The sequence below is a fragment of the Brassica napus genome, chromosome A8 (genome assembly GCF_020379485.1).
Source record: "Brassica napus cultivar Da-Ae chromosome A8, Da-Ae, whole genome shotgun sequence".
In the NCBI taxonomy this organism is placed as follows: Eukaryota; Viridiplantae; Streptophyta; class Magnoliopsida; order Brassicales; family Brassicaceae; genus Brassica; species Brassica napus.
Window position 1 is genome coordinate 1344004 of NC_063441.1, and position 144179 is coordinate 1488182.

General features: G+C 31.6%; 18 protein-coding genes and 1 long non-coding RNA gene across 19 annotated transcripts in view; 13 read left to right on the top strand and 6 right to left on the bottom strand.

Moving 5' to 3' along the window:
- Positions 1–142, top strand: part of LOC106360430 (putative ubiquitin-conjugating enzyme E2 38) — a 2893-nt gene extending 2751 nt beyond the window's left edge. Inside the window, exon 7 of the mRNA XM_048738454.1 lies at positions 1–142. This exon is cut by the window's left edge and continues 111 nt beyond it. The gene's annotated coding sequence lies outside the window, so the exon portion shown is untranslated.
- A 3269-nt stretch (positions 143–3411) lies between these two features.
- On the top strand, positions 3412–5827 carry LOC106438295 (3-deoxy-manno-octulosonate cytidylyltransferase, mitochondrial). The gene is made up of 8 exons (XM_013879410.3): positions 3412–3688; positions 3757–3802; positions 4605–4691; positions 4771–4895; positions 4972–5111; positions 5187–5238; positions 5332–5442; positions 5508–5827. The coding sequence occupies exons 1-8, from the start codon at positions 3467–3469 to the stop codon at positions 5598–5600; spliced, it is 876 nt and encodes a 291-aa protein (XP_013734864.3). The 5' UTR covers positions 3412–3466; the 3' UTR covers positions 5601–5827.
- A 9236-nt stretch (positions 5828–15063) lies between these two features.
- Positions 15064–16990, top strand: LOC111213108. Its single transcript, XM_022714769.2, has 2 exons — positions 15064–16360; positions 16438–16990. The coding sequence occupies exons 1-2, from the start codon at positions 16291–16293 to the stop codon at positions 16860–16862; spliced, it is 495 nt and encodes a 164-aa protein (XP_022570490.1). The 5' UTR covers positions 15064–16290; the 3' UTR covers positions 16863–16990.
- A 254-nt stretch (positions 16991–17244) lies between these two features.
- Positions 17245–17837, top strand: LOC106358664 (protein DOWN-REGULATED IN DIF1 11). Its single transcript, XM_048738940.1, is given in 3 exon segments — positions 17245–17327; positions 17472–17809; positions 17812–17837. Coding segments are annotated over 3 exon segments (447 nt in total).
- A 4016-nt stretch (positions 17838–21853) lies between these two features.
- On the bottom strand, positions 21854–22972 carry LOC111213106. The gene is made up of 3 exons (XM_048738455.1): positions 22810–22972; positions 22359–22564; positions 21854–22209 (listed from the first exon to the last, which is right to left on the bottom strand). The coding sequence occupies exons 1-3, from the start codon at positions 22969–22971 to the stop codon at positions 21978–21980; spliced, it is 600 nt and encodes a 199-aa protein (XP_048594412.1). The 5' UTR covers position 22972; the 3' UTR covers positions 21854–21977.
- Positions 22973–31097: 8125 nt separating this feature from the next.
- On the top strand, positions 31098–34676 carry LOC111213107 (TIR-only protein-like). Its single transcript, XM_022714768.2, has 2 exons — positions 31098–32759; positions 32851–34676. Exons 1-2 carry the CDS (start codon positions 32221–32223, stop codon positions 32933–32935), a joined length of 624 nt encoding a protein of 207 aa, XP_022570489.1. The 5' UTR covers positions 31098–32220; the 3' UTR covers positions 32936–34676.
- A 351-nt stretch (positions 34677–35027) lies between these two features.
- LOC111213105 (probable 2-oxoglutarate-dependent dioxygenase AOP1) lies at positions 35028–36492 on the bottom strand. The gene is made up of 3 exons (XM_022714766.2): positions 36046–36492; positions 35621–35957; positions 35028–35555 (listed from the first exon to the last, which is right to left on the bottom strand). The coding sequence occupies exons 1-3, from the start codon at positions 36426–36428 to the stop codon at positions 35307–35309; spliced, it is 969 nt and encodes a 322-aa protein (XP_022570487.1). The 5' UTR covers positions 36429–36492; the 3' UTR covers positions 35028–35306.
- Positions 36493–44078: 7586 nt separating this feature from the next.
- LOC125577244 lies at positions 44079–46223 on the top strand. Its single transcript, XR_007315603.1, has 4 exons — positions 44079–45357; positions 45457–45510; positions 45609–45720; positions 45971–46223. It is a non-coding gene; the product is annotated as an uncharacterized LOC125577244 (long non-coding RNA).
- A 936-nt stretch (positions 46224–47159) lies between these two features.
- LOC125577429 (root phototropism protein 3-like) lies at positions 47160–49192 on the bottom strand. Its single transcript, XM_048738941.1, has 3 exons — positions 48932–49192; positions 48242–48751; positions 47160–48162 (listed from the first exon to the last, which is right to left on the bottom strand). Exons 1-3 carry the CDS (start codon positions 49190–49192, stop codon positions 47509–47511), a joined length of 1425 nt encoding a protein of 474 aa, XP_048594898.1. The 3' UTR covers positions 47160–47508.
- A 24481-nt stretch (positions 49193–73673) lies between these two features.
- On the top strand, positions 73674–76916 carry LOC111200084 (acyl-protein thioesterase 1 homolog 1-like). Its single transcript, XM_022690755.2, has 9 exons — positions 73674–74438; positions 74623–74734; positions 75362–75398; positions 75496–75565; positions 75682–75786; positions 75876–76026; positions 76099–76181; positions 76339–76432; positions 76532–76916. Exons 1-9 carry the CDS (start codon positions 74408–74410, stop codon positions 76614–76616), a joined length of 768 nt encoding a protein of 255 aa, XP_022546476.1. The 5' UTR covers positions 73674–74407; the 3' UTR covers positions 76617–76916.
- A 7107-nt stretch (positions 76917–84023) lies between these two features.
- LOC111199747 (late embryogenesis abundant protein 1-like) lies at positions 84024–90437 on the top strand. The gene is made up of 4 exons (XM_022690038.2): positions 84024–84291; positions 89453–89522; positions 89905–90045; positions 90165–90437. Exons 2-4 carry the CDS (start codon positions 89466–89468, stop codon positions 90303–90305), a joined length of 339 nt encoding a protein of 112 aa, XP_022545759.1. The 5' UTR covers positions 84024–84291; positions 89453–89465; the 3' UTR covers positions 90306–90437.
- Positions 84340–89124, bottom strand: LOC106414287 (late embryogenesis abundant protein 7). Its single transcript, XM_013854968.3, is given in 4 exon segments — positions 84340–84610; positions 84613–84816; positions 84819–84903; positions 84980–89124. Coding segments are annotated over 4 exon segments (498 nt in total). The 5' UTR covers positions 85037–89124; the 3' UTR covers positions 84340–84458.
- Positions 90438–110273: 19836 nt separating the features above from the next.
- Positions 110274–111053, top strand: LOC125577430 (probable WRKY transcription factor 10). Its single transcript, XM_048738942.1, has 3 exons — positions 110274–110537; positions 110656–110794; positions 110869–111053. Exons 1-3 carry the CDS (start codon positions 110274–110276, stop codon positions 111051–111053), a joined length of 588 nt encoding a protein of 195 aa, XP_048594899.1.
- Positions 111054–113467: 2414 nt separating this feature from the next.
- LOC125577431 (probable WRKY transcription factor 10) lies at positions 113468–114240 on the top strand. Its single transcript, XM_048738943.1, has 3 exons — positions 113468–113737; positions 113843–113981; positions 114056–114240. The coding sequence occupies exons 1-3, from the start codon at positions 113468–113470 to the stop codon at positions 114238–114240; spliced, it is 594 nt and encodes a 197-aa protein (XP_048594900.1).
- A 3801-nt stretch (positions 114241–118041) lies between these two features.
- On the bottom strand, positions 118042–120616 carry LOC106416648. The gene is made up of 5 exons (XM_048738456.1): positions 119886–120616; positions 119392–119521; positions 118948–119235; positions 118653–118868; positions 118042–118536 (listed from the first exon to the last, which is right to left on the bottom strand). The coding sequence occupies exons 1-5, from the start codon at positions 120428–120430 to the stop codon at positions 118219–118221; spliced, it is 1497 nt and encodes a 498-aa protein (XP_048594413.1). The 5' UTR covers positions 120431–120616; the 3' UTR covers positions 118042–118218.
- Positions 120617–120823: 207 nt separating this feature from the next.
- On the bottom strand, positions 120824–123868 carry LOC106417049. Its single transcript, XM_048738944.1, has 7 exons — positions 122599–123868; positions 122156–122504; positions 122015–122084; positions 121905–121915; positions 121722–121821; positions 121241–121508; positions 120824–121131 (listed from the first exon to the last, which is right to left on the bottom strand). The coding sequence occupies exons 1-7, from the start codon at positions 123866–123868 to the stop codon at positions 120824–120826; spliced, it is 2376 nt and encodes a 791-aa protein (XP_048594901.1).
- Positions 123869–125021: 1153 nt separating this feature from the next.
- LOC125577432 (probable WRKY transcription factor 10) lies at positions 125022–125972 on the top strand. Its single transcript, XM_048738945.1, has 4 exons — positions 125022–125053; positions 125171–125435; positions 125548–125686; positions 125761–125972. The coding sequence occupies exons 1-4, from the start codon at positions 125022–125024 to the stop codon at positions 125970–125972; spliced, it is 648 nt and encodes a 215-aa protein (XP_048594902.1).
- A 7000-nt stretch (positions 125973–132972) lies between these two features.
- On the top strand, positions 132973–133943 carry LOC106358686 (probable WRKY transcription factor 10). The gene is made up of 3 exons (XM_022690836.1): positions 132973–133326; positions 133457–133595; positions 133678–133943. The coding sequence occupies exons 1-3, from the start codon at positions 132973–132975 to the stop codon at positions 133941–133943; spliced, it is 759 nt and encodes a 252-aa protein (XP_022546557.1).
- A 7433-nt stretch (positions 133944–141376) lies between these two features.
- Positions 141377–142156, top strand: LOC125577433 (probable WRKY transcription factor 10). Its single transcript, XM_048738946.1, has 3 exons — positions 141377–141646; positions 141759–141897; positions 141972–142156. The coding sequence occupies exons 1-3, from the start codon at positions 141377–141379 to the stop codon at positions 142154–142156; spliced, it is 594 nt and encodes a 197-aa protein (XP_048594903.1).
- Positions 142157–144179: the final 2023 nt, after the last annotated feature.

Here is a 144179-nt window from a genome sequence, read left to right on the forward strand (position 1 = left end):
GTAGGAGGAATCTAACAAGGCGCAGAAGTCTGATCTATTATTATTAGATTTTCTTTAATCGTTTAGTATGTGGACAAGAAGTTTTAGTTTTTAGTGTTTATAGTTCTGATTTACAAATTTAAGAGATTTCAAATTAGGCCTATTTCAAATCAAACAAACAAAATCGATTAGAGATCTCTTGGAGAAGAATCTATGGACAGCTAAGGACAATTCAAGGGGCTTGTCATTGTCATGAACCTCTTGTATTCTCTTGATCTCTCTTCGTCTTCGTGGTTTTGCCTTGTCCAACAAAGCAACTTTGGTAGTAGGGCTTTGGTGCGATTTCTTTTTCCATTTATCTCGGAATGTTGTAATCATAGATCGGTCGGGATGATTGTTTGGTGCATCACGATCCTAGGACGTTGTTGTCTTCTTTGGTCAAGGCATGTTCCTAAGAGTGGTTGGAAAATGCAATTAATCTTTGATGATGTAAATTACACGTATGATCAATCGCTGAGGTTGCTATAAGAATAACGAGCAAGATGCAGAGGCCAAGCACGGTGATGAAACTAAGCATATCTTCTTCTGAGCTCATCATTTTCTTGCGAGAAACGAGTTCAAGCTCCTTTGTTCAAAAACCCAAAAGATTTAAACGGCTTGATTTTTAGTCATGAAACATGAAATTCAATAGTTTAGGATAAGCCAGGGGGTGATTTGTGTTGATATTTGGTTAAGGTTTGACTCAAATTAATTTCTTATGCTTTCTGACATTTTTGTTTTTCTAATTGTCTATTATATTAAAATAGAATCGAACCATTTAATTAATCATTTAGTGTCATATTTGATAATTTACATTAATCAATCAAATATAATACAAGTCTAGAAATCCCATCTTAATAATGATAAGTCCTTTCTCAAAAAAAGAAATAAATCTTAATAATGATATTAGCAATAAATTAATTTCAATTATAAATTTAAATTTTATTTTTTGGTTCTAACAAAATCAGTTGAGAAAAAATCTAACAAACATTTACCAAAAATTATATATATATATATATATATATTATAAATTAATTCATTTTAATTAGCAATAATATTCTTATAAATTAATAAGAATGCAACTTTTATGATACAAAAATCTATGCCGTTTTAATAAATTTATAATTATAATCTGTATTATATTAAAATAGAATGCTGTATGAATTAAATATGATAAAATTAGATTTAACTGGTAAATACTTTTTTTTTAAAATGTTTTCATTTGAATAAAATATCATTCACCGTTAAAACGGGTTTACATTCGTAAACTATGAAATATTTTATATAAAGTATGTATTATTTTATACCAAAAATAAAATTATGAACATATTTTTTTTTATATCTACAACTATATATTTTTTTCATATATTTTGAAACGCTTAAAATATGTTATCAAAAATGATTATATACAAAATATAATAGTATATAACTAACTTTTATAGTTCATGGCTTATTAAAAACACAAGATTCATTTATTATATGGAGGGATGGATCATGTCATTCATTAAAACATACACAGGTTCATCATGTTAATTTTTTTTTCTTCTCAAACCCGGTGTTGAATTGTAGCAGATTGTATTAGCTTTCATGGTCACAAAGATTCAAATATAAATTACTATATTGTTGTCACTTGGAAACTGCACTTTGTTCAAAAATATATTTTCCCTTTCATGTGTAATCCAAAATATTGAGTTAATGATATTGAGTTAATGATTATGTTAGGGGACTTCCGATTTCAGATGTGCTTAGCACTTTGTTTCTTATCTCTTGGAGACATCTTTTAGGGTTTCTGAAAAAGGTTATGAGCTTATACATACATATCAAACTATAAAGATAAAACTAGGGTTTGGTGTCACTCCGCCCCAGCAAAAATGTATATTTGTTTTTTCGGATAAAAAAGTCTTATTTCCACTTGTTCCCGAAAAGGTCACCAGTCAGACCCAGACCCTTAGTTAGCTAAGGTATTTGCTATTGCATATGATAGACTTGTTGAAGCTGCTACAAAAATATAAAATACCAAACTTCATTGATTATAAATAAATTCATAGAAAACATGAAAACAAACCGATATGACCTGAACCAAATCTTCGTAGACATTTCTATCAGTTCAATGAACCGAAAGTTACCTAAAAAGTAACACTAATTAAGACTGAAACTACATTTTTTCATCAAAAATGCAAAATTATAATTTTCCGCCAAAATCACAAAATGTGTGTTTTCTACTTAACCAAAAACATATATGTTCCCACCAAAACTTCAAACACGCATTTTTATGCCAGAATCGTAAAATTACACTTTTACGCTATAAAATCACAAATCACATAAAACCGCAAAAACATATTTTAACCAAAATTACAAATTACATTTTTCTGCTAAAACTGCAAAAATGTATTTCTTACCAAAAGTGCAAAAACACATTTTCTGTCAAATCCGCAAAAACTATTTTTCTGCCAAAATCACCGGAATATATTTTTTCTTCAAAACCACTAAATTATATTTCCCAGAAAACTATATTTAAATTAAGTATATTTTAGATAAACAATAAAATTAATATAGTTAAACATAAAATAAAAAATATGAATGGATCGAATATATAAATCATTTGTTTACTACACTTTTCTAGATGAACTATAAATGAGTAAACATACATAAGTTCGTTTAAATGGTGCATTTAAAAATTAACCAATTGGATGGACAAATGAACAATCATGAACAATATATAAATGAACAATATCTAAATGGATTATTTGGATAGATTATCTAAATGGATTATCTCGATGGAGATGAAAAACAGACAAAACAGCTACTAAACAACATAAGAGATCTAAATTGCTTCATATATCCTCTTGCGGTGATAATGTTTCTGACTTCCTTGCCAACAAGTCTGGCTCTAGTACCTGTGGGCAATGGAAATTGGTTGTGAAGTACATAATTCCTCTGTTTCCAGAGGAGGTAAACTATGGGTTGAGCAACTAGTTTCCTGGGAATGGCAGGAGCTCTAAAGGAAACTTTAATCCAAAAAAAGAAGTTCACTCCAATCGTTAAAAAGCCTAGCTAGTATTATTAGGACGAATTCTGCTCATTGTTAAAGGACCAAACATCTTTCGTGTCTCCTCTCCCAACAAACAGAAGCATCACAATGGACTTACTGGAATTCCCCATGAGAGTAATCTCGTCCTTGTGGGCAATCTGTTTAAGTTAGCATATCAATCCCATTAACAATCCATCCATAGTTGTCTGAACAATAGATTCCATATTTTATTTAGTAAAGTTTGTTTTCTGATTACATATTAAAGGGATTTAACAAAATGATTTTATAGTCAAGTAAATTTAATTAAACCGGAACAGACCGGTCCTTCGCTGGCACGTCCACCGGTTTTATTAAAGGAACAAACTCTCCACTGAACACACTCTCACCGGATCAAACTGAAAGATCGCTGCTTGATTAATGGCACTGTCTTCTTCTTCATCATCGTCTTCTCAGAAGACATGGATCGTTCACGGTATCTTAGCCGGAACAGCGATCGCAGCGGCGATTGGCGCACGTGCGTATCTGGGTCGATCCAGGAAATTCCGGAGCCGGGTCGTGGGAATCATCCCCGCACGTTACGCTTCCTCTCGATTCGAGGGCAAGCCTCTCGTGCAAATCCTCGGCAAACCCATGATCCAGGTTCCTCCTTAGTCTAATTGATATACACATATATGTATATAACTCTCAGCTTCTTCGTGTTGGATCAGAGAACTTGGGAGAGGTCGAAGTTAGCTTCTACGCTTGATCACGTTGGTAATGTGGCTCAGATCTCTACTCTTTATGGCTCTATACATTATAAATTTGATCTTAGATCTCTTCTATGATGTTAACTTGCTTGAGTTTCATTTATTGTCATGTCTTTGGTTGGAATATATCTTTAAAGTTTTGTCGGTAACCTGTGACCTGTTGAGATTACAAGATGTCTGGTTTCTTGTTTTTTCATAGTTAGCTTCTACGCTTGGTAATGTGGCTCAGATCTCTAATCTTACTGGTTCTATGATAGAAAAAAAAAGTGTGCTTTATGGATCTAAGATCTCTTCTGTTACCTCCTTCCTTGACTGCATTGTTGGAACTTGGTAGCCCTGCGGATTCGATTTTTTCGGGTCGGGTATTTTTGGTTTCGGGTAGTTTGGTTCGGTCACAATCCTACAGAAGTAAACAGAAAAAGTTGTTTCAGTTCGATTTTCGGTTAATTTCAGGTTTTAATTTTATTTCCAAGATAACCGATTTTTTTTTTGTTTCGGTTAAATTTCGGTATCATTTTCTAAAAAACTGAGATATTTTTGGTTAAATTCGTCAGTTCGGTTGAATTCGGTTATCTTCTCTTAGTTTGGTTAATTTGGGATAATTCAGTTATTTATTTTTGAAAATCAAAAACCGTATTGATTAAACCAAAACCGAATCATTTTCAAAATTCCACCGAACTCAAAACCGAAGGTTCGGTTCCGTACGGACAAAATGCGCAGGCCTAGAACTTGGAAGTCCTTTCCTTTTCGTTAAGTTGTGACTGATGAGATTAAAAGGTGTCTGTTTTGTTGTATGTTTGACTCATCAGTTGTAGCAACGGATGATGAAAGGATTGCGGATTGCTGTCGTGGGTTTGGTGCCGATGTCATCATGACTTCAGAGTCTTGCAGAAATGGTCTGTATAGTTCTTTAATCCCCTGATTTGGTTTTGTTCTATTGTCTTAAACCCTCTGTATTATTTGGTGGATACGTAGGTACTGAGCGGTGCAATGAAGCACTAGAAAAGCTGGAGAAGAAGTATGATGTGGTTGTTAACATTCAAGGAGATGAACCACTCATTGAGCCTGAGATTATTGACGGTGTTGTCAAAGCACTCCAGGTCTATATCTTAATATATACTATTGGGATGTCCTCAAACTTTAGAAGCTGTTGAATAGTGTTATTATGGTTTTTAGGTAGCACCTGATGCGGTGTTCAGCACAGCGGTGACATCATTGAAACCAGAAGACGGACTTGATCCTAACCGAGTCAAATGTGTAGTGGATAACCGTGGCTACGCTATCTATTTCTCCAGGGGTTTGATTCCTTATAACAAGTAATATTCCTTTGTCTTCTTATATACTTTGCCTATATGCACAAATTGTAATCAATTATGTTTTGTGCGGTTTAGGAGTGGTAAAGTCAATCCAGATTTTCCTTACATGCTTCATCTTGGAATACAGGTGCCTCATGCTTCTCTTCTTATTATATAAGTGATTTCAGTTATCTGTTATAGTCTATTTAGTCTCGGGTATGGTTGCTTTCCTTGTTCTCAGAGCTTTGATTCAAAGTTTCTCAAAGTATATTCGGAGCTTCAGCCAACACCATTGCAGCTAGAAGAGGATCTAGAGCAGCTCAAAGTCCTTGAAAATGGCTACAAAATGAAGGTAACAGAACCCTTTCCCACACTATTTTGATAAATTCTTTTCACCTAAAATGTTGATTTTCACAGGTTATAAAGGTGGATCATGAAGCTCATGGAGTTGATACACCTGATGATGTCGAAAAAATCGAATCTTTAATGCGCGAAAGAAACCTCCTCTAGTCCACATAATACAGAGATCTTATGCATAATGTCTCCACTGTCTACAATAGGATAATTCTCCCTAAATATTACCTGTTACTTGTTTGTAGACATTATGCAACTATGGCGACTAAGTTTAAAAGCGCAATCAGAAACGAACAATACAAAGATTGAGTTTCAAAATTATATGTAACTAGAAAAACTGTAGAATCACAACCATACAATATTAATTAATGAAATTTCAAAAAGGATGTATGTTATTGGTTTGTATAATTTAGTGGATTTGAAAATTCATGTTAAATTTAGTATTATTGGTTCTATAATTTTAAAATCTATATTTAAATCTAGGGTTATTGGTTTTGTAATTCTAAAATAGATTTTGAAATCAAGTGTTATTCAATAACAAAAATTTGTATAAGTATTTGATTTGGAATAAGATTTCCGTGGATTTGTAAGTGCTTATAAGATCAAAATACAAAAGAACAAATACCAGTTATTTCGTTAGATTTGTAATATTGTTTTTGTTTTAATTCTATATATAATCCACACATTTCGTTCATGAGAACAGACATGAACCATACCATCAAAAACTACAACCTCATCATGATATACCGTGAACGTTTTTTTCCAGTTAACTTCGATCAGAACTTCCACCAACAAGGATCACTAGTCAGTATCAATGAAGCTGAACTTTGCATCTTTCAAGGAATTATCAACGATAATCTTACACATATGATGGGCACATGCTACATGTTTTCATCTTAGAAGATGCAAGTAAAATTACATGTCAAGTTACACCAAAAAAATTACATGTCAAGTAAATCTGAACACAGTTTTTTTTTTTTTGGGGGTCAAAAAACACAGTTTTTCAAGTGTAGATTTTTCCAATGCCTTTGTCAACTTTTGAAGTGAGCTAATCAACAACTAGCCTTGTCAAAGTCATCTATTTGAAGTGGAAAACACTTCAAGCACACAATTGCCAACCTCAAACCATTGCATTATTATATAAGAGAACACAAGAGAATTTAGCTAACAAATGATTAGCTACACTAACACAACCACAAATACAATTAACTCTCAATCAGATATTCGAGAATGGCAAGGGACAAAGGATAAAATACAAGACAGAGTGCAATTATGGCGTGTGAAACTGAAAAATTAATTTAACCGTATCACCCTGATAAATCCTCTAATTCAGAGAATCAGAGTACCATCCAAAGTATTGCAGATGATACATGTAGTACGAACTTGAATATCTAAGCTTTGTCTCAGCGGTAAATTGTTTTGCGTATAGTAGAACACTCAAGCTGTTCCCGTTCACATTTTTGACAACTCTAAATGAAACATGCTTATACTTCTACCAATAAATTTCTTCACTAAAAGCCCTTTTTTCAAAAAAAATAAAATAAATTTCTTCACATAGGAGAAAGTGTTCTCCCACTTGCATCTTCAAAAGTCGGTCCCAGTTCTTGTTAATTGACTTGGTTGATTAATATAAATCTACTAATTTGATTATAAATTCCATATGAATGCTTCTGAAATCTACTTATTCTGTTTTAAAATCAATAGATTTATCAAAGGTTTTCAAATCCAAGAAAGATTTATAAATATACTAAAATATCAGAACCAATAACCCTCACTTAGTAATTCTGGTGCAAGCGTTTCTCTAACTCACCTTTATATATTTTTCTCAAATATAATAACTTTAAAACATAGGTAAGTTTTACTTGACTATATTTTTCTAAAGTAAAGTAAAACTATATTTTCTCAAAAATATATGAAAACAATATAGCATTTTCTATATTTAGATATCTAAATACTAGTATTTCACTAATATAGATAAATACATTAGAGTACAATTCAACTCTATATTTGTAGAAATATATAAAAGCGTCTTAGAAATGATCTAACAATCTTGATATTAAACAAAGAAATTAAGAATTTAATATTATAATATTCCACAACTTTTATTGCATAAATTCTAAAATCAGATGGTTTCAGTATTTGAGGCTTTTTTTATCTTTTTTTTTATCTATCTAATGTTATTTCACAATAGTGATAAAATGGATAGATTGTATTATCTGTGATAGTATCCTATTTCTAATATGCCACAAATTTCTTTGAAGTATGCAAATTATATATATATATATAACTTTCATTGGAGGCATAACTAATTAGTTTATACTGAGATTATTAATTAATTTTTAAGTACTTAAAATATTTGAAAACTATACATAATTCATAACTCATTCTAAGAAGTATTAACTCAATAGAAAGTCGAGGAAAATCATAGTAAGAAAAAAGTAAAACATAGTAGTGCTATTACTCCCACTCTATAATACTAACCCAACATAATTTTTTTAACTCAATAGAAAAACTATTAACTCACTTTTGACAAAAAAAAACTAACTCAACAAAAATTTGAGGAAAAAATTAGTTAAAACCAGGAAAAAAACAGACAAAATATAGTAAAGAAAATAATATAAATTAATGCATATATGCACTTATATCATGCATCCATCAGAAAGAAGAAAATGGGACAACAACCACTTAACCCTAATTATATATATATATATATATATATATATATAACATTTTTTTTGTAACTGTATATATATAACATTTTCTATAACTCAGTATATAAGAAAACAATATATAATTCACTGTATAAAACATACAATGCTAAATATGTCGAGTCTCCAAAAAGCGTATGTAAACCAACTTGCGCCATTAAGGAATGTCGCCATCTGCGCTGTTAAGAAATATATCCAATGAAATCAGAAAGGCATGTTTTCACGCTTTTGATCTTAATAACTTAAATCTGTTTTAATCATAACAAAATTAAAAATTCGTCAAAAATAAAAATAAATTGCTGAAATAGTTAATGAACAGTCATTAAGCACTTCACACTTCATACTTTTATAGATCACATATTCAAGGAAATCGAAGAAATAGTGAGATAAAAAAATTCACTTATATCAAGTTTTTTTTCAGCTAATCTTGATTTTATTAATCATTGTCAACAATTACAGAGTTTAGTAAGAAGGATGGACATATATGACACACCCCCATAGATTATTACAAATAAGGGAAAACTTAGCTAATATGTCAGCTTATATTAAGTTGCTGCTCTAAATTTAGTAGAATATTATTACAAGAATATTAAATTAAACAGCTTTTTGTTGACACATATATATTATGCTCACCGGACTATGAGTACTGTCAAAAGATTCAGCTTGCACTGGATTCAATTCAAATTCATCACGATAGATCGATCTTCGATTATATTGTGGATTTGCAATCGAAATTTCGCGTAGACTAGTTTAATCCGGTCTTACACTCTGATTTTATATTAATTTTTTTTTATTTGGTTAGAATGTGTAAATACAATGTACCTATACTTCAATAAAATGAGAAACCAGAAACAGCTTGACAAAATATCTTGATTCTGTTTTACTAGTTACATATATAAAACTAGTTATTTTTCTGCACCATGTGTAGTAATAAAGTTTTTAAATTTAAATAAATTTAAAAATAAAATTTTATTAATATTGTAGATTTTATTATTTTCTTACCAATATTTAAATATAAATCTGATTTTAGTAAACATGAAATTAAGATAAATAATAATTTTACCTCAATTAAATTATGTTTAAGAATATATATATAAAATTATAATCTTCGATAGATTTTTTTCATCTATTCCTTTTGGTTAAATTTATTAATTCAACTTGTATAAAATTTGATACAGAATTGTATAATTATAAAAAAATTAAAACTAAACAGTATTTATAAAATTGTAGATATAAAAGAAACTAATGATATTTACGATAAAACTTTATAATTTTTTTACTTAAATTAAGAATTTTTTTTTAAAATGTAATATAAAAGTATAATTAAATAATATTTCAAAATTTGTTATGTCATATTTGATTATATTTATTTTAATGATGATGTATGAGTTATTACCATATTTTAATAGTTTACTAAAAATATAATTCAACATTGAATGTAATGTATGAGTTATTATCATATTTTGAAAAGTTTACCAAAAATATAAATCAACATTAAATATAATTGTTCATGTCATATTTAGCGATGAGTCATATCATCAATTTAGTAGTTATGTCACATTTTTGTGAAAATGATTATATAGAAAACATGTGGTAAATAATATCTAGAGGATGATAAATGTAAATTAAAAAAACACTTAAACTAAAAGAAAGGAGATGGTTTTGTCACCTAAAAAAACAAGATTATAGGAAAATATGAAGTATTATAATGAATCAGACAGGCTTCGAACCATTTGGTACTTTCGTAACAAAGTTAAGGTGCTTTTTATTTATTTTATATCTATAAATCTTTTATATTTTTGGAATCTTTTTAATATGTATATCTATAAATTTACTTAATCGAAAATATATTTATTCAGTATAAAATATCTGATCTGTTTAAACCCTTACAATAAAAAATTTATATTTGTTTGAAATAAAATTTAATGTTTCAAATTTTAAATATATTTTAATAATAACTAAAATTTTATTTTAATTTTAAAAAGATTTAAACTATTATAGGATTTCATTATAATAAAATAATAGTAACTGTTAGTTTCATAAATTGTTTCTGTTTAAAAAAAATATATACATATATAAATTTTGATAGTTTAAAGGAATTAATAAATAAAGTAATCACCAATTTAAAAATTAGTATTTTGAAATCTGTCTTAGATTTTAATATACAAATAAAAATATTCTTATAACATTTATAAAATACATCTCGTTTGTTAACATCCCTTGACTTTTATTAAAAGTATACAAATAATATTATTCTTATAACATTCGCCCCAGCCCCCTCCGACGCCGACTTGCCACTGCCTCCTCAATCTGCCTAGTAAATTATAGTCCTGTCTTGATTTAATAACGTCACTTTATATGTATTATTATAGTTTTCTGCTTCCACTTTAATTTATTAGGTTAATACAATTGGCGAAATATGTATTTATATATACAGTATGTGTGTGTGTGTTCATAATTATATTTGGTGTGTTAAAATCATGCATTAATATGTTAGTCATTAAAAAGTATACCACTCGTAAAAATACGCTTATAGCCACGATTGGTTTTCGTTGGTATAACTCTTTTTCGTGGCTATACAATTGTAGCCTATTTTTGGTTCGTAGCAAACCATATCAACTTGCTACGATTTTTGCAACGAAATTAAACAATAAATGTTGTATCAAATTTGCTACGAAATGTCCGATTACTTTCATGCCAGTTTACCACAGAATCTAATACGACAATTTTTGTGGAAAAGTTGGCAACTTGCCATGAATTTGCTACGAAATGTTTCGGCGCAAAATGCTACAAACATAGACACAGATTGTTTCTTTTGTTTCTTTTTCTTTCTACGATTCAAACGTTGCAGCTATGTATTTTAACTATTTAAAAAAAATGTTAATTAGGTTTTTGTCAACCAGAACCAAATTTTAATTAGTTTTTTTTTTTTTGCAAACAGAAACCAAATAAATATTACATTCAACATTCAAACATAGTTTCAAAAGGTTCAAAACACATATTACATAAACTTGTTTTTGGGCAAGTAACAACAACCACATATAAATCCTACAAACCAAAATCTGCACTGCACCTCTTATCTAGGTCAGATTGGTTGTTGGTTATGAGATGTTGACATTGTGATTGACCTTGAGTTTGAGACATGAGCTGGAGATGGAGCTTGAGCTTGACGGTCAGGATGAGGCTGAGTTGCTTGTGTAGTTGAGGCAGGAGGAACAGAAGCTTGAGGCTGGAGAACTTGGAGAATCATGTTGAGAGTTGATCTTTTTGCAGCCATCTCTTCTTTGAAGTCACTCTTGAAAGCATTGAGATCAGCCTTAACTTCATCGGTGGTAGTCTCTATGCCACACATGCGCATCTCCATGTCCAGGCTTCGCTTGGGCAAGGCAGGCACAAACTGAGAAGTAGTGGTGGTCTTGAACTGGACACTTCCAAGTCCATAAAATATTTCTCCCTGAAAAATGACAGAAACACAATCCTTTGCGTGTCTGTCCACGCTGAAAAATGACAGAAGCACAAGAGAGTATAATCATAGAGAACAGTCAGTCATACCAAAGCAGTCTATTTCAATATGCAAGTTCAATAGAAGAATAAGAAACATAATCATATACTATCACAAGTTTTATAGATTAAAAACTAAATAAGATAATAATAAGAAGAAATGAAGATAATGAACGAGATTATTACCTTGATGTATTCTTGGTTTAGGAGAAGGCACTTTGAAGTTATAGTGCCAGAAGTTGAGCACGGTTGGCTTTCACCAACTGGAGATCCATCTTGTGTCATCATCTCTTCAACCACATGCTCAGTCTCCATAACCAGAGCCTCTGCTGATTTGTCTATGAAGGAACCATCTGCATGTGTGTGAGTCTTCCTAACGAGGTCTGGACATGAAGGTGGTTCCTCCAAACCTTCATCAATTATCTACAACAAAGGGAACAACCGGAAGTTAGACAGTTAGCAGTAACATAAAAGACAAAAAAAAATGTAAGTAAAAAGAGATAAAAAAAACTTACCATACGATACTCAATATTGGCAAAAAGTCCATGGTCCTGCCCATGCTTGTGCATCTCTTCCCTTCAGGAGCAGAAGTGCGGGAACTAGCTGCTGATTGGCTCTTTGATTTAGCCTCATATGTTGACTAATTTACAAGGATTGTTTCCCAGTCTTTAGGATTGATGTACCTAGGTTGCTTGCGATGTCTCTTTCTCAAGCAATCTCTCCTTTTTTGGCTGATGCGGCCACATATTTCACTTGAGTCTGTAACTTCCATTTGAGGAAGATCTTATCGTGGAACTGATATTCCCAGTAGTAGTTTTGCTACAAAAGAAGAGAAGTCATTAGAAGTTTACTTGTAGGTGGCAAAATCATTGACGTAAGAAAGGGAAATGAACACTTATGATGAATGATTGCCACCAGCTATCCTTCTTCTCTTGTATTTCCAGGTGGACCAAGGCCCACCCATTAATTTCCCTGCCATGTTGCTTGGATAAAAGCATGGACTTCAGGATCAATGCCGAACCTGAAAAGACAATGTTAAACATGAGGCAAATTTATATCAGTTTGGAGCATTAAGAACAATACAAGACTACAACACTTAAACAATGTATCGGACTTATAACAAGACTAAAACACTTAAACAATGTATCAGACTTATAACAAGACTAAAACACTTAACAAATATCAGACTTCTAACTTACTACAAAACTTTACACTTTTATTAAACCAAAGTAAAAGTTAATTCGAGACATTACCAGCATTGTCTTAAACATTCACAGACGGTCCACTCAGAGGGTTGACCATACATAGGTAAAAAGTCTTTATGATGTTGGAAAAAGAAAATAAACACAAATAAACCAATCAATTCTAAGTACCATATGTAGCAAATTTACTTCTAAAATGAACGTTTTGAATTGAATTTGCAACAATTCAACATGCGCAATATTTTAGTACCCAAATAAACTCAAAGTATCAAACAATCCTTTAATGATCGAAAGCTAGTCTCACCAAACATCCAGTCATAAAATTCTCATTCAACCAAATGTTCTTTTTTTTCTCCATCACCAGAAGAAGAAAAAAAAACTGGAGAAAGCAATTTTCATAACTTCCTTGGAACCACATGCATTAATAATATTAATAATATACAATCATATTATGTCTAGTAAAAACTGAAGTATGGAAAAACTTCAACTTCAATGGTCGTATCATAACTTCTTGGGTTACTACCACCAAAAGTAAGTAATAGCACGTATATGGTGCAATGTTACATTATTTTTTTGTCATCCAAAAAAATTTGTAATTTTTGAACCATCACATAATTTTCTTTGGTTTTATTTCTGATCTAGATTTTGCCTAATTATTTTTTCCATAGTTTTCTTTTTGTTAGCAAAGATGTCTACTCTTGCTTTCATTGGAACTAAATTTTAAAATATTTCAAGTCAAATGTTTACATTTACTTTTTGATAAATTCATGATGAAATATAATCGAACTAAAAGAGAGTGACGCATTACTAAAATCACTATATAAGAGTGTATTTATATGTAAGAAATGAAGTTTGAAGTTTGTTCTAAAAAAGAAGTTTGCTTGAAAGAGATGTGGGCTTCTAAAGTTGGATGTTTGAATAGCACAACTTTATCATAAGAGAATTTCTCTCATAGAAAAATCAAAGTAAAGGAGCGAATTTCATTTTTCTGGAGAAAAGTAAATCTATAAAATCATGTTGGTGGAGCAAAGCCCATATTGACAGATTAAAAGTGGGTTTAGGAAAATGAACATATAGTCCAACAATTTAATTATTGTTTATGAATTTGAATTCAAAAGTTAGTATGAAGTTGTAACTTATTCTCCATAACTACTATAACATAGGCAAATTTTAATGCCATAAAATGTCATTGTGGATCTTTTCTGGTATTATAAAGCCTATGCTAAGAAAAAAAAACTAGATAGCTTTTTCGCATTTAATAAATAATTAAACAATTTTATAGATTTTCTTCTTCTCTTTCTTTGTTCTTCTCTATAAAAGTACAACACACACAAAATTCTAAAGCTTATTGTGAGAATCAGAACTCGATTATAACCTCACTGAACTTATCTCCTTTGTCGATTGCTTGAACTTGAATTCATCACAAGAACACCAAGAATTGTTGACCCGGTGTTCACCGCACTCCACCAAACTAGGAGAAGCCACTATAGCTCACCGGAGCTGGGATCAAACCAGCAACATTAACGGTTCATAAGCAAGCTCCGATTACAACCTAATGACACAGTCTCTCGATCTCGCCACTGATACTGTAACAAGATGACCCTAATTAGCTCAAGAGAGTAAAGCTAATAGCTTTATACTTCAGCTATTTACACATGTGATACTTCATGCCTAGCCCTGAGATGAGGACACGTGCCTAAGCTTAATCCTAGTGTTACAAACCTTTAGACTCAACCCGAGTCTTTACAATACTTAGCTAATGCTTTCACCTAGAGCCTTCATATTCTGACCCTTCTCAACACACTATCTGATGACTATACAACTAATCTTCACTATGCTTCTCCGTGATGCAACCCATATGTATTTTGAGATTCAGAACGTCATGCAACCTTAACACTACGGAGCATTCACAGATTCAAAGAAAAATGTTCATGTGAATGTTTTACAAATGTTCAGTTAATCTTATTGTAAATTGAGCGGGTAATAACCGATGGTTATCCGGATCTTTAAGATAGAAATTTTATGGACTCATAGATCAGGTTCGGTTTCAAATCGTTTTCTTTAATTATTAAAAAACTCATAAATTTTTCTACCATGTTATGTCTTATACACAAACTATCATTCAAGAAAACAATATGAAGATTGAAAGAGATTTATGGGAAAATACATCTGAAACTTTTATTTCGGGGACATATAGCACATGGCAATAATTTGGGAGACATCTGCTGTTATACGATACTTCTCGTGGGAAAATAGCTCGTTGACCCATAAAACAATATGAAGATTGAGAGAGATTTATAAGACGGATTGATGAACTTGTTTTCCCTGCGTATGAGTTATGGAGATTTTCTAAGGAGATTTTCTAAAGAGATCCTTCCTAAAGTAGGGATAAACTTCAAATTTTGGCCCAACCGAAAGTTTTTTTTTGTTTGAACACTTAGCTGGGGAAGATTAAAAAAGAAATGATAGCTAATAATAATGATAAGGAGTGAGATGTGGTGATTTTCATATATGTAGATGTGTAATTCATTTGACTATTAAGAAACTTCGAAGAAGTGATAGATCTCTTAGAACTCATGTATACATTCACGTTTAGATGTATTTGACGTAAAGGTATACCTATATGTGAATTTTAAGAGATGATGTTCATTGGTTAATGTAAATTATGAACGCTTATGTAAAACGAAAGGACGGGTATATATAAAAAATGAAGTATTACGATGGAGCAAATTATGGTTTTGTATCGTTTGGAACTCTGGTAGTAACGTCAAGGTGCTTCGTGTATTGAGGGATTAGTCAAAGGTAAACTCATGGGGAGGCTTTTACAGATTTAACATTGGTGCATGCTAAATTGCTAATGTTTAACTTCCTAGACCGTAGTACAACATATTATTTAAAAAGTCAAACAGAAATTTACATTGTGTTTGTGTTTTTACACCGTAAAGAAAGCCAAAGCAAAATTTTCAAAAAAAACAAATAAAATTACAAGATTCTTTGGACCTTCCGGAATTGTTGTAGGCACCACCTTCAATTCAATAACTTTTAAAATATGTATATATAATTTTAGTAATTTAAGGGAATCAATTAATAAAATTCACCAGATATAAAAAATAGTATTTGAAATCGGTGTCTGGATTTTGTTATACAAATAAAATATTCTTATAATATTTATAAAATACATTTCTTTTGTTAACATCCATTGACTTTTTATTAAAGCATATCATGAAATGCACGTTAGGAGTATAAATTAATTAAAGACAGGCAGACAGCTAAGTAAGGAATGAAAAAGAGAGATGGTGTTGATTGGTTATTGGTTAATTACTATTTACCTTTGAAGCTTATAAAACTAGAGACAACCGAGGCTTTATAATCAGGCAGATTACACATCATAAAACAAAACAAGAGAAAGAGAGGCAGAGAGAAAAGTTGATCAATATGGAGAAAAGGGTTTTGTACGGTTTGGTAGTAATGCTAATGTACCTGGTGGGTGGTGGCTATAGTCAAGGTAAAATTAAACAACCATCGCACATAGATTAGTTATATGTTTGTTTGATCATCCATTGATTCGATGCATGTACGTAGGGGTAGTGGAATGGATACGTGACAAAGCTGAATGGGAAGAAATTCTGGTCAAGACGGAAATTCACATAGGGGTTATGGTAACGTCCCCATTGTGCGGTGCTCCATGTGATATAGTGAACGACCAAGTGGCTCGATTTGTTGAAACCTACGGCGACCGGATTAAGTTCTACAAAGTCAACATTTTGGAGACTTTGTTCTTTGCACTAGATTACAAAATACTCACTGTTCCAACTGTCATAATTTTCAAAGAGGGAACCATAAATATTCGTTTCGAAAGCCTTTCCGATTGGAGTATGTTTTATGAACTATTAGTCAACTCAAGTATAATCGACTTTCCCCCTGACCTGTCCACGGCTCCAACCCCAGCCCCCTCCGACTCTGATCCAGATGCCGACTTGCCACCGCCTCTTCAATCCGGCGAGTAAACTATAGTCCCGTCTTGAATTAATAACGTCATTTTATATGTATTATTGTGTGTAACGTGTGTGTTTGCTGCTTCCACTTTAGTTTACTGCGTTAATAAAAGTTGCAGCATATATATATATATATATATATATATATATATATATATATATATATATATGTATGTTCACATTATGTTTGATGTGTTAATAATATCATATGTTAATATGATAAGTCATTGAAGAAGTCTATGCTTGATATCAAGTGTTTAGATCAAAGGATTGTTAGATAGGACTTTTATAATCCAACTAATATTATATGAGCTACGCATAAAGGTAAATATGATAACAAAATTGATCAAGTCAGCACATCTTTGTCAAAATCAGATGAGAAATTTTTTTTTAAATGGCCGTAACCCTTCAAGATGATTTCAGTGAGTTTCAACTCTTCCAACGTGGCACACATTATAGTTCGGAAAACAGAACTCAGTAATGGAAAAAGATAGCCAACGATGTGACTAGATCTATTGGCCCTTGTCACTTCTATAAAGTAAAGTTTGGAAAGTTAAGAAGAGGAAAAAAAAACAATTCACATAACGCTTCTCGTAGTTACATCAATAGCTTATGATCAAGCTCTCGCTCGATCACTTCATCTCCACGGCTAACGCAAGGTGCAGTTTACGACCATGTACTCGTGCACCACATGACGACACAACGCATCCGATTTCTCCAAGATTGTACGGAGAAACTAAGCTTCAAATGGGGGATCAAGATGACAGACGGGTTGATCAACGACAAGACCATGACGGAGGGATGTTGTAAGAACATTTTGATGATTGGAAGAGAATGTCATCATGAATGACTGATGAATCTCATTTTCTCCACTTATGAGCTAAAGAATATTGGATATGAGGTGATTTCAAGGAGCAAGGTGACTTGGGACAAATGTGTTCAGACCACTGCTTCTCGGATTTGGCTCCTCTGGCTTTTGAAGCTTGATCTTTTATAGTGAATGATACAACATTTCTTATTTTATTAGGCACCAACTTTACGTATCTAAATTTATCTAAATTTTAAAGACATCAATTTTTTTTGTATTGTAGTGGTTTATGGAAAAACAAAATATTTTTTCGTGGTATAAATGTCTAAATACATAGGACCGGGCATGTCTACAAGTATTCATATATGCATAGTGCTGAACCTTTCTGATTAATTCGCTATGCTTGTGGTGGTGGAGATAATTTCTTTTGTTTTGTTTTGTCTAGTACAACTTCGAGTATATTCCCACAAAAAGAAACTAATAGCACTATGATAATCATATATGGTGGAATGATATAATGATTGTAAGATTCTGTAAATTTTAAGCCCGTAACAGAAGTTTGTTTTTTTTGAAAAAAAAAAACAGAAGTTTGTTTTAGTTTTTTTTTTTTAAAGTTTTGCCTGATTCTTTGCTTGATTTTGTTGTTAGCAAAGATGTTTAGTCTTACTTATATTGGAACACGATTTTAGAATATGTTGCACTGGTATATGTCCGTACAACGTTCTGATTTATAGCGGAATATCTGGGTTATGAGAGTCAATGCATTGATTGGATCACAGTAAAAAAATATTACTTATTTAGCAAAAAAAAATACTTTACAGTGATCACTGTAATTTGCTTAGAAGATAAATAAACGTCTAAAGTTTGATACCTGAAAAGCATAAATTTAGACATAATAAAATTTGTCCAACATTAAAAATCTAAAAGTAAACTTACCAAGGAGTGAGTTTTTTTTTTATTATGGAAAGAGGAGCTAACCTATGTTAAACCATACGTGACAGCTAAAATTTAAATTTTATAACAAATGATCTCTTCATCATTATCATGTTAATAGAAAATTTATATCACACCGTGGTGATTACTCAAGAGGGTCGCCTGTTAGGATATGAAGATCATATACATTCACAAGTAGGTCATCCCTCCTTTCAAACATGTACTTGATCAATGTAAATAATCAGCGTCACATGATATTGATCTATCTGAAATCTTTATGCTTGGTTATATTTTGCTTATGTTTTTCAAACATGGCTAGAGCCTACTGAAATCGTTCTCAAATAAAACTAACTGACATAAATAAGCAAAATATAAGAAAAATATAAACAATATCATATGAAATTGGTATATTTTTCTTATATTTTTCTTATTTATGTCAAATAGTTTATTTTTGTTATTTCAAGTAATTTGGATTTGATTTGTATGATTGGTTTATGTATATGTAATGATGCTTTTAACAACGGGAGTTAATGTCACAATGTAAAATCATCAACTCAAAGTAGTGCTCTTGGTTTACATGAGTTTAGAGCTCTTGCTCAGGGGATGGAAATAAGATATTTCATAGGATTAAGGCATACAATTTTTTTATTCTCGGCTCAAGTGATTCAAGTATCATGTTGTCGCGAATACAATGTTGCTTTTATAATTCAGTCTGGAGAGGTTGGTTTATTCTAATTTTGTAGTTTTTTTATAATCCACAAAATTTATCCAGTTTGTACTTTGTGGTTTTCACACGCGGGGAGAATTACATCTTTGGTTGTGGTCACTTAGATACAAACTTTTTAATACACAGAACCAAGCTAGCTTTGAATAGTAATTTTTGTAAGCATGTAACCTCTTTAAATTGTTGAGTTTAGTTTACTGTATAGTTGAAGTTTTTATTCTCATATGATTCATTCTTAAATTACCTAGTTTAGCGATTAATGTCGTGAAGATTAAGTTCCTATGGAGTAAATATAGTATTATGTGGTCAATCTATATTATTTGTTGATATAACTTTGGATTTTGTAGAATTTGTGACACTAACATTATTATTACTATGTCGCCACTGGTTACAACTACCGTGCTAACAAAAACTCCAGCCTCTTGCTATTAGGTCTCTTAAAACCTGCAGAGGTGTACATCGTGTATGTGCTGGAAATGGAGATGCTGTTCCTATGATCCTATCGACGCTCTGATGGTTATCAGAGGAGCCAACGACGGTACTACAAATCATAAGCATAAATTATTGATAGATTTGTTAGAAGATTTTTAAAATTACTAGATTGATTTGAATTTATTTTATAGTTATGAGGGTAACATTTATTTATATAAATATTTTATTTTATACGTAGAAATAATAACTTACAAAATAAATTATAATTTTTATAATTCTTAATGATTAATCAATAAAAACTATTATATTTTTTAAAAAAATCAAATTTTATCAAAAAAATTTACGCTATATCCGAACTTGCGAAGTAGCAGTGTAGTCAATTAAAACAAACACTTGTTAGGATAGGGAGAAAATAAAACTTCTCAACTAGGCCCCATTAGTCTCTTCATCTATCTTATTAAAACTCAAGTACAAATTTGGAGTGTTTGGAGACTTGAATAGGATTATTAAAAAAATTTGGAGTGTTTGGAAACATGAATTGTAGTCTTTTAAAAAAAAATTAATTTTGTTTGGAAACAAGGATAGTAGTATTAAGAAAAAAAGTAATGGGCTTGTGTAATTAAGAAAAATTAAAAGTCCATCATATTATAAGAAACTATCTATCTAGGCCAGATTTAAAATATACGAAAACGGGTCAATATAATTGCCTAAAACTTTTTCTTTTCTAAACTAACCATAAAACAAAATTTAAACTTTATACACATATTTCAAATAAAAATAATAATTTAAAGTTGATTTATATCAAAAATTGATTAAAAATAATACATATATTCAAAAATGGATTTTTACTAAATTATTTTTCAATAACCATTATAAAAAAATGTTGTCAATATATATAATAAAAATACAATACAAAGCCCAATTTGAAATACCAACTCAAATTATGGTTTTTATATTTCATATTAAGTTTTAAAAATATAATATATATAATTATTTATATGATGGTATGTATAAAATACTATTAATTATATGATTACTTATATGATGGTACGTATAAAATACGATTAATTATATGATGACAGTATACGATATATAATAATGAATAGGGATGGGATTTCGGGCACCCATACGGATTTGGTTCTGATCGGTTTGTGTTTCGGGTTTTCGGGGTCAAAGATTTAAGTCCTGTTAGGATGTTTCTAAATTTTGGTTTGAGTTTGATTCAGATCTTTGCGGGTTTGGTTCGCGTTTGGATAACCCATTTAAATTATTTTTATAGTTTTAAATCATTATCTATTTTAAATTTCTCAAAATCTATAAATAAAATAATATATTACCTATAAATTTGAATAACATATGTCAGAATACCTAAGCTTAACATATCAATTGGCTTAATTTAAAATTTTGGATACAGAATCAATAATTATTTTAAGTATTTTTGGTGATTTGAGTATACTTTAACTATTGCAGATATTTACTTTTGACTATCTATATATATATTTTCAAGCATTTAAACCAATTTAAAAATATCATTCTTAATGTTTTATATACGTTAAATCTAAAAATAATTAATATATATATATATATAAGTATATAAATATATTTTTAGATAAATTCGGGTACCCAAATACTTCGGTTTGGATCAGATTTGGTTCTCTAAATAACAAAATTTTGAATAATTCGAATATTTAATCAATTTATGTTCGGGTTTGATACTATATTTTCGGATCGGTATTCGTTCTGTTCCTTGGATTCATTTTGTAAAACCCTAATAATTATATGAAAAACAAATATCATCATATTTTTTAAAATATATACCCGCGCGCCTGCGCGGGTCAAAATCTAGTTCATTGTTAAAAGTTAAAACCTACTGAAATCTTTTTCAAATCTTTGATCAGTCTTAATAACAGTACGGTTTATATCATTATATGGAAAAGATCCTCAAAGGAAGCATTGTTTGTGTTTCAAAAAAAAAAGGAAGCATTGTTTGGGATAGAAGCTTATCGAACATTTCTTGATCGTGGTCCTTATCCAGCTCAATTTCTTTGTTTTCGCAGCTCTGGCATCGACTAGAGCTAATGGGCCGATATTCAGGCCCGCTAACAATTCGGAAAATGTTATGGTAATTTCAATGTGGGCTTAAACGAATACAAGCAATAAGCAAATCAATAACAACCATTAAATCTTTGATACCATATATAATCAGTGAGAAATGAAACAAACTGTTCCACTAGTAAGGTGGGTTCTTGTAATCATCTCTGGCACGAGAATAGCAGACGTAATAGAACTGAGAGACTATAGCAGTGAAGAGTGCGAATGAAGCACCAGTTGCAAACACTCCTTTACGTATCACTTCACAGCTAGGAGGCTCATCCACGTTCCACATCTTCCTGTACTTAGTGTGGTACGCGTTTCTGATTGATGCTGCAAGCAAACATATCTCAGCAATCAAGAAAAACACCCTGTCACAAAAAAAGAAAGAAAGAATAATGGGTCACCGTCAGATTCATGAAACATATAACGTTATGATTTAAGTATATATTAGTTAGCAAAAAAAAAATACATACATATATATATATATATATATATATATATATATATATATAATTACCAGCAAATGAGGAAGAGGATGATGGCACAAGCTCTTGAACCACCAGGGCTAAGAGCCTTGCCGCAGCAGAAGCACTTGCTAGCCAACATAATAATGACTTGAGTTGTCAAGAGAAGCACAAAAGCACCAGCACCATAACTTGTAGCTATGTCTGAGCCATACTCACAGTACTCATATACTTTCTCCTTGTCAGGTACAACCTTACCCTACAAAACAAACATTACATTCAGATCTAGCCCTACAAAGCTACAGTTACCTACACAGATCTTAACTCTCTATAATATAAATCTTGAGAGAGTTTCGGTTACAGGTTTTAAATCAAACTCATAAACAAGGATCCTTGTTAAGTTCATCACATATTTTTAACGAATCTTGATTCTTGAATCAGATCTGAACACGAAACAGAGCAACGAACATTAATGAAAGTTTGAGAGAGAGTAATGATTCTTACGACGCTTCTTCTTTGCTCGGCGGCAATGGCTAGTCCAACAGCGATGAGATCTAGAATGAACACAATGATAATCACGAGCTTTGAAGCCATGGCAGCAGATTTTCTCGTGATGTTCTCTTTCCCTCGAAGCTGTTTCGTTTCTTTATATATTATATAATACATGGATGACGAAACTGTCAAGAGAGTGTGACCGAATAAAGAAAATGAAAAGACTGTAATCTTACAAAATTATTAATTTTGTTTTACTTATAAAATATTTAAATTTGAGAAAAGGACAACGCCGCTGATTTCAGTTTTTTATTTTTATTTTTTTGGTAAAAAAAGTAAAAATATTATTACCAAGCCTTTTAGTTTTTGACAAAATTACAGAAGTTAACAAGAAGCACTGAAAAAAATAAAACCTTAAACACAAACTCAATTTAGTTACAAGGGGGCACACACAACCGCTATAACCAATATTCCAAGATTCGGCTAAGTCTGTACCAACAGCTTGCCGCAAAACTCGTTTTTTATTTTAATAACAACTTTAACATCTGAGTAAGTAGTATACAACTGTGGTGCTAACTAAAGGCAGTTCGTTTTTGCATTTAGTTGCATCATCTGAATACAATATTTAGATTTTACATTCAAATGTATTAACTTTTATAGTTTATATTACATCTAGATACAACATTTAGATATTAAATTGTTCGTTTTTATTTTATTTTATAGTAGCATTTTAATGCTGTTACTTCAAAAGAAAACTATATATGACATTATTTATATAATTAATTGTTAATTAACTGTTGTATTTGAATAATTATGTTTGAATTACATTTGTAACAAAATAATAATTATATTTATTTTAGAATATCTGATTTTAAGGTTTTGGCACGAAATCCAATTTTACGGTTTTCATAGGAAATTTGATTTAAAGATTTTTTTTGCAAAACTGTGATTTTGGTGGGGAAAAGATCGATTTTCTAGTTTTGGCATAAAGATATGACTTTATGGTTTTGGCGAAAAACCGTGATTCTGCGGTTTTGACAAAAAAGCTCATTTTACGGTTTGGACGAGGAAGGTAATTTTATCTTTTTGGGAAAGGGAAATAATTTTTCGGTTATAGTGGAAAATATAATTTTTCGGTTATGGTGTAAAACTCAATTCGGCTGTTTGGGGGGGGGGGATTTCTGGTTTTGGCAAAAAAAAACAATTTTGCGGTTAGGGAAAAAATATGATTTACGGTTATGACGGAGAATTCAATTTAATGTTTTGGCAGAAAATGTGACTTTGCAATTTTGGCAAAAATAAACTAAATATTATGTTTTAGCAGAAAAACTTCATTTTACTGTATGATATTAAAATTTAATTTTACAGTTTTTACGGGAAATAATCTTATGTTTTAATATATATAATATTATTATTATTATTATTCTTATTAATCTAAACTAGTTTTCTTTTGTAATGAATCTTATTTAAACCTTTTGGATTTTGAAATGCAAATTTTACATCTAAACTCTATAATTTTCATCTCAAATATTCAGATTCTATAGATGTTATAGTTTTGAAAATAATATTTGCATCGAAGTGTAGCATCCAACATAAAAAACGAATAATGCCTAAATAGATAATTAGGGCTTCTGCACATTGTGCAGATGAGGTTTTCTTTGCCTTATCTACCGGTTAATTAAAATGACCATACCTTGTTTAATAATTAAAGTCGTTGGAGTAATTCCAAAACAAAAATGTAACTTTATATTCTTTATGTTTCTCAAAAAGTTTATTTTGACACATTTCATGTGAAATAAGAAAATCACAAAATATATTAACATTATCTTACTTAATATACAGTTTAATAAAATAAAATGATTTAAATACAAATTTATTAATTGTTTAAAAGGGTAGGAAAAGATTATAAATATGAAAATCACATTGAAAATATAGAACTAACTCTTTGTAAGATAAATAAAAAATTATTTTTGTGAAACCGATGATTAATATGAAATTGAATGCGTTTGACAACATTGACCTTCTTGATGACGTCAAATAGAGGTTGCGAATCGTGAAATAAAAGCGGTGCGTGGAATGAAAACTGAGGCTCCGAATGGAGAAAGCGGATCAAGCGTTGCGGATCTAGCGGACCAAGCGGATCGAGCGGAACAAAAGTGGATCAAGCGGATCTGGCGGTACAAAACATATGTTTGAATGGTGAAAGTGGATAAAAAGTGGTTCAAAGTACTGTACAAATCTAAATTAATTTTTATAATTTTCTTTTACTATTTATTTTTATAATTAAAAGTTTATTTAAAATCATTGTAAATGAAATAATTATATTTCGATAAAAGTGGTGTAAAATCAATTTAAAATTATTTCTCAAAAGAATTAAATTGTTTTTTTTTTAATTTAAAATAATTTATTTAACTTTTTGTTACTATTTTTTATTATTAGAGTAGTTTTTTAAAATATAATTTGTAATGTCCAAAATATAAGTTTTAATTCAAAATATAATAAAAAATTAAATATGTAAAAATTAAACTGATCTTTAAATAATAAAAAAATATAATTTTTGGTAAGAATATAGTTTTGAGCTTTAATATTAACTAACATATCAAAAATAATGTGATAGTTGTGAGCTATAATATTAATTAACACATTAGTTTTAATATGTTGACTTTGGATTTGAATGATGAAACATATTTTATCAAACAGGTATAATTGTAGTTATTATGATAAAACTATTAATATTAATTTAAAAATAAAGAACTGCTTTAACCTATACTAGAACACTCCTTACGTGATGTTTTTATACTGTTCATAGCGGAACTTGTTTTTTCTTTTGTAAAATTGAACCACTAGTGGTTCTTTAATTGTTTATTATTAAAAAGATGGATCATATTTTATCAAACAACAATTGATGAATGGCAAATAAATAGGTGGTCTATCCACCTGGTGGGAGAAATGCTTTTTTCCTGCTTCCCATTCTCAGCCTGAAAAAGTCACCAATCACGAAAACAGTAAAAAAAAACGGGACAGAATTCCTAAATTAACGCACTTAGCAAATCCAAATTATTTTTTTGTTTGTTTACCTTTTTACAATAATACTGTGGTGTTATTTTTTTTTTTTTTTGACAACAATAACTATGATAAGAAACTTATCGGTTCGAAAAACCAAACCGGTGAAGTAGAATCAACATAGAACACAGTTGAAGAGGAACTTCGAGCACCTCGTAAAAGTTTGTCCGCCACTAGATTAGTAGCTCTTGGTATATGTCGAATTTTGAAAGAAGAGAAGAAGCATTTACTCATTGAAACTCCTCCATGTGTGTAGCAAAAGCTGGCCATTCGTCTGGTGAGGACATCATCTTCACCAATTGAAAATAGTCAAAAACTACGTCTGAAAGATCAAGGGTCTTCATGCACTTCATAGCCCATATCAAAGCTTCAAATTCTGCATGTAGAGCTGATAAGCTCCTTCAGAGATTCATCGCCCCCATCATCTTCTCTTCTGATCCTACTTCTCTGCAGAACCATCCCTGCCCCGTGAATTTGTCATTCTCTTTCCACGCACCATCTATAAAACAGACTCTTGACTGTCCTGATGCTTGCCATTCAAAGTTTTGTGGACCCAAAACTTATCTTTCTGGAATTGTAGTCTGAGCCTCCGCCCATACCTTGCTTTCGACTTCCACATATCTAAGTATTTCTTGAGGCTTTTCATCTCTATTATTGAAAACTTTATTATTTCTATTTTTCTAAATGTACCATATAATCCATGGAAAGTTACTAAAATCATGTTCTTTTGGCAATCTCCAGAAGAGATAATCCATATTGGTAAATACCGAATTCGTTGGAAAAACACCAGGGGCCGAAGGATTTTTTTGATAAAGCCCAAGTCTGCAGAGCTGGAGGACATGCAAATAAAGCATGATTAACTGACTCTTCCTCTGTGCCACAAATACTACATCGGGTATCACAATTAATCCCCCGTGACCTTAAATTTTTTGCAACCGATATAGTACATGAAAAGTTCTTTGATATAATTAATTTTAAATATATCTGTTGAAGAAGATGATTTCAAAATGAAAAGGTTACATAGTTTTTCCTTACTCACATAAACGATGATTTTATACGAGCAAATAATGTATTATTTACCTATGAGACCCAGATTTGAGGCTAGAAAAGTGTGCTTTTGTATATTTTTCATTGGTTAATATCATAGTTATTTTAAAAAATTTTTATTATAAGTTAATGTATTAAAAATTCAAATTTGTTATTATTTTAGGTATCAGATCGCATCGCCGTTTTTTTTTTTGATATTTACGAGGAGTTTCTTGACCTCCACATTGTGGGTCCAGACTAGCCACGTGGCAGGCTTAAAACTTTTGGCGATCGTTTGGTATGGATCAGGCCACGTGTTGGTCTCTTCGGACCAAAAAACCCATATAAAATCTTCGGTGACCAGTGCGAGTCGAACCCGAAACCGTTTTTGTTTAAACTAAACTGACTCAGCTACAAACTGTTCTACATCAGAAGTTTACCGACACATTGACGGTTGCATATATTTAGAAGTTTTCTTTTTCTAAGTTCAAGTATTAAATTCAAATATGTCTATGTATTTACGTAGAGTTAAATAGTTCATGTGCTGACAATGCAAAAGCATGAGATCCAACTGATTTATAAATAGCTTCTTTTTCTTTTGTTACATTATCATAAGATATGTATGAATCAACTCTTACAAAGATAATCGATCGAATTCAACTAATTTCAGTGTACACAGTTATGATGGATAACGATTCGACAACACCTCTTTTCAACGAAATACTAATCCACAATGGAAACTTCGACCTATCCTATATTCTGTAACATAAAAACCATAAGGGATGACTCTATTTGAAACATTCCAAAATCTTTAGTAAACGATGAATTGTATTGTCTAGAATTAAATTCCATATTTAATGTAGACATGTTTAAGCTCTTGATTACTAGACCAAAAGGTTCAATATTTAAATTCACACACATGGAACACATTTGTTTTAGTTGGACACAAAGCCCAACATTGTTTGAATTGTCAATAGTTGTCATGGATAAAATTAATTTTCGAACATATTAGGAAAAATGAAATTTCCAAACTGTATGGGTTTTGTTAAGTTTAGCACAGTAATTTGTTGTGTAGCTATGTTCTGTTCGTCTAGTCTCTCTGTCGTCACTTCAAAGGACAGGTCTTTTATCCTTACTTTCATCGCGCTAAGCTCTATGAAAATAACGTATGGTATACGATTGCATGCATTCAACTGTCCATGCGTGTGACTAAAAAAAGACAGTCAATGTAAATAAACGTTTTCTTGTCTCCATCGTGACTTGATTCTCTCAGCGTATCTGTGAAAAGTACGTAACCTTTTTTTGACCAAATAAGTATGTAACTATATTGTAACAATATTTATACTAAAATATTTATACTAAAGACCAACGTTGAGTTGGCCTAGTAGTAAAGGGGTTGCGGCTGTAACTTTCACCACTTGGATTCAACTTCCGGTGTAAGAGACTATTTACAATGTTTGGATTCCCGACAAAGAGGTCAAAACACTTTTTTTTTACACCAAAAAATATTTATACTAAAATGCATGTAACTACATTGTAACAAAAAGTATTGTTATTAGCTTAATGTAACTAGGTGGGTGATTAGTTAGACCTTAACTTAGTTATTTAATTTTAAATATTTTTAAATTATTAATATTAATCAATCATGATGCAGATTTATCTTTTAAAATTAATATTTCCTTCAAAATTCTACTATTTTTTTCAACATTTTTTAGTTTTATTTTCTAAATATACATCCAAATAAACAAAAAAATCATTTTTCTATTTGTAATAGCCAAAAATCCAATATCCATATTACTGCGTTTTAGAAATTGTACGAAAGTTCTTAATATTAAATAAATTAAAAAAATATTTTCATTTTTAAATTTATTAGTATTTAAGATAGGGATTTTATTTATATAATTTAATATTTATAGATAGGTTCTTGAAATTTTAAAATAATTTATAAATTAACATAAAAATAATTTAATATTTATAGATAGTTTCTTGTAATTTTAAAATTATTGTGTAAATTATTTAATAATTAACATAAAAATAGTTTAATATTTATAGATAGGTTCTTGTAATTTTAAAATAATTAAAAAATTATTGAAAATAAAAACATAAAATTTATGCACATATTAAATTAAAAATAATAAGCTTTGCTAATTTATATTTTGTTTATTAATCAAGATTATCTAGCTTATTAAAATTATATCTTATATACAGTACATATTTTAAAGTCCAATCAATCAGGTTTTATTTTAAAATTAAAGTAAAGACTTGCGCCCTGCACAAATTGAGATATTTTATAAATATTTTTATTAAATAAATATATTTTTAAAATGTATTTAAAATAATTAAATATATCTAAAATGTATTTAAATAATTTGATCAAATTGAAATGTAAAAATATTTAATATTATCAATTCAAGTATGATGCAGATTTCTAAAATTTTGAAACTAAAATATTTATTTTATTTTTATATGGTGCATTGTTTAATTTAAATGATATTAAAACAGATATATATTTTTAATCTGAATATTTATTAAATTATACTTCATACTTATATGGTTTTAGATCATTTGTTTCTTGTTTTAAAAATAATAATTAAATAATTGATCAGAAAATTATTAAAATGAGGCTTTTAACAATTTTTCGTAATTTATAGTCTTTTTAATTCAAGATATAACATATACGAAAAAAATCTAAAGTTTTTATTATATGTTTAATGTGATTTTTTAATTTTATTTTAGTAATATAAAATTAAATAAAACTGATAGAGGATCATAAATTGTTATTAAATCTTTATTATTCAAAATCATTAATTTTATATATATTTTAATCACATTAGATAATACCATATCTTTTATTTAAGAAAAGAAACTATAATATTTTTTGTAGATTATTAGTAAATTTTATGGTTAGTTTAATAAGAAGTATAATATATGTTTAGATGAATTAAATAATCAATAACATATATTATATTTGTTCTAGTAATTTAAACATATTTTTAAAGACAAAAAACTATTTGAGTGATCGACACATGTTATAGCTCACATGTTATAATGCATATCAGTTACTATTTTTTTTTTGTGTAACACTCTTATCAATTACTATATAAAAAGGGAAATTCTAACTACTACGGCCAATATAGATATAACTAAAATATCTGCAAAGAAAAATAATTATAGCTATATCAAACATTAAATATCACAGAGTTACATGTAAAATTTCACGTGTACAGTTCAAGCTATTATAATTAAACCAAACGTATAGTAACAAAAAAGAAAACTAAACTTTCTAAACGACATATATTTTAGTATTTCTGATAAAGTATCACATGAGCTTTTCTTTTATAAAACATGAGTTCTATGCAGGGGCGTCTCTGAGATGAGACCTAAAAATATTTAACGAGGGTTTTCTAAAAATGTTTTTTATTAAATTTGAGACTTTTTTCTATGTAAATTTTTTTAAAAAAAATTAGGGTCCTATCCCGATTTTTCAAATTGTGCTCAGGAATACCCCTGGTTCTATGATTCGGTTAAGTAATATATAAAAAAATTATTTTATCAAATTTTTATATTTTCCCATTTTATGTAGAGGTCCAGACGACCGTTAATTATCAGAACATATACAATTGTTTTACCATGATTAAAAAAAAAACTTTTTAAAAAAAATTTAAAAATTAACTATTGTATTATACATTATTGATACTTATTAACTAAAGATTTAGTTTATGTTGTTTGGTGGCTCGAAATAAGTATAATCAGGAACTAATCTAAACTGCATTAAATCATCGATTTCTCATCTATTTAATTTTCATAATTTTTCATATTTTTAAATATTAAAATATATAAAGTTTTGATTAGAAATATATTATTTTGTATTTTTTAGTAATACTAAATTAATATTTTTTCAATAAACTTAATTTAATTTTTTAATTTTTACAATTTATTATCATTAACTAATATAAATTATAGAAAACATAAAATTTATCTTTTTATAATTTTTTTTCAAAACATTTACTTTTAGAGAAAAGAAGAATATGATTGAGTTAAATATATCAGTTTTAATTGTAGCAAATAATATATCAACCCATGTTTACGAAATGCGTTTAAGTTATTTATTAATATCGTATGGAAAGAGTTGAACTCTCAGACTTGAAGTATGTCATCTAGTCTTTTTACTCGTAGAAGAGGAAATAAAATTTCAAGCACATTGGAAGCTTCTTTGACGGGAAATAGTTAAACCTTTTCTTATTTCTCATTCTTCTTATAACTTACGTAGAATCGTTGTTTGTTAAATTTTATTAATTTACACAAATGAAAATATCAAAGTAAGCGACCAAAGATAATACCTACTTGTCCACATGTGTAGACTTATAGACTATTTAGTTAGTACTCTACAAACTACATTTCATATACACAACACTTTTATAATTTTGAAATGTATACACTCTTTTGCAGATACTAACATTTTACATACTTTTATTATTTTATTTTTAAAATTTCAAGCCATCTAAGTGATGTACAGAACCTCATCATTTAAAATGACTAATAAGAATTTTATTTTCACAAAAAATAAAAGCTTATTTAACAATCATTTTAACTATTTTAATGTATGTGAAAATTGTTATTGAGTATTGGGTCTTATATATTTATGATATATTTTCTTTCAAAACTAATTATAGTATTTTTTTTTTTTTAGTAGCTAGAGAGCAAATATATATATATATATTTTTTTGGTAACTGGTTAATATTATTAAAAATGAACGAAGATTTACAAAAGTTTAATATCATTACTAGAGAGCAAATATATGATACAATAAATTATAAATAATAAGATTTTGCCAAAACTAGTTTTCTTGACGCGGACAACCTCTAGTAAAATATTCATCTTGCATTGTTCAAACTCTACCACTTCTCTTTTGTCTTCTTCTCGCCGATTCAAGCCCATTAGATCACGACAATGGTACTTCAAACCGTATGGTTTTTTGTTGACAAAAGGGTTTCCTATTAAAAAGGACAAACATACAAGCTATGACAGATTGACAGTGAAGTCATGCAGTTTTGGAAGACAGATAGAGAATCAAGCAAAATATGTTCTAGAATATGAGAAGCCAATACATATCTAGGGTAAATGTAAAAATACAGAAGAAATAAATGATCAAGAACTCTACTAGTTGAAGAGATCATGACCCCTACGTCCTCTTTTACCACAGTTTCCACGGTTTAAAACCTTATATATATACATAAATACGTACATACATAGTTACACAAACACACACCATAAAGCCTCATTTAATTTAATCATTCCAACAATCCTATCTTATTTCATCACCAAACAAAGCCATGATCTCTAGGCTTTTTGACTTCATGAAACAATCCAAGTCCATTCAGCTAAATAACAAACATTCTCTCGATATATACACAAATACATACACATACCATAAAGCCTCTTCATCATCATCAACCCCCAAAGCTTTGTGTGATGTTTTCATCAACCATAGAGGAACTGACACAAAGAAAACCCTTGCAACATTGCTTTACGACAATCTCAAAGCCCGTAACTTACGTCCATTCTTGGATTACAAGACCTTGAAACCCGGAGATCATATTTTTGATCATATCAACGGCGCAATTTACACTTCTAAAGTCGCAGTGACCGTGTTTTCTCCCAACTATGGCCATTCTTATTCATGTTTGCACGAGCTTGCGCTTATAATGGAGTCCAAGAAAAGGATCATACCAATATTTTTTGACATCAAACCTTCACAACTCGATGTTGTCATCGAAAGGGTAAGATGTCCTGATGATGAAATCCAACGGTTTAGATGGGCTCTTCAAGAAGCTAGAGATATCGTCGGACTTATGTTCGATTCCGATAAAGGGTAATTTTGAGTGTCCATTATATACAAATATGTTCTATTAAAACTTCTGATATAACTCAACATTTTCTTCAACCTTTTTGGCGCATTTTAGGAATTTATCGGAGGTTGTTACAAGTGCATCGGATATTATTGTTCAGAGGTTGGTGGAGTTAGAGGCTGAAGATGAAAGTGTCTAGGCGTTGGAAGAACTTTGATTAACTCCAAATTAAGTGCTTCTCTCAAATATATACGTTTTTTAGAAACTCCTATGGTTAACTAATTAATCGATTTCATTCATGCATACGTATCCCTACTTATTGATAGTTGACATAAGAGGCAATAACTATTTTCTTAAAGAAGATTTCTGATCTCCTTTCTGTAAATTTATTTGGTATGTGTGGCAAGTTCAGAAAAATAAAATAACATTCACTATTTATATTTCCTAATACCAAAAACTGTTGGTTCCTTTTCAACATCTTCATATTTCTAAAAAAATATTAATTCTTATTTTTCATTTTCTATGCGAACTGATGACACATAGCGATAACATTTTTTTTTGGAAACATATAAGAACTACGATAAAGAAAAAAACGGATAGTTAACAACAGTAGAAGATAAGAGTGATTGTGTTTCAAAAAAAAAAAAAGATTGTGGTTCCATACTTTGAACCCGAACAACGTTAGGATCTACTTGAGACACAAGATCCAAACTCTATTAAAGTTAGAGAACAAAACAAATGAACTTTTGTTTATGGGTAGTTTTGATTACCTTTTATGTTGTTTTTCATTGGTTTATAGAATAAAGAGAGATACAAAGAAGCAATACGGAATTATCATGATTCCTATATCTTGGGAAAACTGTGGAAAGTGGATGATTAGTTAAAACAGAGAATTAATGTAGAAAGACTTAATTCAACTTATTTTGTGATGGGAGATGTCAATCAAATCACATATCGAAAGTTTAGATAAAGAATGTATAATATATAATAAGAAGTCTAACTCTGATTAATACGATGCCTTTTGGTAAGAGGTCCAAAAGTAAACTTATGTTGGCTTATCGCTTAAGCCCAAAGTGGACAATATCATAATAATCAAATAATAAAAAATTTGGACATGAACTTGAAAAAATTCCAAGCAAGAAGACTAAAATATCCTTCAAGTAAGAAGGAGAGCAATATGACAGCGATTAGTCTTGAAGATCTTGGAAATTCAGTTGTGGGAAGAGCATCCTCTGTCTAATTAAGGTGCCGAATGTTTAAGACATGACAAGATAGGTGCCGAGATGATTCACTGGAAGAAAGGACACAAGGTGTGTACACAGTCTTTGGTTTGACGGAAATAACGAGAGATGCCAATCCAAATGCCACATCAGAAGTTTAGATAAATAATGTCTAATATAATAAGAAGTCTAATTCTGATTAGTACGAGATATTTGAGAAAAAATCCAAAAGTAAATCTATATGGGTTTGTCTCTTAGTTGTAAAGTGAACAATGTCGTACTAATCGTACAATAAAAAGGTTGGACTTTGGACATGAGCGTAAACAAATCCCAACATCTATACAAAGGACATAGATAAAACATAGATTAAATTGAGAAACATTTGATTAGGCTAGTGTATTATTGTTGATTGCCGTTTATATCCCATCTTCTCAGGCCCATCAGAGTGGTCCCAAAGTGAAACTTGTCCTTAAGGTTGGGTCCGAAAGTCTCTACGTGAGTTCATTTCTTCTCATGTAGCTTCATCAGCAAAATGGTGCGAGACAAAAAAAAAGGCAATAAATTATCTTGTGCTGGCAATAAATGAAGCGGCGGATGCTGTAAGGATTGACTTAGTAGGCAGAGTTGCTATAAAATAGTTGTCTCCAGAGAGGAGTTACTTAAGGTGAGTGTGAGTGGGTGATCACATCTTGAATATAGCTTATTTTTTATTGTAACTGTGAAACTTTTGTAGATGCATATCAGAGGGGATTGATATAAAGCTCGACTTGGTCACTCCATATCAAAAAAAAAATTCATGTCTAGGCAGCTCCTCGGCAACGATTTCAACGTTTCAAGCATGTTGTTTTCTCTGTTTGTTTAACTTCATAAAGTTCTGATTCTCACTTACTAAATAAATGAAGCTCTTTTGTGATGTTGTGGTGTTTCTCCTGAACGTGTTGAGACTATTGATTTGGTGGGTATATCTGATGATTACAACAGAAATTAAGATGATCTATTAATTGTATTCGACTGATAAAATCCAGAACAGAGAATGGCTTCAAATGGCAAAGATTGTATTCAAGATCCTAAAATTTGAGCGCTCCTCACACATTATTATCACATTAACAACAATAGATAAAATGTAAGAATCTCAAGAAATATATCTCCATGTGATTGATGATTGATTAAAGAAGAAAAAACGTCACGATCAGTAGTATGAACCTTATGTGATCTCAATATAATCTTAAAAGTGAAAGTTTATTTATATTATTCTGATGGAGATAGGTTTACATGGAAAGGTGGAGACGACTGAAAAGCAAATCATAAAAGTTTCTTCTTATTTTTGAGGACAGACGTTATTTTTAATGCTCAAAGGCCACAATATGTCCTGAGTGCAGCTAGATCTCTCCTTCCAGGTCCCTCAGTGGTAAACTGAAAGTACGCTTCAAAATCAAATGGCTTAAACAAGCGAGGATGCTCAGCATCAACGATTTCATCTGGTGCATATATCAAATGGTCCTTTTTAGGAACAGAGAACAATCCAGCTGAGAATCTTGTTTTAGTTCCTGTCCTCATCACTCGGTGAACACCCGTAACCACCCGACCATTCAGAAGTACCTGATCACTTATCATAAACATCAAAGAAAACGTAGACCACAAACAACTTTTGGTTTTAAACTTACATGTAGTGTAGCTCCGCCAAGAACAATGAACGAAGAATCCTGGGAAGGATTGGCTTTAATCCAGTGCTTATTATCTCTAGCCCTTACCTCGAGACCATCTTTTACATCGTTCTGGCAAAGTATGGTGAGCATGTTTCTGTCTGTATGAACTTCCATACCCAACTCTTCCAATGTTTCTTCTTCAACTCCTTGGTACTTCATCATTCTCATGAGGCATTTCGTCGACTTCAAATGTTTGTCTATGTAGTTTTCACTGATCCCAAAACTCTCCATTATCATTCTTCTGGTCATTAAGTCAAGTTTTGATACTTTCTCCGTGAATGACATGACTGCCTCGCTGCAGAAACGGAGAAATATTAGGGTTTGTACTGTTTCAAACTGATCCAAACAAATTAAATAAAAAGAAAATGTTAAAAGATCCAAACCTGAAACTTGCATTGCCTTGAGGCCAGAGCTTATGAGTGAATTCGTTTACTTTATCTTCATTTTCTGCAAAGTCAACGCCCATGACTTCAAAAAGAGGTAAAGTTGGAATCTGACCTACATATCCTCTGTATTTTCTTTTTGACACAACTCTCTGTTTAGTCTCTAAAGGTAGCTGGAAAGCCTCCTCAGAAACATTGAAAACCGCCTCGCGAAGTTGGACAGGAACTTTATCGTACAAGGCCTCAAAGCATCCATACTCTTCTAGAGCTCTCCGGACATCGCCTCTCACTGAGTCCCACTCCACTGTTCCTGGTTTTAAGTTTGGACTTGTGAAGTCAATGACCGGGAGCTGAAGAGCAGGAGTAGTTTCCAAACTCACCATTTTTTCTCTCTTTTGTAAACTTGTTATGTTTTTTTGAGCAACAAACTTGTTATGTTAGTTTCAAAAAAAAAAAAAAAAACAAACTTGTTATGTTTTAGATGTCTCTCTATGTGTCCTTATATAAGGTTTTGAAAAAACCACTTGATACTTTTAATAATATTATCATATCTTACGTCTCATTATATATATATGGTTTCTGACAACACTCTTTTGTTTTACATCTTTTAAATGTTGAAAGATCGCAATTTCTCGCACTCTTTTTATTGTAACATACAACTTTAGAAACCAAGCGCTCGTAGCTTGGTGGTAAAGGAGGTACAGCTGTACTGCCCGCCACCCGGGTTCGAGTCTTGGCCACAACGGATTTAACATCCCTTCCGTTGGGGCGCTGGACCCCTTTCGGGGGGATAGTTGGGATTGTGGCAGCCCAGATACCAGAGTTATCAAAAAAAAAAAAAAAAAAAAAAAAAAAAAAAAAAAAAAAAAAAAAAACATACAACTTTAGAACGGTTTGATTGGCTCAAGTAACTTAAAACTGAACTTTTATCATATCTTATTGAAAATGAAACTTTTAAAGTAGAGCACCAATCAGATAATATTCAGATTTATAAAACATAATTATTTTGATCAATGGGATGCCATGCAGATCCGTACAACAATATTACCACTTTGAGCATTAATCTTTCCCTTTTCTGTATATAGATGTTCTTTGGATAGCACACAATGTGAAAATGTTAGATTAATCGATAATCTCAATTGATGAGAAGAGAAGCAATAGTTAAATACATAATGTGGTTAGAGTCTCAATTAAGTAATGAGATACTAAGAGATTTTAACCCATAAATGCAATATGTATTTAGGAGATTTGGTAAGATACAAATAATTATGTGGACTAGTTTGAAAACAAAAACATGTTTTTTTGATTGTTTGATGCTATTTCTCTAATTTATTTTGTATTATCTCCTCTCAAAGACATACTATAATATTGTTTTAATAATTTTATTCTTAGAATATTTATTTAACCTTGTAGTCGGAGTATTCAAAGTCAAAACTTTCATGATAAACATACTTTAAACTTTAAAATATAAAAAATATAAACTATTCAATTAGACACAGCCCTAAAAAAAATTTATGAGTTCAAAACAAAATAATTGAAATTTAATAAAGGCATATCGTATATTCAATTTTATAAGGTTTTGAAAACCACATGATGCTTTTAATAATGTTATTATAATCTTACATATCATCATATATTTATGATTTCTAAAAACTCTTTTGTTTTAAATCTTGTAATGTAGACCGCAATTTTACACTCTTATTTTTATAATATACAACTTTAGAACGGTATGATTGGCTCAAATAATTTTAAAAAAATTTGAAGTTTCATCCTATCGAATAAATGGAACTTTGTAAGTAGAGAACCAATCTAATAACACTCAGGCTCTAACTGACGATCATCAAAACATGAATAGAAATGAATAGAAAACAATAGGTGGAAATAAAATAAAAAGGAATGAAAAAGAATATTTATTACTTTTATTCTATATCAATTTTGATAAAGAATGCTTTTGTTATATAGGTCTTTAAAATATAAAATATGATAAAAAATCATAAGAAGCAAATGTTCTTCATAAATGGTGTAATTTTTATAGAATGATAAAGAATTGATTATTCCCATTAGTTTCCTATGTAACTATTTAGCCCTCAGATTTATATCACATTATCATTTTGATTGTTGATATAAGAAAATCATTTTGATCAATGGGATACATTCAGATTCGTAAAACATTATCACTTTGATTATCAATCTTGCTGGCTATAGATGCTATTTATATACCACAATATGGATTGATGGTTGAATTGATAACCTCCATTGATGAGAAGCAATAGTTTAACTACATGATGTTGTTAGAGTCTCAATTAAGTAATGAGATACTAAGAGATTCTAATCCATTAATACAATATATATTTAGGAGATTTGATAAGATACACATAATCATGTGGACTAGTTTAAAAACAAAAAAAAACATGTTTTTGATTATTTGATGCTATTTATTTAATTTATTTTGGATTATCTCCTGTCAAAGATATACTATAATATTGTTTTAATAGTTTTATTCTTAAAATATTTATTGAAGCTTGTAACAGGAGTATACACAGTCCTAACTTTAGCGATAAAACATACTTTAAACTATAAAATATAAATTATTCAATATAGACACAATCCTAAATTTTCTATGAATTCAAAAAAAAATTAGTTCAATCTAATAATAGCATATTCAATTTTATAAGGTTTTGAAAAATACTTGATGCTTTAAATAATACTATTATAATGATTTTTTAGTAATAAAACATCCGACTAAAGATTTGATGAAAGAAACCTTCAACTTTAATTATGTTAATGTTTATCATCCTCCATCACGGAATTTTAGACGGAGGGTAACAAACATTAACGGAATTCAAGTTGATGGTCTCTTCCCTCAAATTTTTTGTTGAGGGGTTATTTTGCGATTCATCTTTAGTTGAGAGGTTTTATTATTAAATGTGATTAAATGCTTTAAAATCTTTATTATCACTTATGCATTATTTAAAACTTTTACAATCAATTTATAAGCCTTTATAATAATTTATAAATTATTATACATTACTTTTTCAATTTTATAACTGATTTATAAAGCTTTATAAATATTTTAATACTTTTATAAATGCTTTATATGGTTTAATAATGATTTTATAAGTTTACAGATATGGTTGTTCATCATACTATAAAAATAAGAAGTAAATAAATAAAGAAAAAAAAGCGAATCAAGATATAGTTTTATTGATTAATATGGTAAAAGTATAACATATTGGTTCGGAAATCAAAGAGAAGAAATATGGCTCGAAGTCTAGAAATTATGTAAAAAGGAGAAGAAAGTTGACGCCATACTTAAAGTAGGAAGGTTGAATTTCTAAACTAATTAATTATCCTCTACACTACTTAGAATTTAATATAACTTGGAAATCTTAAATTATTTTATATTTGCCAATAGTAATATAAGAAACATTTATGTGTTTCCTCCTTTATAAAGCTTTATTGCTTTACTTCGTATTTTCGTAACATCACGAATAACCATGTATTATTTCATCCTAACTAGTAGCAGAAATTATTAGAGTTTATAAAATCATTTTTAAGCCTTATAAAATCATTTGTAAAAGTATTAAAATATTTATAAAGCTTTACAAATCGGTTTATAAAATTGATAAATTATTGGATATGAATTTATAATTTAGTTTAAAAGCTTATAAATCGATTGTAAGATTTTTAAATAGTATATATGTGATAATAAATTTTTTAAAACATTTAATCTCATTTAGTAATAAAAGCCTTCAACTAAAGATAGATTGTAAAAAAAATCCTCAAACTAAAAATTTGATGAAAGAAGGCCTCAACTTTAATTTTGTTAATGTTTGTCATCCTCCGTCTAAAATACAGTAACGGAGGGGCATACGTTAATATAATTAAAGTTGAGAGTTTCTTTCGTCAATTTTTTAGTTGATGAGTTTTTTATGATCCATCTTTAGTTGAGGAGTTTTATTACTAAAACCCTTATTATAATCTTACATCTCATCGTATATTTATGGTTTCTGACAACTCCTTTGTTTTAAATCTTGTAATTGGAAATACCGCAATTTTTCACTCTTTTTTTTTGTAATATACAACTTTTGAACGGTATGATTGGCTCAAATATTTTTTTAAAGATCTGATAATGTTATATAAATCTGAGTGTTATCAGATAAGCTAAACACACATAAAAGTCCCAAACAGAGACACCAGGTACCTTACATATTCTTAAATGAGGTGATAATTGAGTGCAACATGTTTCATACGAGTATAAAAAATGAGGTTGACACAAAGCTGAATCTCACCAATGTTATCACAAAAGATCACAGGACTCTAGGGAAGATGGACACAAATTTCTTTCACCACTGAGAGAATATATCAAAGTTATGTTGATGTGTCTGCCACAGAGGAATACGTACTCCGCCTCTGTAGATGATAACATGTAACAGCCTCTATTATGTGTCCAATTTGCATCCGAGTATTCATCAAGAGTCAATCGAGTAGCAGCTTCAAAGAAGATACCATGAGTCACCGATTTTCAGAAGGTAAGCATGATAACCTTAAAGATCCCTCTGTCGCTTGCACGTGAAATAATGTTTTCACGTTGTCTTCAGTAAAAGATAGGAGTTGTTTTGAGCCTCAAAATAAAGAGGATCATCATCTGATCTTCTGCTGGATGTCGAAGACTTAACTGTTGGATTAGTTAACCATCGTGTTATTTGATGAGAGAATAAGAAACCACCACATCATTCAAAATGTCTAACCACGGTTTCAAGATCACCATTCATAGAGAAGATTCCCCATGAGGCACTCACGTCAATGAATCTGACAAGATACATTTTCCTGATATGCTCATCGTACAACGATATCCCATTTTTATTTTTGATTGCAGCTTATTTTTCTGCAAAGCACATATAGAAGAATGTGGGGCTCATATTGAAGGTTCTTAAAGACTATGAGAAAGTGTCAGAACAACAAATAAACTTCTCCAAATCTTTCTTAGAATTTGGACATAAGATATCAGACGTATATGAGTGGAATTACATAATCTACTCAGGACCCAAATAATGGGAGGGGTGTGACACTTTTTGGGAATTCCAGAAAGTCATGGGATCAAAAAGTAAGATTTTTGGATTTCTTAGTGAAATAGCAACAACAAAGTAAATGGTTGGACGGTTGGGTTTCTTACAAAAAAGGGAAGGAACTCCTTATAAAATTAGTAGCATCAGCAATGCGAATACATGTTATATCATGTTTTCGGTTCCAAAGATAGTACCAAAAAAACTGAAGTATAATAGCACACTTTTAGTGGAGTAATAGTGGAATTCCTAAAGGTATCTATTGGTATTCATGGGATAAATTATGTCGACATAAAGACATAGGAGGTTTGGATTTTCTGATTTACATGACTTTAATAGTGCTTTATTAGCAAAACAATTGTAGAGGTTGATTGATAATCCAGAATCTTTGTTTGCAAATGTCTTCAAAGGGAGATATTATCGGAAATTGGATCCTTTAGACCCAATTAAATCATCCTTAGGAGTATTACTTTAGTTTAATTTCTGATTAAAAAGTGCTAATCAGAAGAGTGTGTACATGAAAATCTATTTCAGTATGAAATGATCTTTTGGTCAGTTTCATATTCAAATGATACATTGTTTTGTTTTGTTCTATTTTATTAAGGAAACATAGAATATAAACTCTCTCTCACCTCCTCCCCCCTCCCCGTGATGTGTTGTTGATGTTAATCGACTGTTCCATTCTATATATGTCAAATACTGTATATAACATAACAACAATGTATATCACAACTGAGAAATAGCCACGCACACTCAAAGAGAAAGTAGTCAGTCTTTTTACCAAATTGTCACGTCAAAAGTCTTATTTTATTATATGGTTATTTCTTTAATTTTTTCCTTACTGTAGCCAGGTATCTAATTCACCCTGGCTAAAACCCATGTAAATAGTTTTTTATAATATAGTGAATTAATTAATTTTGTGATCAGTAACATAATATTATTGTAAATTACTATTTGTTAAAATAGTATTGTAAAAATAAATAAAAATTTATATGTTATTTTCTATAAATTGTATAACTGTAGGTTATTATATTAAAATAGAAGTATTATATGAATTAAGTAAGACAAACTAGATTAAATTGGTAAATTACCTATTGAAAATTTTAAAATATTTTTATTTAAATACATTATTATTCACAGTTAAACGGGTTAAAATTCTTAAACTATGTAATATCTTTTATACAAATAAATAAATTATTAACATTTGTTAAAATTTTATATCTACAACTATATATCTTCAAAAACTTATCTTGAAAACATTATCTATTTGATTATTTCAGATTATGAATTTTTTTTTACAGAACTTGAAAACGTAAAGAAATTAATAAAAAAAGTAAAATGTATAAAACAAATCACTATATACTAATAGTGTAATAAAAAACCTTAAAAACTAAAGAGTTACACAATATATAACACTAAAATTTAAATTATATATTTTAAAAAATTATGATAATACCAAAATTATATATTTATAAAATAAAAAAATATGTGCACGTGCGAGTTAAACTCTAGTTCTTGTGCATAAATTTGTGCTTAATTTTGATAGTAGACCAAGTTCTTATACCACAAAAATGTGAATCATTTATTAAAAAATATTCAAGTTTCTGCTTTTAATGTTTTTGTTTTTTTATAGGGTCAATTTTTTTTGCGGGGTCACAATGTAAACAAAAACATAGATTTTTCAAAAATATTTGGGTCCGCTGACTCCCCCCACCTATTGGCTTCGTAGCCAGCCCCTAGTATTGCTTACAGTTTTTGTTATTTGGTCCCCGTTATAGTTCACAGAGATTTCAAGCACTAAAATATTTAAAAGCTTTCACATGAACAAAAAGTCAAAGCACCACCACCTCTACAGAGACCGATCGAAATAGAAACTCTTTTTTTTTGGGGCAAAAAATGGAAACTCTTATTGATTGTTTTATACAGTACTTTAATCATCACCAGATTATTTTACAGCACAGACCTTTTTTCGAAACTTATACAGTATATACCTTTTGTTTTTTGAAACACATACAGTATATACGTTATCAGACAGATTTTTGTCAATAGTCTTGTAGCAGCTGCTCTACTAATTATTTGGAGCCACACTGAAAAAAATATGTCTCAGAGAAATAAACCAATAAAATTAACTGGGGAACTGGAGAAGTAAACAGCAAACGAATAAGGATATAAAAAATAAACCCACGATGCCCATTCCGATAAAAAGCAATTTATATACTCCCTCCGTCTTTCTTTATATGATTTTGGTATTATCATGTTTTATACTCCATATAAATAGTTTTATGTACTTATTTTATTTTATGTTTTATACTCCCTCCGTCTTGTTTTACATGACGTTTTGGAACAAATTTTTTGTTTCAATATATTTAGCATTCTAAAAAAACAATGTGAATGATAGTGACAAAAGACTGCATTTTCCCTGTATTTATTAAAATTCATGTACATTACAATATAAGGTAGTCAATTAATGAAGGGTAAAATAGATATTAGACTGATTGTCTTAATATTTGTGCAAAACTGTATAACGTCATATATAAAAAGACGGAAGGAGTATAAAACATGTAATTTTCTAATTCAACTCTGGAAAAAATGTTTTTCCACATAAAACGTGTCGTTTTCAAAACGTATAAATAGAAGTATCATTCAAATTTTAAACTATAAAAGGTAGCTTTCAAATTATCCCTTAATTAAACATGATTTATCTTTCATTGAATGTCTTTTATTTTCACAATTCATAAATAATATTGTTCTCTGTTAATTAGTTTAATGTAATTAAATTAATGTGATTGAAAGCAATAGCCTAAGACTTATGCCTTAAACGATAGTTTAAGCAGTAAAAACAGATAATTAACGATTCTTCATTGATTTGACAGTTTATTGAAATAATTAATATTTAAATAATATTTTATTTATATGTACTAAATACTATAATTATGACAGATTATTAACCAAACATATAATTATGTTACGTACATCTAAAGAAAGTAAATGATTTTGATCTCAAATTTCTTTGTTAACTTTTATTAATGGTTGTTATCTAAACTAAATGATTACTCTTGCCTTGATGTCAATTAAGGTTTTTTACACATATTAAAAATTAAATGTTTAAACACCAAAATCTAAGAAAAACTTGACTTAAAATTAAGAGATAAAAATCCGGTAATTAAAATTGAAAATCATATGGCTAGAACCGTTGTTGCAGCACTGCATCATATCCACAACTACCTACCGGAAGACTGAGTTCTGAAGTCATACGTGTGCAAACATCATATCTTCCAAGTTCCAATGAAGAATGTTGGGATTGCGAAATCCCATGTCCAACTCTATCTTATCTTATTAGTACGATATTGTCCACTTTGGGCCTAATTTGCTGGTCCGCATGGTTTTACTTTTGGTTTCCTTCCCAAAAGGCCTCGTACTATTAGAGTTGAACATCTCTTTATATATTAGACACTCCTTGTCTAATTATCCAATGTGGGACTTGGTTTGTTATCTCACATTCTCCCCTTCAAACTAAGGATCACATTCATCTCGTGTCCCACAACTGACTTCCAGGATCTTCTGACTTGATTTCTGCCACACATCTCTCATTCCTAACTCATAGGATACCATTCATCTCTCGAAGGGTATTTCGGTCTTCTTGCAGATTTCTCGTCAACCGCTCTGATACCAATTGTTGGGATTGCGAAATCCCATGTCCAACTCTATCTTATCTTATTAGTACGATATTGTCCACTTTGGGCCTAATTTGCTGGCCCGCATGGTTTTACTTTTGATTTCCTTCCCAAAAGGCCTCGTACTATTAGAGCAACATTATCGGGGTATGATAGAGGAAGTCGTTAGGCTTTATATGATTTTATTTAAATAAAAATTGTATAATTTCGCTGGGACGGACGCGGTTTGTCGTTGGCTAACATATTTTTTTTTTGTCCTTAGGTGATAGGTGTCGGCAAGGGAATGGTGGAAGCGTTTTGGTTTGAGAAATGATTCACGTGTTGCCCTTTGGGCCTTGTCTCTTTGAGAAGAGAGAGAGAGAGAGTTGAAGATCGATGGCGGAAGGCGCGATGATCCCCAGCAACTGAAGAAGGGAAGCCATAGCTTCAGGCAGAGGCTACTTCTCTGGACCCTTTCTTCGACGCCTATCATCAGGCAGAGGCTGAATCCTAGCCTCCAACATCACGAGATGTCTCTCCTCCGCCTCTTCGAGACTGTCTCCGATGACTGCGTCACACTTGCCCTCATCCAGGTTAAAACTTTTGATCCTTGCTCCTCACTTTTCTTATAGTTTATCGATCTGGGCTTGCTACATTACTTACGATTTCTGGGTTTCACTAATGCAACTCAGATTAAATTGACTGATGTTACTGATCCCATGGTCAATGAGAAGGTTGCTGATCGGGTGAGCATTGAACTTGAACTCATTTGCATTTTTTTGGTTTTGTAAAGATGTGGTCAGACTTTGTAATTGGGGTTTCTCTGCGTTGTGGGATTTATCAGGTAGGAGAGGATTTAGAAGGAGTTACCCACAAAGTTTACTTTGATATTCAGATCAATGGTTCACCTGAATGAGTTACCCACAAAGTTTACTTTGTCCCCTCTTCTTCATTGGGTTTGTAAGCTCTGTGTTTTTCCCAATTTGGTTTTAGCTTAATCAGTTCATATTTATTTTGCTATGTTACTGGGTGAGATGGTAGGAGTCCCGAGAGAATTCGACAGACACTTGACAACTAGTTCATGTTCTTTTTCTCTTGCTTATAACGTTTCTCTTGCCAAACCACAATTTGTTTTATTTATTTTCTTCTTATATATGTGCAAGTTGTAATACTTTCTTCTGGGTTCTTGTTGCTTGATTCTTGCAGGCGTAGAGGGAAAGATTGTGGTTGAGCTGATTTTGCTGGGCAAATCTGGATGCAGGGGCAAACATTATCTGATTTTTTCTTAATTGTTCTGATCTTTTTTTTTTGGTTTCGGGTATGTGGATTTGATTTTGTGATCGTTGTTCTGATTGTGCAAGGAGGAGTCTCTTGCACGTAGAACATAGAAACTACCTTTTTATATAGTTTGTAATCAAAGATTTACTCTACTTATTTCTGCTTCACGTTTCATTGTTGAGATGATTTTGTTCCCTATCATAACAAAAGAAGTAAACATATTTTGATCAAACGTTTGTCTCATATTTTATCCATCCCACCAAACAAAAGAAGCAAACACATTTTGATCAAACGTTTGTCTCAAATAAATATTATAAAATATGCTAAGGACTTTTTTTTGTCCTACCAATAATCAACAAAATTAAAAAAGTCCTTATGCATTTGTCTCTAACTAAAAAATAATACTAATTTATTCTAAGGACAAAATTTTGTAGAACCAATAATGTTGCCCTTAGAGTTGAACATCTCTTTATATATTAGACACTCCTTGTCTAATTATCCAATGTGGGACTTGGTTTGTTATCTCACAAAGAAGAGCTCTAAAAGATCTACGATAAAAATACCGAACTATTAGAGATGCATTCGGAACCCACCAACAAAACATATTCACTTCTAAATATGCCAAAAACATAGCTAAATCTAAATAGAAAAGTCTAACATAACATACTATATATTTTTAAACTCTCACATTAAATCCATAAATTCTCATGAAAAAAAAAAAGTAAAAACAAACAAAAAGCACAGCACCGAAGCTTAAAAGCTACCGGACGTTGGCCGGATCACATGACCTATTACAGAAAAGAGAACTAGTGGTCTGAAAAACAAGTAAAGAAAGATAGACAAAACAACAAGATTAATCAAGGAGTAACTGATTTTGTGGAAGCCAGTTAAGGCAAGTGGTCGTTGGAGCTTCTTACGTTAACTGCCAGATATATCTCTCTGAACGAAATAAGACATATGACGGTTTGGGAATGAATCAGACTTCTTTGAACAATGGTGGTGTTGAACAACAGTAACGTGCGTTGATGGGTTGGTTCGAACCTCCATATTTTAAAGTGCAAAGATCAGAGTCGGCTGGTACATGAATGTGATTGTTGATCCTTGTAGTTTTGGTTAAGAGTCCAAACTTATCAGGGTTTGGTAAGTTTTGGTCTCGGTGGTGTGTAGCCTCGTCCACGATCTTTTGAGCTGAGGATGATGTGGTATTGATCTTTCTATCACCCTCGACCAACTGCTCCATTAACTGGTTCATTTCCTTTTTTAGTTTCTTCCCTTCCCGGTTCCTCTTTATTTGCTGATCTGGTATGATCAGCGCGGTCGGGTCTTCCCTGTTATCGACTTGTCCTGAACTTGCGATTGCATCACCAAGGACTGCAAAATAAATGCATAAAATAACAACCGATAAGATTTTTCAAAATTGTATTTTCTTCTTTTAGAGCATCATCAACCCACATCATGATTTTTCTTTAAAAATAGAAGAACTCTATTATAAATATGGGTTTTACTCCAATGTAAGCATGTACATCAGAGTTTTCTACTTTTAAAGAAAAATAATAGATTAATGTTATTTTGTTACCAGTAGTCAGATCCTCCAACTCAAACTCTTCTTCTCCTTCTTTGTTATCTCCAAACTCACCGCCATTCTTCTTTTCCACATCGTTAGTGGTAAAACACGTACTAAATCTAAGCATCTTCCACCTGAAATACCACTTACTCCCACAAGTATTACCAGTACTACTCCTACCACCTTTCTTCTCTTTCTTTAACTGCCTTCGCATAGCTTCACACTCGTTGTGTAACTTGCCTATGCCTGTTCTCAATCTGCTAATCTCGGCTTGTTGAACATTCATGTCGAATTTCGACATGCACCAACTAGGAGTAGGCTCTGAGAAGTGTGAACCCGAAGGGTTTCGACTTAATGATGAGACATTACAGTCAATGCTGTTGTTGTGGCGGCCATGACTCAACTTTGTCTGTTCAGTGAACAAAATCTGAATAATAGTTCTCACTGGTAAGCGAGGGTTTTCTGCAGCGTGAAGAGACGCCTCCATTGATAACTTCTTGATGCCTATTAGCCCACAAAGTCTCCTCCTCTCTTGCTTTGTCACATCAGGATGTGCCTAAAACCAATTAAATCAATAAATTTTTGAACCTTTCAACCACCTGAAAACCGTAAGTATTTTTTTTACATTAGCTTACCTTGAGATAAGTGTCCAAAGCGAGATATAAGCCATCTTCTGTTACACGAGAATGTCTAGGGAGAGCATCCGTGAGGGTAATAAACTCTATGAGGCTTAAATTGAGGTCCGCGGCAGCTTCCGCGAGGTAAGAGTCTACGAGCTTCGCCACTTTAATGAGAGAAGTACCGCTTTTGATTCCTTCATTGTATATTCTTGCAAAGTTCTTCACCACTCGAGTCACGAGCTCTACGTCGAGCAACGCAGCACAAGTGTGACTGAAAGAAGGTATCATTAGCTCTGTGAGGGAAGCTTCTTCTAGCTGCCATGATATCCTCACTTCGAGGTCGGCCTTGAAGTCCGTATCTGCTCCGACAATATTGGCGGTTCTGAGTAGACGGAGGAGGAAGTTACATGAAACGGAGTCTTTCTCCGGCGGAAGGATTCCGATTAGGGTTTCGACCAAGAAACGTTTCTTCATCACGCACAGGGGCGAAGCCAGAGCTACCACTATGGTGGCACATGCCCCCGTAATTTTATGAATATTAAGTTTTTTGTATGTAAAAGTACAAAGAAATCAGCTAGATAAGATGGTTTAGTTGTTTTGTGCACCCCTTAATGTCTCAAGTTTGAACCTTTCTTACTGCATTATTAAATTTTGCACCCACAAGGAAATTATTCTGGATTCGCCCCTGATCACGCACGCAGTTACGCTATGCGAATACTGCTGCTGATTTTCCATAACGACGCCGGAGAGGTCAGGGAGCCGCGTGGAAGCATAATGAGCGATAACGGACCCAATGTGGTCGGGACGAGCGCCATTGGCTTTGATTGTGGCGATGGTCTTAACGAAACAATCCACGTCGTGAACGAAACCATCACCCTCGAACCAAAAAGACTTCGTTCCTCCGACAGCTTGTAACGGGGATTTGCCGGAGGTTATGGCAGATACCGGTAGAGATGATCTCGTCATATTTTTGGTTTTCACGATGGACTTGCAGTGTGTGGACAGTGCGTAGTTTTATAGAGTTTGTAACTATCGTTGAAAAAAAAATATTATTTTATATTTCATTAAGGATAATATGCAGAAAGAACAGGTTTTCTCATCAAATAAATTTAAAACTATGGTTGAGAAGAAAACTATTTTCATTTCCATAATATTCGGAAAGAACAAGTTTCTTGTTTGTTTGTTTTGTCAACAAGTTTCTTGTCTGGTCGACGATATACAGACAAATCACTGAGATTTTTTTTTCAGAACAGCTTTTAAGGTTTTCAGGCCCTAGACGTAGCGATAAGACTACGGTTTGATCGATAGGAGTAAACCATGTAAGAAAATAAATCACACTTAGCAAAATATCTAGACATTAAAATGTTTTGTAGAATATATATTTTGATGACAAAAATTAGCAATAGCATGTAATCTTGAAATCAAATATCAATTAGCTTAGTAACCAGTTTGTTCTAAGTAAGAATAAGTTAGCTATAAATAAGGACTGAAGGCATAGTTAGCAAAATAACAATGTTAACAAATTGACTGTGTTTGTCAGTACGGTTTTAAAGTTTTACAGTTGGTTCGCGCTTTTGAAAGCGCAAGTTTTAAAGATCATGATTATCCTTAATCTCTTAACTGGGGTTCTTATCTTCGGTTAAAAGATGGTTTTTAGTTTTATTTAGATTTTAACTACGAAAAGATAAAAACCATCTCTTATAAGAGCTGTCTCTTAACTGAAAAGTGTAAGAAAAAAACAAAAAAAAAAACAAATAAATGTGAAATCATGAAATTAAAACTTATTTATTTTTTTTATATACTTTTCGGCTAAGAGACGTATTGAAATATGTATTGAAATCATGTGTTATTGGTTTTATGATTCATAAATTCTAATTCAAATCAAACGTTATTCAATCATACGAATTTACTAGTAGATTTGGTTTCATAATAGATTTGAATGGATTTGCCTAGATTTCAAAGACTTAAATCCGAAGGAAAACTTCCAAATTTTTAAATACTAATCCGAGAGAATTTAAAAATTTGTATATTTTATTTGAATTTATAAATACTGTATGTATTTATAAATCAATCAAAGTATATAAACCAATAGCACCTCCTAATCATTAATAAAAGTCAATGACATACTTGTCAAAACGAAACCAAATTAAATGGATATCAAAATACTGAATTATGTTTGTTTTAAATTAAATGAGAAAAAGAAATAAGTACTGAAATTAAGGAACAATTTAAATTCCAGTGGCATAAGTTCTAATTATTATGATGAAATAAGGATTATTTCTAAATTTATTAAAACAATAATTATATCATAAGGTTTAAACTTTTTGTATAGGAACATTGGTGATGATTAGTTCGACTTTTGCTGTAAAAATTTAGCTATAAAGTTTAGATGTAGGTAAGGTTGTTGTACCTTTAAAATTGTTACCGTATATTTTTCGCAGACTTTTGATGTGAAATATATGATGCATATATAAAATAATTATTTTTATCAAATAAAATAAGTAATATTAAATATTTTATTAGAAATTAACAAAGTTTACTGTTATTTAAAATGTAATATGTAAAATAATAATTTTTGTTATTTTAAATATTTCAATGATTTTAAAAATACCCAAAATTATATTAAATTATTTTTAGATATTTTTTATTATGATTATCTAATTTATTTGATATTATAAATAATTGTTTTCATTTTACAGGTTCAATAGTCTATAAAAGAAATATGTAATTTTTTGCCTAAAATAGGTAATAAAAAGTTTCATTAATTTTTTTGCTTTGAATTTTAAAAATCATGTTTTAGCTTCATTTTTAAAGCTACAGTAAAAATAACTTTTTCTTATATATTTTATGCAAAAAATCTATGTCTTTCTTTTTCTTTATTATTTTTCTCTATTTATATATTTATTAAAATTTTAAACTCCACCTCTAGAATTCCACCATTCAAATCTAAAATCTAAATCTAGATTAGTAATTAATCCATGGGTGAAGTGTTCATTTACTTTTTTAAATTAAAAAGGGTTGCAGCTGTAACTTCCACTTACCAACGTCGAGTTGGCCTAATGGTAAAGAGGTTGCAGCTGTAACTTCCGCCACCTGGGTTTCGATTTACGTTGGGAGAAACTATTTACAATGCTTGGGTTCTCGGCAAAGTGGTGAAAACAACTTTTTTTTTTCACACCAAAAATAAATATAGTTTAGGTAAAGTGATAGCTTAAACAATTTTTCAATTAAAAAGACTTCATTCTTCGGGAAGCTTTTGACGGTGATTTGTCGGAGGTGATGGCTGATACCGTCAAAATGTTCTCCTCGTTCTTTTGATTGTCGGTGTTCTCGTCATCCTTTCAGTTATAACTGTGGAGGTTGCAGTGTGTGTAAAGTGGATAGCTCTATACTAAGTGTGTAAGGAAAATTTATCATCCCTCATTCAACGGTAAAATTCCTGTGGAAATAATAAACTCTTAAAAACAACATTCGGCAGTTTTTTGTTTGATCGATGATAACAGACAAACACTATTGATTCACAATAGCTGTGAGGTTTTCAGGCCCTAGACGTAGCTATAAGACTACAGTTGATTCATTAATTACTTGGCAAATATATAAGAAAAAGATCAAAGTTAGAAAAATATCTAGATATTTAAATGATTTTTAAAAATAATTATATCATAAGCGATCACACTTTTATATAGGACTTATAAAATAAAACTTTAAAATTATTATTTTTACTTTAGTGGAGTTATATATAAATTGCAGTGTCAAAAGAGTTTAACATAAGAAATCCTAAAATACATAAAATATTATATTTTGTTTTGTAAAAACCAAGAAGTTCAGTTATTATTCCATGACATATTCTTATAAAGAAAAAAAATAATTATATTACAATTTTTTCGTCTAAAATATAATTTCTACTACAAATAATAAAAAATTATAAAATCCTCAACAAGAACAAAGAAAATAACAATTCTTCAACTAACAATAATTTTTCTGCTACATATAAATTCAAGATATTGTGGATTTTACGACAAATAACTCTACTTTCAACACTCTCACACCTGGTCCAATCTAATTTTATACCTAAAGTAGAGAAGTTTTTCATGCCCATTTATAAGCATAAATACAAAAAGAAATCATAAAATCTTGACATAACAGAATCAAAACCAGCAATTCAATCTTTGATGTCTTAAAAATATTATTTTTTTCTTCCTATAATTTTTGTATCTTGTTTCATGTAAATATAATATTTTCTAAAAGATAGACCTTATATTTTGTTGGTGTAATAACATTAGTTAACTGTTAATCAACCACTATCTCTCATGATTAATACACATACAAATTTATCCTGGTCAATAATATCCAAATTTACATATAAAAAGATTCTTGTCAGGTGAAATTATTGCATTTTATGCATTTAAGTAAGTAACGTTTAGGATTCATTTGTAGGGGTTATGTTAATTGCAGGAAGATAGTTTTGATTGAATATTGCTATTTCAGCCGAAAAGACTGGCCTTTCTTTTAATAATCAAAATTGTGTAGTTTCGTCTGTCATGGAAGACCACCATGTTGAAGGTACTTTAACATAGGTTTCTCAGTCCAATTAAAATGTGTATATATATATATATATATATATATATATATATATGTTTTTTTTGTCAGCTATCCATTAAACTAAAATCAAAGTGTTGATCAGATGAACCGATTTTTTCAATAGCACCTTCGTTTGTCCATGTGTGATTTATATGAGAAAAAATGCTTTTATTTTTTGTTTCTCTCGCTATCGAATCCGCCTGATCATTCGTACTATGGAGAATATAAACCAGGTTTGCGTCTTCAAAGCCCTTTTGTATTTTATGGAACAACTTAATTTTCGATACGAATACTGGCTAGTTCATCGGATTTGTAGTCATATCTAATAGATCTGAACAGTCTCTTTGGGATTTTTCAAAATGAGGAATACATATTAATATATATATATATATATATATTTGTGTGTTTCTAAACATGAATATTTCAAAATCATGACACTTATCCCAACTATCTCATCTGAGATATTTTATGTTGAGTTCTCATGATTTTGATCTATCCAACATAATAATTTGTATTACTAAAATTTTACAATATTTTGAAAACTTTTCTAAAGATACCTTTAGTAATATTCTTTTAGTAAACTAATTAAACTTCATTATGTTAATTACATGTAATGTTTAATTTCAAAAACTGTTTGAATCCTTTTCAAATTAAAAAAATAATATTTATTTATTATTCTATTAATATTATTAAAAGATATTACAGACGATAGAATATACAGTTATATATGTGTTATGAAGATTGTATTATCTAAATCGTAGAATACTAATTGATCTGAACAGTATGTCTAAGATTTTTCAGAAGGAAGAATATATGTTAATATATATATTTTTGTGTGTTTCTAAACATGAATATTTCAAAGCATGACACTTATCCCAACTATCTCATCTGAGATATTCTATGTTGAGTTCTCATGATTATGATCTATCCAACTTAATAATTTGTATTACTACACTTTTACAATATTTTGAAAACTTTTCTAAAGATACCTTTAGTAAGATTCTTTTAGTAAACTAATTAAACTTCATTATGTGAATTACATGTCATGTTTAATTTCAAAAAAATGTTTGAATCCTTTTCATATTAAAAAAAATAACACTTATTTATCATTCTATTAAAATTATGAAAAGATATTACAGACCAAACAACATACAGTTAAATATGTGTTATGAAGATTGTATTATCTAAACCGTAGAATACTAATAGATATGAACAGTCTGTCTGAGATTTTTCAAAATGATATATATATATATATATTTGTGTGTCTCTAAACATGAATATTTCAAATCATGACACTTATCCCAACTATCTCATCTGAGATATTTTATGTTGAGTTCTCATGATTTTGATCTATCCAACATAATAATTTGTATTACTAAAATTTTACAATATTTTGAAAACTTTCTAAAAATACCTTTAGTAAGATTCTTTTTGTAAACTAATTAAACTTCATTATGTGAATTACATGTCATGTTTAATTTCAAAAATGGTTTGAATCCTTTTCAAATTAAAAAAAATGAACACTTGTTTATTATTCTATTAAAATTATGAAAAGATATTACAGACAAAACAATATACAGCTATACATGTGTTATGAAGATTGTATTATCTAAACCGTGGAATATTCACGTTTAACGGTTCTATCTTTACAATACTAATAATTTATATAAAATTTTCTTCATTCATCTGCATAATTATTTTTAAAAATGGTTTTCTCCAAGTCTCGAAACTCAAATCACATTTTCAATTTAAATTGGTCTTATGTTTTTTTAACACTGAAATGATATGCTTGGTGGAACAAGCAACGTACAAGGGAAAGAACATACCTTCCGAAACGAAGGCAACAACGAGAAAACAACGACAAAAGCATCAGAAGATACTTGGAAGGAAAAAACCAAAATTACAGAGGATAATGGCCAAGAGGCAAACTTGATCTACTTTGTACCAGCAAATCACCTTAACGTAGCCTCCGCACTAAGAGCTCCTGCAGCCAGCGAGGACCCCACGAGCTATATAAAATGAGAACCGACTCTCTTTTATGACACTCTGCGCAATCTCAGACGCCGGCTGGTTCCGACCCTCCACAACATGGACACATGGTCTTCTGTTTAATCAAAAACTTTCAACTCGATTATAATATATATAATAGTTTATTGTTTATACTTCTTAAGGATACTGACATTTTATTTATAATGCATTTCATTGATTATATAATTTATAATTAAATATATATGTTCCTTTTTAGTAAACATTATTTGGGATCTTTCCTTTATATATATTTTGGGACAAAAAACATTTTAGTGATATTTGAGAATATTTATTTCTTATAATGTATGAGTAAATCTTGTATAAATTTATAATATATATACAGGTTTTTACCGTAATTTATAAGAATTTATATTTGATATAAAATGTATTTTAAAAATATATTTTTAATAATAAATTTTATTATTAGATATGGAAGTACATAGGACATGAGCTCTTGGTGAGTCCCACCTATTGTCTCTAGGGGGTGTCACAACACCTAGTATCTTCTAGGGGGGTCACACCTGTTGTCCCTCCATTTAAAACAAATTACAGACGTTGTTCTGTTCTTAAACAGTCTTCATCGTCTCATCATGACTAAAGGCTTAGTTCCAAAGGAAATAACAAATTCTTGCCTTTTCCTATAGAAACAATCAACCTAGATCTTAGAAATCCACAAAAATAAACACAAGAAAATAATCCAGACAAGTTGATTAATTGCGGATGTATGTATAAGAAATGTCTTTGTTGACAGAACAAGAAAAGAAACCCACAAACCTTGTAACTGAACGTCACGAAAACAATGAAACTAAAACAAGTGTAAAAGATATTAGATAAAGGCCATACGTTGCTGGTTCGGGACTTCATCCTACACAGTGTCGTCCAATAATATTGGGCACTATAGGATTGGTGTAAAAACGTCTCCAACCACGATACTGAAAACACGTTTTACAATTGGTAACTTCTTAAATAAATTTTGGCGACTAAAGTCATTTCTTCTTGATATTAAGCCTAGGGCCGTTAGCTCTGATCCAGTTCCTACCGTTAGAGAGGGTCGAGAGGCTGAGTAGAAGACATGGATTTTTTTAATGTGAAAGATAGAGTCGATCTTATTTCAATTCCAAAAATTAATACGTACAAACATAGGAACATGGAAGTCTCTTTAATATTCTCTGTAAGACAATCAACGTAAATGTGTATAAAAACAGAGTCGAAATGCAGACAATAGTAATTAAAAACACTACACAACATGGGATGCTATAAAAAAAAAAAAAAAAAAAACATGGGATGCTATGGTCCCCTTTTAATTATAGTACGATGACCATGTCGCTTGTGTCACTGGTTATTATACTATTATAGATTTTTTAACTGCGTTACGCGCAGATAAGATATTAGATGTATTTCTCGATTCTAAAAATAATGTATAATATTGTATTACATTATTTAAAAAATATAAAATAAGACTACATAACATAAATATATTATTGTATTACATTATTTTAAATTTTCTTTGTGAAAATCATTATGTTGTTTGATTGTTGTACTTGATTCACATATTTGCATAGATATTTGTGATAGATGAATAACTATATTTTGATTATCAGTAAATAATATATATTTATTATATAATATAATAAAAATGAAATTATTTACTTTTTAAACAAACTTGTTTCATGTTAGGGACTTGGTTATAGACATATCATTTTCAAAGGAGATATTTTTACAGTTATCAATCTTTTTAATAGTCAAGAAACAAATCTGAATATCAAAATAATATCTCATACGATCTCTTTGTGGAATAACTTCCGAAGAAATTGAATTTATGCATAAAAAAGGATGGATGTGCAAATGTGTTATCTAAGTCAGCTTTACAAAATATTATTCATAGTTCATATATCATTTATGTACATCCTATTTTTTTTGTCCATCCTTTCTTAAACATCTTGATATAACTGATGATAATTAATAATAAACTTTAGGGTGGCAAAAAAAAAAAAAAATTGATCGCTCACCTGTTTTTGATGACATAATAAACGGTCAAACTCCGCAAGTCATATACTCTGTCAATGGAAGAAAGCATCATTTGGTTTACTATCTCACCGATGGTATTTATCCGAAATGAGAAACTTTTATCCAATCAATTCCATTTCCACAAGGCCCGAATGCAGTTTTATTTGCTCAACATCAAGAAGCTGTCCGAAAAGATGTCGAGCGTGCTTTTGGAGTCCTCCAACCTCGCTTTGCCATTATTAAAAATCCAGCACTTTTTTTGAGATAAAGACAAAATTTGGAAGATTATGAGAGCTTGTATCATACTCTATAATATGATAATAGAAGACGAACAGGATGGATACACTCAATTTGACGTTTCAGAGTTCCAACAAGCAGAAGACAACAAAAGTTCACATGTCGATCTCACGTATTATACAGATATCCCTACAAATATCGCTAATATGATGGATGCTCGAAGAAGAATTCGTGATATACAAATGCATCAACAACTGAAAAATGATTTGGTTGAACATATATGACAAAAAATTGGACATGATCAAGACAACAACTGAGCTGTGATGCTTCTTTTATTCTCGTTTATTGTACTAATTTTTGTTTCATGGTTTGTTTAAAATGTTATCTTTTACTATGTTTTATTTAAGAAATATTTTTTTTTAAAATTTTTTTTATTAATTTTTTATTTGTAAGAACTCTTAATTAAGAGATTAGCATTGGACCACATTAAATGCTACCGTCTTTGGGTTGTACATGCTCTTATAACACACTGCCTACATGTGTTACAAAACACACACACACACAGCCTGCATACAAGGCAATTTATATAAAGATAATTTCCCGGAAGTTACGTTTTCTTAAGGTCGATCAAACACAAATCCGGTCTTTATGGTTATGGTCTAGTTAACCATTTCAAGTAGGAAATTAATTACTTTTACCTTTTTGGTTTATTCAAGTTTAGTAAGTTTTTTTCCTTCCAAAGACGACATGATCAACCGATAGGATTTATCAAAAAAAAAAAAGTTTAGTAAGTTTTCCTTTTAAGAACAACTAGATTTATGGTCTAATTAAGGTAACTGTTTACCTTAAAAAACAATTAAGATTTATCATGATTTTTAACTATGTTTACATGTTAATATATTGTTTTTAGATTTTTAGGCAAACAAAATGATATGCGTTGTATGATTAATTAGACCGGTTTTTTGGAATCGTTCAATGTGACTCTTTTATTTAATCGGATACATGGTTTCCTAAAAAAACTTTGTGTTGACCTAATAAAATTGGCCAAAACCCGATCGTTATAACTGGTGATCTGATTTTATTGGAAAAATCGGTTACAAATTCAATTATATTTCAATGATTTTTTTCTTTAGAAGGTAGTACATCAGATATAGTTTTTTTCTATTTCAGTCTGCATTGATTTAGTTAAATCTGTGATGCCAAAAAAAAAGAGTTAAATACGTTATTATACTGGATATTAATTATAGATAATACGAAGAAGAAAGTTTTGTATACATAATTCTAAAAATGTTAAAATATTTTTTTTTTTGCGTTAAGATGTAAATGTAAATGATGAAAAAAGTGGATAGGTGGATGGTGGTTATAGAAAGAAAACAAATTATCCATAATTATTTAATTTTCAAATATTCTAATATTATAAATTGTAGAAATAGTAAAGTACATATATAATTATATATGTTCAAATTATATTACCATATGAATACATATATACAAAATATTATTGTTAAGACTTATTTGAACTTGTTGACCCAAATTGAAATATAATTTATATGTTTCATATGCTCATCACCGTCTGTTTTTTTAAATATTGATGGTATGTTATAAAGATCATTATTTGTCATTTGATAAAAAAATTAAAAAATAAGATATCTTCTAATGTGTTTTTTTTTATAAATCATGTTATTTAATATGCTTGTGAAGATTACTGTATTTGTTTAATTTAAAAATACACATGTTTCCTAGCAAAATGATATGCTATGCTTTCCAATTTTATATGAAAATTAGTAGCAGATGAATTTTTTTGGAAAAATAAATATGTATATATTCCATTACAAATATTTTCTATTAACTAATATAAAATTTATATATTTTATTAAATAAAAAAGAATATGTATATATCATCTAAAGTTTCAAAGTAAAAAAAGAGTCTTGTAAACATTTTAGGAAAATTATTATTTTACATTATAGTGTTAGTTTTCTTACGTTTTAGCATATTTACGAAATTATGAGTTAACTAATATTCTTCAGCTAATAAAATATTTTTTTTCCATTAGATATAATTTGTTTAAAAAAATTAAATATGTTGTTAGGAAGATGATATTGAATATAATTATTGTTTGGCAAGATCATTTTAAATAGGAAAGAAATTAGTTATGGTATAGTCGGTTACGTGTACGTATTATCAATATTTAAAAAATAATAAAAACATATGTGGATATAGGTTAAAGTTGAATATTTTTACGATTTTTTTTATGGAAGTATATTTACATATTCGGTAAAGACTGTAAAAAGGAATATTTATATATTCAAGTCAACATTTTAGGAATAAATAAATATAAAAAATATTGTCTATATTAACATCTCGTGAAAATCTAGTTGAAAACAATTTATAACTTCAAATTTTTTTGAATGTAGTCACCTTATTTTGAGGAATCTCAATAACTGATTTTTTTTATCTTACAATCTAAATATATTATAAAACAAAATGTGTCATAAATTTTAATACTAACTATACAATAATTGAAGTAAAAAATTTTTGTTTGTATAAGAGTGTGTAAAACTATACAACATTTCACATAACAGGTTCGTTATTATTGTATTTTATTGTCATACACAAAACATGGTACTAACTTATAAGTTATATATCTATTATGATCAAACAAAGTTTTTGATGTTATTGTTCGTATAAGTTTGTAATATACTGTTGATCTCAAAGCACAGGTTTCCTTTGATCATGAAATAAATGTTAGATATAGGCGATATATGTATAAACAATACAATCTTGAAGGTTTGTATAATGTTAGATACATCTATATAAACCAATCGGCTTATTATTATTGTGAAGGATTGTGTATAAGTACACGTGTAAATATTTTTGGTAAGTGAATAATCCAATTATTTTGTTATTTATGTATTAATTGATTTATTCAACGGCATGAAACTGTAATTATTTATAAAAATTAGGGCTATTTTAAATTTGTACTCATGTGTTAATAGTTTAGATGGTATGCGTTAACTTATATATTATATACATATGTTAATTGAAAGTTTGAAACAAACCAAAATCATTTACGACTTTATTTTGGGATAAAATCATTACGACTTCGTATACAACTTTTATTATCCGTCCCCCTTCCACTATTGTGGAAAGAAACACATATATTGCTGCGACTGCGAGATTCAAAGATGAGCCATATTTTTATAACACTTGTGTGTTTCGTCCCTCTGCTTACTATTGGCCTAGCAGCACTGGGGAATTTGACTTCTAATCCTGGTGACAAGAATGCCCGCAATGGTTTTGATTTTTACAATTCCTGTGTTGCTTGGACTCCTGTTATCTTGCGCTCAGGGCCGTCTAACAGCACGCGCAAGTGGAGCGGTCGAACAGGGCCTCGAAATATAAAGATAAAAAATTTAAGGATTTTTCAAAATATATAGATAAATTATGATAAGAAACTTTAAAATTTTAGATATAATGCTAAATTTAGAACTTATAATTAAAAAAAATCAAACAAAGTTATTAAATTTTAAAATTACGTTATAAAATGTACAATTAATATATTTTTTGAACAGGGCCTAAAATTAATTAGAGACGGCCCTGCTTGCGCTTATAATTGTTATTGTGTTGATAATGATGACACCGACAATGATCATCATGAGGATGTTTCTGGTACCAGTAATGACCTTGTTATTATCAACATCACGGAGCTGGCCAGTGTTGACCCCATCATCCTCATCCGATCAATCCCCGTCGTTGATTTTAACCCTCGGAGCTTTGAGGACGGTGTTGAATGTGTCATTGGCCTCTCCGAGCTCGCCGACGGAGACAAAGCCAAGATTTTACTGAGCTGTAAACACTGGTTTCATGCCCATTGCATCGCCGCGTGGCTTGAGTAGCAAGCTACTTGTCCTATATGCAGAATGCGAGTACGCCTGTTCCAAACTAACGAACCAAGTTCCGGCAATCTAACTTGTTCTGATGAGCATCCAGCAGATATGACGGCGGTTGTGGTAGACATCCCCGCAAGCCGCGAAGTTGGAGATCTGGGCCTCATTATATCCCTGAGCTCATTATGATTTTTTATTAACGTCCAACGTCGAGACTCGCTGTATTTTGTTTGAGATAAAAAGAGTCTTGTTTTGTTTGTTTTTTCTTCTCAAATGTTGAAAAATCTTTGCTTTTGATAAATGATTTACAAAGATAAAGATTTTCCAAGATTTTTCTGAATTACAAGTAACTTGTCATTGCAGAAACAGAGATGAGACTGAAATTAAAAGCAATACTTTACATTAATCAGAGTTATAAAGATATAAAATCATCAGCTGATTACAAAAATCTAAATTAGACCGGAGAATCTTGTCATAAAACGTCACCTCTTCTCAAATGCTAGGGCTAACTGCAATATTCATAACAAAAGGGTATTAGTACTAAAAAGACTCATAGTACAAAGGTGCGAAAGGGAAAGAAGCTGCTTGACCCTGTAATCCTTTAGGTACAAAAGGTTATTTTGATTTATAGTACATGACAAATTTGTCTTTGTAGAATCCCCCGCATAAGATATATGTAAAAAGACTTCAAAAAAAAATTGATTTGACTATTTATGATACTAAAAAAATTGTATTTATTTTCTTGGACAATTTTCTAATTTTTTTAAGAGTTAAACGTGATTGAGTTGGAATAATGAAATGTTTTAAAACTGGTTTGAGATACCATGCGAATAAGATCGAAACACGGAGAAAAATCATGTGATAATAAGAAGATCAGTAAAATAAGTCTTTTGAACCTCCAAATTAACGCTCCTGGCCATTGAATAGAGTGGACTCATGGCTTAAAAAAAGGCTGTTGAAACAATGGAGAGGAGGACAGGAGCATTACAGTCCTCTTAGTCTTACTATCCGCCAAATTATTCCTAAGATCCATCGTCGTAGAATGAAGATGCCGGGTAATAGATTGGCTATCGTGTCAAACTCCATCACTCAATTTCATATGTTGACATAATGTCTCATGAGTATATTTCTTGTCATAAACTCAAGTTTACGTTTAGTGTTTTACTCTAGTATGCTCTGACCCTTAACTTCCCCTAAGTGTGCAGCATTCAGTTCTATTTTATGTGCATTCACTTCTCTGTTTTTCATATCAGAGCTGCTCAATTATATTTTCGTCTCTGGTATTTTCATTTATATTGAGTCATATGTATACCTTTCTCTTTTGGGTTCCACGTAGCATTACATTAGTCTTTGCTTATTTTTTATATAATTTGAAAACAATGAACAGTAACTTAATTTTGAACCATTGTGTTGATAAGGTAAGGTTTTTTACTTTTCTCACTATGAATTTTGACTGCTGACTATGTTATTATCATAAGAAAGAACACTGTTTGAGTAGCGGCAAAGGCAGTGGCACCATCCTTCTGGTAGTGGTGGCGGCTGTTTTGATGGTGGGGGCGGTGTATATACTGCCGGTAGAGGTGCATATTTTGCTGGTAGGGTTTCCTATACTGCTGTTAGCTTTGTCGATTTTGAGGATAGCCGTGCTGATCATGGCTGTGGCGTTGCTGATGTATCAAACACATATAGTATTTGTGTACTAATCTCGGAGAAGTATAGGAAGTTATACATGAAGTGGTACAAGAAGTCATTCAGAAAGCTGAGCTGTGAATCGTCTGCTGAAATACATAAGTGGACAACATGGACTCGATTTATACAAGCCAAGACGTGGTTGCTGAGTTAGGTAATCATTTTAAATAGTTTATTTAAGATGTGGAATAACTTCCTTATTCTTAAGAGAAGAAAAATGAAAAATTGCTTAAATATCTTAGGGTTTAGGTTTTAGCAATCACATAAATACCACGAGGCCGTCAAAGAAACATGTACGTGCCCAAGGTATTCTTGAGAGAGACACACAGGTGTGTGGCGTCGTCCCACCAGACAAATGATGAGATTTTTTGGTGGTTTAGTTATAGAAAACTATGCTTTTCATAAAAAAATAATGAATAGTAGTTGCTCTAAACCATTGTAATGTAGATAATGGTAGTAGGCACAAATGTGTGATGGATACCATATAGAAATTGTAGATTGCTGCAGCCTTTTCTAATGAATAGTTTCTGGACGAGGATATAGAAAATGAACCCCGTTAACAAATCTCTATGCGTTCTTTACTTTATGATAATACATATTTTATATGCACTCGAACACGTAGTACTAGCCACAATATGAACTTACAGATTTGAACATCTATTTTTGTGCACCTTCTGAGGAGTTTCGTGACACTATTAACATAAGTAAAGTGTGCAATTTGAAAAAAATACCGTCATAGCCACCTTTCGTGACACTATTAATGCGCATATATATGTGCTCGAACAATATCGAAAGCTTGGTACTAATTACTAAATACTGTGAGTAACTATTAACTTGAAGATGATTGCCCGCCATCATATGGCCTTATTAACCAGAAACCAGCAGCGAAAGGGATAAATTAGCAAAAATAAAATAAAAACGTTTTTTTTTAAGTTTATACTCGTAGAGTGTTTCGGCTGCGTTTACTTCTTTGGACATTACAAACTTGCTTTTTGTTCTATGTATATTACTGAAATGATGAAAACTTTCAAATAGTTTTGTTTTAAAATGCAATATATATGGTGGTTTCATTGGCACCGTCCAAAATTTATAACAATAATGCCTCTAAATATGCAATGAAGCTCAGATTCAGTGTCACATTTTTATTTTTATCGGAAAGTGATCTTGAATAAGCAGGCCTGTGAATAAGACAAGCGATAAAGAACATAGATACGCAAACCACACGATAAAAGTATAAAAAGGAAGAAACTCGAATTTTTTCTAACGACCTAGTTCCTTAATTGGTGAAGTACTATTAAACCAGCATCTAACTTTTTAAATTTATTATAGTAATAACAAAAAAGGAGAATATGAAGAACACGAATACTCGACGTTAACGTCAAAAGCCGTTTTTATTCTCCAACACTACAAAGATGTATTTCTAAAGCTTCCTCTCTATATTGTTTTCTAACCAATATTGTTGCTTTTTCTACGGCTAAAAAAATATTTGAATAAATCAGTTCAAAAAAAAAAATATTTGAATAAAACATTATGTACTAAATAAGAACATTACCAAAATTATTTTTGAGAAGAATATTTCTGTTAAAAGTAAGAATTGTTCATCCTGAGGATATACCTCTCATAAGGAGTTTGGCCATAAGCTCAACTCACCGTCGTGATACGTTCTGCTGGAACTTTACAAGGAATGGCCAATACACGGTCAAATCGGGATATTGGGTGGCTCAGAATTTATTAAAGTCGACGGAGGAAGAGGAAGTTCTGGAGCCAAGTATCACAAAGCTCCAAGCTTTTGCGTGGAAATTGAAGGCTCCTACGAAGATATGTCATCTTATATGGTAGTTGTTAACTGGTCATGTGGCAGTTACGAGGAACTTAATTAGACGTAATATGAGGTGTGACAATTATTGCCCAAGATGTGGAGAAGTGGAAGAGACTGTCACACATGCCATCTTTGAATGCCCACCAGCCCTTCAAGTGTGGTCTTTATCAGCAACTCCGACATGCCCAAATATTTTCCCGGTTTCGAGCGTCTACACGAATATGGATTACCTATTTTGGAGAAAGAATGGTATCATTGAGCCAGAGCAAGATAGAGATCCTTATCCCTGGATAATATGGTATATTTGGAAGGCCAGGAATGAAAAACTCTTTAGGGGAATAGACAGAGATCCTTTGGACCTAGTTAGACATGCAGAGAGTGAATGCCAAGCCTGGTTTGATGCTAATGAAATGGTACAAACGGTGGCACTAGATAACATAAATGAGGAACCTCAAGTCGTAAGCTTGAGGAATATCTGCTTGTTAGATGGATCTTGGACGTCTTCTGCCGTCTTTAGTGGATGCGGATGGGCATGGCTGGATAGTTCTGGGAACACTCAGCTTATGGGGACAAGGAACTTCCCACGACGCGAATCAGCCTTACACTCGGAAGTAGAAGCATTGCGGTGGGCGATGGAGAATATGCTACAACATTCGACCTGCCAGAGCTTTGGGACAGACTGTAAGGACTTAATTGCAATGGTGAAGGATCCTCAGGCGTGGCCAAGCTTTTCGACGGAATTGGAGAGGATAGAGACGCTACAAATATGCTTCCCGGAATTCAACATCATTCACGTTCCACGGGCGCACAATCAGATTGCAGATTTCTTGGCTAAGACCGCTAGATCTTTTCATAGGGAGTTACATTTTATTGGTTGTTCTATTCCGGTTTGGTTACCTAGACCACCTCAAGTTTGAGTAATAGAATGACCTTTTGACGTCAAAAAAAAAAAAAAAGTAAGAATTGTTTTGCCACCGTATGAAACCGAAACCAAACCTACCAAGAAAACATAAAAAGAAAATGCTTTAAAAAAAGATACCGAGGAGGCATCGACCTCAAGCTTATGGGGTGTCAAGTCATTTACAAAAATAATGCTTCAAGAATCGATTCCGCCAAAAATAACAAAGTCTCATAATAATAAAAAAAATCAAGAAAACGAACGTGGGAGTTTCTATCCCCTTTCTATTTCAGGCTAATCACCAACCATATACTTCTTTAAAGTTCCATACGCTCCTTTTCATACATACATTCGTTTTTTTTTTGTTCATCAAATGGATATTATAAGAGTTATTATTTAACTCAATGGAATATTTGTTGGTTTGATAGCATTGCACCAAAACAGACATGCATTTGGTTTTTGTTACTATTGTTTCGTTAATCGTTACTAAGAGTGATTTATTGAGCATTGTTTTGTAATTTTCGTAGATGAATTCAAGCCTTGCACCAAACACGCACTTTTGTTTCGTTACCTAGGATGATGCAGAAAAGTTACAATAGTTTTCAAAATATAAAAAAATTAGATTATCAAAAATATAAATAAGAATTTCTTGCATGTGCTCAACTCTAGTAATATTCTTTAGTTCAGATAAAAAAAAATTATTGGTCTAAGAATTAAGCCTAAACAATGGTAGGAACCATAGCTACCTGATTTTGGTTCACTAACGTCTACTCGATAAAGACAATTAAAACATATACTAATTGAAAAATATCACTTTTACGACGTAATGGATAAACCCAAATATAATGAGAAAAATTATCCAAGAACAAAAGATAGTATTTAAAACCCGAGACACTGGAAACAGGAGAAGTCCAAATGTCTGAATGTATTATTTGAAATGGTTCAGTAACAATAGTTGAAGATGAACTGAAAGGGAGACGAATATTTTTACCCCAGTTTGCTTGCATGACACAAAGTTGTCATATCTGCATTTTTATTTGAAAAATCCAAAGAATGTAAAGTACGATTTATTGAACTACCCTGGTGACCCAAACGCCTGTGCCAGAGAAAGCTATCCGCGGAAAGAGCAAGAGAAGATTGCAGAGGGCGATAAGGTGTCACTGAGTAGAGTGGTCCGAAGCTGTCACATCGGAGAAGTTTGGTCCTGGTCAGAAGATCCTTAACAGTAAAACCAAACGGGTCAAATTCGACAGTACATTTATTTTCAGTGACAAATTATCGAACATAAATGAGATTTTTAATAAAAGAGGGACAGACAAGCACGTTTTCAAGGTGAAGCTTTTTAGAAGGAGAAGAGATCAAAGCATTGCCCATTTTAGTAACAGGTGTAATAGATCCATCCCCAACTCGGACAGAAGGAGTTATGCTCATGTTAAACACAGACGAGAGTGTACCTGGCTGAGCCGTAATGTGGTTTGTGGCTCCGCTATCCATGTACCAAGCTGAGGCAGCGGGATCTTGTAGACTCATAGTGTTGAATGCGTGAGCGAGGGCTTGCGGAATGAATGTTGGAGATCCAGCAGTTGGTGAGATGTTCTGAGCGATATGAGCCTGGGGTTGAGGTTGTGGAGAGTATGGTCCAAGTATGCTTGTTTGCTTCTGATCAGATGACGCTGGAACAGGAGTGTACGGAGCCGCGAAGGGCATCATAGGATGTCCTCCTGCATAGTAGGGAAAGGGCCATTGTTGTTGTGGGTAGCTCCATGGAGGGTAAGCGAAGTTTGGTGAAGCAGAGTAGTTGTTGTTATGGCGCCCTCTTCCTCGGTTGCCACGACCCCCTCCTCTATTGTTGTTGTTGTTGTTGCAGCCTCGGTTCTGATTATTGTTTCCTCTGCTATTGTTGTTGTGATTGCGGTTTGTAGAGTCAGATAATGTGTTGTCTGCAGCAAAGAGCACATTAGGTGCTGAAGCACCGTCATTGTGGGTAGCAGCCGGTTTCACTTGCCGGGTGAGTCTTTCTTCTTCAGCAAGTAACATGGATCGTGTGGTGTGGAAGGTTGGGAAGGGAGACCAGTGTCGTATGACGTTGTGAATCTCTTCAAACATGTCATTCAATCCGTTGAGGCAATGCATCACCAATTGGCGGTCAGTTACTGGTAATTCAACGTTGGCAAGGAGATCCGATAGAGATTTGAGTTTACGACAATACTCCTGGACCGAGAGGTCTCCAATGGTGATCGTACACAACTCATTCTCCAGTTGGAAATCACGGTTCTCCTTATTTTCACGAAACAAGTTCTCGATAGAGAGCCATAAGTCATGCGCAGTGCTTTTTGGAGTGAGAATTGTTTCGACTAGTGAATCGGTTATTGTACCATATAAGATCCACGTCTTAACGAGTCCATCTCGTTCTTTCCAGACTTTCTCAGTTTCGGGTGTAGCGGCGGAGGTGCCGTCGAGGTGATCCGAAACTCCGAAGGTGAGACAATGAGTTTCAAATATCTCTCTCCAAACATCATAGTTCATTTTGTCGAGATTCAGTATAATAGGGATGTATGCGCGAATCTGACTGATACCAAAAGGTTTGTCTGATGCGGTGAAGGGATGGGCAGCCATGGCGATATCGATAGATTTAGAGAAGAGATGTTAGAAAAAAGAGAGAGAAAGAGGAATGAAAGAGAGTGGGAAGAGATATCGCAGGGGCGATGATCAGGAGGCCTAGGATCGAAAAGCTTATGATACCATGAAAGTCTTTAGGATTCGATGATCCTTTCATTAATCACAGAAGTATATTTATACAAGCTTTGATAGTTATCGGTATCTACGGTATCTAAACTATACAAAGGAATATAGTTATCCTATGGTTAGGATATTGTGATATCCTAACTAACACTAATCATAACACATTGATACTCTTAACTAATGTAAAGCTCACATTTACAGTTATTAATATACTCGGTGTCATAGTTCGACACGCAGCTCACATTTCAGTCTTTCGCTTTGTGACGAACCGCACCGTTCTGAACCGCCATTAATAATAACAAAAATCTGTACATATATTTGTCTATCTATATGTTTTTTGTTACTATTATAACTGCACCACAGTTATCCCACACGTTACTATTAGGATCTTTTATATACACTATAATTGCGTTTTATAATGTGCATAGGTTTTTTGCAGGGCCGAAGAACACTTTTATTGACATATCAAATTAAATTATTTTTTCACTTAGGGTGAATTTGTCCAACTAACCAAGAAATTTTTTAAAATAATTAATATATATAACATTTAAGATAATAAAGCAAAGAACCATTTGAATTTAGTATAGATGTTTTTTTTTTTTGGGTCGAATTTTTAGTATAGATGTTTATTCCTCCAATCTGGATCATTTACATTCTATGAAAATAGTAATAGTTATATAGAAATAGACGTTTTGATGGTGTTTAATTAAAAATCGTAGAGTTTAGGAGTTTCATTTGAGTTTAAATCAACCGAGTTGCAATAACAGAGTTTATTTATCAAAAAAAAATCAGAAGAGTTTCATAAGCATAGAATTGGCTTTAATTTGCCCTTTAACCCTATGAACAAACAAACACTAAACTCCTTTTCAATACCATTGAGGAGTTAACATTGTAGTGCCGAAAGCATCTCTTATTCTAAAATATATGCGATTCTAAAATATATTATAAATCAGGTTAAAAAGAGAAAATTAATTAAAAGTTTAACTCATCTTTCATAATTTCGGCTGATTCTTCACTCCAACTTAAGTTTCCTTCTCTTAAGAAAATGGTAGGGGTATTAAACGAGTTGACTAACAAATGCTAATATGAAAGAAATCACTGTACAATATTTAAATTGCAAATTGCTTGACCTTCGTAAGGAAAAAAAATGTTTATCTAACATGATACGGCCATTTTTAAGTAAAAGGCTAATGTCATATTCCACTATTTTGTTCCCGACAATTTTAGTCAACCATTTCCATAATCATTTCCAGCTAACAATTACTCCAATATACCACTAGTATATAGTATTTTATTTAGTACCATATGTTCAGATAGTAATCATTTCATAAATTTATGCGTGGAAAGAAATATAAGAACGATTAAAAAATTGTAATGATTTATTTAATGTATATTTTATATGTGTTTCTTAATAATCGTATGTTATTTTGTCTTAAAATACACGATCTTATACACAATTGTATTATCTATTTAATCACGCAAATTTATAGAATTTTAAGTAGATAAGTTATTAAATTATAAATAAAAATAAATTATTGTACTAGAATTTTCTATAAAATTTTGGGGAAATGGAAGTGATAGGGTGATTGGGCCATGAAGAGTGGATACTACAGTTGAGACATGCACTGTGGTGCATGTGCTCAGGAGAGCCTCAGACCCACTCATCTTTCCCGTTATTCCCTTTTCAGGTAGGTCACTTCTACAAGCCTTCTCCTTTCCTAGAAAAATATAATAATAATAACATATCAGTTTCGCATAGTATAGAAATTAATTCTTCCAACACCTACATTTATAAACAATGTCTCCAAAATTAAGGTTTCACACGTATAAATTTAAATTCATTTAACCAAAAATTTTCAATATTTTGAAAAATTATGAAATTAAAAAATTAATAATTATTTTATTCCCATAAAATTCACAGGTGTAAAATAACGAAAACTGCAGTCATAAATTCTACCCATAATCTGTAAGAATTTTTTTTATTTAGAAACCTGATTCCAAAGTCAGACGTAAAAAAAAATATTTATGAACCACTGGGCTATACTTCGTCTCAAATTTAATCATAAGAGAAAGTTAAATATTTATTGTTCATAATTAAATAAATAACTAAAAGATGTTCGGTTTATTATGTAAAATCAAACAACAACTTTAGGTCAAATCAACTCATAGTAAAATCTTCATTTTGAAGTTAAAATCTTCTACTCTAAATTTTTGTCTATTTTCTAGTTCATACTTTATTATAGAGTAATTTTTTTCAATCCTACTTCACTTTCAAATCTTTAGTAGAAAAAAAACCAACTACTTTGAAAATAGAGTCATTTTATTTAATGGAAAATCGCATAAAAACTTTCAAATTGGCATCTACTAACACTTTAAATATTGGATAGCATTGTTTAACTAGCATATTAAATCTTCAAATTGGTCTTTGCATTATAAAAAATCTTCAACTTGGTTTATTTTTTCATCAAGTCAAAAATATAAAGTTTTGACCAGTAAATAAAATGACGTGTATTTTTATTACTAAATAAAATAAATTAAGAAGAGATAAAATAGCAAATATAAACAAAAATTAGATAACTACAGAAAAATTTAAAGAAATCGATTTGTTTTGATAAATAGAAATTATTAAAATTAAAAAGTTTTTCTTTTTTTAAACTCAATTTTTGCAAAAATATTAAGATTTTTTGTTTTTTTTTAAGAAAAAAACCATACAAAAGGCTTTAAAAACTTTTCAAAAACAAATAATTTTGAACAAATCAGCGTTAACAATAAAAAATTTCGTCATATCACAATTAAAAATAACATTTTTCGTCATATTACCAATGACGATGGCGTCATAACATTATTATCTATATGTCAGAAGTTGCCATTTAAAAAAAATCATCTAAAATAAGATTTTTTATTTTGAAAAATTATATAAAAGCTCTAAATTTTTAAACAAATAATTTGAACATTTAATCATTATCAGTAACACTTTGCGTCATATTACCATTAAGAGTAACATTTTCTAATTTTAAATCGTTTATTTTTTATATGTTTGAAATTGATATATGTTGATATGTTTGAAACAATGGCAATTTCTCGTATATGGATAATAATGATTTTTGACCTATCATCATTGGTGGTATGAAGAAAACTTTTATTCTTAATCAGGATATGACAAAAAGTAATATTGTTTTTTTTTTGACGACTCTGGTATCTGGAGCCTCGAGAGGATTCGACTATCGCCAATGACCGTCTACCGGAGCTTAGTCGGAGAGCCCGCCAAGGCATCAAAGAAGGCTGCTGATCACCCCATTTAAATTCTACCAGTAGCCACACGTTAGAAGACTTCTCCGTATTAGGCCCAAAGATCCCTCAAGATAATCACATTCCAGCGGCATTCGAATTCATGACTTCCCAGGTTAAGTTTAACCACTGGACCACTAACATGTTATTGTTGATATATTCAATTTTTGTTTTTTTGGAAACATTTTGAAGCTTTTATATATTTAAAAAAAACTATCCTTTTAGTTGCGACACAATTGCATTTTTTTAAAAATGAAATACTTTTTAATTTTAAGATATTTTTTAGTTTGATTTTAAAATTTTCTCTATTTATGTTTCCTATTTTATTTCTTAATAATTAAATAAATAAAAATATATTTAAAAAAAAATTGACCATCACTTCATGTACATGTCACCGTGTCACATTTTCAGACTTGATGAATAATTAAGTAAGGTTGAAGATTTTTATGATAAAAAGTCAATTTGAAAGTTTAGTTGAAGATTTTTATGATAAAAAGTCAATTTGAAAGTTTAATATGCTTGTTAATAATTTCAAAGTTTAAAATATTAGGGGATGCTATTTAGCAGATTTTTATGCGATTTTTTATTAATAGATAAAATCACTATGTTTTAAAAGGAAGCAATAATGCTCTCGTTCCTCACTGACTTGTACAGGGAAATCCAAAAGCTTTTTTATTCTATTGGTGGGCACTGGGCATAGCCATTTTCAATGGCAAACATAACAAATCAGTGAACAATGCGTTGAGATTGATGAAAAAGATTTGTGTCTTTTTTATAAAGAACTTGGTCACCCCACTGGAAATCCAGGTTGGTCTTATGCTTTTTTCATTAGTGTCATCATTGCAATTGATCGGAATCTTTAATAGATATTCAAGTACTCAAGAAAAAAAAAAACAATAATTGCAATCAAGATCTCCAAATTAAAATTTTTTTTGCTGGATTTTTCTCAGAAGCTTTCAAGTTAAACGGTACCCAACCATCCATTAATCATCTCTCTTTTTCACAGATAATGATTGAAGAATAAGATTTGTCTTCTTTTTCTTTTTTTGGACAATGCCTTAATGTTTCAAGTTTATGAAGTGTTGGAGGCGGATTTATTTGAGTTAGAACTAGTGTTCGAATGGAGTAGCGGGAATGGAGTAGCTAGAGAAGTGTAGATCTCCCGCACTAAAATCACTATTAACTTTTGGTTTCTTTAAAAACAGTTTAAGCAGGAGATCTGCATGCAGTTCAATATTTTTGTTTTTTTTTTGTAAAAAAGCATGCGGATCTCATCTGCTAACAAATGGTATGCAGATCAGAAAAACGTAGATCAAATAGAAAATGCATATCAAGCAGAACAAATGCAGATCAAGCCGATAATACACATCAGACAAATTATTTTAAATAAATATATAATTATTTATAAAATAAACTAACTAATTATCATATTTGATTGAATACTAGAAAAAGTAAAATAACTAAAATTCATTATCTAAACAAAAAATACAAATTCTAAAGTTATGTATTATTATATTTAATTGAATATTGAAAAACTAATTATGTCAGTTAAATTTCTAAAACAAAAAATACTAATCATTATATTTTACTAAATACAATGAAATTTAAATTTTTATACAGTTACACCATATAATGATTTCTTAAAAAAATATTATAGAGTACTTTTATTGCTCATATTGTATTTTATGTTTATTACTGAACATAAGCTACAATTTATTTTGAACATACTATATTATTCATAATTTAATGAAGAAACAAATTAAAATAGACTTTTTTTTTTGAATTATGGTTAATGGATGTAAAGACAGCCTGAAAATATTTGTTTTCAACTATTTAAACACAAGAAAATATATCATTTTATATTTAATAAAAGTTATCTAAAATTAATTAAATAAAATAAAAATGAAAAACACTAAAATTTATTGTAAAAGAATTTTAGTTTGAAAGTGAATGAAAAAAGATAATGAAAAGTATGTATAGGTAATTAACTAAAAAAAATATAAAGCAACCATTGGACCTATGTCTTTGGCCCGGACTTTTTCTTCTCATATATGCAAAACATTAATTAAAGGAACAAAAAAAAAATCTGTATCCAGAATATATATATATATATATATATATATATATATATATATATATTTTTTTTTTTTGGTTCTGCATCTATAAACATGAATGTAAACAAAATGTAATCTTATCTGCATGTCTTTTTCTTCTTCATTTCTCATGTCCTACATTCAAAGCCCTTGTAGTGTTGATATGCTTTTTCCTTTTTTGGCCAATAAATAATTTTGTTACAAATATTTAACTCAAAATATATTTATTTGATTTTATAAATAATGAACGATGATTAGCTCAAACTATATAGCTCACATTAATACTGTTTTTGTCAGTTTAAAATTATAAACATAACGTCTAATCGCCGATAAAACACAACATTTTCTAAGTAAGGAGATATAAATCTTTCTACATAATGTTGGCACGAATAAGTAGTTAATAATATATAGGTAAATGATTGAAATTTTGTAACTTTATTGAGAAAAAAAAATCTTAAATGAACTCTTAACCGATAACGAGTATTTATTGAGTTATACGATCAACTAATATTCTGCTCTGTTTTAGTATTCCTTATGTTTCCCAAAATATTTATTTATTTTGTTGTATTAAGAAAAAAACTAAAATTCTTTTTTTAATACTGGGTAAATCATCAATTACACCAAACTAAAATTCTTTTTTTAATACTGGGTAAATCATCTAGCTTTTTCCTTCCGTTCCCTTTCTAGTAGTTTTGGCTAGCTGTTGTACACATTAAGCATCCAATAGTGAATGATTCAGATTCACCTCTTTTCTTTTATTCCACATTTCGACATCATCCCTTTAATTTGGTTATAAATACACATTGCCTTCTCATATATTTATCATCAGTTATCGTTTGTATTTTGAAACTTGAAGGCTCTCAAAACAAAAATTACAAAACTGTAGTGAGTTTGGATACCGTTCAACAACAATGAGTTATTCTCATCAAAGCATGGGTTCTGGTTTGTTTTCTCCCTTTTTAAATGTTCATGTTATATGTTTTCTTGAAACTTTAGTGATGCTTGTTGTGATCTAGTTTCTCTCTAAGATAATTTTCATAGACTTGAGATTATTTTAATTCTATAAAGAAATAAAATACCTCCTTGAAATTGGATACTGACTCTGTATTTGGTAAAATCTTTAAAGGTAGTAGAAATGCAAGGGGATATGAATTTGGAAGGACTTATGTCGTGAGGCCTAAAGGAAAGCATCAAGCCACTCTAGTATGGCTTCATGGTCTTGGAGACAATGGCTCTAGGTATCACTCTTCACATGATCAACTTCTTGAGGCTTAAACTTTTTAACCAAAAAGAAAAGACTTAAACTCATGCTTAAAGCTTTTCCTTGTTGTCTTAAGTATTAATGTGTCTTGGAAAAAGCTACAGCTTTTGGGTGTATTTAAATGGAAGGGAATTTTTTTTTTCTAAAGTTTAATTTTGGCATGTTCTCTAATACTAGTTTTATACTTTTATATGTGCTTCTTCTTTTTAACTATTTTTTCCTCAAGAAAATCTATTTGTAAATAAATGTTGTGGCGCCGCAAAGAACTAATAATAGATTTTTCATTGTACCTTTCCTCTCAAATGTCTTATCTAATTGGAGGAATATTAAGTTTATATGTTCATTGAAGTTTATAATAAATATAGGTTCTATATACCTTATTTGACGGCTCTGGGTGGACGGACCACTAGCTAACTTATTTCACGTTTGTAATAGATATAGATTGTTTATACCATATTACACGTTTCTATTTTATCTTGCTGGTAGAATGTTAACAAGACAATTTGCTCTTTTCATATGAAAAATAACATTCTATAATTTTTAATCTAAGCAAAATTCATTGAAAAGCCAAGCGTTCCTCACCATGTCTCTGTTTTGTCTACAGCTCTTCACAGCTCATGGAAAGCTTGCATCTTCCAAACGTAAGAATCCGTTAATATATATTTAATGAATCTGCCAAAATCACTTTGAGGTCTTTTTGCACTGAAGTTTCTGAAAGGAGTTTTACGTCATTCACAGATAAAATGGATTTGCCCGACCGCTCCTACGCGTCCTGTTTCAAGTCTTGGTGGATTTACCTGCACTGCATGTAATATTTATTGGCTTTCTTCTAGTTTATTTCGCTTGGAATCATCAATAAACATTCTTAGGTCTCTAAAGCCATACAAGGACTGGAAACTGAATAAATAGCTGTATATTAATCAGGGTTTGATGTTGGAGAAATTTCTGAAGACGGTCATGATGATATGGAAAGTTTAGATGCATCAGCTTCACATATTGCTAACCTTTTGTGCTCTGAACCGGCTGATGGTAAGCAAGAGACGTACCTAATTTTAGATAATAAGTTGCATTACCTTGGTTTCAAGCTAATCTTTAAATTGTTATTTCTTATTTTATAGTTAAAGTGGGGATAGGAGGTTTTAGCATGGGAGCAGCAATATCTCTCTATTCTGCCACTTGCTATGCTCTTGGACGCTATGGAACTGGCCACAGTTACCCTATAAACCTACGAGCTGTTGTAGGACTCAGCGGCTGGCTTCCCGGTTGGAAGTAATATTCTTCAACCTACTTATTTTATCTTAACGCTACATAGTTCTTTTTCACATAAACTTAACTTTGTAGGAGCATAAGGAACAAAATAGAAAGTTCGTATGAAGCTGCAAGGCGTGCTTCATCGTTACCAGTCATACTTACACATGGAATTGGTATGTGTTAAAAGTCCTTTCGTAATCTCTCTCTCTCTCTCTCTATATATATATATATATATATAGAGAGAGAGAGAGAGAGAGAGAGAGAGAGAAATATTTTGATTTGATTAATGACCACTCAAAACTGATCTTTACTGATTGTTTTGTGTCATAGCCGATGATGTGGTTCCTTATAGGTTTGGAGAGAAATCTGCGCAGTCTCTTGGCATGGCTGGATTTCGGCAAACCGTGTTTAAGCCGTACCAAGGGTGATTAAACTTCACAAAATTTAAGAGTTGCAAATAAATTTGATGTTACCATTTGTTTGAACATACTTATAAAGAGTTTTGGGTATATGCCATGTGCAGACTTGGTCACTATACTGTTCCCAAAGAAATGGATGAGGTCGTTCACTGGCTCACAACGAGGCTCGGTCTCGAGGGCTCACGCTAAATAATACAGACTGTGGTGCATCTAGCTATGTATGCGATATGGTTGACCGCAAAGAAAAAATAATAACTGAGAACGCAAAGGAACTGGTGGGGAGGATGATAAAAAACTAGTGTAAACTTGAGACAGTAGAAAGCCTTTTTTCAAAAAAAAAAAAAAAAAAACTTAACAGTAGATTGTATAATGGGTGGGTTTCTTGGGGTATATAGTTCATGGTTCTTTGTTTTTTGTGATTTATTTTGTCCCTCGACGTTCTTTTGTCCGTGTTTTATTCTTGATAATAAATAAAATGTTTTTGATGCTTTTTTTTCTTTATGGGTTTACCAAGTCTTTTCATATAAAAACCAAAGACTTCTTAATTGCTGTACCAAAAAAATCCATGTATATTCTTAATCCCTTATACATGTTTGTATTTGATGATTAACGCTTTATAAAATTTGTTTACTCATGGCAGTATAGCTATATTGTGGTAGAAATATAATCACATTTTTAAAAATGAGAATTAATGATTTAAATGATGACATAAATTAATTGTAAGAAAATAATGTGAATGATTAGGTTGTGGGTACCATAAATATTTTGTGTCTAATTAGATCATTAATGAATTATGTTAAGCTAAAAAAATGTCATGGCACAGTAATTATAAAAAAAAACACAGGCAAAATTCTAGAAGGAATTATGCTTTAATAGTATATAAGTGTACCATAACTTTATACATATTTCATTGAGACCTCTCTCTTTCTCTCATTTTCTTCTTCAATCTTATATTATCTCATCAAGTTTCTGTTTAATTTTTATCACTAGTAAAAATCTGTCGCATAGCCACTGTAGTGCCACGGTAAAACCGTGGCTAAAGTAAAAAAGCCACGATTTAACCACGGTTAGCCACACTTTAAAAAATAGCCACGATTACGTAGAAACTGTTGTTAAATTTAGCCACATTTTAGCCACGAAATCAAACGTGGCTATTATAGCTACGATTTACCTACGAAAAATTAATGGCCAAAAACTAGCCACGCTTTTGCCACATCTATTACAGTGGCTAAAGTGTTAGCCACAGTGTAACCACTATTTTTCCGTGGCTATGTCGAAAACCTTAATTATATACCCTAAACCCCAACACATATACCCTAAACTTATATCTACCTACAAAACAATATATATGATTAAAATTTACCTAATTTACCTGGATTTAATATCCAACACTTATTTAAACTTCCAAAATTTATAAATAATTTAACATAAACATCAACACTTTAAAACACCAAATCTTAAACTTATCACCTTATATTATAAACATTCACTCTTCAATTCAATAGTTTCAAACTTCATTCTCAAACTTATATGAAACCCATATCTTAAATATAAACTATAAAATTAATCTTTTCAAAGGTTAATCTCAAACCATATACTTAATTCCAAATCTTCACTACAAACAACATACTTCAAACTTAGTCTATATCACAAAACACTAAGCTTAAATTTTAAATAACATATAGTTCCTATAAGATAAATATATCTCAAACTATATACAACATTTCAAATTTTACAATTACAAAATAAAATAAAATTATGATATCAATTTATTTAAAACAAAGATAATTTATATAATAACTATAGATAAATCAAAGGGAAAAGGCAATTAATTGTATTGTTTTTTTTCAGCCATTGATTGATTTTAATCAAAGGCTCACAATCAATCTTCTGTCTATCTGCGCCCTCCTTTCCTATTGGACAATCCATCAAAATTGGGATTATTATTTCTGGCCATTGATTAATTGTAATCCAATGGCCAACAATCAATCTTGTTCATTTCTCTTCCTCTGTACGCCTTCTCTCTCTCTTTCTTCTTTCAAGCCGACACCATCTCCTTCTTCGATGTCTTCTCTGTTTCTCTATTATGGTTGTTTGAGCTCTAATTGCATCTGTTTGTGTTTATTGCAGAAGAGGACAGACAGAGGAGACAGAGAGAAATATATTAGACGAAGGCAATTGTGTTGAAGTGGAGAAATCAGATTCGGAGGTGAAGTCTCTGAACGGCGAGGATTGGTGTGGAAGAGGCAAAGATTGTGGTGAGATAACGAAGTAGAAGAGGAAGAGGCGAAGGTTGTGGTCGATCTGCACGAGCACCGAACACCTGAGGTGTACATCGGATTTGGAAAGATGACGACGACGGCGCGAGCAGGTCCAAGCTTCGGCGAGGAAGAATCTGGAAGAGAGAGAGAGAGAGCTCTGAGATGTCTGGAAGACGATGACGATGGAGGCGAGCAGGTCCGATCTCCGGTGAGGAAGCAACGATGACACAGGAAGGAGAAGTGGTGGAGTGGTCGTGCGGCGGTGGGGTGGTGGGGGTGGTGCGACGGAAAAAAAAATATATTTATATATATATAGATGTATAATATATTAATGTAAATTTACTTACAGATTTTGTATTTTATTAATAAAAAATATTTTGTTTTGTTTTCATTTCTGTTTTTTTTTTGTTTTTTTGTTTTAAAATAGCCACTGATATGTTGATTAAACCGTGGCTATACTTAGCCACGAAAAAAAATAGTAGCAAAACCGTAGCTAAAATAGCCACGAAAGTGCAGTGGCAAAACAGTGGCTAATAGCCACGAATAGCCACGGTTTTTTCTAGCCACGAGGCTATAGCCACGTTTTTTTTTCTATCCATAAGTGTGACTATTTTTTGTATAGCCACGATTTTAAGCTGTATAACCACGGTTTTGTAGTGGCTATGCGACAGATTTTTACTAGTGTATTTTAAAAATGAATCATCTCATTATTTCTTTTTTTAGCAACACAAATCATCTCATTATCTCATACAACCTATACTTAAAACGAATTATCTTATCTACACACGAAACATATACCTTTACGTGTGATCTAAAATTTCAGAAACAAAAAAAATTCAGAAACAAAAACAAATTACTAAAAGTCGCATAATGTTATAAAAAGCGTAAAATAATATATCGTACAAAATTATTTATACCTTTTACTAGATAATAGCATTCACTACATTGGAAAAAATAACCCCTGGTATCTCCTAGACATTATTTTTTTTTTTCAGCAAACAAAGCAGACTCATGTAGACTCTGCGAACCACCCCGGTAGCTCTGTATCCATATGAACGACAAACGATGGTTTTTTCCTTGCACTGCGTGCAACACTGTCCGCCTTTGAATTCTGTGTCATATACATTATTTGTGAAGTAATTTAACACATCATTTTCACAATCATTTTCACCAGAAAATTATAACATGACATATTAGAATTGATGACATAGCTTATGGTTAAATGTGATGTAGCATACTACATTTAATGTTAATTTTAGTTTTTCGTAACTTTTGATAATATAGTAATAACTCATAAATCAGCATTAAAATAAATCTATTCAAATATGGCATTAAATAATATGATAGTAAAAATCTGAAAATTTTTACAAATTTCGAAATATTATTTAAGCATATTTTTATAATCATACAATTTTTATTATTAAAAATTTTCAAAATGATATACAATATTTTTTTTAAAATTTAAATTTTTAATCCTAATATCATTTATTTCTTTTTGACTCTACAAATTTTAGAAATTCTGTTTAGTTTTATATTTTGATAATTATATAAAAAATTATATCGATTTTCTTTTATTTTAGACAAGTTAATTTAATATATCTTAACCAAAATAAATAAATAAAATTTACCTAAATTATGCATTTAAATATACCTTAAATAAAATTTTAAGTAAATTAAATTATTTATTTTATCTTAATTTTATGTTTAACTAAATTAGTATTTATATTAAAATATTGGTTTCAAAAATAATAGAATCTAAAACATTAAAAAATTATTATTATTAAGTATAATTTAAATTTAGAATTTATTGCTGCATATGGTGCATGAAAACACCTAGTATGATGGTATAAATAGAAAAAAAGTCGCATAATGTTATAAAAAGCGTAAAATAATGTATCGTACAAAATTATTTATACCTTTAACTAGATAATAGCATTCCCTACATTGAAAAAAAAATATGAGGGTATAAGTAGAAAATTTGCTATGTAAAATAAAAAAGAATCTTTTTTTTTGTCAACAAAATAAAAAAGAATCTAATAGAATATCATGTGTGTACTAGTCAAATTCAGAATCACATCAAATATAAATTTAATTATTAGCTTGAAACATAAGTTTCTAATATAACCAAAATATTACGTAGAAGTTTCTTTAACTACCTCACTGAGCATAATGAGTTTTTACCGGCAGTTAAAAGAGTTTGGGAATCCACTCAGCCCATTTTCCATTCGCGCCTAGCTCTGTCTAGATTCCATGCGAAGTTGAAACTGCTTAAATATGATATGAGAATGATAAACAATACGCATTACGGGGACTTACCAGGCCGAACAAAGCAAGATTTCGACGAGATGTGCTGCTGCCAGAATCAGGTGCTGCTTGACCCGAATCCTACAACCTTTGCCGCAGCAGCTGTAGCTTCAGATAGATGGAACAAACTTGCTCGTATAGAGGAGAAGTTCTTTCGACAGAAGTCTTGTATCAGATGGTTGGGTGCAGGTGATCAGAACACAGTTGTTTTTCATAGAGCTGTGCAGACAAGAACGTCTCGTAATACTATTAAGCGGCTTGTAAATGAGGCGGGAGAGACTCTGACCAAGCTCTCAGATATAAAGAAGGAAGCAGTTCAACACTTTCAGCGGTTTCTTCAGGTTCAGGATCAGGGGAATGGCGAGGATTCTTACCCAATGCTGCAGGATCTACTTACTTATAGGTGTGATACTGGTACTGTCTACAGGACTGGTAGCTCCTGTCTTGGGAGAGGAAATCAAATCTGCCCTACATGCTTTGCCGAATGATAAAGTTTCAGGTCCTGATGGGTTTACGAAGGAGTTTTTTGTTGCTGCATGGCCCATCATTGGGGATGAATTCATCATAGCAGTACAATCATTCTTCTTGTTTGTTTTCTTACCCACGGGGATCAATGCAACGATTCTCTCACTCATCCCTAAAACAGAGGTGGCGCAGACTATGAAGGACTACAGACCAATCGCTTGTTGCAACCTGATTTACAAAGTCATCTCCAAAGTCTTAGCTCGTAGGCTCAAAGCAATCTTCCCGGAAGCTATTGAGCCTAATCAAACTGCATTCATCAAAGGAAGACTACTACTCGAGAATGTTCTGCTAGCTTCAGAGCTGGTGAATGGGTATCATAAGACCTCGCGGACTAGTTGAGCAACAGTAAAATTTGATATTTCGAAGGCTTTTGATACGGTCAAGGGGTCGTTCATCACTTCGGTTCTGAAAGCAATAGGTTTACCTGCTCAGTTTATTCTATGGATTAGGGTCTGCATCTCTACGGCTGCTTTCTCGGTGAATGTCAATGGGAGTCTTGAGGGTTTTTTCACAAGCGCTAGAGGGATTCGCCAGGGCTGTTCCCTCTCGCCCTACTTGTACGTTATATTGAACAACGTATTGTCTAAGATGTTAAACAAGGCAGCTGAAGCACAGAAGTTTGAGTATCATCCGCAATGTCGAGAAGTGAAGCTCACGCATCTTAGCTACGCGGATGATATCTTAGTATTCACTGATGGTTCAACAGACTCCCTTCAAGGCGTTTTGGAGGTTATGGAACAGTTTGCGAGTGTTTCGGGACTCTACATTAACGCTTCTAAGTCATCCATATTTGCGTCTGGACAAGATGTTACCCCTCTACTTACTGAAGCTGCGGACATTGGGATCAAGGTTGGGACTCTACCAGTGCGATACTTAGGTATGCCCTTAACTACAAAGGCTATGACACGACAGGACTATGAGTCGTTGCTTGATAAGGTGCGGGGAAGAATGCTTTTTTGGAGCAACAAATGTCTGTCGTATGCTGGGCGGTTGCAATTGATTAAATCCATCATCTCGAGCATCGTAAACTTCTGGAGTCAAGCTTTTATACTTCCCAAGGCATGTTTGACTGAGATAGAGAGTATGTGTAGTGCATTCTTGTGGTCTGGTTCTCCAAATCTGACTCACAAAGCTAAGGTGGCATGGGATGACCTATGTTGTCCTATAGCTGAAGGAGGGCTGGGGTTAAGGAAGCTACATGATTCATCACGAGTGTTTGCTTTGGGTCTCATCTGGAGGATATTTTCAAACGAGGATTTTCTCTGGGTGTCTTGGATACAGCATTACCTGCTGCGCCAAAACTCTTTTTGGGATATAAAGGAGAATGGGAGAGGATCATGGATGTGGAGAAAGCTATTGAAGCTTCGTTCAGTGGCTTACCAATTCCTCAGGTATGAGATACATGATGGCAAGACTGCTTTTTTCTGGTTTGAAGATTGGTTGAAGCAAGGCAAGGTTATAGAAGTCACCGGGAAGTCGGTATATGCCATCTTGGCGTTGCTCGTAAGGCTCGGGTCTGTGATGCTGTTACACAAGCTGGCTGGAACATTAGGGGGCATAGAGGTCGATTTTTTCATGCCCTCTATGATCGCATTTAAAATACTCCGGTCCCTCACGACTCAAAAGGTAGAGATGTGGTGCTCTGGAAACATTCAGATGATGATTACAAACCCAGTTTCTCTACTGCCCGAACTTGGAATCAAATCAGAGAGAAGAAGAGTGCTGTGTTTTGGAGTAAAGGAGTTTGGTTTAGCCAAGGAGTGCCACGGTTCTCCTTTATTGTCTGGTTGGCAGTGCGCAATAGACTATCAACGGGAGACAGAATGAGAGCTTGGGGAATACAGCAAGGTTGTCCTCTATGTGGTGAAAGAGATGAGACGATAGATCATCTGTTCTTCGCATGTCCTTTCTCCTTCACAGTTTAGGATACTTTAGCAAACCGACTGACTGGGAATAGGACTGATCCTGACTGGTCGGCAACGCTGCAGTTTGTGTGCAGAAACAACTTGCAAATCATGGATAAGATCCTGATAAAAATGCTGTTCCAAGCGTGTGTCTACAATGTATGAAAGGAGAGGAATACTCGTAGACACAATACTGGCATCCAAACAGCAGAACAAGTAGTGAGAATCATTGATAAGGGGATAAGGAATAGAATCACCTCTCTCCATTACAAGGTGGGTCACAAGTTGGAGGGTTTGAGAAGACATTGGTTCGAAGTTACACTTTAAATCATATGAGTTCATTCATTATACAGCCTTGTAAATGTCCTTAGGTATCCATAGCATTTGTAAATTCGTATTCTTTCTACCTGATCAATAAATTTCACATTTTATCAAAAAAAAAATATTACGTAGAAGTATTTTTTTTTTAAAAAAAAGGCTTTCATATATAAAGGCAAAAGAAACAAAAAGAGTTTCAATCCGAAGGCTATAGTTATTGGGCCTTGCCCATTACAAACCCCATAATTTACTAACCCATAGTTTAGTTTGTCGTCATTCAGTTCCTGAAAAAATCAAGTGAAGCGTAGCCAAGTCTGAAGCATCTGGGAGGAGGTTTTTGGATTTTCATGTCGAAAGCTTTGTGTCTTGTCCTTAGCTGACGATCCAAGGTAGAGAAGATGGAGTCAACCGGTTTGAAGATGTTGGAGTGAAGTCTAGCGTTTCCTCTCAATCCAAATCCAGTAGATTATAGCTTGCCAGGCGAGGAGAGTTAGCCTAGTAAGAGTAGTTGAGGCAGGGAGAGACAATAACTAGGCCATCGTTTCTTCCCAGGTACGTTTCGGCTGCAGGCCTAGTCTCCTTGTGATTAAACACCACAGATCATAGGTAGAAGTATATTGAAGCCGAATAAACAACAATGAGTCAACCGAATCACACACACAAACTTATTCAAAAATAAACAAACATAAAAATCAAGAACATAATAACAAATATTCATATCAGTGCCTCTGTGTCGCATGAGTAGTGGTCGTAGTAATAGTAGCTGGACGTGAAGAAACATGTTATTTGTTTCCTTCATCAGTAGCAAGCCCTAAAGTGTGCTTAACCGCGTCAGTAGCTCCCATTTCCATTTGCTTCACTTGCTCACCATGTGGCCCATAAACCCACCGGTCTTATCCTTACCAGCTTCTGCAGTTTCTTTGGTATACTCTGCTGCTTCTTGTGCCTTGTTCTTGATTGCTTCTCCAGTCTCCGACATGTAGCTTCCCGTTTTGTCCTTGGAGTTTTGAGCTTTCTGTTGAGTTGTTTGTGCGCCTTGAGATGTCTCGTCTTTAGCTGATTGAGCTGTTTCATGGGTTGGGTTGACCGGCCTGCTCCTTGAGTTTTGTCCTTTGCTGCCTCTGTCTTCTCCCTCATCATTCCCATAGCTTCCCCTGTCTTCTCCTAAGAGTCGATATTGAAACCAAGGTTAATTAGGTAAAAGAAGTATGCAATATAATGCACATAAATTATTTAGTACCTGAGTCTTGCCTCTGGTTTCACCAGCTTTGTAACTCTTTTCTTGATGAGAAGTCATTTTTTCTCTTCGATTTTTTTTTCTCTTCTAAAAATTTGAAACCAATAGAACACAAAACTTGATTGGACGATCAAACCTTTTCTAAGAACCTGTGTTGAAGATTGAACTGTGTGTCTGTGCTTTGTCTTGAACTCTTTCGTTGACATATTTTATAGCAACTCTTGGTCGGTGCGAGAACAAGCTACGTGTTGCAGACTCTCGATGTGCAGCCACCTGTCGTGATTAGGTTAAACCAACGAAGTTCGAAACTTTTTTTTGCTAAACTGTTAATATTCAAATAAATGAAAGAGTTAGATTTACAAAATCAGAGAGCACCACTATGGCAAAAAGGTGAAAAACATAATAGAGCTAGGGAGAAGATCTGTGAAGATCAGTTATCTCAGCCAAATCAACATGAGAGGCAAAGTTCTTTCGTCTTTGTTTGGCAGTGATGATGGTCCCAATGTCACAGTCAACAAGGAAGAAAACTACAGCTGTGGAGAGAGATATTTGGTTGTGGTTGACATTATTACGCTGCTTCCACAAATGAAAGATGATGGCTTGAACTGAGATTCGGCGAAGAGTTCGAAACTTGGAGTGATGTGACATTGTTTAATGTTAGATTCGGGTTTAACTATGGATTTCCAACTTAAAACCAATTGGCAATTAGTAGATTGGCCCTAACCCTTTATATATTACTTAATGTCCTATTGATTTTCCAATGTGGGATACATATCCCTTAATACTCCTCCTCGAGATGATGACTCTTATTGGCCAGAAATCTCGGAAACTTTTTTAAGACAGTTATACTCGGTCGAGCGAGTCAATTACGACCTATATATCCGGTCGGGTAGGGTTAATATTAATTAGGGGTTTAACTTATAGGATCTGGGCTATGATACCATGTTAGATTCAGGTTTAATTATGGGATTCCAACTTAAAACTACTTGGCAATTAGTGGATTGGCCCTAACCTTTTATGTATTGCTTAATGTCCTATTGATTTTCCAATGTGGGATACATATCCTTAATATTTAATACTCAATTTCTTGTTTTGATGACGACCTATGTAAATCTACCACGTCATGATGAAAATGAGTTACGGATGATTCCTAGATAGTTGGCGACTCACATTCATGAATATTGATTTATTACTTAATGCGTTACTAGATTTTGACCCGCGCTTAAAAAACGCGGGTTTATTTTTTGAATTTATTAATTTTTAATATAAATTTTTATATAAGATAGCTTATAAGTTTGGCCATATTATTCGGAACCGAATAATCAACCCGTACCAAATTGAAAAAATGAAACCAAACTTGAACCAAAATTTATAAATAACCGAACATATCATATATCTCTAGAACCAAGATAAATAGATACCTTAATTTTTAAAATACAAATTATATACCTACAAATATTAATTATATGTAATTTCTAAATAACCAAATATCTTAAATATACTATTTATAAGCTGAATTATCCAATAAAAACAAATGACTCAAATATTTTTTTCAAATATTAAAAAAAATATCTTAATAAGTTCTCAAAATTCAGTCTAATTTTCCACTAAAAGGAACCAAAACACCAATAAGTGGTATCCACAGTCAAACCAGTAAACGCAGTCACCATATATAATCTAGTTTCAATTTAATAAAAATCCATTATTTAAAATCCTTTAAAATCTAAAACCCATATTAACTCGTGAATCTATACCAGATGACATGGTAAAAATCTAAAATAACATGATAATATTTTTCAAAATTTGATTAAATTTCTCATATAAATTTTACTAAGATATAAAATTTAATAAACTACATTTTTTTTATGTTATACATTCTAGTTTATAGGTTTTATAATGACTATATTAAGATTAAACTTTTGAGTTTTAGAAATAAAATTATTATTAAGTTGAGTATAGTTAAGTTACCTATAAATGTTAAAAATAAATAATATATTTTATTTAAACATAAAAATCATTCTAAAAATGCTATAATTTCCTCAGAAAATATTTATACAAAACCCTTTCTCCTAATAAACCCAGTTGTAAAAGATTTTCATCACAAAAATAACCTAGGAAGGTTTTCAAAGAAAAAGCTCTAATTTTGAAATATAATTAAGCTTGTTGTTGTACTGTGAAGTATTTCTCTTATTGTAATTGAAAGTTAATATGTTTTGACCGTCGAATGGTATCATGTTTTTAACTTTCTGTTAACCGTACTTGCATCATGTTTTTATGTTAGTTTGGATCATAAAACATTTAATATGAATTAAAAGTATGGTATTGTTCAGATTTTAATTACCAATAAATCCAAATGTTTTTATAGTAACTGCTTTTGTAAAAGATAAATGATCGTGGGTTGTATGATTATTAAATCAGTTATAAAATAATCTGTTTTTTTAAATAGGTTTAGTGGCACAAAAGTAATATTCCAAGGAAAAATAGGGGTAAAATATATTAATGATTCTGAATTAATAATATTGATGTATAAATCTTTGATATATTATAGTAAGTTGAGTATTAAATAAAAGCATTGGTTATTTTATAGTTAGAGAAATATAAGGTAATTGATTAGTGTATAGTTAGAGAAATATAGAGTGAGACCAAAAAATAGTTAAGTCTAGTAAATAGGTCCAACAACCTTTTATAATTAGATTTTTTGGGAAATCTTCCGATGTAATAACTAACTAAATTTTGACCCGCGCTTAAAAAGCGCGGATTTGAGGTTTTTAATCTTTAATAAATTTTAAATTTAGTATAATATTTTTTGTTTCACATTATAACTATTGACTTTTAATGTTTTTATTATTTATTATTTTTTATAGTGTGAGATTTGTTTGAAATAGATTTAGAGATGATATGTATGTTTTTAGTAGTAAAGATATTTATTATTAAAAAAATATATTTTAATTATTGAACTGTATTAACCAATGTTTTGAAAGTCTGATCGGACCGTACGATCGAACCAGTCGGATCCTGACTCGCTCTTCTAACTGGTTCTGCTAAAAACCGAATTTGAGTTAAATGGGACTTAGTTCAATATTAAAACCCAGTTTTCGCAAATTCAAGTTAAAAAATAAAAAAAAATTTGCAAATTTTAATAAGATTTCATCAAAATTTATTATTGTTTTCTACTACATATATAAATAAATTAGTTTTAATTTTAAATTTTTAATTTTATTTTTCATATCAGTTTTAAAATATAACATTGATATAATTTTATATCTAAATTAATTTATAGTTATACTTACATATATATAGTTACTTAATTTAAAATTAATTAAAATTAAGTGGTTAAACGGATTAAACCGGTCCGACCATTGACCCAGGTGCAATATTTGAATCAATGTCCTGTTCGGTTTTTAAAACATTGTTATTAACACACAAGCTATCAATTTTAAATTAAAAATGAATTTTTCTTGCATATATTTATATCATAGTTACAATTATCAATTTACATTATTATAAAACCAATTATTTTTAGTATTGATATAGTTTTCAATTTCAGATATTAAATTTGTGATAACATTTCATAAAAAGAGTCAAGAAATACATGAATAACATATCACTTAAAAAGTGCAATGAACATTGTTAAGTTTGTAATACAAAGGTATGCATCATATGTTCGATAATATGTTGGGTCCAAAAATATGTACATTAATATTAATCCGTTTGTTATGACTATTTTTTTAAGTTGTTTTCTGTATTAAGAAAATAATAATAAAATCTTTAGGTAAAATATTGTTGTTAGTTACAATATTTTTTTTTGTACATTAAAGAAATTATGAGTTGATATATAGAATATTATTTTGGCTTAAAAATAGGCTGAATTATATAGTGTTAGTCTAATTAATAGGTCCAAACAACTTTGCATAAGTAGATTTTTTAAAAGTGATTCCCTTTTAATAGTATAGATAAGCGACGAAGTTCGAAACTCGAGAGATGTGCCATTGTTGAATATTGATAGGTCTCTTGTTTTGATGACGACCTATGTAAATCTGCCATGTCGTGGTAAAAGTTACGGATAATCCGTAGATACGTGGCGACTCACCTTCACGGAATTCATTTATTTACCTTAATGCGTTATGCAGCATGCGTTGTTTTTTGGTTAAAGCGAAAACCGGAAAAAAGATTTGTGTATCGGATATGATCCGATACATTAAAGTGCGCAAAGAATGTTACGGAAAAAAGTATTAAAATCTTCCTATTTCCAGACATCTTTGACCAAGCAGCGTTAGGGTACTACGTCCTAAAACTACTCATATCCACAAAATTTGTAGCCATATCAGTCGTCAAATTGTTTTCTACGTGTAAATGCATAGATTCAGGATTTTACTATAATAGAACTTTTGAATTGTATAAATATCACTTTAGAGCTTATCAATCCATTCAAATATTCTACAAAATTACAATCTTAACTACTAAAGACATTTACAGATCCAAAAAGAAGATGTCGTCGAACCAAGAATTAAGCTACAAGGCCGGAGAAGCCACCGGTCAAGTCCAGGTACATACAACACAAAAGGACATTTTTCGAATAATATTGTGTATTCCCACACAGACTCTAGAATCTTTTCGGATGTTCATCAAAAATGGAAAAGTAATAAGATATCAAGTTCACAGTGGTCGTATTATGCATTTTCGGTATTATTTCTTAACTTACAAAAAAAAACTTTTTAAGAAATCTTCAAAACTATGACCAAATATATTTTAAACCCCAGACTGTAGTTTTATTTGCATATGCTTTGGAACAGACCTCAATATAGTTTTTGTTTGTGCACCACCTCAACATAATTTTATATTATCACTATTATTTTAAATTTTTCTAATCGGTCAATTCTAGTTTCTGTATCAGGTTTTAAGTGAATATAATACATTTTAAATTACAGCTGAAGAAGGAAGAGTGCTTGGACAATGTATCACACTCAATGAATAAGAATGCTGATCATCACACTCAGTTGCAGTCACACTCGGAACATGATCAGAACAATCCGTCCCTAATTTCTCAGGCCTCTAATGTCATCCAACAGGTCTATTCTTCTTCTTCTTCTTCTTCTTTTTTTTTGTTTTCATTATTATTGATGAATGTAGGAATAGACATATGGCATTTGTACCTACTGACATCATTACTGTTGATTGTGGAGTGTAGACAGGTGGACAAGTGAAGAATATGGCACAAGGAGCAGCAGACGCTGTGAAGAACAGTCTCGGGATGAGTCCAGCCACCAACAACCCTAGCAGCCCTGCTGGCATGACCCGCCCAAGCAACCCTAGCTCCAGGAATAATTAAAGAAGTGTTTGGCCTGATCTTCTCAATATAAACAAAAACGCATGCTGTAATTTTGGTTTTTTTTGTTTGTTTAAGTTTCTAAATTTTTGTTATTTAAAAAAATATGTTATTTTAAAAAAATTATTGTACGCATTGAGACATTTTAAGTGCCTCATTCACAATAAACCGTAATTAGTAATGTTTATTTCTTATGAATTGATGTGTCAAATGTGACAGATCTTCTGTTCCAAATTCTGGTGTCAGTGTGTATTATATATAAGAGTCTATATATAACAGAAGAAGCTTGAGCAAGAATCTATATATAACAGAAGAAGCTTGAGCGAGAAGGTCTTAGCAAATTAGTCAAATACTATTACTGAATTTAAATTAGTTAAATACTGTTGGGATTACAAAATCTCATGTCCAACGCTATTTTATTGTCTACTTTGGGCCTAAGAGACTGGCCCGCATGGATTACTTTTGGTTTTGGGCTCTTTTCTAAAAGGCCTAGTACTATTAAAGTTGGATTTCTCTTTATATATTAGATTTTTTCTTTGTCTAATATTCGAAATGAGACTTAACTTGTTATCTCACATTCTCCCCCTCAAGCTAAGGATCACATCCATCTCGTGTGTTTCCTTCGGCGAATCATCTTTGGCACCACCTTGTACCGGTAATCACATAGCTTCCTTTGAGAATGATCTTTCTCCGACAACATCACAGATTCCATGATCTTCTAACTAATATATGCCAAACTTTTTTATTCTTCTTTAAAGGATCCCGTTCTTACTTAAGGATATTGTGGTCTTCTTGCAGATCTTCGTCAACCTGGCTCTGATACCAATTGTTGGGATTACGAAATCCCATGTGCAACTCTATCTTATCTTATTAGTACGATATTGTCCACTTTGGGTCTAAAAGACTGACCCGCATGGATTTACTTTTGGTTTTGGGCTCCTTTCCCAAAGGCCTCGTACTATTAGAATTAGACTTCTCTTTATATATTAGATTTTTTTTTGTCTAATATCCGATGTGGAACTTAACTTGTTATCTCACAAATATTATTACTGAATTTAATTATTTCAACAACAAAATATTCTTATTTCTGTTGGTATGTGATGCAGCAAGATATTTAGAAATTATCCAAATATATTTATTATTCATTAGTTTACATAGATACTAACTTCTTATTGTATTTTTCTATATTTTAATAGTTTTTTTATTTTAATTGAGATTAGAATTTTCAGAGATTTAAAGATTTATTATAAATAGGCATCTAAGCTAAATTGTATGCAGTTTGATTTGATTAATAAAGAGCTTTGTCTTTTGAGAAAATAATATTCTACATTTCTTGTATTGATTTGATTAGATTTATCAACCAAAAAACAAATCCCAAGCGAAAATTCTCTAGAATTCTTTGGTTGAGCTGGCAGGTCTCAAACGTGGTTTCTATGACTTCTTGGTTGAGCTGTTTATTGACTGATATACAAATACAGGAAAAGAAAAACCTGAATCTTGTATAATGCCACTAGCTTTCGGTATTGTTTTGATCAAACCGAACCGAAGTATACACCACTGTTAACAACTAAAATGGTAAAAAATATAATTCAAAAACCTCCTTAACATTGGTGACACTTGGATAATCTCTAATAAATTATTCATTAATCTGTTAACTATTTAAAATCTCCCAAATTATATCAACTTTACATTATAGCATTTTTATTCCAAACGCATTATATTTCCAATGATTTTTGTTTTTGTTTTTGTTTTTGTTTTTGTGGGTTTTATGGCATTTCAGGGCTTTCTCCCTTAAAAAAAATGAATGCGATTATGATGGAAGCTTCATGGATATGATGGAGGTCCTACTGGGCTCACCCGTGGAGTCCTATCCTAAGAACAATTTTCGATGCTGGGTCATCAAACCGACAATGGTTTAAATCCGACCAGCGAGATCTTCCAACATACCAACTTATCAACTGATCATCAGTCTGAACAAAAATCTGGTGGTCTCAGCTACAGAGTGGTTAATAGGATTTGATCTCCCACCACTCCAAAAAGAGAACGTAAGTCATCAAAAAAATTTCAGGAACCCGACTCTTGTTCCTTCTCCAATCTCCTATATATCCCCTCTGCACGGTTACAGTCCCTAAATATGTTCTACAACTCTTATTCACAGGTAACATTGTCTTTTATATGTTTATGATTGATCTCTAATACGTAAGATATTTTTTTTTTGAATGAAACTAATACGTAAGATATACTGTACTCTGGAAGCCCCTTTGGTCCAGTGCTTTGACCAAAAGATTCATTGATGTTTCTATACCAAGAGATTTGGGATTCAATTCCCGCGCGGAACTATGCGAATTAGGAAGAAAAAAGGCCTACAAGAGATATGCAGTGTTAAAAAAAAAGATATACTGTACTCTATGATAAATAGTTGAATGAATATGTGATTGAACAAATACAGTAGAACCTCTATAAATTAATATTCGATATATTAATAATCTCTATAAATTAATAAATTTATTCGGTTCCGATTTGGACCGATTCAAAATTTGACACAAATCGATAAAATAATAAGATAATAATATTTTAAAATTTCTATGTAAATATATGGTCTTATTAAAATTATATATTAATAATTTATATGTATAAATATTTTATATAAGTAAGAATCTATCATTATATTGTTTGTTTTATATTCACAGTGAAATTATCTTTATATTTTCTTAACACTTAAAATATTTTGATGAGATTTAGTAATATTATATTTAAAACCACATTTAAGTTATATGCAATATATATTATACACACCAAATAATATAATAAAATTAACATAAATGCAAAATTTCAAAAAATAACAATTAATGTCTATACACTAAAATCAAATACTCCCTCCGTATCACTTTAAGTGGTGTTTTGAGAGAGAAAAATTGTTTCATTTTAAGTGATGGTTTCAAGTTTCAATGCAAAAAGTAAATGCAATTTTATGTTTTTGACTATTTGTATTCTGAAGTATGATTTGTAATTGGTTGAAATATCTGTATTTATTGTTGTTTTTATACAAACGATAAAGATTGAATAAAATTTTGTAATTCCTTAATCGGTGTGCAAGAACTTTAATACCCACTTATTATGATACATAGGGAGTATATTTTTTTATCTTAGAATAAATATATCTTAAAATAATAAATTTAAAATAAAATTTTTTTATAAATTAATAAAATTTCAAAGTCTCAACATTATTAATTTATAGAGGTTCTACCCTATTTGACAATAGAGTTAGGTATGTTATCTAAAAAATATTACGTGTAATATTTAAAAGGTCCCAGCAATAGAACCCCTCAATTAGGCAGGCAGCCTTATTGCTCTTCGGCCTCTCAGCTTTTCTCACCTCCATTGCCCCCACAACTTGACATGACACAGCTCAATATGGCTAGACTCTCTAAGCTGCCAAGTTTTCCGGTTAACAAGAATCATGTCTTATGAACCGGAATGATGAGCTGGAGATTGACTGTGTGATACCGGAGTGTCTAGATGTGTAGAAGGGTATAAGGGAACGACTATTCAACTTTTGGGTCAACCCTTAACCAAAAAATAAAAGAAAATTTAGATGTGAACCCATCGTAGTAAAGAATTAGGTAGGTATACACAACTTGTACCCATCCCCTTCATCTTGCATATTAAAATAGAAGTTACAACCTTAATTCATGTGTGATTTTTTTTAAAAAAATAGATCTAATGGACATATTCTTAAAATGTCATTACATTTAATATATAATCTTATCATTTAAATTTTGGGCCTACTAGAATTTTTTATTGGACTATCAATAATTGGATTTAAAGTTGTAAACAATAGATGATCCATTTGATTTATAGATCGTATAAATTAAATAGATATAATTTAATGTTGTAATACTATACCTCCATATGCTAAATATTTAAATATTTGTCTATCTTAACTTTTAAAATAATAAAAAAAAAATTTAAATAACAAAAATTATATTATCTAACAATGATTAATCTTTACTACCTTAAACCAATAAAAACAAATTTTAAACTATATAGTTTATTTTGAAAATTAAACAAAAACTAAATGTTTAATTATTTACTCGATAATATAAATCTATGAAGCGAAAAGTTTAATTTTTTAAAAACTTTCTAAATTTGTGAAATGTTACAATATCTTTGAATATGACAATAAAATAATATTCTAATAATCTTTATATATATAATTACGATTTTAATAATGAAATCATAATCCGAAAATATATATATATATATATATAAGAAGATACAAATACATATGAAAGTTTGAAACAATCTATTCAATGAAAAAAATAAACAGTAAACTTATTATGTTTTAAAAATTGATAGACACATATATATATTATAATATATACCAATTTAGAATTAAAAACAAAATATTTATATAAAAATAAATGAAAATAAAAACCCGCACGGTTGCGCGGATCGAGATCTAGTATGTTTTTAATGCATGTTACTGTTTGAGTTGGCCTATTTAGTTTCAAATAGATAAGTCTTAGAGATGGTTAATCAGACAATTAACTATATGACGCATAAACTATATAAACAAACGCAGGTCCATACAATCGGATTAATGCAAACAAAAAAAACAGAAAATTAAGTATGGGTTATTGGTTGTTGTATTTTAATGGATTTGAAAATCCGAACTAAATCTAGTGTTATTAGTTCTGTGATTTTCAAATCTGTATTAAAATCATGTGTTATTAGTTTAATGATTCATAAATTCTATATCAAATCACGTGTTATTCAATCGTATGGATTTACTAATGTATTTAATTTTATAATGGTGGATTTGTTTGAATTTTTTAGTTAAAAATACAAAGAACCAATTCGAGGGAAAACCTCAGGATTTGCATATTTTACTTGGATTTATAAATACTATATGGATTTCTAAATCAATCAAAATATATAAACCAATAACAACTCCAACCGCGACTAGCGCATGCACAAACCAATCAATTAAATGAAAAATAATTTCTCTATTTTCTCTCTCCCAAATCTTTTTAGTTTTTTAGTCATGGACGCTAACCTTTAAAGCATAATTGTTTGTGTTAGGTCGGAAATCTCTCAAAAATATTTGAGAGATCCTTTACTTTTGCAAATTCTTCTTCAAAATTTACTAAGATTGACATAGATAATAATATCTTTACAAAATCATACAAATAGTTAGAAGTTAGAACACTTTTTCAGTGTGAATGCTTTACTATTTGCGAGAAAATAAGTTCCCGCAAATCCTTCACAAATTGCACAAATAAAGTTTTCGTCACAAAGTTGCGAGGCCAAAATATCCACGCAAAATATACAAAAAATAGTCACCGATTTTACATTGTGACTAAGGGCTTGCGACGGAAACGCAGCCATATCATCTGCGACATATTTGCTAATTGCTATGGAATACTCCGTCGCAAATAGCTTGCGCTTGAGTTAATTACCATTTCAGACTTAATTATCATTTGACGTTGAATTTCTAAAACTAATCAGAATTGCAGAAGACGTAGTCTTTTTTTTTTCTATGAAAGTCGTAATAGATATAACCAGCGGTGGTGGTCCAGTGGCGCTTGAGGGACTAAACCCAATACGGTGAACCCTGGTTCGAATCCCGCTGGCCACACGGATATGAGCTATTGTTTTTGGCTCATTTGAATACTCAGGAGAGGGTCTATCCGTGGGCTGTACCTCCACCCGGAGATTAAGTCTGTGTCTTTAATAGATCCGGGTTTAACCTTTTTTTTTTCAAAAAAAAAGTCGTAATAGATATATAAAACTAAAGAAGTCTATTACACCAAAAACTAAAGAAGTCTTTTGAAAAAAAATTAGCCAGAAGTTAAAATATATTCCATGTATTAAACTAAAATATATCATACTTGCATATGTTTTTTTTATTTAGCACCAGATATTTTGTCACCATATCATCTAACTAATCATACACTACAAGAAAACAATGGTATTCTGACGGACGTTCCGACGGAAAATGAATTCCTCGGAATATACCGAGAAGTTTCCGAGGAAATTCCGAGGAAACACAAAATTTGGTTTCCTCGGAATTTCCTCGGAATATACCGACGGAATTCCGAGGAAAATACATTCCGTCGGAATATTCCGACGGAATACCGAGGAAAATTGTATTCCTCGGAAAAAACCGATGAATTCCGAGGAAATATTATAGACGTTAGAGAGCCGTTGGAGAGCCGTTGGGGGATTTTAAAAATTCCGAGGAAATTCCGACGAACTAGCCGTTTGCATCGGAATTCCGTCGGAATTTCCTCGGTCTGTCGGCAGGATTTCAACTATAAATACAAGCACCCCTCTTCCTCTTCATTCACTCCATATCTTCATCCTCCCTCTCACTCTCTTTACACACGAATTTGATTCATAAAAAAATGTCTTCTTCAAATTATTTTTGTTCTTGGATCGATCGACCTCATTTGGATCCGAACACGAGATTGCTTACGGAAGAATACCAACAAGGTATAACCGAATTCATGGGGTTAGTTCACCGACAACCGGAAGCAAAAACATGTATGTTAAGATGTCCTTGCTCTAATTGTAAAAATAAAAAAGTTATTAAACAGTGGGATGTTTGGACTCATCTATATTTGAGTGGGTTTACACGAAGTTACAAAATTTGGTATCATCATGGGGAAACTGATTATGAACATGGTAGTACTAGCGAACCTCAGCCAGCGGTTAGATTAGAAGATCCAATTAGAATAGATGTAGATTACGGTGTAGGTACTGAGCAGATGGTAAATGATCATTTTAGAGGGGAAGATTTACCCAATGCCGAAGCTAGGAGATTTTATGATATGTTGGATGCTGGAAAGCAACCATTGTACGAAGGTTGCAGAGATGGTCATTCAGCTTTATCATCTGCTACAAGATTGATGGGCATTAAGACGGATTAGAATTTGGCTGAAGACTGTGTGGATGCGATTGCTGATTATGTAAAAGGTATTCTACCCGAAGATAATGTAGCTCCTGGCTCATACTACGAGGTTCAGAAACTCGTAGCTTGTCTTGGTTTATCGTATCAGGTAATAGATGTATGCAGAGACAACTGCATGATTTATTGGAGGGCGGATGAACAGCGGGTTTCATGCAAATTTTGTGGGAAGCCTCGTTATAAAGATACGAGTGGAAGAGTTCCAGTACCATATAAAAGGATGTGGTATTTGCCTTTGACGGAAAGGTTGCAGAGGCTGTATCTGTCTGAACGCACAGCACAACCAATGAGATGGCATGCGGAGCACTCAACAGATGGTGAGATCAGACATCCTTCAGATGCAAAAGCGTGGAAGCATTTCCAATCAAAGTATCCCGACTTTGCGTATGAGAGAAGAAATGTCTACCTTGGATTATGTACTGATGGTTTCAGCCCGTTTGGCAAGAGTGGAAGACAGTATTCTCTATGGCCAGTCATTCTTACACCATACAACCTACCCCCAAACTTGTGCTTGCGACGAGAGTTTTTGTTTCTCTCGATTCTCGTTCCCGGACAAGAGCATCCTAAGAGATCACTTGATGTGTTTCTTCAGCCACTAATATATGAGTTGCAACAACTATGGGCTCAAGGTGCTGAAACATACGATGTTTCGTATAAAGAAAACTTTCAAATACGGGCAGTATTAATGTGGACAATAAGTGATTTTCCAGCATATGGTATGTTATCTGGATGGACAACGCATGGAAGGCTATCATGTCCATATTGTCAAGATAACACTGATGCTTTCCAACTAAAACACGGAAGGAAAACGTGTTGGTTTGACTGTCACAGGAGATTTCTACCACCAGATCATCCATATCGTAGAAGTAGGAATTTGTTTACAAAGAACAAGAGGGTGTTTGACAGTCCACCTCCGGAAATTCGTGGGAAAGATTTGAAGACACAACTTAAGATTTTGGTGCAGAAAGGACGCCAGACGTCGGTGGACATGAGCATTTTCCGGTAGATGGTGTTGGAAACCTACATAACTGGCACAAAAAAAAGTATTTTTTGGGATCTGCCATACTGGGAGGATCATCTACTAAGGCATAATTTAGATGTCATGCATATTGAGAAGACCTTTTTTGACAATCTCATGAACACGATCCTTAATGTTCAAGGTAAAACAAAGGATAATTTGAAGTCAAGACTGGATTTAGTCGATATATGTGCTCGTTCAGAACTTCATGTTGATGAGAGTGGTAGGGCTCCTTTTCCCATATACCGACTTGATGCAGCGGGAAAGGATGCGTTCTTTGATTGGATTTCAAACGATGTGGAATTTCCAGACGGTTACGCATCTAATTTGCGTAACTGTATCGACAGAAAGGAAGGAAAGTTTACTGGCTTGAAAAGCCATGATTGCCATGTAATGATGCAGCGCCTCCTTCCGTTTGCCTTCAAGGAACTATTAGCACGAAATGTTCATGAAGCAATTGCAGGGATAAGTGGTTTCTTCCGCGATTTATGCACAAGATCAGTGACTCTTGAAGGTATTGAAAATTTGAAGACTAACATAGCTGTGATTCAGTGCAACCTTGAGAAGATATTTCCTCCCTCATTTTTTGATGTTATGGAGCATCTTGTTATTCACCTGGTAAGAGAATTGGAACTTGGTGGTCCTGTGCAGTATAGATGGATGTATCTGTATGAGCGGTATATGTTCCATTTGAAGAAGATGGTGAAGAATTTAAGTAGGGTGGAAGGGTCTATAGTCGCACAGATGATCAATGAAGAAACTTCAAACTTTGCCGAGTACTACTTTCCAGCAGAAGTTCAGACCAAAAACAGAAGACCTGCTCGGCATGATGATAGAGGCGAACGGGCAACATATCATTGGAAGGTTCCAGATATTTTCACAGACGTTGGACGACTTAGCGGAAAACCAAAGGACCGTCGACTTACTGATCAGGAGCGCAGTCATTTGCAAACATATTTACTCACCAACTGCGAAGATGTTCTTCAATATAAAAGGATTTTCATGGCAGAAAAGCGGTTCGAATATAGATACGCCGCAGAAGACGAACTAGAAAAAATGAAGCAGAGAGAATTTGGTGGATGGATGTTTACTTATGTGAGTGATGGTTTGGCCAGAGGTGAAATATTTGACGATTGGATACGCGAGATGGTCGTTGGACCAAACTTTGTTGTGAAGTCATATCCGAGATTTTGTACTCGAGGATATGCATTCACAACTCAGAAGAGGAGACGTTCGAGTACGACTTACGATGCTGGTGTTTGTTCTGCATCAGGAGATGATGTATACTACGGACACATAAATGAGATTTTGGAAATCAAGTATTTGGGCATGGTTGGATTGCGCTGTACTGTTTTCTATTGTGATTGGCACGACAACACTCCAGATCGAGGTGTGAGAACCGATGCATTTGGTGTTACATCAGTAAATTCAAGACGGAAGCTGCAATATTATGATCCTTTCATTCTTGCTTCTCAGGCCGATCAGGTTTGTTATATCAAGTACCCCCGGGTAAGGAACAGAGATGATCCATGGGTTACTGTTACAAGACTCAACCCGGGAGGCCGAGTTCAGGGAAGTTCTGAGCTGGAAGACCCACTACAACCAAGCACATCCGGCAACTTAAATGCAGCAGAAGATTTAGGTGGAGTTGGCCTTGTAGTCGATTTAACCGACTTCGGAGAGGAAGCCGCCGTTCACGTAGAGGATGAACCAGTGATTGGAGAGTTTCACCAAGATCCAGATTCAGATTCATCTGGTGATGACGACTCGGAAACAGACTAGCGTCGACCTTTTTTTTTTTTTTTTAAATATAAATACCGAGGAAATTCCGAGGAAAGATAGGTTTTCCTCGGAATTTCCTCGGAATAGATGTTATCGATTTAGAGATTTGATTATAGATTCCTTTTCCTCGGAATCTCCTCGGAATTTTCCGAGGAAATTCCGACAAGGATAAGGATTTCCTCGGAATTCCCTCGGAAAATTCCGAGGAACCTGGGATTTTAAACCGAAAACAACGTTTTACGGATTGAATAACACGTATATAACCTTCATTAAGTGTCTTAACCAGATTATGATGTTTGGAACTAGGAACTTTGGTGTTTTATCCAATAACAAACACTTTTACGATTGCATGAACGAAAACCACACAACATGAGAGAAACACTTATACACTTTAATAAACGGTAAAGGGAATACTTACAATTATTTTTGAAATTGTGTTATTTCATGGTTTATGATCATCTATACAAAGAATCCTCAATGTTATGCATTACAATTGTATAAGAAATGAAATACGGCGAAAATAATCGATGTTTTAAAACCCCAAACCCTGGTTCCTCAGAATTTCCTCGGTAATTACCGAGGGTATTCCGAGGAATCCTTGTTCCTCGGAATATTTTCATTTAACCGGGTAAACCAAGCCGCCAAATATTTCGCGAAAATTGAATTAAAGATTTCCGAGGAAATTCCGACGGATACATTAAATAATTCCGACGAAATTCCGACGGATAGTTTCCGTCGGACGCGTCATTTTATTAGGTCGAACGCGATCTTCTTCCCCATTTCTCTCCGCCTCACTTTCTCTCCCTTGCGATATCCGCCGACTCCTCTCTTCTCCCTTGCGATTTCCGGCGCTTTCTCTCTTCTCCCTCGCGATTTCCACCCCCATAATCATGTAAGAACCCTATCCCACTCTCTTAGGGTAGATTTGTATGGCTTTTAAGTAGATTTGATGATTTTGGAATGAGATTTATAGATTTTTGTTAGGTTGAATGGTAGGATTGTGTAAAATCGAGTTTGATTATGTATTTCACTTGATTTGGATTTTTTTTTGGTTTTTATTGATTTTGTGGTTATAAAAATCGAATTTGTAATTATATATATATATATATTCAAAACAAGTTTTGTATATAAAATCTATTTTTTGCATTTTAAAATCATTTATATATTTATTAATGATTTTTAAAATCTATAAAACTTTTTTGTGATTAACAATCATATATATAATATTTAAAATCATTTTTTTGTGGTAATAAAACGTTTTATGTATTTTATATAAAAAATATGAATTTCTATTTTTATTAAACATTTTTAATATTATTAAAACTATTTTTTGTAATTATTAAACATTTTAAATATTTTTAAAACTATTTTTTGTAAGTATTAAACTGTTTTTGGGGTTTATTAAAACTATTTTTTTAATTTTTAAACTATTTTTTAATATTTTTAAAACTATTTTTTTTAAGTATTAAACTGTTTTTGGGGTTTATTAAAACTACTTTTTAATTTTTAAACTATTTTTTAATATTTTTAAAACTATTTTTTTGATTTTTAAACTATTTTTTATGTATTAAAACTTTTTTTGTTTATTATTAAACTATTTATATTTTTGTGATTAAAAACTATTTTTAATTAAAAGTATTTTTTTTTATTTACAGGTCTAATGATGATCAGATCCGGCCTCGCCAGCGTCGTAGCCGGGGTGGTATGGGGAGCCAGTCTCGGGGTTCGTCCAGCCATGTTCAGGATTCCGTTTCGCCCCACAGCTCCTACCATACATCTCCCTCTCCATTACCCGCTCCTGCTGCTCCCGCTCCCGCTGCTACACCCGCTCCTGCTCCAACGGGTCCTCCGGGAGTGATGAGTGTTGCGGAGTTGGTTCGACAGCCCGGTCGTGACCATCTTCCCTATCTCACTGAGTATCCACATGGACATGGTCAAACATGGTAATTAAACTTTTATTTTTTTTCCTTAAAATTTGATTGATTATTAATAATTTGTTCTTTTTTTTTAGGTTCAACCGATCCGGGAACGGGATCAGCGCATGGATCAACCGTATGATGTACTCTGCCCTCGACAAGGGACATCCGACTTTCACTCACTTCCCTCCCAAGAAGCAGCATCTGTGGTTTCGTCAGTTGCGGTAAGTATTCAAATTTTTTACTTATATTTTTTATTTATTAAAATTATTTTTTGTGATTATTAAACTATTTTCTATATTTATTAAACATTTTAAATATTTTTAAAACTATTTTTTTTAATTATTAAACTATTTTTTATTTATTAAAACTTTTTTTTTGAAATTATTAAACTATTTTCTATATTTATTAAACATTTTAAATATTTTTAAAACTATTTTTTTGATTATTAAACTATTTTTTTAATTATTAAACTATTTATATTTTTGTGCTTAAAAACTATTTTTAAACTATTTCAGCAAGAATTCAACTGGAATTCCGATGATACGCTCTCTATCTATAACCATTTTGTCCATAAAGTTATGGACAACTATGGGAAGCAGATGTACGAGTGGAAGAAGAAGTGGGAAGTAAACAAGGTAGTTTTTAATTTATTAACAATTTTTAATTTATTCAACTATTTTTTAAATTATTAAACTTTTTTTTTTTAAATTAAAAGGTTCCAAAGTCGATGAACAACACGGTATGGAAGGAGTTGTGTGAGCATTGGGATAAGGAAGAGACGAAAGAAACTTCTTCCACCAACTCCAACAACCGCAGGAGCGACCGTAAAGGGAAGGGCATCTACAAGCATAACTTGGGTGCCCAATCTATTGCCACTCTCGCGGATCGCATGGTAAGTTCAATCGCTTTTTCTTCAATTATTTAAGTTTCAGAATTTTATTTTTTATGCATTTTTTCAAATTTCTAATGTTTGTTTAATTTTTTTTTTTTTCAAGGCGGAAGAAAATGAGGGCGAGCCGGTTGATGATCTCGCCCTAATGAAAAGGGCGTACACCAACAAGAAGACCGGTCAGATTGATGATGGTCTTGTGAGGGACGTGGTCGACCTGGTCCAAACTCAGGTGTACGACGAAGTGTCTCAGCTTCAAACCGATGATGACGATTCGACGGCTTCGACCAACTTGTCCTGGGTTCGAATCAACGAAATCGTTGAATCGGTAAGTTTTTTTTTTTTTAAGTTCAATTTATTTATTTCTTGATTTTTATTTTATCATCAATTTATATTATCTAAATTTGGTTTTTTATATTTCAGTCGGTTCCAAAGAAGAAGGGACGTATGGTCGGTTTGGGTCGTCGCTCCCGGTCGGCTGCTCCTTCTTCTGCACCACCGCCATATGTTGATCCAGAAGTTCTTACGGCTCAGCTGAAGGACAAGGATGATCGAATATCTGCGTTGGAGACCCAGATGGCAGCTCAACAGGCGGGCTATGAGACCCAGAAGAGGCTGAACGAGCAGATGATGGAGATGATGAAGAGGATGTACCCGAACGAGGTGTTCCCGAACATCCAAGACCCGTAGTTTTTTTTTTTGTACCAAAAACTCTGAATGTTTTATTTAACTTTGAATATTATCTACTATGTTTTATTTAATGTTTTATTCAATTTTAATTTTAATTTTAAATTTTTAAATTTAAATTTAAAAAATTTTAATTTTTTTTAAAAAAATAATTTTTTTCGAAATTCCGAGGGAATGGAGTTCCTCGGAAAATTCCGAGGAACTTTCTTCCCTCGGAAAATTCCGAGGAACTTATGTCCCTCGGAATTTTCCGAGGGAAGAACGTTCGTCGGAATTTTCCGAGGGAGTTCTGTCCCTCGGAATTTTCCGAGGAACTCCATTCCCTCGGAAAATTCCGAGGAAAAGGCGTTCCTCGGAATTTTCCGATAAACATTCCGAGGAATATTTCGTCGAAACTTCCGAGGATTGGACCATCGGAATTCCCTCGGTATATTCCGAGGAACCTTCCGACGAACTTTGTATTCTCGGAGTTTCCTCGGAATTTATTTTCCTTGGAATTCCGTCGGAAATTTCCGACGGAATTCCGAGGAAGTTTGAATTTCCGAGGAGATATTTCCGAGGACTTTTTTCGTCGGTATGTCCTCGGAATAGCGTTATTCCGACGACATACCGACGATTTTTTCCCTCAGTATCCCGATGTTTTCTTGTAGTGATATGAAATGACAACAATGTTCTGCATAATCCATCACAGATAAAATTTGAACGTTTTCTGTAAATTATTCCCGTGGAAGTTAAGTAGGGAAAGAACGAGGTTAAGCCTTATCAACGAACAAGAAACCAAGTATATTCTTGAATGCTATAGCTTATTAGTTTGTGGGTAATGTTTTACTCTTTAACAGTGATTTCGCATCCTCTTATATTATATAAAAATTTTGTTAATGTTGAATAACAGTTTTGTTGGTAAACATTGAAAAAATCACAAAAAATAATCTGCTTGCTACATCAAAAATAATTGAGAAACAAACAAACAAAAGGAAAATCTTCAAACTATAAGAACTTTCACCATAAGTCTGAACGTAGACAAGTAAATCCTCTTCTCTCTTTCACTTGATAGATAGGTTTATAAGGGAAATAGGGAATCCACAAACCGGGTCTCGTAGTTTGGTGGTAAAGGAACCTCGGCTGGGGTGCCCGTCCTCACGAGTTCGAGCTCCGGCCACAGCGGATTTAACATGGTTTCCGTTTGGCCTCCAGGATCTTCTTCGCCAGTTCCGGTTGGACGCGGTGGGGTAGTCGGAGTAAGTGAGAGGTCCGGATACCTCGATTATCAAAAAAAAAAAAAAGGGAATCCATGATAAAAGTCAACATATTCTACGAATTTATTAAGAACGAAATGTATATTCTACATTCTAATGGGATGATTAATGTTTTGGACGTATGTATATGGCTACTATTATAAAAAAAAACTAGATTTTTTAACCGCGCTACGCGCGGATAAGATATTATATGTATTTCTCAATCTTAAAAAAAAATGTATAATATTATATTATATTATTTAAAGAATATAAAATAAAACTACATAACATAAATATATTTTTTAAATTTTCATTGTTAAAATCATTATGTTGTTTGCATAGTTATTTGTGATAGATGAATAACTATATTTTTATTATCAGTAAATAATATATATTTATTATATAATATAAAAAAATAAAATTATTTACTTTAAAAAAAAACTTGTCTCATGTTGGGGACTCGTTTATAGACATATCATATTCGAATGAGATATTTTTACAGTTATCAATCTTCTTAACAGTCAAGAAACAAATCTGAATATCAAAACAATATGTCATACGATCTCTTTGTGGAATAAATGCTCTGAAGATATTTAATTTATGCATAAAAAAAAGACTGGAAATAGATGTGCAGATGTGTTATCTAAGTCAGCTTAACAAAATACTATTCATAGTTCATATATCATTTATGTCCATCCTATTTTTTTGTCTATCCTTTCTTAAACATTTTGATATAACTGATGCTAATTAATAACAAACTTTTGGCTGGCAAAAAAATCAAATTTGTCTAATTATCGCTTAATTTATCTAACTGATATATATGTATTTCTCAATTCTAAAAAAATAATGTATAATATTGTATTACATTATTTAAAGAATATAAAATAAGACTACCTAACATAAATATATTTTCTAAATTTTCTTTGTAGAAATCATTATGTTGTTTGATTGTTGTACTTGATTCACATATTTGCATAGATATTTGTGATAGATGAATAACTATATTTTTATTATCAGTAAATAATATATATTTATTATATAATATAAGAAAAATGAAATTATTTACTTTTTGAACAAAGTTGTCTCATGTTGGGGATTTAGTTATAGACATATAATATTCGAAGGAGACATTTTTTATGTATAAGTTTTTCTCAATTATAAAAAAAATAATGTATAATATTGTATTACATTATTTAAAGAATATAAAATAAGACTACCTCACATAAATATATTTTCTAAATTTTCTTTGTGGAAGTCATTATGTTGTTTGATTGTTGTACTTGATTCACATATTTGCATAGATATTTGTGATATATGAATAACTATATTTTCATTATCAGTAAATAATATATATTTATTATATGATATAAGAAAAATGAAATTATTTACTTTTTGAACAAAGTTGTCTCTTGTTGGGATTCGGTTATAGACATATAATATTCGAATGAGACATTTTTACAGTTATCAATCTTTTTAACAGTCAATAAACAAATTTGAATATCAAAACAATATCTCATACGATCTCTTTGTTGAATAACTGCTCTGAAAAAATTGAATTTAGGCATCAAAAAGGACTGGAAATGATGTGCAGATGTGTTATCTATGTCAGCTTTACAAAGTACTACTATTCATAGTTCATATATCATTTAAGTCCATCATTTCTTAAACATCTTAAAATAACTGATGCTAATTAATAATAAACTTTTGGCTGGAAAAAAAATCAAATTTGTCTAATTATCGCTTAAATATTTTATTAATATTGTTTAAGAAGCTTTCAATTGATATCATAGTTTAATTTTTATTGTTAATTTTGGAGTTTTTTGTATTTAAATTGTTTTTCCATATTAAGCTTATATTTCTTTCACATAATATATATATGTCATAAAAATTACCATGAAATCAGTTTTACTTATTTATTATTTTGTTTTTAATGAAAATACACTTTTTAAATAATTTAATTTAAAATAAAATTATATATTAATTTGTTGTATTCAAACAATTTGATTGATTTAATTAATTTGTTTTGGTGGATAACTTAAAAAGTTTTCATATGAATCGGGGAAAGCAAGCTTATGTTGTTATATTATATTTATTTGTGTATATGAAATCTATATATAATGTTAGTGTAATAAAGAAAGAACATTATTTTTGTGTAACTTCAAAAAGATATATTATTACAATTTGAAATTATTAAAACTTGAATAAAATGGTAATTAAATAAATCTAATTATTTTTTTATCTTGTTTAGTTGGATTCTCATAATCGATAGGTTAAACAAATGTTTCAAAATTTGTTGTGTTATTGTTTTGTCTGTAAATTACAAATTTTATTGAATTGATATATTTAATTATTGCACTCTTAAATAATATTTTATTAAGATATTAGAGAACTATGCTTTTTCATATTTGCCACGAAAATTTATATGTTAAACTTACTTTTACAAAATTCTTAATTTTTTCACGAAAAAAAAATCTATGCTCTTTCATACTCCCTCTGTTTTTAAAAGATGCATATTCTAGATTTTTCACATATATTAAAAAAATTCATTAAATATGTATTATTTTTTATGAATAACAATTTTCCATAACTTTAAGCCAATAGAAATCCAATAAACACCATTAACTTTTTTGAAACTTACAATTTTTCATAAAATCATACATTGAAAAAGTAAAAAATGTATCTTTTTGAAACAATTTTTTTTTCCAGAATATACATTTTTTAGGAACGGAGGGAGTATTTGTCAATGTTCTCACACTTTCAAAGAATATATTAACTTAGTCACTTACTTATTTTTTTTACAGAACAAAGTATCGGAGTCTTGAAAGTTGAATTCATATTATTGTAAATGTACATAAGAGTTTGTGATTAGATATTTAGTGATTCTTGTATATGTGTTCAAGAAAGTTTCAATGGCTTAGTGGTATCTGTCATATATTTATGTCATACTAACCCGGTTTGATCCTTTCCTTTGCATTGTTTTTTCATTTTTTACGTGGCAACTTCGGACTCTCTGATTGGACGATTATTTGTGCCTACGTGGACACTCTAAGAGGAGCTTATATCCCCCTTTTAGTATAGTATAGATTCCTTTTAATTTTTTACACTTGCCATATTACTCGGTCAACATTGTTTTGGTCAATCTATGTTATTCCAACATATATGCCAACCACTAAAAAATAGAAAAAAGTTGAATGAACCTAAACTGAACCAAAACAGAACAAAAATGTTTTGGTTTATCAAGTCTTCAACTGGTAAAATCTTATTTTTCGAATTGAAGTTTATCAAGAATTATTTATTAAAGTTACTAATTTTTAATAAATAATATTATTAATAATTGTGCTTAGAACAGTTTTTAAAATATTGATGATAAACTACAAACTAAACACATAATAAAAAAATAACAAGATGTACATATACTATATTTTTATTAAAATCTTTTAGAATAGTAAGTGATAACATGTGATCTTACTTAAAGTCATGGAATAAATTCTGATTACAAAACCTAAATATGTTATATTCGTGATTTAATATTTATTAAAATATATCTAAATTTTATTTTGAAAAATATTAATAAATATAACATTACGATAATTTATAGGATAATATGTTATATTAGTTATTAATTTTTATTAGAAAAAATGATTGCTAGCTATCTGAAGTATTGGGCACCACATGACTAGCCATGGAGACTACACAAATGCATATCTAGCTACATGAAATATATGTTATGCATGACAACATCTCTCAACTTAACAATGTTATGTAGTTAACATTACAAGTTTAATTTTTGGTGTTGACGTCGAAGACATTAACTAAGTTTATTCTGCTGTTGATCAATTAAAATCTGACTCATCTGACAAAAATTTAACTAAAATTTAACTTATTACGACAAAGAGAAAAATCAAGAAAGTTAGTTAATTTATAATCTGGTGAGTCGGATTTTTATTGATGCATGAAAGAATAAAACGTGGTTAACCTCTCAGACGTCCATGTCACTTTTTAGATTGTTGAAATTAAGCTTGTGATGTTAACTACATAACATCATTAAGTTGATGGATGTTGCTATGCATAACATATTCTTCATGTAGATAGATATACATTAGTTTCGCATGTATGGTTAGCCATATGGTGGTCAATACTTCATGTTGTTAGCAATCATTTATTTTATTTTATTATAAGGAACATGCCATGATTTAATACTAATTAATGTGCATCTTCAATTAAGATGAAGGATTTAAAACAATTAATTAATGCAATTCATGGTGATATACTATCTAGTTAAAATTTTGATATTGATACATCTTCTAGTTTTATTATACAACATTTTTAAAACCAATGATTAAATATTTTATAATAAACACATATTTATAACTTTTATTATAAAGCAGATATAAACCTAATCATGTTCTAAAACATATTTTAAACATTGTTATAATTTTACAATAATCAAATACTAATTAACTAGGTGTTTTGCCCACACATGCGGACATAAACGTCTTACGAATACTTATTAATTTTTGTTATATTGTAAAAATAATAGTATAGATTAACTGAAGTTAATTATTTTTAACCACAAAATATTTTGATTTCTCTTAGTATAAATAAAATATGGGAGAAAAAAAACAAAAATTTTCAAAATATAGTTAGTTTTTGGTAGGCCTTAGATTTTGAACCAAACCAAACCAAAATTTTGGTTAGGTCGTCCAGAAGTTTGGTTCGATATTGTAGGTTTTCTAAAAAAACTTCGGTTTCATTTCAGTTTGGTCCGACAATCAGTTACTTCGGTTTTCTTCTTAAAAGAATTATAACTATACTAAATATTCGAATAAGTAACCGAATTTATATGAAATTTAAAAAAAATTAAACCGATATCTAACTGTAATAAAACATTTTGGTAGGATTTTTAAAACCGAACTAACCGAATACTGTACCAAACTTTATTTCTGATTAATTAGGTAATATGTATGTTGAACCGAACTAACCGAAAACTGAACTACCCAAACTGAATATTCCAAACTAACAAAACCGGCATGCTAAGATTTCGGTATTTTTTTGGTAAAATCGGACCGAAGTATACACCTTTCATAAAAACTAAAAAAGATGTAAATGCTAATTAAAACCTCTTTAGAAATTGCTGACACTTGGATGCCAAAGTTTGACCACATGAAATTGTTACCATTCAGGAATTTTTGACCACATAAAACTGTTACCAAAACAATACAGTTGATGTTAACTATAAGAAGGCCACCTCCCTTCTATTCAGCACACACATTACCTAGTTTCGTTTGAAGAAAACGGTTTTTCCTTTACATCTATAAATAAATTATTCATTACTTTTTTTAAAATCTCCCAAATTATATAACCTTTACATTACATTATTTGAATTCCAAATAGTAATTCTGTTTTCAACGATCCTTTTGTTTTTATGCGGTTTTTGATAATATTTCAGGGTTTTCTCCCAAACGAAAATGAGTGACAATAGTCAAAACGGTATAAAACCGATCAGCGAGACCTCATCTGGAACCAGTTTAACAACTCCTCAGTCTGAACAAAGATCTGGTGGTATCGTTGAAAGAGTGTCTGCAAGGATAGGAAGATATATTCCACCGCTCAATACGGAATACATCAACCTGACTTTTGTTCGTTTTCCTATTAGCCTAACATCTCCAGGATTCAGTAGTCTCTCTCCATCTTTGCAATCTCCAAATATGTTCACTGACTCTTCTTCACATGTAAGTAAAAATGTGTTTAATAAGTTTAATATTGATCTCTAGACGTTATATATATACATATATATTAATATATGATAAAACTAAATGATTATTGTCTTTGTGTAACTTATGTTTCAAGATTATCCCTCCGAGTCCAATCTCGAATGATGCGACTCAGGAGATGGTGGAAAGTTCAGGTGGCGCCCATGCAACGATGATGATATCCAACAACAATCTTCCTCATCAGCCAATGGACATTGATCTGTCTCCTCAAGGATGTAATAGATTTATAGTGTCTCGAACTAGCTTTCAGTTTTGATTTTCCGAATAATAATATGGTTGTTATTTACAGGTAAAAAAGGCATTGCTGATATTCCAACGGAAGAATCTGTTGATATCACATCTAATGAATCTAGTGCTGATGCTGTTGGTGCTCCTTTACTCCCTTCTTTTGATTCTGAAGTTGTTGCTGGAAAGGATGCTATGAACCTCATCTCCTTTAAAAGTGGTGGCGAAGACGATGACAAGGACAAATAATACAACCAAGAGGAAGACAAAGACAAAGATCACAACATTGTTGTAGAATAATAATAATAATTATAATAATAATAAAAAATAAATAAATAACAATAATAATAATAATAATAATAATAATAATAACAGTAATAATTATAATAATAATAATAGAAGACATGCACTTGCTGTTTATAATGGTCATAAAAACATACATATATAAACAAAAAAAATATTAAAATTAAGATAGAAGTTTTTAACGAATATTCAGCTAGAAGTTAAATATACTCTATAAATGTATTATACCCTACATGCGCATATAGGTTTCCCATATGTACTGATCTCAAAAATATCATATTTTCAATAGGGCCGGTTTAAATTTTAGAAAAATACTTGTAATGCCCTACTCAAAAATACAAATTCATGCCCTCATTCTTCATATAATTTTTTATAATGCCTTATCTAGAACTAAACTTTTTTGTAAAATTTTGGATGTCCTAAGCGTCTGGTTCCTTTGTTTGTACACCGGACCCGGCCTGACTTGCATATAGCTTTTTTTTATCAATTACACCAGATATTTGGTCACGGTAACATCTTGCTAATCTTGATATTAGAAAAAAAAGAAAGAAAATCCAGCTGATCATATGAAAAAAAACAAAAATATTCTGAAAATCCATCACATGTAAAATATATGCACCAATGTTTCAATAAATTGTTCTCAAGGAAAATCACCAGGAAAATAACGAGTGTAAACCTTATCATCAAAGAAGAAAAACAAAACCATTCATGCATGACTTGGGTGACATGCCAGACAAAAATTCCCAAAGGCATAAGAGAAAACCCCCAATCAACTCTTACATTGTGTCTGCAATAAGAGATTAACTAAGGTGTTTCCCAATGTACTACTGTGGCTACCCTAAACATTTGTCATCACATAAGCAACCAAAACTGCTCTGAAAAAACATTCTTTACAGATTATAGAGATATAAATACAGTTGATATATTTTCATGTAATCTATTATACGAGTCTACTATATCCCGTTAGGATTAGGATACAACTTCTTGTATAAATACTCTCTTTTGTGAATCAATATACAAACACTTATCCATTCTATTTCATGGTATCAGAGAATGAAGATTCTCAAACCTAAAATCTCTTCTTTGATATTCTCTTTGATTGTTTTTTTTCTCTACACCTATATATAATCGATTATATCGAACAAGGCCTTTTTGTCTTCTGTTACATCTATTACCACTTCTCCCGTGATGGAGATCTCTTCTTTGGATCCTCACTATACAACATATATTTAAAACCAATGATTAAATCATTTGTAATAAACACATACTTATAATTTTTATTATAAAGCAGATATAAACCTAATCGTGTTCAAAAACATATTTTAAACATTGTTATAATCTTACAATAATCAAATACTAATTAACTAGGTGTTTTGCCCACACATGCGGACATAAAAGTCTTACGAATACTTATTAATCTTTGTTTTATTGGAAAAATAATAGTATAGATTAACTGAAGTTAATTTTTTTAACCACAAAATATTTTGATTTATCTTAGTATAAATAAAATATGGGAAAAAACAAACAGTTTGTTTTTCATAATATATTTAGTTTTTGGTAGGCCTTAGTTTTTTAACCAAACCAAACTTCCCAAACCAAACTTCCCAAACCAAACAAAAATTTTGGTTAGGTCGTCCAGAAGTTTGGTTAAATATTGTAGGTTTTCTAAAAAAACGTCGGTTTCATTTCAGTTTGGTTCAACAATCGGATCTTCTTAAAAGAGTTATAACTATTCAAAACATTTTCGAATAACTAACCGAATTTATATATAATTTTAACAAAATTATACAGATATCTAACTGTAAAAAAACATGTTGGTAGGATTTTTAAAACCGAACTAACCGAATACTGTACCAAACTTTGTTTCTTGTTAATTCGGTAATATGTATGTTGAACCGAACTAACCGAAAATTGAACTACCGGAACTGAATATTCCGAATTAACCAAACCCGCATGCTAAGCTTTCGGTATTGTTTTGATAAAACCGGACCAAAGTACACATCTTTCATAAAAACTAAAAAGTAAATGTTAATTAAAACTTCTTTAGAAATTGCTGACACTTGGATGACCAAAGTTTGACCACATGAAATTGTTACCATTTAGAAAATTTTGACCACATGTTTACTATAAGAAGGCCACGCCTCCCTTCTATTCAGCACAAACATTACCTAGTTTCTTTTGAAGAAAACGGTTTTTCCTTTACATCTATAAATAAATTATTCATTACTTTATTTAAAATATCCCAAATTATATAAATCTTACATTACATTATTTGAATTCCAAATAGTTATTCTGTTTTCAACGATCTTTTGTTTTTATGCGATTTTTGTTAATATTTCAGGGTTTTCTCCCCAACGAAAATGAGTGACTATAGTCAAAACGACAATGGTATAAAACCGATCAGCGAGACCTCTTCTCGAACCAGCTTAACAACTCCTCAGTCTGAACGAAGATCTGGTGGTATCGTTGAAAGAGTGTCTGCAAGGATAGGAAGAGATATTCCACCACTGAATATGGAACACATCAACCCGACTATTGTTTGCTTTCCTGTTAGCGTAACAACTCCAGGATTCAGTAGTCTCTCTCCATCTTTGCAATCTCCAAATATGTTTACTGACTCTTCTTCACAGGTAAGTAACAATGTGTTTAATATATTGATCTCTACACATTATATGTATATATTAATATATGATAAAAACAATTTTTTATTGTCTTTGTGTAACTTATGTTTCAAGATTATCCGTCCGAGTCCAATCCCGAATGATGCGATTCAGGAGATGGTGGAAAGTTCAGGTGGCGCCCATGCAACAATGATGATATCCAACAAGAATCTTCCTCATCAGCCAATGGAAATTGATCTGTCTCCTCAAGGATGTAATAGATTTATAGTGTCTCAAACTGGCTTTCAGTTTTGATTTTCCGAATAATAATATTTTTGTTATTTACAGGTAAAAAAGGCATTGCTGATATTCCAACGGAAGACTCTGTTGATATCACATCTCATGAATCTAATGCTGATCCTGTTGGTGCTCCTTTACTCCCTTCTTTTGATTCTGAAGTTGTTGCTGAAAAGGATGCTATGAACCTGATCTCCCTTAAAAGTGGTAGCGAAGACGATGGCAAGGACAAATAATACAACCAAGAGGAAGACAAAGACAAAGATCACAACATTGTTGAATAATAATAATAATAATAATAATAACAATAATAATAATAATAACAATAATAATAATAATAATAATAATAATAATTGATATATTGAAAAATATGTTTGACCTGAATTACATGATGTACACAATCTTGTACTTATCCCCGTCATTATGATTCTAGTATAGATTTTGAATTCTTGGTTTAGAATAATTATCAATATAAAAAATTTGATAAATATAAGAAATTTAGACCTGAGAAATGAGGAGAGAGTTACTCAAGAGGACGAACATCGCACCTGACTGCAACCTCGGGGTAGCTGGCTCTTCAAAGTATCCTCTCAAACATATCCTAAGCTCTATCGCAACCAATTTATCCACTTTGATCTTTGTCTTTTCTCTCATATCCTTACAAACTTCTTCGGTACATGTTGTAAACACAGCCTTGGATTGATTCTGTGCATTAGGTAACGGAACTCCAGATTTCACCGTATATAAAATGAATGAAAAACTGCTGTTACAAATAAACCATATAAATACTAAATTTCTTTTATGAAAAGTAACTGATTTAGAACACTTACCAAGATCAATTTTCTCCCAAACATCATCAAGAAACAAAATGAACCGTGTCTTAATATCTCAATGATCTTTGCAGCTTACTCTCTTTCCTGTCCAAATCCTATCTGAAAATCCAGTCTTGTCCCTAGTTGGTCAGATCTAGAAGAGTAAGTAGACCCTGATTCTAGTTGTCAAGCTTGTGATATTGTTGTAGGGTTTTTCTGGCTGGTTAACTTGTTAATAAGTTTACCTGAATGAATCTCATATCTCTGGTTTGAGTAGATTCTAACATTCACTACAGGTACATATATATATATATATATATATGTGTTAAGTGAGTAAGATAAAAAGTACAACACTGTCCAGTTCAGGAACTAAAAAAAAAAAGGTTCTTCCATTCCTTTATGGTTTGTGGTGGGTAACGATTGTGCTTGGTTTAATAATTATTTCACGTTTAATGAAATGAATTTCTATAACTTATCAGAATTGTAGAAGACATGAACTTGCTGTTTATAATAGTTAAAAAAACATACATATATAAACAAAAAATATATTAAAAATTAAATTAGAAGTCATTAAAGAATACTCAGCTAGAAGTTAAATATACTCTATAAATGTGTTATACCATGCATGCACATATAGGTTTCCCATTTGTATTGATATCAAAAGTATCATACCTGCAATAGGGCCGGATTAACTTTTAGAAAAAAACTTGTAATGCCCTTCTCAAAAATACAAATTTGTGCCCTCGTTCTTCATATAATGTTTTTATAATGCCCTATATACAACTAAACTTTTTTGTAAAATTTGGGATGTCCTAAGCGGCCGGTTCCTCTTTTTGTAATTCGGACCAGGCTTGACCTGCAAATATTTGGTCACGGTAACATCCAGCTAATTTTAATCTTAGAAAAAAAAAGAAAAAAAATCCAGCTGATCATATGAAAAAAACAAAAATATTCTGCAAATCCATCACATGTAAAATATACACACCAATGTTTCAATAAATTGTTCTCAAGGAAAATCACCAGGAAAATAACGAGTGTAAACCTTATCATCAAAGAAAAACAAAACAAAACCATTCATCCATGACTTGGGTGACATGCCGGACCAAAATTCCTAAAGGCATAAGAGAAAACCCCCAATCAACTTTTACATTGTGTCTGCAATAAGAGATTAACTGAGGTGTTTCCCAATGTACTACTGTGGCTACCCTAATCATTTATCATCACAAAAGCAACCAAAACTGCTCTGAAAAAAACAATCGTTACAGATAATAGAGATATAAATACAGTTGACATATTTTGATGTAATCTATTATACGAGTCTACTATATCCCGTTAGGATTATGATACAACTTTTTTTATAAATACGCTCTTTGGTGAATCAATATACAAACACTTATCCATTCTATTTCATGGTATCAAGAAAATGAAGATTCTCAAACCTAAAATCTCTCCTTTAATATTCTCTTTGATAATTTTTTTTTCTCTACGCCAATTATCGATTATATCAAACATGGCTATTTTGATATCAAACATGGCTATTTTGTCTTCTATTACATCTACTACAACTTCAACCGCGATGGAGATCTCTTCTTTGGATCCTCACTATACACAACATTTTTAAAACTAATGATTAAATAATTTATAATAAAGACATATTTAGAAATTTTATTATAAAGCAGATATAAACCTATTCATGTTCTAAAACATATTTTAGACATTGTTATAATCTTACAAAAATCAAATATTAATTAACTAGGTGTTTTTTCCCACACATGCAGACATAAACGTCTTACGAATACTTATTAATTTTTATATTGGAAAAATAATAGTATAGACTAACAGAAGTTAATTTTTTTAACCATAAAATATTTTGATTTCTCTTAGTATAAATAAAATACGGGGAAAAAACAAACAAGGTTTTTATAATATAGTTAGTTTTTGGTAGGCCTTAGATTTTGAACCAAACCAAATTCCCAACCAAACCAAAATTTTGGTTAGGTCATCCAGAAGTTTCGTTCGTTATTGTAGGTTTTCTAAAAAACTTCGGTTTCATTTGAGTTTGGTTCGACAATCGGTTACTTTGGTCTTCTTCTTAAAAGAATTATAACTATACTAAAAAATTTTGAATAACTAACCGAATTTTAACAAAATTATACATATATCTAACTGTAATAAAACATTTTTGTAGGATTTTTAAAACCGAACTAACCGAATACTGTACCAAACTTTATTTCTGGTTAATTCGATAATATGTATGTTGAACCGAACTAACCAAAAACTGAACTACCGGAACTGAATATTCTGAATTAACCAAACCAACATGCTAAGGTTTCGGTATTGTTTTGATAAAACCGGACCGAAGTACACACCTTTCATAAAAACTAAAAAAGATGTAAATGTTAATTAAAACCTCTTTAGAAATTGCTGACACTTGGATGACCAAAGTTTGACCACATGAAATTGTTACCATTTAGGAAAGTTTGACCACATAAAACTGTTACCAAAACGAAGCGGTTGATGTTTACTATAAGAAGGCCACCTCCCTTCGATTCAGCACACACATTACCTAGTTTGTTTGAAGAAAACGGTTTTTCCTTTACATCTATAAATAAATTATTCATTACTTTATTTTAAATCTCCCAAATTATATAACTTTTACATTACATTACTTGAATTCCAAATAATTATTCTGTTTTCAACGATCTTTTGTTTTTATGCGGTTTTTGTTAATATTTCAGGGTTTTCTCCCCAACGAAAATGAGTGATTCACTACAAGAAAACAGGTTTTTACCTACTGGAAGAATAGTAGCTAATCGGTAGCTAAATCAAGATTAGCGACTGATTTACGACTAATTACGCCTGTCGTTATAGTGTGCGTCGCTAAATAAATCAGTCGTTAATCGGTCGGTATTTAGCCACTGACTAGCTACAGTCGTAACGTAGTCGCTAAACTACGACTGATTTTGCGACTGCTTTAGTGACGTATTTAGTGACGAATATAACAGTCGCTAAACTGTCGGGAAATATAGCGACTGACTAGTGACTGATTACTGACCGAGGTAGCCACGGGGAACGACTGATTATCAACGTATTTAGCGACTGTTAAGTGACTACAAAGCTACTTTTTTTTTAGCGATACAAACATTGATTTGGGATTTGGTATTTATTTATTTTGGTTCACTTTTGATTTTTATTTGTGGGATTAATTATTTGACAGATGCTAAATGAAGAAACTGAAAGTAGATTAAAGTTTTTAGAATCCTAAATACCAAAAAGATACATCCCGAATCAAACACCAAAATACCAAAGGATACATACCAAAAAGTTATCAGAGTTGTTATATGTTCAAAATACCAAACACCAAAAGATAGTTAAATATGATAACCTAAGAACACAGAGCTTTCACTGATCAGGAGGAGCTGGAGATGATGCTTCAGAGGCAATGAAATCAAGGTATTTTTGGTCAGTTAAACGCATGTACTTGTGCAAAATGGAGAACTCAGCCATCTTAGCCTGGTTAATAGCTTGTTCCAGAGCACGGTCTGCCTCAGCCTTGGCAATACGGGCTTCTTGTTCTTTTATCTTGAGTTCAGCTTCTTCAAGCTTTTGTTGCATGTGCATGAAAGAATAGGAGCTGCTCGGGTCATTTCGTTTTCTCTTAAGCTTCTTCTTCAGGCTTCCAATACCAAAAAGGTCTCCTCTGTCATTGCAGAAAGTTGACTACAACAAAGAAAACAATGAGTAAGTCATTATCAATCAATTTCCAAGCTGGAAAACAACACCAAACTCTTAATGCAAAAACTTATGTGTAAAATATTAAAAAAAAAATACAAGACCTGAATAAACAGCTCGTTGTCCTCTTCTATTGCTAGCAAAAGCCCCTCTGAGATTTCAGTGTTATCCTTCCTAAGGTCAGCCAACTTCTCTTCCTTTTTCTTTTTGTAAGCCTCAGCAACTTTTTCTGCTTTGAAATCAACATAGGTTCCATCTTTTCTTGTATGAGCCTTGATGAATACTTCACCAAAACTCACAGGTCTTCCCAACTCCTCTATCTGAAATGAAATGGAAGAAAGACACACATGAAAAAGAGACAAGTGTTAAAGAAAACGAGACAAAGAAAATGATACTCACCAACTCCTGTTCGAGTTGCATATAGGACTTCTGTCCTGAGTTATGCTTGTGAATACCAAGACCATTACGTTCAGACAAACGAGCTGCTGATGCCTTGCGGCTCTTTGCCACTGCTGCCTCAGTGTCCCAATAAGCAGTCATTTGTTTCCAGAGTGTATCTCCTATCCAATTCGGTTGGTCGCGAGAGGTCCTTACATCACTGACCATACCTTTCATTCGAAGCTGACAAATGAATTCAAAGTGTTCTTGAACAAGACCGGTCAACATGGGATTCCATGTGTGTTTTTTCTACAAAACAACAGAGAAAATATAAGCTTATCGTGCATGGTTGCTAGCAACTTTACATATGTTTCAGTGTTCTTTGTTCCAACTAGTTTCATTGCATACTTTACTTGTCACAACAGAAAGAACTATAAACTGAATGTAAAAGATAGAGAAGGTTACCGCAAATTCAACGAAGTATCCTTCTTGTCTGTCTCTAGGCACACAGGTCCAGCTATAGAAAGGCTTATTAAACTTCTTTTTCATAATCTTTGTTATCCTACGGGTCAAGCTGGACTTGTCATAACCAAACCTACAACACAAGAGGAAAAAAACAGAGACTCTCAATCAGCAAACTCAAACTCAAACAAGGAGAGAGACGACACTAGTATAATACTCACACACAGACAGAAAGAAGAGAAACGCAAACAAAAGCGAAACATAATTAAAATCTTCACAACAGAACCAAAAAAAAAAAAAAAACTAAGGTTTTGAAACGAAAAGCCAAAACTCGGACATAAGCTTAAACATATAATTAGCTCAACTTCGCGACTCAAAATTGTTTACTAGACTCAAACTCAAACAGCTAAAACTCGAACTCAAACTTAAGCACACTAAAACTCTCATGGAGACAAACTGAAACCTCACACAACAGACACAAAGTAGAGCAACCATACCATGTTGTACCAGGCTCGAGTTTGGGAGACAGGACCGTTGTCAACTCCTCTCGGCCTGGTTGGGCTAGCATACGGTTTAATACATCCATCACGTCCTCCGAGAGATCAGGTTCAACTGGAGCTTCGAACTCAGCAAAATCTTCTGGGTCTCCATGAGAGTTTTGTGCTTGAGAACTGTGAGGCGATGGAGCTCCATGAAGTGGAGAAGATGGAGATTCTTCAAGTGGAGGAGATTGAGATTGTCTCCGCCCAGGTTGAGGATATGAAGTACCTTCACCGCCAGAAGACTGAGGTACTCGAGTTGGAGGCTGAGTTTGAGGAAGCGGAGCAGATCCAGAAGGTGGGAACGTGGAGGACGGAAAGAGTTGCCTCGGAGGTGGATAATCCCTTACCGACGGCGCCGGATTGTTGTTAGGGAGAACCACCGGTGGAAGATTCGACGTCGTCGCCTTAGAGACGAAGTCATACCGAGTCGGTAATGGTCTTGGTGTTTTATTAATCGACGAACCCGGTGCCACGAGTTTGCGCTTCCTCTTTCCACCCATCGCCGGAGTAGCTTCGGTGAAATCGCCGGAGTGAGAGGTCGAGATCGAGAGTGAAATCGCAAGTTAGAGAGGAGGCGGTGTGAGATCGAGAGAGAGTTAGAGAGTGATTAGGGTTGCCGATGAGTAGTAAAAAAATCTAATTAAAAGGGCCAAAAATAATTGGTTTTAGGCGGGTTTACTGAATTTTGGGTTTATAGGCGGGATTAGTTAAATTTTTGGGTTTAGGAGGGATTCTAATTATCAAATTTTTGGGTTTAGTAAATTTAGGTTTATAGGCGGGTTACTTATGGTTTAGGTGGGATTACTTAGCTAAATACAATTTTTTTTATAAAAAAACACACCATAAAGTTAATGTTTCAATAATATATATCATTACATATTGCCTCAAATAACTTAAACATCATCATCAGAAGACGATAAATTACATCGGAATTCGTCATTTGGTTCTCCATCTCCCACTTCGAAATCGAGATTTATTGGTTCTTTTCGAGCATGTACCAAATGCTCAAATTGTAGGTCTTCAACTGTAGTCATCAAAACAGCATCATCGTTTTCTTGTTGTAACGTAATCGAGGCTACGTCTTCATATTCTCCAGCAACGATTAATCTCCTCGGATTCACTTTAAGAACATTAAGCCACAATTGCTTTGGTTTCCTTACATATGGATACGGGATATAACAAACTTGTTCTGCTTGTGAAGCTGTGTAATATCAAATATCAATATATACATATTATACGTACCTGATGTCAAAAAAAAATATATATATATATATATATATATATATATATATATGTGTGTGTGTATGTACCTAGAATAAATGGGTCATATTTGTAGTATTTCCTTGATGAAAGAACATCAACGATACCACCATTGCTTCGCCGAGTGCCTCTACCAAGAACAGGATCATACCACTTACACTTAAAAAGTGTGATTCTCAAATCGACCGCCCCCTCATACTTGATTTCTATGATATCAGTTAAGATCCCGTAGTAATGTGCTTCATCAGTTATATTTGTATAACTCTCTCCTTTAACACATACTCCATAGTTACAAGTCTTTCGTCCCTCACCATGCTTCTGTGTATGAAACAAAAAACCTCTTGTGAAATAGATAGGCCATGCTTTAGCTTTATTCATGGGTCCATTCGCCATATCTTTAACCCAAAGAGGAAAAGGATGTGTGTTGCTCCAGTAGCTAACCTGTATCAATAAATTTCATATATATATATATATATATATCAATATAAAGAACGAAAAACACTTAATACATGTATAATTACTAAGACATACATAATCTTTCACCCATATATGATATTCATCTGCTCTCTTCGTGGAGAGTTCTTCTTCGGAAATGTCCGGATATTTTGCACTGATATAATCTTCGAACATCCTATATTAGACCAACACAAATATGAGAAATCAAAGTAGCATATATAAAAAAAACATAAGGTTAACAATTGTCAAATTATATACCTCTCAAATGGCTGAAAATATTCACAATTTCGCAAAACATATGAATGTGCGCATTGATAATCTTTTTCGGATAGCCATATTTCTTGCATTTCTCCACTTGGACGACCTACGTGAGTAAATATATCAGGTACTCCTTCGACATGATATACGGGGACTTCACCTTCATCAAATCTCGTGAACCTGCCCAAATGATGAAAATATAACATTTATATCTGAAAAAGTGAACATATGAATCATATCTATGTATTTACCTTGATTTCGTTTGTATATTGTCAGCAAAGTAGTGCTCCGAGAAAAAAGCGATCTCCTGGTTGATATATGCTTCAACTATCGATCCTGCCGCATATCTTTTGTTCTTTGCATTTGCTTTCAACTTTTTGAAATTCCTTTCAAAAAGATACATCCACCTATATTGCACGGGGCCTCCTAGTTCAGCTTCGTATGGGAGATGTATAGGCAAGTGCTGCATCACGTCAAAAAATGATGGTGGAAAGATCTTTTCCAAATTGCAGATTATCGAAACTATGTTTTGTTTAAGTTGTTTGACCCGGCTTTTCTGCAAAGTCCTCGAGCAAAGGTCACGGAAAAATATACCAACACCTACAATATATATTCAAATTGCACATTGTGAGTACAACACTAATTATCAACACACATATATATATCAAAATTTCAAAAAACAAAAAATTACTACCTGATAACGCAAGATGGACGTTTTGGTCTAGGAGTTCTGCAAGTATAAATGGAAGTAGCCTCTCCATAAAAACATGGCAGTCATGACTCTTCATGCCTGAAAACTTGCCATTCTCAAGATCAACACACCTAGCTAGGTCTGAAGCATAACCATCTGGGAATTTAACCGAATGTTTCACACATTCCAATAAACTTGTTCTTGCATTCTTGTCCAATGTGTAGGGAGGGAAAGGAGCTTGCCCATTGCTATCAACATGTAAATGTTCCCTATCACAGAAAAGTGCTATATCCAATCTTGACTTGATTGTGTCTTTCGACTTACCCTTCACATTCATAAGAGTATTCATGATGTTGTCAAAAAAAATTTTTTCTATATGCATCACATCAAGATTATGTCGAAGAATGAGGTCCCTCCAGTATGGCAGCTCCCAGAATATGCTTTCCTTGTGCCAATTATGGCGTTTTCCATATCCAGGTTTCTTCTTGTCATGACCATTTCCACCACACTTAGATGTTTTTGGTGGATTGACACCATTTAACAGCTCCGAATAAACTTGCTCACCAGTCAAAGATTCAGGTGGAAAATCATTCAAAGCGTGTTTTCCCTTCAAGAAGTCCTTTTTATTCTTTCTCAGTGGATGGTTACGAGGAAGAAATCTTCGATGACAATCAAACCAACAGGTCTTCCTTCCATTAGTCAGATAAAAAGCCTTACAATCTTCCATGCAAATTGGACAAGACAACTTCCCATGGGTCGTCCATCCTGATAGCATGCCATATGCCGGAAAGTCGCTTATCGTCCAAAGAAGCACTGCTTTAAGATTGAAATTTTGATTCAAGGAGACATCATATGCTTCAACTCCAGTAGACCATAACTCTTTCAACTCCTCAATCAAAGGTTTGAGGAAGATATCTAGACTAGCTCGCGGGTGATTCGGTCCAGAATTCAAAATTGTGAGAAACAAGTACTCTGTCTTCATGCACATACCAGGGGGTAGATTATATGGAGTCAAGATCACTGGCCACAACGAATGATTATTAGACATTCCAAATGGATTGAAGCCATCCGTACATAAGCCAAGATAAACATTGCGAGGTTCTTCTGCAAAACGGGGATGTTGATCTTGAAAGTATTTCCACTCCGCCGCATCTGACGGATGACACATTTCACCCTCTTTTGCTTGGTGCTCTGCATGCCATCTCATTGCTGATGCAGTCTTCTTGCTCTGGTACATTCTCTTCAATCTGTCAGCAATAGGTAGATACCACATACGACTATATGGTACTTTTGTCCTACGCCGTTCATTTTTAGGCTTCCATCTTGGTGCATCACAAAATTGACATTTATCCCATCTTTCATCTTCTTTCCAGAAGATCATACAATTGTTAACACAAACATCAATTGTATGGTAGGGGAGGCCCAAATTGCGCATCAACCTTTCTGTCTCGTAATGTGAAGCAGTTGATTGGTTTCCAGGTGGTAAATAGTCTGATAACATTTGGCATACCGAATCCACATATTTTTCACTCATATTATAATCTGTCTTATTTTGCAAAACTCGAGCAGCTAAGGATAACTGCGAGTGCCCTTCGTGACAACCATTATACAAAGGATTTTTTGCTCCTTCTAACAAATCGTAGAATTTTTTTGAATGGTTGGAAACCGGATCTACAACATTTTGATAACTATCATCCTGTTGATAATTATCATAATTCAAATTATCACGAAATGCATCATTCACCATTTCCACATATCTATCTTCTACTAAATTACCAACTTCTTCACTACCACTTAAATGTGTCGGATCAACATAACTCGTTCCTAATCCCATGTCGATTTCTTCTCCATGGTTGTACCAAACATAATAATCTTCCATAAATCCTCTACTATATATATGTTTCAAGATTTTTTGCCCCGAGAGAAATTTTTCGTTTCTGCAAATACTACAAGGGCAAAAGAACTTACCACCATTGCTCTGCGTTAATTCCTGACTATTTGCAAACGTCATGAATTCTTCTACCCCCGCGACAAACTCTCTCGAAAAATTCCCCGTTTCTTCATCAATTCTCTTGTACATCCAAGCACGAAAATTAATATAGTTGTTATAATTGCTCGTCATTGTTGTTAACGATTTTTTTTTCTTGAAATTCTTTAACGATATGATTCTTACACGGGTGATGAAATAAGAAATGTGTCGTTTTCATCTATATATAGAATATTTAGCGACTGTTTGGCTACTGTTTTGCTACTCTTTTGCTACTGATTTTGCGACTACTAAAATCAGTCGTCAAAATCCGGTGTACTAAACTCAATAATGATTTCCACGTGTTTTGTAACGGTATTTTGCGACTGATGGCCGACAAAAATATAGCGACCTAGTATAAGTAGCTAAATAGTCGCAAATTACCGACTGAATAAGGACTATGTCTTGTAGTCGTAAATTCGCGACTAACTAGTAACTGATTGTGGTTGGTCGCAAATCAGTAGCTAAATAGTAGGTATTGGGTCGGTATATTTAGCGACCGCAGCTGTAGTCACTAAATTCAGTAGGGAAATCGCTGTTTTCTTGTAGTGATTATAGTCAAAACGACAATGGTATAAAACCGATCAGCGAGACCTCTTCTCGAACCAGCTTAACAACTCCTCAGTCTGAAAGAAGATCTGGTGGTATCGTTGAAAGAGTATCCGCAAGGATAGGAAGAGATATTCCACCACTGAATATGGAACACATCAACCCGACTCTTGTTTGCTTTCTTGTTAACGTAACATCTCCAGGATTCAGTAGTCTTTCTCCATCTTTGCAATCTCCAAATATGTTGACTGACTCTTCTTCACAGGTAAATAACAATGTGTTTAATAAGTTTAAGATTGATCTCTACACGTTATATGTATATATTAATATATGATAAAACTAAATTTTTATTGTCTTTGTGTAACTTATGTTTCAAGATTATCCCTCCTAGTCCAATCCCGAATGATGCGACTCAGGAGATGGTGGAAAGTTCAGGTGGCTCCCATGCAACGATGATGATAACCAACAATAATCTTCCTCATCAGCCAATGGACATCGATCTGTCTCCTCAAGGATGTAATAGATTTATAGTGTCTCGAATTCGCTTTCAGTTTTGATTTTCAGAATAATAATATTGTTGTTATTTACAGGTAAAAAAGGCACTGCTGATATTCCAACGGAAGAGTCTGTTGATATCACATCTCATGAATCTAATGCTGATCCTATTAGTGCTCCGTTACTCCCTTCTTTTGACTCTGAAGTTGTTTCTGAAAAGGATGCTATGAACCTCATCTCCCTTAAAAGTGGTAGCGAAGATGATGACAAGGACAAAGACAAAGATCACAACATTGTTGTAGAATAAGAATAATAATAATAATAATAATAATAATAATAATAATAATAATAATAATAATAATAATAATAATAATAATAATAATAATAATAATAATAATAATAATAATAATAATAAATTTCAGAATTGATATATTGACCTGAATTACATGATGTACAAAATCTTGTACTTATCCCCGTCATTATGATTCTAGTATAGATTTTGAATTCTTGGTTTAGAATAACTATCAATATAAAAAGTTCGATAAATATAAGAAATTTAGACCTGAGAAATGAGGAGAGAGTTACTCAAGAGGAAGGACATCGCACCTGACTGCAACCTCCGGGTAGCTGGCTCTTCAAAGTTTCCTCTCAAACATATCCTAAGCTCTCTCGCAACCAATTTATCCCCTTTGATCTTTGTCTTTTCTCTCATATCCTTACAAACTTCTTCGGTACATGTTGTGAACACAACCTTGGATCGATTATGTGCATTAGGTAGCGAAATTTCAGATTTCACCGTATATAAAATAAATGATAAACTGCTGTTACAAATAAACCATATAAATACTAAATTTCTTGTATGGAAAGTAACTGATTTAGAACACTTACCAAGATCAACTTTCTCCCAAACATCATCAAGAAACAAAATAAACCGTGTCTTAATATCTCAATGATCTTTGCAGCTTTCTCTCTTTTTTTGGTAGAAAATATATATATATATATATTTTTTTGATAGAAAAGATATACATATATATATATAAAATAAACTTTACATCTTAACTAAATTCATATAATAAAATTTACCTCATTTACATAATTCCCTCGCAGGGAAAATATCGTATCAAACATTATTGGAGTAAAAGACAAAACAAGACCCAAAGTGTCATCATACAGGTTGAAAGCGAAGAAGGCCATGTGACACCCTAATCATTTATCATCACATAAGCAACCAAAACTGCTCTGAAAAAAAACATTCGTTACAGATTATAGATATAAATACAGTTGACATATTTTGATGTAATCTATTATACGAGTCTACTATATCCCGTTAGGATTACGATACTACTTCTTGTATAAATACTCTCTTTGGTGAATCAATATACAAACACTTATCCATTCTATTTAATGGTATCAAGAGAATGAAGACTCTCAAACCTAAAATCTCTTCTTTGAAATTCTCTTTGATAATTTGTTTTTCTCTACACCAATTATCGATAATATCGAACATGGATATTTTGTCTTCTGTTACATCTATTACCACTTCTCCCGCGATGGAGATCTCTTCTTTGGATCCTCACGATACACAACATTTTTAAAACCAATGATTAAATAATTTATAATAAACACATATTTAGAAATTTTATTATAAAGCAGATATAAACATAATCATGTTCTAAAACATATTTTAAACATTGTTATAATCTTTCAATAATCAATACTAATTAACTAGGTATTTTTCCCACACTTGCGGACATAAACGTCTTACGAATACTTACTATTTTTTTATTGGAAAAATAATAGTATAGATTAACAGAAGTTAATTTTTTTAACTACAAAATATTTTGATTTCTCTTAGTATAAATAAAATACGGGGAAAAAAACAAGGTTTTTTCATAATATAGTTAGTTTTTGGTAGGCCTTAGATTAAAACCAAACTTCCCAACCAAACCAAAATTTTGGTTACGTCGTCCAGAAGTTTCGTTCGTTATTGTAGGTTTTCTAAAAAACTTTGTTTCATTTGAGTTTGGTTCGACAATCGGTTACTTTGGTTTTCTTCTTAAAATAATTATAACTATACTAAACATTTTCGAATAACTAACCGAATTTATATATAATTTTAAAAAAATTATACAGATATCTAACTGTAATAAAACATTTTTGTAGGATTTTTAAAACCGAACTAACCGAATACTGTACCAAACTTTATTTCTGGTTAATTCAGTATTATGTATGTTGAACCGAACTAACCGAAAACTGAACTGCTGGAACTGAATATTCTGAATTAACCAAACCAACATGCTAAGGTTTCGGTATTGTTTTGATAAAACCTGACCGAAGTACACACCATTCATAAAAACTACAAAAGATGTAAATGTTAATTAAAACCTCTTTAGAAATTTCTGACACTTGGATGACCAAAGTTTGACCACATGAAATTGTTACCATTTAGGAAAGTTTGACCACATAAAACTGTTACCAAAACGAAACGGTTGATGTTTACTATAAGAAGGCCACCTCCCTTCTATTCAGCACACACATTACCTAGTTTTGTTTGAAGAAAACGGTTTTTCCTTTACATCTATAAATAAATTCTTCATTACTTTATTTAAAATCTCCCAAATTATATAAATTTTACATTACATTATTTGAATTCCAAATAATTATTCTGTTTTCAACGATCTTTTGTTTTTATGCGGTTTTTGTTAATATTTCAGGGTTTTCTCCCCAACGAAAATGAGTGATTATAGTCAAAACGACAATGGTATAAAACCGATCAGCGAGACCTCTTCTCGAACCAGCTTAACGAAGATCTGGTGGTATCGTTGAAAGAGTATCTGCAAGGATAGGAAGAGATATTCCACCACTGAATATGGAACACATCAACCCGACTCTTGTTTGCTTTCTTGTTAGCGTAACATCTCCAGGATTCAGTAGTCTTTCTCCATCTTTGCAATCTCCAAATATGTTGACTGACTCTTCTTCACAGGTAAGTAACAATGTGTTTAATAAGTTTAAGATTGATCTCTACACGTTATATGTATATATTAATATATGATAAAACTAAATTTTTATTGTCTTTGTGTAACTTATGTTTCAAGATTATCCCTCCGAGTCCAATCCCGAATGATGCGACTCAGGAGATGGTGGAAAGTTCAGGTGGCTCCCATGCAACGATGATGATATCCAACAACAATCTTCCTCATCAGCCAATGGACATCGATCTGTCTCCTCAAGGATATAATAGATTTATAGTGTCTCGAATTTGCTTTCAGTTTTGATTTTCAGAATAATAATATTGTTGTTATTTACAGGTAAAAAAGGCACTGCTGATATTCCAACGGAAGAGTCTGTTGATATCACATCTCATGAATCTAATGCTGATCCTATTAGTGCTCCTTTACTCCCTTCTTTTGACTCTGAAGTTGTTTCTGAAAAGGATGCTATGAACCTCATCTCCCTTAAAAGTGGTAGCGAAGATGATGACAAGGACAAATAATACAACCAAGAGGAAGACAAAGACAAAGATCACAACATTGTTGTAGAATAATAATAATAATAATAATAATAATAATAATAATAATAATTATAATAATAATAATAATAATTATAATTATAATAATAATAAATTTCAGAATTGATATATTGAATAATAAGTTTGACCTGAATTACATGATGTACAAAATCTTGTACTTATCCCCGTCATTATGATTCTAGTATAGATTTTGAATTTTTGGTTTAGAATAATTATTAATATAAAAAGTTCGATAAATATAAGAAATTTAGACCTGAGAAATGAGGAGAGAGTTACTCAAGAAGAAGGACATCGCACCTGACTGCAACCTCCGGGTAGCTGGCTCTTCAAAGTTTCCTCTCAAACATATCCTAAGCTCTCTCGCAACCAATTTATCCCCTTTGATCTTTGTCTTTTCTCTCATATCCTTAAAAACTTCTTCAGTACATGTTGTAAACACAACCTTGGATCGATTATGTGCATTAGGTAGCGGAATTTCAGATTTCACCGTATATAAAATAAATGATAAACTGCTGTTACAAATAAACCATATAAATACTAAATTTCTTGTATGGAAAGTAACTGATTTAGAACACTTACCAAGATCAAATTTCTCCCAAACATCATCAAGAAACAAAATAAACCGTGTCTTAATATCTCAATGATCTTTGCAGCTTTCTCTCTTTTTTTGGTAGAAAAGATATATATATATATATATTTTTTTTGGTAGAAAATATATATATATATATATATATTAAATAAACTTTACATCTTAATTAAATTCATATAATAAAATTTACCTCATTTACATAATTCCCTCGCAGGGAAAATATCGTATCAAACATTACTGGAGTGAAAGACGAAACAAGACCCAAAGTGTCATCATTCAGGTTGAAAGCGAAGAATGCCATCCTGACGATGGTTTTCGCTGGAGAAAATATGGTCAAAAGTTGTCACAAAGAATGCAAATCCAAGGTTATATATTTCGTTCACTTCAAAATTAGTCAGACATTTTTGGAAAAATATTATATATTTATTTTGGTAATCACAGGAGTTACTACAGATGCACATACACTGGGTGTAAGGTGACGAAGCATGTGGAGAGAAGCGTAGACAATGTGAATTTAGTGGTGGCTATGTACGATGGGATACATGAGCACGTTCCACCACCTGAACGCATAAGCAAATCCAGTACAAAGAATAAATCCGGTTCGCAATGTCTCAATATCCTAGCATGCAAACCCTTGTGTTAGGTATGCCGCCTTATTCCTCTTCGGCCTCTCAGCTTTTCCCTTCTGCCTTGGCCCCACAACTGAATGTGACAAGTTTACAGGTTGACAAGAATCATGGTGTTATGAACCGGAATGATGAACCGAATATTGATCCTGTGATACCCGACGGTACAGAGGTATCCGAGGGGATAAGGGAGCGACTATTTCGTAACTTTGGTATCGAACTTTAGATGGGCAAACATTAACCAAAAGATAAAAAAGAAAGATGTAAACCCTTTATAATTAATAAATCCTTATCTTATAGTTATAAATAATAATGACCAAAGATATACAAATCTTGTACTTATCCATTTCATTATGGTTTTAGTGCATATTACTCTTGAGTTGACCTATTTATTCTCCAATTGTTACAGTGTTACTGTGTTAGGATGGTTAATCCAGATAATAAACTATATGTATATGTGAACTATATAAATCAAACCGACATCCAGTGATACAGAAGAAAAACTAAACCCTGACTATAATCCAATTAAACAGATTGTTTACGCTCATGCTCATCCTCTTTTTAAGTGAGTATCACTTTTACTCTTGCCATTATATTAGCTTTTTGGAGCCAAGTTTCTCATGAGAAAGTTGGATTAAGAGTGTAGCAAACTTTAAATTGTAGGTCATATTAAATAATGAGAAGTGTACAAGTGAGTATAAATATATACAAGTGTTTGATCATATCTCTCCAGCATTTGTTTGAGTAAATTTCAGGAGTTTCTTTATTGTTTTTACTAATTTTTTTAAAGAGAGAGAAAGGAAAAACGAAACAAAGCATATCCTAAGCAAACAAATCTCTTTTATTTAGGTAATCTAATCTCCAGGATTAAAAGTTAGCTTTCTGATTGTAATATATTAAAGTGGCCTAAACAACAAATGACCAGTCTTTGACTTGCTATTACCCATTGAAATAACAAAGACCAGAAGGATGATAAACCAAAGGAGTCAATTCCTATCCAAAAAGACTCAACCCATGGACGTTATAACAAGTATACCCAATGCAGCTATGAGAAGATACTGCAAGAAGAAGATTAAAAAAATGACACAGAGTGTTCATTGTGGATTGGACATAGAGTGAGAAAAGAGAATGTATTAACCTTGATGATAGGCTTTTCTGTCATGATTATAGTCACCCATCCAACATAAGGCAAGAAGCTGAAGCAGGCACAAAGGTAAAACCATTTATGACTAACTACAGCTTTTGGTTTACTTTACACACTATACACTTATGTGATTAAAGTAAATTAATTATCCTACACCACGACTCATTACATGATGTCGATGAAGCCAAAGCTGACCTTTAGCATAGAGAATTCTATCATGGTCAAGGTTATTGTCACCTGTAAACAATAAAAATGAAAATGTAAATGGGCGTTGAATGATAACAATATGATAAACAACTCACACTCAATTCAAATAAATAAAACCAGAACCTTTGGTCAAAACAACGATTTCTCCAGTACTTTCCCTTTCGTGAACCTGTAATGTAATGAACCCCCAAAGAATCAGAATCATCTAGGTGCTACAATCTAAGCACAGGGAGATGATAATGAGGAGATCTATAGAAAAAGTTACCTTAATGACACGATGGACAATTGGAATATCACGACCCTGAAAAGAGAAGCATGAATAAAAATACAAATGAGGTGAAAGGTTCATGCATAAGTAAGCAAAACAAAAAATGAGAAAGGGAAACTTGCATCAATATTGAAAACAACACTTTCGCCAGCTCGGATGGGGTCATTACTCATGTGCAAGAACAATATATCCCCCTACTAGGTATCATATTCACTATGAGTAAGTAGGGGATTCACTTCCAGTTACACATCAAAGCTTTCCATGTTATCAAAGCAGACGTCACAATCATCCCTACCAGACAAAAAATAACATATACCAAGAGATTAGGGTGTCAAGTGGGTTTCTAAATGGAGACGTTGATAGTATAAACTCAAATAAAACCATGCCAAAATATTTTAAACATTGTTATAATTTTAAAATAATCAAATTACAAATAATTGACTGAACTTAATTATTTTTAACCACAAACTATTTTTATTTGTTTTGGAATAAATACAATACGGGAAAAGAAAATCACAATTTTGAATAATATCGTTAGCTTTGGTATTTTTTTGATAAAACCGGAATGAAATATACACCTTTCATAAGAAACCAAAAAGAAGTAAAAGGTAATTAAAACTTCTTTAAGAATTGAGAAAATTTGGATTAAGAAAGTTTGACCACATAAAATTGTTACCAAAATAAAATGGTTGAATTTTACTATAAGAAGACCACCTCCCTTCTATGCAACACATACAATACCTAGATTCCTTTAAAGAAGGCTTTTGTTTACATCTATAAATAAATTATTCATTACTATCCAACTATTTAAAATCTCCCAGATTATATCACCTTTACTGCTTTACATTACATTACTTTGTATTCCAAATAGTTTTTCAGTTTTCAACGATCTTGTTTTTGTGTGGTTTTTGTTGACCTTTCAAGATTTTCACCCCAAAAAAATGAATGATTATGATGGAAACTTTATGGATGATTTGTCCCCACTGTCCAGTCCTCGCATAAGAGAGGCATTAGCAATGCTGGATCAAAACGAAAATGGTCTAAATCCGATCAGCAAGGCGTTCCCTCAAACCCACATATCACCTGATCCTCAGTCTGAACAAAGATCTGGTGGTCTCCGCAACAGAATGGTAGGATTTGATATTCCATCGCTCGAGATAGAGAGCATCAGTCCATTTGCTAATTCGTTCCGGAACCCGATTCTTGTTCCCTCTCCTATCCTCGTAATATCTCCAGGATTCAGTCTCTCTCCATTTTTGCAATCTCCAAATATGTTGTCTAACTCTTCTTCACAGGTAAGTAACAATGTCTTTAATAAGTCTAAGATTGATCTCTTACACGTGATATATATTATTGTCTCCAAAAATAATATTAATATATGATTAACCTAACTGTTTATTGTCTTTGTGTAATTTATGTTTCCAGATTATCCCTCCGTGTCCAATCCCTAATGATGCGCCTCCTGAGACGGTGGAAAGTTCTGGTGATGCCCATGCAACAATGATTATATCCAACAACAATCTTCCTCATCAGCCAATCGACGTTGATCTGCCTACTCAAGGAGGTAATAGAGTTTCTAGTGTCTAGAGTTTGCTTCAGTTTAGATTTTCCGAATATTAATATATTTCTTTTTACATGTAAAACAGGCTCTGATGATATTCCAATGGAAAAATCTGTTTATATCACATCTCATGAATCTAATGTTGATCCCACTGGTCCTCCTTTAGTCCCTTCTTTTGATTCTGATGTTGTTGCTGAAGCTGATTTTATGAACACTATCTCCCTTGAAAGTGGTAGCAAAGATAATGACAAGGACAGAGAATACAACCAAGAGGAAGACAAAGTCAAAGATCACAACGTTGTTATAGAACCTCCATCTCGAAAGAGAAAGTTCCAAGTCAACATTGAGTAATCAATATATAATAATAATAATAAAACTATATATTAACTCAATTTATAATTGATATGTTTAATAATAAAATTTACCTGAATTACATAATTCCTCGCAGGGAAAATATGGTATCAAACATTATTGGAGTCACAAGACCAAAAAACAAGACCCAAAGTGTCATAATTCAGGTTGAAAACGAAGAAAACCATCCTGACGATGGTTTTCGCTGGAGAAAATATGGTCAAAAAGTTGTCACAGGGAATCCAAATCCAAGGTTATATATTTCTTTCACTTCAAAATTAGTCAGGCATTTTGACAAAAAATATTATATATTTATTTTGGTGTAAATGGTAATCGCCACTGGTAATCGCAGGAGTTACTACAGATGCACATACACTGGGTGTAAGGTGACGAAGCATGTGGAGAGAAGCGTAGACAATGTGAAGTTAGTGGTGGCTACATACGACGGGATACATGAGCACGTTCCACCACCTGAACGCATAAGCCAATCCAGTAGAAAGAATAAATCCGGTTCGTCTATGTCTCAAGATCCTAGCATGCAAACCCTTGGGTTAGGTATGCTGCATTCTTCCGTTTCGACCTCTCAGCTTTTGCCCTCTCCCTTGGCCCCACAAATGGATATGATGCAATACTATATGGATGGACTCTCTAAGCTTCCAAGTTTACCGGTTAACAGGAGTCATGGTGTTATGAACCAGAATGATGAACCAAAGATTGATCTTGTGATACCAGATGGTACAGAAGGTTTTCAAGGAGATAAGGAAGCGACTATTTCGTAACTGTGGTATCAACCTTTAGATGGGGAAAACATTAACCAAAAGTTAAAAAAGAAAGATGTAAACCGTTTTTTAATTATTATATCCTTATCTTATAGTTATAAACAATAATGAACAAAGATATACAAAAATCTTGTACTTATCCCTTTCATTATGGTTTTTAATGCATATTATTCTTGAGTTGACCTAATTATTTTCCAATAATGACAGTCTTATGTTAATCCAGATAATAAATTATATGACATGTGAACTATATAAGTCAAACCGACATCCTGTTATACAGTAGAAAAACTAAACCGTGACAATTGTACAAACAGATTGTTTACGCTCAGGCTCATCCTCTTTTAAGTGAGTATCACTTTCACTATTGCTATTATAATTGCTTTTTGGGGCCAAGTTTTTTTCTTTTAAAAAACTTTTTTGGAGCCAATTTTCTCATGAAAATTTTGGATTAAGAGTGTCAAAATTTAAATTGTACTTCTTATTAAATATGAGAAGTGAACAAGTGAATATAAATATCACTTATATATTAATTGATGATCTTTAAAAAAAATATAATCTTAGTTTTGTACTAATTACAAAGTGATCTTGCTTATGTGTCACTCCCTTAAGCATTTTAATTGCTGATATGGTATCATTACAAAGAGTTTACCTAAACCTTAGTGTAATATAATTAAGCTCTAGCGTAATACATACGAATCAAATCATTTACTACCTAACTAGCTTAAGACCCGCGCAATTGCGTGGGATGAAAGTTATATATAAAAATATTTGTTTATGTATTATTATTTATTTGTATTCATTTACGTATTATGTATATAATTAAATTAGAGTAAACACGTAAATCAAAACAATACATCTTGTTTATTTAGGATATTTTTTTGTAAATAAATCAAAACAATCATTTTATTTATTATATATGGTATATAACTAAATTTCAATGACATGGACATAGATATATAGTATATTTTAATATAAATATTTTATTATTGAGAATTTATACTCATGTGATAAACACAAAATTTCTAATGTGCAATTTTTTTAATGCAAATTTCAAAATTAAAATATTAATGTTTCAAAACTTTTCCAACACAATTTATGAAATTATCATATTTAAATATTTTTCTATGTTATATAGTTTAATTTTAAACTATATTAATATATAATATGAATGTCTAGTAAAGGAGGATTCATATTCATACAATGTGATCATTTGTATCTTGTTATTACCAAAAAAAATTAAACTATTGATCACAAAATTTTAGTGTGAGGCATTTAACGTTTTTAGTAATTTATAATCATTTTAAAAATTCAAAATATAACATATAAGAAAAAAAAATTTGTTTATTATATGCTTAATGTGGTTGTTTAATATTTTTTAATAATATAAAATTAAAAAAAAAGGAGCTAAGATACAAAAATTATTATCAAATATTTATTATTGATAATCATTAATTGTCATATATACTTTAACCATATTAGACAATTTTGTAGCTTTTATTTAAGGCAAGTGAGAAAATATTATTTTGCACAATATTTATCAATTTAATAGTTAATTTAATAAAAAGCATAATATAAGTTAAGATGGACCAACATATTTCTTTAAGAATTTTGAATTTCATTTTCATGGTGACACGTGGCTACAAAACAATGTTGTAATATTTGTCAATTAATTTATAAGGGATATAACATTTCATCGTACAAAAAAAGCTGACAAACCTCGTGAGTATAAAGTAATGATATTATAATAAATTAAATATTTAATATAAATTTCCGTAGGTAACGTTTTGATCCAAACTGAACACATACATTAAAAACTAAGAAATGATATTGGCCCTACCGATTGCTATTCAAAGGTTCTTCAGCATAATACATAGCAAATCGCCTTTATATACCGAGTAAGGTTCTTCAGCTGTCAAACGATTCTTTCAATATCTGAACCTGAACCGTAGAGAAATGATGAACAAATCACAAGAGAATTAAAAAAAAAAAATCATAGAACGACAATACACGATGCATGTTTTCATTCGAAAAATATTTGAAAATCATATCAATGGAAAAAATAATTAATATACGGTTTGTTTATTATTGATGTTGGTTAAGACTTAAGATTCATTTTAATTTCAATTGAACCTAACCAAACTCAATCAATTTTTTTCGTTGTTTTAATGCTAGAACTAGGATAAGACATGCGTCTTGCGCAAGGTGAGTTTATTTGTATATATTATCGATAATGTTTTTTATATATTTGATCATTTTATTTATACATATATAATGTTATTTGTTATATAACTACCAACTTATTTTTCTAAGGATTTTGAAATTGATTCTCGTGATGACACGTGTCATGGTTCAAATGTTGTAATGTTTCTTTTTTAATATATAGGGGATATTAATAATACAATGCATTGGCCACAAAGACTTAACAAACATATTTTTATGGACCTGCCTCACACGATTATTAATATTTCCATCGGCAGCTTTCCCTTGAAAAAAAATGATAAAAAAAAAAAAATTGTTTAACATAAATACCAAAACTGGTAATGATTGATTTAACATATCCTTATATTAATTTGTGATATGAACCGGTTAAATTTTAAAGCAGTACTTTTTGAAACACATGAAACTCAAAAGTAATCTGCCTTTTTTATATACTTCACTTACAGTAATAATTACATGATTTTAGAACAAAAATTCTCTAGAACAAATTGAAGAAAGACCTCCCAACCATTCATGCAAATAGACATAGTTATGACCCTTTAAACAATATCATAGTACATATTATAAAGTTTTTTTTATCAAGTGACTAAATTTTTCTGGTTAAACCACGTTTGCTACATATACAATATAATTAATAAAGTTGATATGAGAAAATCAGGAAGATTAACTGAAACTTGTGTAGCATTATTCTATTACAGTGGTGAATGTTCTTATTAATCAAGGTAGATAATACTAACTAGCGATAATGTTCTTGTCAATAATTTTTGTAAGTGATGTAGATTTGTTTATTTTCATACATAATGCATAGAAAATTACATGCTCTATTTTTTACAAACTTGAAGTAAAATGAGAACATTTGATAGTTATCCCTATAAAACGTATTTGTAGACGTTATTAAATAGTTATGCTTACATGAAAAGAAAAAAATATACGATAAATAATACTGATTGATTACACTATGGTTTGACATAGCATAGGTGCACATGCCGTCTTATTTTTAGACTATGTATATGTGACTGTTGAAAATTGTATTTCGCTAGGGAGTTAATTTATAAACTATGATATTTCTTAATGTCTTATAGTTCTGCCACGTCAAACTTTAGAAGGCTTAAACAACTACCACATAATTCTGCCACGTCAGACTTTAGAAGGCTTAAACAACTGCAATATATAGAATATTATGATTGCTATACAATTCTTCAGTACTAAGCAATGAATTGCCTAATAATTCTATTGAAGATTAAAAAATACTTTGGCACTAAGCAATGAATTGCCTAATAATTAACTTTCATAGTAGTTAATGCAAATGAATGTATCACATTAATCTAACTATTACTTTATATAAAACTAGGGGGTAGTCCGCGAATCACGTGGAATATTGTTTTATTAGTATTACGTATAATTTTTTGGAAGATGTAATTATGTGGTCATCTTTATTTGTTAAGAGCATTATTTGGTATTTTTATTATGTTATGTAGTAGTAGATGATAGGTTAATATATTTTGTGTTTGTTTTTTTAATAATGTATTGTTGTGTGTATAGTAAAACTTGTTAGTTGTAAAGTGATCATCTGATATAAAGCATATTGAATTTCAATAACTTTGCATTTAGACATTTGTTGATTCAAAAATTAACAGTTTTAACGTCATAATTGTATTTTATTTTATTTTCAAAATTTTCAAAATTATTTTTTTTAAGATGTTTTTTGCCATCTTCCCATAATTTGACGTTAACCTATCACTGCATATGTATTTTGTTTAATTGTCCGGTGTGCGGTGTTTTTTCCAGAAATGATTGGTATGTTTTGAAATAAAGTTTTCTTCGCCTGCTTCTCATGTGAGATTATCTTCTACTTGTTCGAAATTGGGTTTATGAGTTCAAAGTTGTGCAGCTGTTTCTCACTTGTTGTAAGCTTTTCCGATCAATATTGGCTGCTTTTCTTCTTCCGATGTTAGAGACTGCATCTCCATGGGTTGGTTAGAGTTTAGGCGTCCGTGATGTTGTCTTCCATGTCGTTAGTTTTCCGTTGATAGTCCATGTTCATCTTTGTTTTCAAGATGTGGTTTTTGGTGATACGACTTATATGCTCTCTTTCATATCTCGAGGACGGCTATATGGCTTGCTGATTTAGTTTTTTTCTCCCTTTTCTCTATGTTCTTTCATTTCGTTGTATTTTACATGGTGTCTCGCTTCTTTAGTGTCTCTCTCTTTCTCCATGTTTGTCACTCAAGGTTTGGATAGTGTTTTCCTTCGTGTACACTCAGTAGGCTTGGAATGTTGTTTCTGATCTCAAGCTTGGGCTCTAGTTTTTGGTGGTTGGCTTCCATTCTTATATCCTCAGGTTGTTTATCTGTTTCCTCTTATTCCCTGGGTGTAGGTGTACAAAGTTAGTCTCTTGTAGTTTTGGTCCCTTCTATCCAGAGCTTTGTGGTTCTTCGCTGGCATGGACGCCTTGTCTGTACTTATTTAGTTTGTGAGGTGTTTCTTACCTCTTAGCTGGTAGTTGAACTTTCACTGTTTTAGGCATGTGTTTTCCTGCTTCATGCTTACTTTTGCCTTCTGGTGATTATTTCGCTTTCTTGATTTTTTGCATTGGTGCTTGATCACACACATTTTTGTTCGGAGATTGCGTTGTCTCTGATTTTATCTTTCTATCTTTTCCTGGTCTCTGCTTATTTTGGCCAAGACACTCTATGATAATGTGAGTTGAGTTAGTCTTCATTATTGATCTCCTTTCAGCTCTAGATCTTTACTTAATAAATGTTACTATGACATATTTGTTTTTTCTGTGATTGTAGAAGTTTTAGGTTTAGATAATGTTTAGATTATATTTATAATCTGTAACGAATGTTTTTTTTCAGAGCAGTTTTGGTTGCTTATGTGATGATAAATGATTAGGGTGACCCTAATCATTTATCATCACATAAGCAACCAAAACTGCTCTGAAAAAAAACATTCGTTACAGATTATAGATATAAATACAGTTGACATATTTTGATGTAATCTATTATACGAGTCTACTATATCCCGTTAGGATTACGATACAACTTCTTGTATAAATACTCTCTTTGGTGAATCAATATACAAACACTTATCCATTCTATTTAATGGTATCAAGAGAATGAAGACTCTCAAACCTAAAATCTCTTCTTTGAAATTCTCTTTGATAATTTGTTTTTCTCTACACCAATTATCGATAATATCGAACATGGATATTTTGTCTTCTGTTACATCTATTACCACTTCTCCCGCGATGGAGATCTCTTCTTTGGATCCTCACGATATACAACATTTTTAAAACCAATGATTAAATAATTTATAATAAACACATATTTAGAAATTTTATTATAAAGCAGATATAAACATAATCATGTTCTAAAACATATTTTAAACATTGTTATAATCTTTCAATAATCAATACTAATTAACTAGGTATTTTTCCCACATTTGCGGACATAAACGTCTTACGAATACTTACTATTTTTTTATTGGAAAAATAATAGTATAGATTAACAGAAGTTAATTTTTTTAACCACAAAATATTTTGATTTCTCTTTTAGTATAAATAAAATACGGGGAAAAAAACAAGGTTTTTCATAATATAGTTAGTTTTTGGTAGGCCTTAGATTAAAACCAAACTTCCCAACCAAACCAAAATTTTGGTTACGTCGTCCAGAAGTTTCGTTCGTTATTGTAGGTTTTCTAAAAAACTTTGTTTCATTTGAGTTTGGTTCGACAATCGGTTACTTTGGTTTTCTTCTTAAAATAATTATAACTATACTAAACATTTTCGAATAACTAACCGAATTTATATATAATTTTAAAAAAATTATACAGATATCTAACTGTAATAAAACATTTTTGTAGGATTTTTAAAACCGAACTAACCGAATACTGTACCAAACTTTATTTCTGGTTAATTCGGTATTATGTATGTTGAACCGAACTAACCGAAAACTGAACTGCCGGAACTGAATATTCTGAATTAACCAAACCAACATGCTAAGGTTTCGGTATTGTTTTGATAATACCTGACCGAAGTACACACCTTTCATAAAAACTACAAAAGATGTAAATGTTAATTAAAACCTCTTTAGAAATTTCTGACACTTGGATGACCAAAGTTTGACCACATGAAATTGTTACCATTTAGGAAAGTTTGACCACATAAAACTGTTACCAAAACGAAACGGTTGATGTTTACTATAAGAAGGCCACCTCCCTTCTATTCAGCACACACATTACCTAGTTTTGTTTGAAGAAAACGGTTTTTCCTTTACATCTATAAATAAATTCTTCATTACTTTATTTAAAATCTCCCAAATTATATAAATTTTACATTAAATTATTTGAATTCCAAATAATTATTCTGTTTTCAACGATCTTTTGTTTTTATGCGGTTTTTGTTAATATTTCAGGGTTTTCTCCCCAACGAAAATGAGTGATTATAGTCAAAACGACAATGGTATAAAACCGATCAGCGAGACCTCTTCTCGAACCAGCTTAACAACTCCTCAGTCTGAACGAAGATCTGGTGGTATCGTTGAAAGAGTATCTGCAAGGATAGGAAGAGATATTCCACCACTGAATATGGAACACATCAACCCGACTCTTGTTTGCTTTCTTGTTAGCGTAACATCTCCAGGATTCAGTAGTCTTTCTCCATCTTTGCAATCTCCAAATATGTTGACTGACTCTTCTTCACAGGTAAGTAACAATGTGTTTAATAAGTTTAAGATTGATCTCTACACGTTATATGTATATATTAATATATGTTAAAACTAAATTTTTATTGTTTTTGTGTAACTTATGTTTCAAGATTTTTCCTCCGAGTCCAATCCCGAATGATGCAACTCAGGAGATGGTGGAAAGTTCAGGTGGCTCCCATGCAACGATGATGATATCCAACAACAATCTTCCTCATCAGCCAATGGACATCGATCTGTCTCCTCAAGGATGTAATAGATTTATAGTGTCTCGAATTCGCTTTCAGTTTTGATTTTCAGAATAATAATATTGTTGTTATTTACAGGTAAAAAAGGCACTGCTGATATTCCAACGGAAGAGTCTGTTGATATCACATCTCATGAATCTAATGCTGATCCTATTAGTGCTCCTTTACTCCCTTCTTTTGACTCTGAAGTTGTTTCTGAAAAGGATGCTATGAACCTCATCTCCCTTAAAAGTGGTAGCGAAGATGATGACAAGGACAAATAATACAACCAATAGGAAGACAAAGACAAAGATCACAACATTGTTGTAGAATAATAATAATAATAATAATAATAATTATTATTATAATAATAATAATTATTATAATTATAATAATAATAAATTTCAGAATTGATATATTGAATAATAAGTTTGACCTGAATTACATGATGTACAAAATCTTGTACTTATCCCCGTCATTATGATTCTAGTATAGATTTTGAATTTTTGGTTTAGAATAATTATCAATATAAAAAGTTCGATAAATATAAGAAATTTAGACCTGAGAAATGAGGAGAGAGTTACTCAAGAAGAAGGACATCGCACCTGACTGCAACCTCCGGGTAGCTGGCTCTTCAAAGTTTCCTCTCAAACATATCCTAAGCTCTCTCGCAACCAATTTATTCCCGTTGATCTTTGTCTTTTCTCTCATATCCTTACAAACTTCTTCAGTACATGTTGTAAACACAACCTTGGATCGATTATGTGCATTAGGTAGCGGAATTCTAGATTTCACCGTATTTAAAATAAATGATAAACTGCTGTTACAAATAAACCATATAAATACTAAATTTCTTGTATGGAAAGTAACTGATTTAGAACACTTACCAAGATCAAATTTCTCCCAAACATCATCAAGAAACAAAATAAACCGTGTCTTAATATCTCAATGATCTTTGCAGCTTTCTCTCTTTTTTTGGTAGAAAAGATATATATATATATATTTTTTTTTTTGGTAGAAAATATATACATATATATATATATATATTAAATAAACTTTACATCTTAATTAAATTCATATAATAAAATTTACCTCATTTACATAATTCCCTCGCAGGGAAAATATCGTATCAAACATTACTGGAGTGAAAGACGAAACAAGACCCAAAGTGTCATCATTCAGGTTGAAAGCGAAGAAGGCCATCCTGATGATGGTTTTCGCTGGAGAAAATATGGTCAAAAGTTGTCACAAAGAATGCAAATCCAAGGTTATATATTTCGTTCACTTCAAAATTAGTCAGACATTTTTGGAAAAATATTATATATTTATTTTGGTAATCACAGGAGTTACTACAGATGCACATACACTGGGTGTAAGGTGACGAAGCATGTGGAGAGAAGCGTAGACAATGTGAATTTAGTGGTGGCTATGTACGATGGGATATATGAGCATGTTCCACCACCTGAACGCATAAGCAAATCCAGTACAAAGAATAAATCCGGTTCGCAATGTCTCAAGATCCTAGCATGCAAACCCTTGTGTTAGGTATGCCGCCTTATTCCTCTTCGGCCTCTCAGCTTTTCCCTTCTGCCTTGGCCCCACAACTGAATGTGACAAGTTTACAGGTTGACAAGAATCATGGTGTTATGAACCGGAATGATGAACCGAATATTGATCCTGTGATACCCGACGGTTAGGGATGTTAATTTGCGGGTTAGGGTCTAACCCTCATTTGTGTAATATAAGCCCAGCCCTGTTTTAACCCAACCCTATTTTAACCCTATTTTTAGTTAAGGGTTAGGGCTGGTACAGGGTTAGCCCATTAATTTTTTATCTTGCAAATCAACTACTCTTTTATATCAATTTTTGTCTTTAATTAAGTATGAAATTAGAAAACCCAAAGCTTAAGTTCTTTTTATTTTATAACTGTAAATGTTTATCATGAAATTAAAACCCAAAGTTTACAAATTTTTATTCATAATTGTATAATGTTTAGTATAAAAGTAAAAACTCAAAGTTGCACTCTTCCAAGACTCCAAGTCTTCAAAACCACGTTGCTCCAACATTTGCTCTCAACGAACTACACTCTGCAACAACATAATCACTCAATGAAGTCAAAGAACACATTTATATGTTCTCTATACAACTATCAAAACAGCTTGCAAAATTACTAAGATGCTCATAACAAGAAGCAATCAATACGCCTCACTAATTCCTTTAGCTCATACAACCAGTGGTTTAAAAAGAACTAAAAGACAACTGAGACAAAAAAATGACGCAGTCTATACTCTACAAAAGTAACAGAGC

Coding starts and splice junctions, on each gene's coding strand:
- LOC125577431 (XM_048738943.1), top strand. CDS start 113,468: ATGAGTGACTATAGTCAAAACGACAATGGTATAAAACCGATCAGCGAG. Junction 113,738..113,842: donor TTACTGACTCTTCTTCACAG/GTAAGTAACAAT, acceptor TTATGTTTCAAG/ATTATCCGTCCGAGTCCAAT. Junction 113,982..114,055: donor TGATCTGTCTCCTCAAGGAT/GTAATAGATTTA, acceptor TGTTATTTACAG/GTAAAAAAGGCATTGCTGAT.
- LOC111213105 (XM_022714766.2), bottom strand. CDS start 36,428: ATGGTGAGTTTGGAAACTACTCCTGCTCTTCAGCTCCCGGTCATTGAC. Junction 35,958..36,045: donor CAAGGCAATGCAAGTTTCAG/GTTTGGATCTTT, acceptor CCGTTTCTGCAG/CGAGGCAGTCATGTCATTCA. Junction 35,556..35,620: donor TTGGCGGAGCTACACTACAT/GTAAGTTTAAAA, acceptor ATAAGTGATCAG/GTACTTCTGAATGGTCGGGT.
- LOC125577429 (XM_048738941.1), bottom strand. CDS start 49,192: ATGACGAGATCATCTCTACCGGTATCTGCCATAACCTCCGGCAAATCC. Junction 48,752..48,931: donor AGCAGCAGTATTCGCATAGC/GTAACTGCGTGC, acceptor ATTCATAAAATT/ACGGGGGCATGTGCCACCAT. Junction 48,163..48,241: donor CTTTGGACACTTATCTCAAG/GTAAGCTAATGT, acceptor AATTGGTTTTAG/GCACATCCTGATGTGACAAA.
- LOC111213107 (XM_022714768.2), top strand. CDS start 32,221: ATGATCTCTAGGCTTTTTGACTTCATGAAACAATCCAAGTCCATTCAG. Junction 32,760..32,850: donor ATGTTCGATTCCGATAAAGG/GTAATTTTGAGT, acceptor GGCGCATTTTAG/GAATTTATCGGAGGTTGTTA.
- LOC106416648 (XM_048738456.1), bottom strand. CDS start 120,430: ATGGGTGGAAAGAGGAAGCGCAAACTCGTGGCACCGGGTTCGTCGATT. Junction 118,869..118,947: donor TGCAACTCGAACAGGAGTTG/GTGAGTATCATT, acceptor ATTTCATTTCAG/ATAGAGGAGTTGGGAAGACC. Junction 118,537..118,652: donor ACAACGAGCTGTTTATTCAG/GTCTTGTATTTT, acceptor TCTTTGTTGTAG/TCAACTTTCTGCAATGACAG.
- LOC111213106 (XM_048738455.1), bottom strand. CDS start 22,971: ATGTATTATATAATATATAAAGAAACGAAACAGCTTCGAGGGAAAGAG. Junction 22,565..22,809: donor CCGAGCAAAGAAGAAGCGTC/GTAAGAATCATT, acceptor TTTGTTTTGTAG/GGTAAGGTTGTACCTGACAA. Junction 22,210..22,358: donor ATCCTCTTCCTCATTTGCTG/GTAATTATATAT, acceptor TTTTTGTGACAG/GGTGTTTTTCTTGATTGCTG.
- LOC125577433 (XM_048738946.1), top strand. CDS start 141,377: ATGAGTGATTATAGTCAAAACGACAATGGTATAAAACCGATCAGCGAG. Junction 141,647..141,758: donor TGACTGACTCTTCTTCACAG/GTAAGTAACAAT, acceptor TTATGTTTCAAG/ATTTTTCCTCCGAGTCCAAT. Junction 141,898..141,971: donor CGATCTGTCTCCTCAAGGAT/GTAATAGATTTA, acceptor TGTTATTTACAG/GTAAAAAAGGCACTGCTGAT.
- LOC111200084 (XM_022690755.2), top strand. CDS start 74,408: ATGAGTTATTCTCATCAAAGCATGGGTTCTG. Junction 74,735..75,361: donor CTTGGAGACAATGGCTCTAG/GTATCACTCTTC, acceptor TTTTGTCTACAG/CTCTTCACAGCTCATGGAAA. Junction 76,433..76,531: donor GTGTTTAAGCCGTACCAAGG/GTGATTAAACTT, acceptor TGCCATGTGCAG/ACTTGGTCACTATACTGTTC.
- LOC106417049 (XM_048738944.1), bottom strand. CDS start 123,868: ATGTGGTATCTACCTATTGCTGACAGATTGAAGAGAATGTACCAGAGC. Junction 122,505..122,598: donor CGTCCATCTTGCGTTATCAG/GTAGTAATTTTT, acceptor TATATATTGTAG/GTGTTGGTATATTTTTCCGT. Junction 121,132..121,240: donor ATATGACCCATTTATTCTAG/GTACATACACAC, acceptor GATATTACACAG/CTTCACAAGCAGAACAAGTT.
- LOC106438295 (XM_013879410.3), top strand. CDS start 3,467: ATGGCACTGTCTTCTTCTTCATCATCGTCTTCTCAGAAGACATGGATC. Junction 4,896..4,971: donor GTGTTGTCAAAGCACTCCAG/GTCTATATCTTA, acceptor TATGGTTTTTAG/GTAGCACCTGATGCGGTGTT. Junction 5,443..5,507: donor AAAATGGCTACAAAATGAAG/GTAACAGAACCC, acceptor TGATTTTCACAG/GTTATAAAGGTGGATCATGA.
- LOC125577432 (XM_048738945.1), top strand. CDS start 125,022: ATGTCTTGTAGTCGTAAATTCGCGACTAACTA. Junction 125,054..125,170: donor CGTAAATTCGCGACTAACTA/GTAACTGATTGT, acceptor GTTTTCTTGTAG/TGATTATAGTCAAAACGACA. Junction 125,436..125,547: donor TGACTGACTCTTCTTCACAG/GTAAATAACAAT, acceptor TTATGTTTCAAG/ATTATCCCTCCTAGTCCAAT.
- LOC111213108 (XM_022714769.2), top strand. CDS start 16,291: ATGGAGAAAAGGGTTTTGTACGGTTTGGTAGTAATGCTAATGTACCTG. Junction 16,361..16,437: donor GGGTGGTGGCTATAGTCAAG/GTAAAATTAAAC, acceptor GCATGTACGTAG/GGGTAGTGGAATGGATACGT.
- LOC125577430 (XM_048738942.1), top strand. CDS start 110,274: ATGAGTGACAATAGTCAAAACGGTATAAAACCGATCAGCGAGACCTCA. Junction 110,538..110,655: donor TCACTGACTCTTCTTCACAT/GTAAGTAAAAAT, acceptor TTATGTTTCAAG/ATTATCCCTCCGAGTCCAAT. Junction 110,795..110,868: donor TGATCTGTCTCCTCAAGGAT/GTAATAGATTTA, acceptor TGTTATTTACAG/GTAAAAAAGGCATTGCTGAT.
- LOC106358686 (XM_022690836.1), top strand. CDS start 132,973: ATGAATGATTATGATGGAAACTTTATGGATGATTTGTCCCCACTGTCC. Junction 133,327..133,456: donor TGTCTAACTCTTCTTCACAG/GTAAGTAACAAT, acceptor TTATGTTTCCAG/ATTATCCCTCCGTGTCCAAT. Junction 133,596..133,677: donor TGATCTGCCTACTCAAGGAG/GTAATAGAGTTT, acceptor CATGTAAAACAG/GCTCTGATGATATTCCAATG.
- LOC111199747 (XM_022690038.2), top strand. CDS start 89,466: ATGTCGTCGAACCAAGAATTAAGCTACAAGGCCGGAGAAGCCACCGGT. Junction 89,523..89,904: donor AAGCCACCGGTCAAGTCCAG/GTACATACAACA, acceptor TTTAAATTACAG/CTGAAGAAGGAAGAGTGCTT. Junction 90,046..90,164: donor CCTCTAATGTCATCCAACAG/GTCTATTCTTCT, acceptor TGTGGAGTGTAG/ACAGGTGGACAAGTGAAGAA.